Here is a 144,179-nt window from a genome sequence, read left to right as displayed (position 1 = left end):
TTCTTGGATATCGATATTTATGCCTTTCTTAAGGGTTGGGAAGTTTTTGGTCATTATTTCCTCAGATATTCTTTCTGCCCCCTTTCCATTCTCTTCTCCTTCTTGGGACACTGATATGGCATATGTTTGTGCATTTCATGTTGTCATTCAGTTCCCTGAGACCCTGTTTCATTTTTTCCATTCTCTTCTCTTTCTGTTCTCCTGTCTTTTAAAGTTCAGATGTTCTGTCTTTGAGCAATTCAAGTCTGCTCTTATGTGCCTCTAATGTATTTTAAATCTTATCCATCATGTCTTTCATTCCCATAAGGTTGGTTACTTTGCTTTGCAGGCTTTCAAATTGTTCTTTATGCTCACCCAGTGTCTTTTTAATATCCTTTATGTCTTTAGTCATATTTTCTTTCGATTTTACATTGATTTAGGAGAGTTGTGTGATTATCACTGATTAATTGTCTTAAATCCTATACCTCTTCAGGATATTTGGCTTGTTCCTTTGGCTGGAACATCACTTCCTGTTTTGTAGTATGGCTTGTGTATTAGTCAGCCAAAGGGGTGCTGATGCAAAATACTAGAAATTGGTTGGTTTTTATAAAGGGTATTTATTTGGGGTGGGAGCTTACAGATACTGGGCCACAAAGCTTAAGTAACTTCCCTCACCCAAGTCTATTTTCATGTGTTGGAGCAAGATGGCTGCCAATAGTCTGCAAGGGTTCAGGCTTCCTGGGTTCCTCCCTTCCAAGGTCTTGCTCCTCTCTCAGCTCAGGTCCTCTGTTTTCTCCACAAGGTCAGCTGTAGACTAACAGGCAAATAGCTCCATCTCTTTCCCTGGGGTTTCTGCCATGTCTAAGGAGCCATCTCTATTCCTCTGTGTTCTTCTCCTGGCTCCAGCTTAAGACTTCAGCATCAAACTCCAGCATCAAAAATCCAACATTAAGAACCCTCAACTCTGTCCTTTGCGATGCCTTTAATCTGTGAGTACCCACCCATCATGGGGTGGAGACTCAACACCCTAATGATATGGCACAATCAAAGCCCTAATCATAACTCAATCACACCGAGGTACAGATAAGATTACAAACATAACCTGATATCTATTTTTGGAATTCATAATCATATTAAATTGCTACAGCTTGTAATTTTTGATGGTGACTAAGCATTTGAATATGTTGGCGAATTTGAACTGATGGCCAATTTCTCTCTCTTGAGTATTTTTTTTCCCACAGCTCTTCTTTGATATTTGGTTCAACTTATTCTAAATCTTTAAGATTGTCTGCTTAAGTTATAAAAATTGGGCCAGGGACTCACTAATGGGGCGCAGATTTCCTCCCAGGTGTTAGAGTACAGAAAGGATCAAAAGCAGTTTTTGTCCATGCAATTTCCAGACTGGCCAGTAGATGATGTACATCAGTGCACCTTTCCATGGGGATGTTTCAATCTTCGTTCTCCTGTGTTTTGGTCTGGCCAGAACCGAGATTCAAAGCAGGCTTTGCTGGCCAAATTCACTGAAGAAAAGCCCCCCACACCTTCCTCCCTTTTCCCTTTTAACAGCTGACAGGGACAAAGATGTCTATTCCCCTAGCAGTCAGCTGCAGTGAGCCAGGGGTTTTACCCCAGCCTAACATCTTAGGGGTGGAGGAAGGGGGCCCTTCCTGGCCACCATGAAGTTTGGTAACTCACGTTGGTTGTTTTGGTTTCTTCATCTCTCTGTCCTTCACTTTCCTGGGAGTTGTGAAGCATTGTCCTCCCAAAGCAGTCAGCTTTGGCTCTTTCTTCATTGTTTTTGTGAGAGAGTTGATCCCTGCCTTCCTAAGCTGATGCCATCTTCCCACAATTCCTTTCTACGGGGTTTTTAACAGCTCCAGGGTACAGCATGTGGTTTTTACTGCACCTTGCCCACAGCTTTGTCAACAATTCCTTTATTAAATTCTCCTTGAATTTTCCCATTTTGAGTGTCATCTGTTTCCTGCTTGGACCGTAATATATCCATTCATATTGTTTCCACTTCCACTGCCTTGCCCCTTTCTTCCTCTAATTTACTTAACTGTAGGTGCTTACTTAGTGTCCATTACTAGGATTGCAACTGTTACCTCTAACTGGATGGCACCCTAATCTATAACTGTAGTCCAAATTTCTTTTCTCAGCTTGAACCCTGCCTTTTCATCTGCGTACTGTGCCATTTAACATTTCCAAAAATGGATTTTTTCCTTCAACCTAAGCCTGTATGTCTCCTTCTGTGTCTCCTAACTCAGATCTGAATGTCAAGCACAAGGGTCCTCCTCTTATGAGTAAAAGACTCAATTATATTCAGAGAAAGAACATCTTTTATACTTTTAATTTTGAAATAATACCAAATATAAAGGACAGTTGCAAAAATAATCCAAGCAACTCATACAGAGAATTCCAACATATCCCCTACTCGAATACCTAGACCCATAAAGTTTTAACATTTGGCCATATTTGCTCTTTATTTCCCTCCCTCCCTTCCTTCCTTCCTTCCTCTCTCATCGCTCTCTCTCTCTCTCTAACATCTCTTCAAAACACTTCAATGTAGATTGTATACATCATGCTCCTTGAACAGTTTATACTTCCAAGTATATTTCCTGAGAACATAGATATTCACTTATGTACAGTTATGAAGTTCAAGGAATTTAATATTGATATAAAGGTTACAGTTTTTATTCTAGATATTTCATATATCCAAATAACATCATTTGGACCTTTTCTACTCTATTATTAGTTCCAGTCCAGAATCATGGATTGAATTTAATTGTCATTGTCTCTTTACTTGCACTTTAAAAAAAATTGTGCAAACATAAACAAGGTAAATTTTCCCATCTCAATCACTCCCAAGCTTACAATTCTGTGAGATTAATCACATTCGCAGTGTTACACCACTCTTACCACCATATATTGCCAGAAATTTCCCATCACCTCAAACAAAAATCTGTTAGGTGTTAAGTCCCCATTCTCCCCCCTCTTCCCTCTTGGAAAAACCTGTATTGTAATTTCTGTCTCTATGAATTTTTGTATTCTAGTTATTTCATATAAATGAGACGATACAATATTAGTCCTTCTGTGTCTTGCTTATTTCACTCAACATGTCTTCAAGGTACATCTATGTTGTCACATGTATCAGAACTTCATTCCTTTTTATGGCTGAATAATGTTCCATTGTGTGTTGTGGCAGTTTGATATTATTTATGAATCCCCAAAAGAGAGATTATATTTGTAAACTAATCTATTCCTCTGGGAGTGATACCCTCTGATTGTATTATATTCAGCTGAAATATCCTTGATTAAGTTATGTTAAGATTAGAGCTTGCTTTTACCATGTCAGCAGGGCATGACTCTGGATGAGTCCCTGCTCCTGTGGTGAAATGATAAAGAAGGGCAGTCACTCAAGAGGATACACGGGAAGAGAGAGAGCTCCACAGATGCCAGAGAGAGAACTTTGTCAGTTTTGATCTTGGAGCCCTGGGTAGATATGAGCCATTAACCTGATTGTGTGCAGCTGAGCAGCTGAGTAAGCCAAGAAAGAAACAAGCCACACTGATCTAGGAAGCTCTGAGAGATGAGCTCTAAGTCAGTTTACAGCTGAGATCAGAAGAAGCTGGGCACACAGAGCCTTAAGAGGAAGAAAGGAGTAACAGGAAGAGATCATGGGCCATCTTGCTTCAACAGGTGGGAGCTGACTTTGGTGAGAAAGTATCACTTTTGGTGACTTGAGTTGGACTCTTTAGGGCATTGTAACTAAGGTTTTACCCCAAATAAATACCCTTTATAAAAGCCAACAGATTTCTTGTACTTTGCGTCAGCACCCCTTTCGCTGACTAATACATGTGTATATACCACATTTTATTTTTCTATTCAACTCTTGATGGTGAGTTACTTCCACCTTTTGGCTATTGTGAATAAAGTCACTATAAACACTGGTATACAGATAGCTGTCCAAGTCCCTATTTCCAAATAGAAAGAACATTTTTAAACCACCATTTTCACTGCCATCCAGGCCTATGTCTCAAAATCATATTTGACTCACAGTTCATTCCCACTTCCACTGCCTTCACATCAGTTGCTGTTATGTAAGTTCTATCTCTCAAGTGTTTCTTTAATCCACTCTCTCTTCTCCACTGTCATGGCTACTATGAAATACAACACGGTAATGAAGAGTATGGACATTGACCTCAGTTGGACCTGGTACATAGACCACCATTTGGGTAAGTTCATTCTCTTATTCAACAAATATTCATTGAGCATCAATTTTGTACCAGATTCTTCTCTAGGTCCTTAGGATTAACAGTAAATAAAACTAAGTTCCTGCCTTTCTGAAGTTTAAATTCCATTTGAAAGAGACATATTAGAAACATGTGAATAAGGCAGTAAATAAAATATTTTATATTCAAAAAATTTTCAGTACATTGAAAAAATTGTTGGTAGGTTGACCACTTTTTAAGAATTCCTAAGTATATATAATCTCTGCTAAGAAATCTTAAATAATAATAAATTTCAAAATCAAAATTTTAAAATTGCTTTAAACTTTCAGCAAAAAATATTTAATGTAGGATGGAGTACATCTTAATGTATATATAGGAAGATGTGGGGTAAGTCCTGTAAAAGCAGACTGCCTAAGGCTTAGCATGGTCTTAAAATGGTCTGCCTAGAAAATGACATATTTTGAGAAATTATTGTGTGCTACACATGTAATATGCATTGTCTTTATTCCCCATGTTAGTGCTGGGATGCTGTTCTGTCTTTTGTTATTTCTTTCATTTGAGGAAACCCAGGCCTTAGCAAATGTAAGCTTAGTTTGAGGTCACAAGGCTAGAAAAGGCAGAAGTGGAGGCAGGTTGATTTTGTTCCAAATCTAGTGCTGTTAATAAGAACACAAGTATGTTATAATGTCACATTTTTAAAAAGTGTAAAAATTAAATATGTAGTTTGATTATAATTTTGGAATATAGTATTCATTGAAAATAAAAGACTTTTTGCTTTTCACTGTTGTATATTTCCTACAGTATATTTTACAATAATCATGCAAAACTTGTATTAGATTTTTTAAAAAAAGTGTTGTTATGAGGAGCTTGTTATTAATTGTGTTATAGTGACATCTTGTGGCTATATAGGGCCATTATACCCTAGGCTTTTTTTTTTTTTTAGGTGCTGACTACTAGAGGGCAGCACTGAACATTATTTTGGGCTTACCATTAGCAGAAAGCAGGACCCGGTTTCCATCTCTCTACTCAAAACTAGAGGAAAGCAAACCAATTTGTAATACTATGAATGAATGAATGAATGAATGAATGACCATCAGATAAGCATGAAGCAATATAGCAAAGTTATTAAGCTCCGGGCCTTGGAGCCACGCTGCCTGGGTTTGAGCCCTGACTCCACCTTTTATTTACTTTGTGACTTTGGCCAAGTCACATAACCTCTCTGGGCTTCATCTTTTCCTCATCTTTAAAGCAACTTAAGAATAGTCCCTACATCTTGGGATTGTTGTGAGAATTAAATGACATAATACACTTAGAGTGCCAGTTGAGAGGGAGTACTTAATAATTAGTAATTATTACATTGCCTTCTGCCCCAAACTATCCTACTTTAAGAACCAAAATGTATATATACCATTTTGACCAGTATAAGCAGAAAGAGAACTTTATTATTACTTCTGAATTTAGCCAGACATTTCCCTGGTATAGGGTTTGTATGAAACATTCAAATGAAAGTTGAGAATTGTGTTTCAGAGCCCAGGCTGGAATCAGGAAGATGCAGCTTTGAATCTGGTCTGGATCTGGGCAATTTACTTAACCTATGTAAGTCTCATTTCTCTAAAAGGGGGAAAAATAATACTGTATGTTCAGTGGTTTGTAACTGTAGGTACCCCAGAAAATCATGTTCTTAAAGCTAATCCATTCCTCTGGGTGTGAACCTATTTTAAGTAGGATCTTTGAATAGGTTACTTCAGTTGAGGCATGGCCCAGGGTGAATCTTAACCTTCTTCTGGAGTTCTTTCTAAATGGGATGAATATGGAGAGAGATGAAAGCCATGGAAGTAAGAAGCTGAAAGCAACAAAAACCTGGAAGAGAAAAGAGACACCAGCAGATGTCACCATGTGCTTTGACATATGACAGAGGAATTCAGGATCACTGGCAGCTTGCCTTCAGGAGAGAAAGCATCACCTTGGTAATGCCTTGATTTGGACATTTTTTCTCAGCCTCAAAACTATAAGTTTGTAAGCTAGTAAATTTCCACTATTATAAGCCAAACCATTTTATGGTATCTACTTTCAGCAGCCTAGCAAACTAGAGCAATATGCTTCACAAAGTTTTTGTGAGGATTAAAATGAAAGAGTGCCTATCATGCATGTAGCACAGTGACAGACACATGGAGCTCACAGTGATTGTTATCTTTTCTTTTCCTCCTTATCCTCAGTGGGGTTATATCTGACACAGTAAACCCTGTGGCAAAATTGAGATATTTAACTTTAACATCCTGTCCTGTAGTTTTCCTTCCTACTCTCACTCTTCTTCCCTCCACTTTCTTGCTCCCCGGGTTATCACATGACTTCCTGACTGCAAAGAACTCCTTGTCCAATCCTTGTTCTATATGATTCACTAAGGACACACCATTCTGAATCTGGGGTCCACACCCTACTCCTGCAGAGTTAGTTATCCTGTTTTTCTCTCAAAAGGAATACATGGGTTCCAGGTTAATGCAACATAAAGGTTTTGTAACTTCTCCATGTTGAATGTAATTGTGGGTTCCCTATAGTGTTTAGCAGTAAAATAAAATTCATTAAATGTAAAGGGACTGTGCTTTTGTCTTTCTGATTAAAGTTTAAAAGGAGATGGGAAACGGACTTTGGCCCAGTGGTTAGGGCGTCCGTCTACCATATGGGAGGTCCGCGGTTCAAACCCCGGGCCTCCTTGACCCGTGTGGAGCTGGCCATGCGCAGTGCTGATGCGCGCAAGGAGTGCCGTGCCACGCAAGGGTGTCCCCCGCGTGGGGGAGCCCCACGCGCAAGGAGTGCGCCCGTGAGGAGAGCCGCCCAGCGTGAAAAGAAAGAGCAGCCTGCCCAGGAATGGCGCCGCCCACACTTCCCGTGCCGCTGACGACAACAGAAGCGGACAAAGAAACAAGACGCAGCAAATAGACAGCAAGAACAGACAACCAGGGGAGAGGGGGAAATTAAATAAATAAATAAATCTTTAAAAAAAAAAAAAGTTTAGAAGGAGAAGTGTCAGTCCTGTTTGGAAAGAGGTGTGTAGAGAGGCTAGATGATGCCTTAGGAGACACTGAGTTGAGTAGGTTGAAAGTGATAGAATTGTCACCAATTTCATAAGGTTCCACCTATTGGTTTGGTTGGTGACACTGTTAATGAAAAAAGACTCTAGAAAGCCTGGAGGGTTGGCAACCAGGTAAGATGGGCTAAGTGATTTGGGTGATACTTATGGATTAAATCTAGTCTTGTAACAAGGTGGTACATGGCTATCCTAGTGTAATCTTTTTTTTTTTCTTCAAATTCTACTCTATTTACTCATTTTAAAAAAAAATTACATTAAAAAAATATGAGGTCCCCACCCCACCAATCCTCCCACAGTAACACTCTCCCCCATCACCATGACACATCCATTGCATCTGGTGAGTACATCTCTGGGCATCGCCGCACCCCATGGCCTGTGGTCCACACCATCGCCGCACCCCATGGCCTGTGGTCCACACCATAGCCCACACTCTCCCATGTTCCATCCAGTGGGCCATGGGAGGACATACAATGTCTGGCAATTGTCCCTGGAGCACCACCCCAGACAACTCCAAGTCCCCAAAATGCCTCGACATCTCATCTCTTCCTCCCATTCCCCGCACCCAGCAGCCACCATGGCCACTTTTTTCACACCAATGCCACATTTTCTCGATTATTAACCACAATAGCTCATGAATAGAATATCATCAAGTCCACTCTAATTCTTACTGTATTCCTCCTTCCTGTGGACCTTGGCTTGGTTGTGTCCATTCCACATCTATGTCAAGAGGGGGCTTAGATTCCACATGGATACTGGATGCAATCCTCCCGCTTTCAGTTGTAGGCACTCTAGGCTCCATGGTATGGTGGTTGATGTTCTTCAACTCCATGTTAGCTGAGTGGGATAAGTCCAATAAATCAGAGTGTAGGAGCTGAAGTCTGTTGAGGCTCAGGTCCTGGCTATCATATTGTCAGTCCAGAGATTCAAATCCCCTAGATATATCTTAAACCCCAGCACCAGCTACAATTCCAGTAAATTAGCATGAAAGGATTGTGAAAAGAGATCACATCTGAGTCCAGCTCCATCACGCAGAAACAGCAGCTCCAAAGAAGGGCCAACTGACATGGCAGTGAACTCCATCTGCCATGACCATAGAACCTGTGGGTCTCTTTAGCCCTCAAAAGGACCAATACCTGGGATTGTATCTACTTTATCTGTCTCTGAGACGCTGCTCAGGTGTGCATAAGGGCAATCCTTCTGACAACCTCCAGACTCTTCTTTAGAGACTCATAGCCATATAATCTCATTTGTCCTTTCCATTTCCCCCTTAATTTAGGTCAAACAGCATTTTCAACTCCTGTTATTATATGTAGACAGGAATATTCTGCTGGTCCGCGTTGAACGATTAATTCAAGGACATTTTCTAGTTACGTCATCAGCTGGTACTTGGTAGTGATCCCTTGGTGTCAGGGAGGCTCATCCCTGGGTGTCATGTCCCATGCTGGGGGGAATGCATTGCATTTACATGCTGAGTTTGGCTTTGAGACTGGCCATATTTGAGTAACACGGAGGGTGTCAGGCGGGAACTCTTAGGCACAGTGCTGCTCTAGGCCTTGTTCTTATTTTAGGTGTATATGCTCACAAGCATAGTCATTAGTATCAGGGGCTCACTGTTGGACCCTCATTCCTTCCCGGTCCTTGCCGTTGCACCTGGGGGACTGCCACAGCTCCCCTAGGGACCATGACATAGCCCCTCCTGGCCAGGAACCCACTACCGCCCCAGCTGTTGTTTTTAATTGTTTCCACTATGAGTATGTCCAAACATTTCCATGCACCCTGGACACATGCCCTGTATAACTCCCTGTCAACCATATGTCCCCTGTCAATAACATCCCATACCAGTATTCCTCTGCTGCCATTGTTGAACCACTCTGTGATCCAAAACTTCCTGAAAAGTGAAACCCAATATAATTTCAGGTTCCCTTACTAGTAAAATGGAATACAGTGATGAGTTTAAAGGTTAGATATAGAATACATATTGATTTGGAAAAACTCTACATTCTGTCTTTTTCTTTTCTTTTATTCTAATTATTGAGCTTCTCTTCACAAGAGCCATAGATCACAGTAATTCATATATACAATATACAGTACTCCCACATATCCATTATAAAACCTTTTCCCTTCCATAGTGATAACCTTTTAACTTATTCATATCATATTTACAGAAACTGATGTACAGATATTGAGACAATAGCTTTCAAACAAGGTAACATTTGTGTTTACATTGTGGTTTATACTTTAGGCTATACAGTTTTCTAAATTTTTTAGGTATTCTATGTTTTACATTATGGTTTACATTATTAGTCTGTCGTCCCCTATATGTTTTTGGTGTAATATTACATGTTTTATATCCATCCTTGTGTACTCTTGTGAAACACTTCTATTGCCCTCACATTTACTTTGGTTCCGTCTATTCAATATCTATTTCCCCCTCCCCTTGCGGCCCACAGTGACAGTCAATCTTCATTTCTTGAGGAGCCATGTTCAGAGATACCTGCAACAGTGCTGAGGGCCTGACCCACTCAACTGCCCTAATTCCCTGGGAGCCACCCTTTCTTTTGAGGGATACAGTTCCCTCTATTTGATGGCATTAGTCCTCCCCAGGATGTGGTTCTACTTTCACTCTCATTATATGGATCTCTACCCAATGGTATATCCCACTCTGGCAAAATGAGCATTCAGATATTCCCTGGGAGTATGTCCTGTGTCAGATTATCCCCTTTGAGTATCTTAAACATGTAACTTTCCTAATTATATTTTGAAAAGGTTTTTTCAGCATTATACTCTCAACCAATACCTGACAATCTCCTATTTTCATATGTTGCCCCACCCTCCCCCCAATTTCTTGGGCAATATTACCCATCCGCCCATCCCTAGCCTCCCTCAAACCCGCAAAGCCCCACCCAAAGGTAACACTCTGCCCTTATTTTATCTCTTCCTTGTACACATACTTTCCTCCAGCTTATCATAGATTTCACCCATGTAGACGTCAGCTTACATCCTTCCTCTACATCCCGATTTCCTGTAAGCCTATCTTCCAGTCTCTAGCTCTCTGAGGCAGCTTGCTTATTTCATATCATTGAGGTCATGTAGTATTTTTCCTTCAATGCCTGGGTTCCTTCACTCAACATAAGGTTCTCGAGATTCATCCATGTTATCACGTGTGTTTTTAGTGTATTTGTTCTTAAAGCCGAGTAGTATTCCATTGTATGTATATACTACATTTTATTGATCCACTGATCTGTTGATGGGCATTTGGGTTGATTCCAACTTTTGGCGATAGTGAACAATGCTGCTATGAACATTGGTGTGCATATATCGGTTTGTGTCCTTGTTTTCAATTCTGCTGGGTATATACCCAGCAGTGGAATTGCTGGGTCATGTGGCAAATCTATGGTTAGTTTTTTGAGAAACTGCCAAACCATCCTCCAGAATGGTTGGATCCTTCTGTATTCCCACCAGCAGTGGATGAGTGTTCCCATTTCTTCACATCCTCCCCAACATTTGTATTCTTCTGTTTTTTTCATAGCTGCCAATCTTATGGGAGTAAGATGGTATCTCATTGTAGTTTTGATTTGCATTTTCCTGATAGCTAGAGATTTGGAGCATTTTTTCATGTGCTTTTTAGCCATTTGTATTTCTTCTTTGGAGAAGTGTCTGTTTAAATCTTTTTCCCATTTTTAAATGGGTTGTTTATCTTTTTATTTTCAAGATTTAGGAGTTCTTTACATATGAACATTGTAAGTCTCTTATCGGATATATGGTTGCCAAATATTTTCTCCCAATTGTGTAGATTCCCTTTTTACTTTCTTGACAAACTCCTTTGGGGTTGCAGAAGGCTTTAATTTTGAGGAAGTCCCATTTATCTATTTGTTCTTTTGCTGCTCCTGCTTTTGGTGTGATGTTCATGAAGCCATTTCCTATTACAAGGTCTTGTAGATGTTTCCCTACACTGCTTTCCAAGATCTTTATGGTCTTGGCTCTTATATTTAGGTCTTTGATCCATCTTGAGTTGATCTTTGTATAAGGTGTGAGATGGTAATCCTCTTTCATTCTTGTACATATGGATATCCAGTTCTCCAGGCACCATTTGTTGAATAGGCCATTCTCTCCCAGTTGAGAGGTTTTGGTGTCTTTATCGAATATTATATGGCTATATATATGAGGTTCTATATCAGAACTTTCAATTCAGTTCCATTGGACTGTTTGTCTCTCCTTATGCCAATACCATGCTGTTTTCACTACTGTAGCTTTGTAGTATATTTTGAAGTCAGGTAGTGTGATTCCTCCAATTTCGTTTTTCTTTTTCAATATGTCTTTGGCTATTCGGGGCCTCTTTCCTTTCCAAAGAAATTTCATAGTTAGTTTTTCTAGTTCCTTAAAGAAGGTTGTGTTGATTTTTATTGGGATTGCATTGAATGTGTAGATCAGCTTTGGTAGGATAGATATCTTAATAGTATTTAGTCTTCCTATCCATGAACAGCGAATATTCTTCCATTTATTTAGGTCTTCTTTGATTTCTGTGAACAGTCTTGTATAGTTCTCAGTGTATAAGTTTTTTACATCTTTAGTTAAATTTATTCCTAAATACTTAAGTTTTTATTTACTATTGTGAATGGTATTTGTTTCTTGATTTCCTCCTGATCTTGCTCATTATTGGTGTACAGAAATGCTACTGATTTTTGCACACTGATCTTGTAACCTGCAACTTTACTAAACTCATTTATGAGTTCTAGAAGTTTTGTTGTAGACCTCTCAGGGTTTTCTATGTATAGGATCATGTCATCTGCAAATAATGAAATTTTGACTTTTTCCTTTCCAATTTTTATGCTTTTTATATCTTGTTCTTGCCTCAGTGCTTGAGCAAGTACTTCTAAGTCAATGTTAAAAAGAAGGGGAGACACTGGGCATCCTTGTCTTGTTCCTGAGTTTAGAGGGAAGGATTTTAGGATTTCTCCATTGTAAACAATGTTGGTTGTAGGTTTTTCATATATACTCTTTATCATGTTCAAAAAATGTCCTTCTGTTCTGATCTTTTGGAGTGTTTTTATCAAGAAAGGGTGGTGTATTTTGTCAAATGCTTTTTCTGCATCTATAGATAAAATCATGTAATTTTTTTCCTTCAATCTCTTTATATGGTGTATTACATTGATTGATTTTCTTATGTTGAACCATCCTTGCATACCTGGAATGAATCCCACTTGGTCGTGGTGTATAATTTGTTTAATGTGTTGTTGAATACGATTAGCAAGTATTTTGTTAAGTATTTTTGTGTCTAGGTTCATTAGAGAAATTGGTCTGTAATTTTCCTTTCTTGTTGTGTCTTTGTTTTGCTTTGGTACTAGGGTAATGTTGGCATCATAGAAGGAGTTAGGCAATGTTCCTTCTGTTTCGATTTTTTGGAAGAGTTTCAGCAGCATTGGTGTTAATTCTTTCCGGAATGTTTTGTAGAATTTACCTGTGAAGTCGTCTGACCCTGGGCTCCTCTTATTTGGGAGGTTTTTAATGACTGATTCTATCTCTTTACTTTGATTGGTTTGTTGAGATCATCAATTTCTTCTTTCGTCAATATAGACTGCTTATGTGTTTCTAGGAATTTGTCCATTTCCTCTGAATTGTCGTTTTTGTTGGAATATAGTTTTTCAAAGTATCCTCTTTTGATAGTCTTTATTTCTGTGGGGTAGTGGTGATATCTCCTTTCTCATTTCTTATTTTGTGTATTTGTGTCTTTTCTCTTTTTTTCTTTGTTAGTCTCGCTAAAGGTTTGTCAATTTTATTGTTCTTCTCAAAAAACCAGCTCTTGGTTTTGTTTATCTTTTCAAGTACTTTATTATTTTCTATTTCATTTAGTTCTACTCTTATTTTTGTTATTTCCTTCCTTCTTCTTCCTGTGGTATTACTTTGTTGTTTTTTTTTCTAATTCCTCTAAATGTGCAGTTAGTTCTTCAATTTTTGCTCTTTCTTCTTTTTTGATGTATGATTTATGGCTGTAAATTTCCCTCTCAGTACTGCTTTTGCTGCATCCCATAAATTTTGATATGTTGTGTTATCATTATCATTTGTTTCAAGGTAGTCATTGATTTCTTTTGAGATTTCCTCTTTGACCCAATTTTTTTCTAAGAGTGTGCTGTTTAATTTCCATATCTTGGTGTGAAATCTGGGCCTCTGGCCCTTGCAGATTTCCAGCTTCACTCCACTGTGATCAGAGATATTATTTTCTATGATTTTGATCTTTCTGAATTCATTAAGCCTTTCTTTGTGGCCTAGCATATGGTCTATCTTGGAGAATGATCCATGTGCACTTGAGAAAAATGCATATCCTGCTTTGTTTGGGTGTAATGATCTGTATATGTCTATTAGATCCAGCTCCTCTAATATACTGTTCAAATATTTTTTTCTTTAGTGATTCTCTTTTGAGATGTTCTGTCCAGAGTTGATAGTGGTATATTAAAATCCCCCACTATAATTGTAGATGCATCTATTCTTTCACTTAGTTTTTCCAGCATTTGCCTCACATATTTAGAGGTGCCCTTGTTAGGAACATAAATATTTTTGATTGCTCGTTCTTCTTGAGAGATTGTCCCTTTCACTAATATGTAGTATCCTTCTTTGTCTCTCACAATTGTTTTGCATTTAAAGTCTATTTTGTCTGATATTAATATAGCTACCTCTGCCTTTTTTTGGTTATTGTTTGCTTGTAAGATTGTTTTCCAACCATTCACTTTCAGCTTCATGTATCTCTGGGTCTAAGATTTGTCTCTTGTAGACAGCATATAGATGGGTCATATTTCCTTTTCCAATGTCCCAGTCTGAATCTTTTCATAGGTGACTTTAATCCATTGACATTCAGTGTTATTACTTTCAAGGAATTATTTATGTTAGCCATATTTTGATTGGACTTGTGCTTGTCATATTTTGTTTGTTTGTTTTTCCTTCCCTTTTTGTCTTTTTTGTTGCTTTTACACTCTCCTCCAACTCTGTCTGTCCTGTTTTTTCCTTTCTTCCTGCAGAACCCCCTTTAGAATTTCTTGAAGGGTAGGTTTCTTTTTGGCATACTCTTTCAATTTCTGTTTATCTGTGAATATTTTGGACTCTCCATCATTTTTGAATGCTAATTTAGCTGGATAGAATATTCTTGATTGGAAATTTTTTTTTTTAGTACCTTGTCTATATCATACCACTGCCTTCTTGCGTCCATGGCTTCAGATGAGAAATCAGCACTTAATCTTATGGAGCTTCCCTTGTATGTGATGGTTTTCTTTTCCCTTGCTGCTTTTAGAATTTTCTCTTTGTCTTGCGCATTGGATAATTTGACAAGTATATGTCTTGGGGTGGGCCTGTTGGGGTTTATGATGTTTGGGGTGCGTTGTGCTTCTTGGATATGTACATTTGTCTCTTTCAGTAGATTTGGGAAGTTTTCAGCCATTATTTTCTGCAACAGTCCTTCTGACCCCTTTCCCTTCTCTTCTCCTCCTAGGATGCCTATAATACGTGTGTTTGTGTGTTTGGCATTGTCATTCATGTCCGTAAGTCCTACCTGGATTTTTTTCTATCTTTTTATCGATCAATTCTACTATCTGTTTGATTTCTGATGTACTGTCTTCCACATTGCTAATTCTCTGCTCTGCCTCTTCTAATCTGCTGCTATTTGCTCTGAGTGTATTTTTGCTTTCTTGAACTGTGGTGTTCATTCCCATCATATCTGTTATCTTTTTGCGTATGTCTGCAATTTCCCCTCCAAGTGTTGTCTGCATATTGTTAACCTCTTCCTTTACTTCATTAAATTTGTCTGTGATTTATGTTCTGAGATCTTTAATTACTTGTGTGAAGTTCTGCTCTCCTTCCTGATTTTTAGTTTGTTCATTGGATTCAGCCATGTTTTCCTGATTACTGGTTTGGTTTGTAGATTCTTGTTGCTGTCTGGTCATCATTTTATCTTGACAGGTTTAATCAGTTCCTTAGCTTCTTTGTCTAGTCTTGGGGATTAATTAGCTGTTGTTTTTGTATAAGTGGTATATATTCTCTTTGTCACTTTGTTCTTCTTACTCTAATTTCTTGTTGCTGGGTGAGTTCACTTTGAAGGAAAATATTAGGGCCAGGGAAAGGCAAATGTGTAAGAAAGGAAAATGTGTAAAGGAGTATTGGTAATAAATGTTAACAGAGCAACAACATGAGATCTGGGAGGATGGATATTAGATTCATGTAAGCTGTGTTGAGTTAAAACAGTAAGTAGAGTACCTATAATGAGGTAGTCATCTGAATATGGGACGAATATGGTATGAATTAAAAAGCTAGTGTTTTTGTGAGAGAGGGAAAGAGAAAAGAAAGGCAATAGTTTCGAGAGTGGATAAAAGACAGAAAACAAAAGAAAGGTATTAGAAATTAAGAGTTAGACACTTTGGGGATCAAAGAAAGGGAGGTGGAATATAGGAGAGACAGTAGATGATGGACGATATCAATGTGTGGGGGAAAAGGGATAGTGTAGGTAGCCAAAATCAATTCACAAAGAAATGAGGCAACAGAGGATGAGGAAACCCAGGAAATGTGAGGTGTTCCCTGCAGCACCTATTGTATAATTAAGATAAAATAAAATAAGAAGAAAATGAGGAACAAGAGAGAAAGAAAGAAAGAAAAAAGACCTTGGAGGTTACAATGGGAGAAAAGACTAGGAGATAATGCAATGTTAACAATAAGGACAATAAATAATAAAAAATAAAAAAATAAAAAACAAAACAAAACAAACAGAAAACAAAAAAGAAAAAACGCAAATGTTGAGGGCTAGGACATTCAATGACCTCAGATGGACCTCAGGGCATGGTGGATTCAAGAATGTTAAATCTGTGATATTGCAGACTCAAGAGGTGTGAGTCTTTGGGGTGTGGGCCATCAGGGTTTAGGGGACACAGACCTGGCAACCTCAAATCTGGTTAACAGGGAGCCTGGGAGCACCGCAGTGCAACACAGCCTTCAGGGATCTCCGCAGCTGGGTGCCAGCCCTATGGAGGAGGTCACATCCACAAACTCTGACCTATGTGTCAGAACCCCGCATTTCACCCTCTCACTAGGGTCTCCTCTGTGGTTGTATCACCAATTCGACTTCAGGACATCTCCCGCCCTGCAATCACCTGAAACAGCCACCTGGGGGCACCTCTACACTGTAGCCAATTTAATGATGCTGCAGATCAGCAGCCAGGCCCAGGGGGCGGGGCTCCAGCCGGAAGTGCTGATATCAGTGTCTGAAACTGAAATTCCCATGACTTGCAAAAGATTCCCCTAAATCAGCTTCCAGAGGTCTCCCACCCTGCAGGCCCCTGAACCAACCTCCTGGTGATGTCTTTTTATTGTGAGTGATTTAAGGCCACTGCAGATCGGCAGCCGGCCTTGGGGGCAGGGCTCTAGCCAGAAGCGCTATTATTCATGTCAGAAATAAAAAATTTCCCCGCCTCGCACAAAACTCCTGTCTGTCTCCCCAAATCAGTCTGCAAAGGCCTCCTGCCCTGTTAGCCCACCAATAGCCTGCTCAGGGCTTATGAATTCCCCAGTACCACAGAGCCTTCAGGAATCGCCTTTGTGGTGCCGTTGCCCCAGCTCTGCCCACCCCAGGAGGGAGCGTCCAGCGTCAGCCCCCACCTCCGTGTAAGAGAGCCTCAATTTTATCTTATACATGAATTTTCTCTGTTACCTTCCCACCAAATCAATGTCTAGACACCTCCTGCCCTGCAAAATCCAGAAACAGCCTGGTCCCGAAGAATTTCCAACGCTGCCCAGCCGCTTCTTTCCCTAGTGTAATCTAAGAAGGTGGAGATAGACCATTGTTTTCTGAATTCTTGTTACAAGTAGACTGATCTCTCTAGGGCCACAATATTAGGAATTCTTCCTAAGATCACATTCTGAGACACAAAGAGGTCATGTAACTTGCCCGAGATCACATAGAATATAATTTGAATAGATGGAATTCCAAGGCAGGTCTTCTGTCATTTTGGATCTTTTATTCTATGACTTCTTATGAAGTAAAAGTCAGTCAGAACTGAATTCTACAAATTTTTAGGTTTTAATATATGGAATGTAAAGCAGGAACTGACAAAATTTCATTAAAATCCAGTAGAATCCAAGGAACATTCTGGTGCTATAGATCAAAAATAATTCTGAAAGACAATATTTAACCAAATAGTTTAGCTAATTTTTCTCACATGGTGACTCTAAAAGGTCTTATGAATGATCACTAAGATTGTACTCATGAATAGATTTGGATTTTCCACATTTTTTTAGACTTGCAATGATCCCAAATAGATTTGGTTTTTTTTGTCCTAAAATAATAATTATACTGTAATTGAATCCTTGGCTGATTTTGAAGCTCTTTTAAGAGGCAGTATAGCATAATGGTAAAGAACATTGACTCTAGGAGGTCGGGCAAGATGGTTTCAGAATTAGTGAACCCACATCATCTCTCATACAAAAAAAAACGAATGAGTGGGCTGTTTTGGGAATCCACAAAGCAGGAGGCTTCTGGGTATTGAGCTAGATGGAGCACAACAAAAAGAGTGATAGCTCAAGGTAAAACCATGGGTTTCTGCCCTTCCCCTGGGGCAAGAAGCTGAGGCTTTCCCCCAAACTCACTGGTCACACAAATGGAGGAGAAAAACTTCAAGAGTGGGAGGGTTCTGGTGAATGGTGGAGAGGGGTCCTATGAGTGTTGGTCCAATTGTCTGGACCCCCATTTTTTGAGCTTTGAGGAGCATACCAGCTGGTTTGAGGAGAAACCAGGACGAGGGGAGAGGTGAATCAGTTGAGGAAGCATGATTTACCTAACCTCTGTGGGTTAAGTCTGGGAGAAGGTCGAGCCAGGCAATTAACTAATCCTGTGCAACACACTGAAGGGAGGGGAACAGTAGGAAGTGCTTGGTAGGCTTCCAAGAGCATATTTAAGGTTCCCAGCAAGGTTTGGGTGCTCTCTGTCAAAGAGACTGGGAGTCATTATTTTCCATGGTGATTTGGTTCACCAGGGTCCCATTTGAATCTTGAAGAGGAGTTCTCACTCAGACTTCCTCACGCCCTGAAAGAGAGGGAAGAGAGAAAGGAAGAAAGGGAGAAGAACAGATTCTTAATTAGTTTATTCAATAGCAAAGTGTCTGTCCTGCTTCTAGAAGGGGATTGTGTTGTTGTGGTTTTTTTTATTGTTTGGTTGACTCCTTGCTTGAGGGCTTGTCTATGTTTTTTTTCTCCTTCCTTGTTTTCTTGTTTTTCCTTCCTCTTTATCCCCCCACCCTTTTCCTTTCTCATTTTTTCCCAATGTTTGCCATGCTTCCTTATCCTCTATTTCCTTTTTTTCTGTGTTTACTGATTTTGACTACCAAAGCTATCTCTTTTCTTTCCTACATCTTTCTATCTTCCACCTTCTGTTGTTGCTCTTACATTCCACCTCTCTTTGTTGAGCCCCCAGTTTTTCTGGCTTTTTATTTCTAACACTTCTGTTATCCATCTTTTATTAACTCTTTATATTATTGTCCTTTCTTTTCTCTTTCCCTCTCTCCTAATCATGCTAGCCTTTCAATTCATACTATGTTCTTCTTCATATTCAATTTCCCATTTCATTGTAGGTACTACACTTGCATATTCCTATAACTCTACACAGCTTACATGAGTCTAATATTTATTCTCCCAGGTCTTATATGGTTCTTCTGCTAATATTTACTATTGATACTACTATTAACCTTTTTCTTTTCTTACTTCTTATGCTTTCCCTGACCTTTATCTTTTTTGTTTAAGGAAACTTAGACAACAACAAGGAAATAAAATACAAAGAACAAAGAGTTAAAGAGAACACTTACCACACACACAAAAACAGCATCTAAATAAAACCTGAGACTAAAGGGAGAAGCTAATCAACTGAACAAACCCACCAAGATAAAATGATGACCAGACACCAACATAAAATTACAAACCATACCAATAATCAGGAAGTCATTGTCCAATCCAATGAACAAATTAAAATTCAGAAAGAGGAGCAGAACATGAAACAACTAATCAAAGCTCTCCAAATAAATATCATGGACCAACTTAAATGAAGTGAAGGAAGAGATTAAGGATATTAAGAAAACACTTGGAGAGCATACTGAAGAAATTGTAAACATACAAAAAAGATAACAGATATAATGGTTATGAATGGCACAACTCAAGAAATCAAAAATACACTCTCAGCAAATAACAGCAGATTTAAAGAAGCAGAGGAAAGAATTAGTGATGTGGAAGACAGTACATCTGAAATAAAATGGTTTGTAGAATTGATAGATAAAAAGATAGAAAAAAATCCAGCAGGGACTTAAGGATCTGAATGACAACACAAAATGCACAAACATATGCATTATAGGCATCCCAGAAGGAGAAGAGAAGGGAAGGGGGACAGAAGTGGTGCTAGAGGATATAATGGCTGAAAACTTCCCAAATATATTGAAGGAGATGGATGTACATGTCCAGGAAGTGCACCATACCCCAAACAGTATAAAACACAACAGGCCTACCCCAAGACATATACTTGTCAAATTATCCAGTGCTCAAGAGAAAGAGAAAATACTGAAGGCAGAAAGAGAAAGAGACCATCACATACAAGGGAAGCTCCATAAGATTAAGTGCTGATTTCTCACCTGAAACCATGGAGGCAAGAAGGCAGTGGTAGGACATAGTTAAGGTACTAAAAGAAAAAATTTTCAGCCAAGAATACTCTATCCAGCAAAACTGGCATTCAAGAATGATGGAGAGTTCAAAATATTCACAGATAAACAGAAATTAAGAAAGTATGTATTAAGAAACCTGCCCTTCAAGAAATAGTAAAGGGACTTCTGCAGGTTGAAAGAAAAAAACAGGAGGCACAGAGTTGGGGGCGAGTGTAAGAACAACTAAAAATACATAAAGAGAAAAAAAAAACAACATATGCCATACACAAATCCAAAATAAATTTGGCTAATGTAAGTAATTCCTTGAGAGTAATAACACTGAATGTTAATGGATTAAACTCAGCTGTCAAGAGACACAGATTGGCAGAATGGATAAAGAAATATGATCCATCAATGTGCTGTCCACAAGAAACCCACCTTAGACCCAGGATTCAAGGAAGTTGAAAGTGAATGGCTGGAAAACAATCTTACAAACTATAATCAAAAAAGGGCAGAGGTAGCTATACCAATATCAAGCAAAATAGACTTTAAATGTAAAACTATTTTGAGAGACAAAGGTGGACACTACATATTAGTAAAAGGGGTATTCTTTCAAAAAGGAAGAACAATCATAAACATTTATGCACCTAATCAGGGTGTCTCAAACTAAGTGGAGGAATAGGTGCCTCTACAATCATAGTGGGAGATTACTACCAAGCACCAGTTAGTGATGCAACTAGAAAAAGACATTGAATAAAAGGGGGAAACAGTAAAGACAAATGATTTTATATGGCTAAGTGACTTCAAAGTGTGTTGGGAGGTCATCAGAGGGGTTGCACTTATGCACATTTCAGCAGGATATCAGAGACAGCCAAAGTAGATACAACCACAAGTAGTGGTGCTCCTGAGGGCTACAGAGACACCCAGGTCCTACAGTCATGATAGTTGGCTCTGGAGTTCAATGCCTTGCCAGTGGGCCCTATTTTGGAATTTGTGCTCCTGAGTGTGATGGACTTGGACTCACATGTGATCCTCTACACATACCTCTTTTGTCACTTTTACTGAACCTGTGACTGGCGCTGGGGTTGGTGCATGCTCAGGAGACTTGAATCTCTTGGATGACTGTGTGCCAGCTGGGCCCTGAGCTTTAGCAGAGTTAGAACATCTATTATCCAGTTCATTGGACTTACTCAGGTCAGCTAACAGGGAGGTGAGGATGGTCAACCACCACACCAGGGAACTGAGAGAATCTACAAATGTAAGCAGGAGAATTCCATCCATCAGCCATGTGGGATCTAAGCCCCCTTTCAAGGTAGTGGTGGAGTGGACATCACCATCCTAGGGTTCTCAGGATGGAGGAATAAAATATGGATTAGAGTGGACTTACTGGTATTCTACTATGGAATTATGGTGACTCAAGCAATGAAAGAAACTGTATCATTGATGTGGAGACAGTGGCCACGGTAATTGCTGGGGGCAGTGAGAGGGAAGAAGAGGCATGATATGAGGGAATTTTCAGGACTTGGAGTTGTTCTAAATGATATTGCTGGGACAGATGCTGGACATTATGTATCCTGCCATAACCCACTGAATGTATTGGAGTAGAGTGTAAACTACAATGTAAACTATTATCCATGTGGTTCAGCAGTGCTCCAAAATGTATTCACCAAAGTCAATGAATGTGCCACATTGATGAAAGAGGTTGCTGATATGGGAGGAGTGTGTGGAGGGGTGGGGAGTGGGGTCTATGGTATCCTCTTATATTTTTTAATGTAACATTTTGTATGATCTATGTATCTTAAAAAATAAATTAAAAAAATATTTTAAAAAATGAACATTGACTCTAAATCTAGGCCACTCAGTTTCATAGACTGGCTCCAGGGCATACTAGCTGTGTGCCCTTAGGCAAATTACTCAAATTCTCAGTTTCATCATCCATAAAATGAGGATGATGATAATACCTCCCTATAAAGCTGCTGTGATTGTTCAATGAATTAATATATTTTAAAACTGTAAAGCAGTGTCTAATATATAGTAAACCCTCAATAACTTCTTAACACACAGAGACATTTGCTTATGTAACACTTAATCAAAAAAAAATAAATTCACTTTAGGAGTTTTAATTATATGATAATTCCCAGCTACTCCTGCCTATAGGTTTGGAATTTCACATCTATTAAGGATTTTGGAGGATTCATTGATTGATTGTCCTTTGAGGACATCAATCCTCATCAGAATCCTCTTGTGAAATACTTCCTCTTTTTGTCATCATCCTCTGCAACCCTAATGGCTCTAACTCATTTTTTATCAATTACAAACACTTTCTTTTTCATTGTTGCATGTGCCAAATTTGAAATGAAATGTTCATTTAATTATTCACCGTCACTCTCCATCAGACTGTAAGCTCCATGTTTTGGTCTGCTGAAGCTGCTGAAAGGAATATACCAGAAACGGGTTGGCTTTTACAATGGGGATTTATTAGCTTACAAGCTTGCAGGTCTGAAGCCATGAAAATGCCCAATGCAAGGCATCGTCAGGTAATGCTTTCTCCCTGAAGATCAGCTTCCAGCTATCCTGGACTCATCTGTCACATGGCAAGGTCTCTCCCTCTCTTCTGGGTATTGTTGCTTTCAGTTTCTTGCTTCCGTGGATTTCTCTTCCTCTTTGTCTGAATTTCTTTCTCTTATAAAGGACTCCAGGAAATTTTAGACCCATCCTGGGCTGTACCTTAATGAAGTAACCTAATCAAAAGGTTCCACTTACAATAGGTTTATACCCATAGGAATGGATTAGGTTTAAGGACATGATATTTCTGGGGTCTACCCAGCTTCAAACCATCACACTCCAGGAGAGCAGGAACATGACTACTTATCATTACCACTATCTCCATCATCTCACATAGTGTTTAGCCCTAAGATTATGCTCAATAAACCTTTAGTGAGTAAATGAATGAGTGGAAATATGAGAGATGGAAACCTTAACTATTCATTAGAAAGATATGTGGTCTTGGGCACATTACTAATCTGTCAGATTCCCAATTTCTTAGCTGCAAATGAGAATAAAATACTCCCGGAGGACTGTTCTGAGGATTCAATGCACTCATGTAATTTAAGTGCCTAGTGCAAAGCCTGATACCCAGTAGAGTCTCAGAAAAGTGAAGATTTTAATAAGGCACTCTGTGAATGTGTCTTTAACCCCTTGTGAAGAACAAATCTGGGATTTCAGCACTTCACCAGGGATACATATATATAGAAGGCAAGAAGAGGTGGCATGTTCAAATAAATTTGCAAAGCTTAGGTTTACACAAGTGTAGCAGTTTGGTATGGTTTATGAATTCCAAAAATAGATATTGGATTATGTTTATAAACTGGTCTGTACCTGGGTGTGATTAAATTATGATATGGGCTTTGATTGGGGCATGTCAGTAGAATGTTGAGTTCCTGCCCCTTTGGTGGGCAGGGACTAACAGATAAAATGCATGGCAGAGCAGAGGAGTTAGTTGGAGTTTTGATGTTGGAGTTTTGATATCAGAGTTTTGAGCTGGAGCTCAGGAAGTGAGCATTCAGCAGAAGAACACAGAGGAATAGAAACATGTGGCAGAAGCCCTGGGGAGAAAGACAGAGCTGTTCTCCTGATAGTCTATAGCTGACCTTATGAAGAGAGCACAGCAACGGAGCCTGGAGAGAAACAGTGCCCCAGGAAGAGAGTAATCCAAGAAGCTTGAACTCTTGGCAGACGTTGGCAGCTATCTTGCCCCAACACATGACAATGGGCTTTGATGAAGGAAGTAAATTATGCTTTATGGCCTGGTAACTGTAAACTTTTACCCCAAATAAATTATCCTTTATAAAAGTCAACAGATTTCTGGTATTTTGTATCAACACCCCTTTGGCTCACTAATACGAGATAAAACATTCTTTACATCAGGTCTTCTCAGAATCTTGAAAAAATTGAGTGGTGTTGTGAATCTCCAAGAGAATTTAATGTGCAGCCTCTCCCACAATCTTGTTTGACCACATTATTTTTTTTGGGGGGGGAGGGTGACATCTACCAGCATTAGCATGCGATAAAACACTATTTGGGAAACACATCTGCACCAATATTTCCATCAGGTCACAGGAAATTCTACAAATAGTGATTTTTTTCCCTTTGGGTAGAGTCATTTCCTGGAGACCCTCTTAAAGTGCAAACATACTAGGAGGAATAGCACAAAAGGTGTATCAGTGGACTGTAGCAAGGATAAGCATTACCTTTCTTGTAGTCAAATAGACTTTGGTTTGAATTTTTCTCCACTATTTACTAGAATCTGATTGTCTCGGTTCAAATTCTGGCTCCACCAATTTTTGGATGTGCGACATTGGGTAAGTTACTTTTACTTTTTTGGAAATCTGGGAACCCAAATGGGTCACTGTGAGGATTAAAGGAGATAAGGCTTCCAAGAATGCCTGTCAATTTGTCAGCACTTAAAAAGTATTATTACCTAATTTATCTATGTCTTTGTATTCTCATTTACAAAATGAGGAAAATAATATCTACCTCTCATGGTTGTTGTGAATATAAGTTGAGATAATATACATGTAAAAATGCTTGCCATACTAAAATGAAAAAACGACAGACAACAAGTTTTGGAAGAATGTGGAGAAATTGGAACCCTCATACGCTGCTGGCGGGAAAGTAAAATGTGGTACAGCCACTTTTGGAAAAGTCTATCAGTTCCTCAAAAAGTTAAGTATAGATTTAACATATTACCTGGCAATTATAGTCCTAGGAGAAATGAAAACTTATGTCCACATGAAAATATGTTCATGAATGTTCATAGCAGCATCATTCATAATAGCTCCCAAATTCAAACAACCCAAATATCCAACCACTAATGACTGGATAAACAAAATGTGGTATATCCAATATAATGGAATATTATTTGACAATAAAAAATTATTTCTTGCTGCAAAATGAATGAACCTTGGAAACAATGCTAAGTGAAAGACCACATATTATATAATTCTGTTTATATGAAACGTCCAGAATAGGCAAATCCATAGGGACAAATAGTAGATCAGGGGTTAGCAAAGGCTGGGGCAAGGGTAATTGGGAGAAATTGCTAATTGGTACAGGATTTCTTTTGGGGGTGATTAAATGTTCTGGAATTGTTTAGTGATGATAGTTCAACACCTCTGTGAATATCCTAAAATTTTATGGTATATGAATTATATCTCAATAAAACTGCTATAACATATCTGCCATATAGTATTCCTTGTTTAATAGAAGTAATTTTCAGCAGTCATCTTGAGAATCCAGAACAGGGCGGTGAATGAATAGTTCCCGGGACAGAGAGAGACTGGTAAGGGAAAAATGATAGAACTAAAGTATGGGGTGTATATGCGGAGGTGAGGGGGCAGTTGCGGGTCTCTCTTGGAAGGAAAGGCAATAAAGGCACTTAAGGAGAAGAGAAGAAGGAAACTTCTCCTACTTTGAATTTTGTAGTCAGTCTGGGTCACCTTTCATATCTTGGACTGGAATCACAGTTGATGAATGTTCTGGCATTTAAGGCTTTCCTGGAGAAAGGGCGATTTTTAGTTATCAGAAAGGAAGAAGGAAGAAAACAGGCAAAATCCAAGGGTAACTGAGTCTGACTTTGAGAGGCAGAAGAAGAAGTATTCTGTGGAGGACACATTTATTCAGATGAATCTAATTATTTGTTAATCTGTAGCACTGCGTTAAGGTCATCAGTAACTCTGCTACAGTTGAGAGAAGTATCACTCTAAATTCCAATCCCAGACTTAGTCTAAGGATGCTGAACAGTGATTTAGAAAAAGGCTTACTATCACTCTCAATTATTTACCATATTAATGGAACTTATCAACAGACCGCAATCTTTGGCAAGATCATGAAGTCACAGAGGATGCACTGAAATGGACTCATTTGGGTAGGCATGCCAGAGATTTGCTTTTAAAGGAGGTAAATTGAAGATAGTTGAGCTGTGAATTATATGGGGAGTAGTTGACAGCTCATGTTTATTAGAAAGATTGTAATGAGGAAAAAACATAATCTACTTGTGATCTCAGAATTGTTGAGGCATAAAATTGTTAGGAGACATGACTCAGATTTTATGTGCTCTTATTACAAAGTACCATATTTACACACACACACACACACACAAAAGAGTGAGAGAGAATGAAAGAAGTAAAGGAAGAAAGGGGAAAAGGAGTCTTCAAGGCATTTTAAAGCAAGATTTGGGCTCAAAGGTTCTCAATGAAACTTTCATTTTGTTTCGCTCATGATTCATTTTTATTTCTTCCTAATTTTGTCTTATACAAGCTGTAACTGCAGAAATCAATCATCCATAGATATTCTAGGCTTGGCTAGCGGAGGAACAATTTCCCTCAGAGCTGTTTAGTCATAGTCTCTCCTTGTACATGTTTAAAGAACATTTGTTTTCCTTGTGAAACCAGGCTTCACAGCTTGAAAAAGTAGCCTTAAATGATATGATCCATTCTTATGTTGTAGGCACTTTTCCTTGGAGCCCCAACTCAGGTGTTTGTACCCGATATGCCTAAGCAATTGCCACAGAAGAGCTGTAGTCAGTAGTAATCTCTTTCCCAAATTTCTTATCTGCAAACTTTTGTTTTAGTTATGTCCATGTTTCTCATTAAGCATAGGGAAGCTTTTAACTGGCTTGTTTTGAAGACAGTGAATTTTACAAAAGAGTTTTATTATTTTTTCTTTGAACACAAACCATCAGATAAAAGCTTAGGGTTTCCTCCCTTCCTCCCTTCCTAACTCTCCCTCTCTCCCCCTTTCCTCCCTCCCTCCGTCCCTTCCTTCTTCCCTCCCTTGCTCTTCTGCTTGCTCCTCCCTTTCTTTCTTGCCCTCTGACCTCATTCCCTATCTTCCTTCCTTCTTTTCAAAATAAGTTTCCTTCTGCAAAATCTTTGGTTGGGGAATCAAGACTAACTGTAGGGCAACACAGAACTTTCTGGTGATTCTCTCCAGAGGGTCCTAGCAGAATCAGAAATATTACCCTAATGCTTGATATGGAGCCCAGAAAGAATGGCAGTGCAAACCTTCAGGTTGGGGATTGTTTATCTTGCAGTTAACAAAGGGAAAATAACAAGAACAGCCAATAACAAATGATAAGGTGTACTTTCTGAAATGTGGCTTCTTGATGGGCCCATGTTGTAAATGTATAAACTTGGGAAATGTTAAAAAAAAAAGCAAACATTTTAGAATTTACGATGGGGCAGGCATTATGCTAAAGAAGAATGATCTATATTATAAAATAAAGGGCCAGTCTTACACCTTGGAGGAACAGATAGCTGATAATTTTGATCTGAAAGGCACCAAAAGTCCCTTTTTATACTCAAAAAGTAATCCACTCCCTTGCTGACCTGCAACTGATCCTTGAAATTGAAATTATATTATTAGGGTTTAATCCTTTGGCAAAAATTTCTCCCCAGCCCCTGTTAAAACACAAACACCCTTGGTTGGGGTGTTGTAGGGAAAAGTGTGCAATATCATCATTCATTTGCATATCAGGGCAAATGATTTATTTAAAGAGTTTCTTTCTGTAGATTTGTTTTTCGTTTCATTGGTGAGAAGGCAGAGAGAGCTAGACTGGGGTGTTTGAAGACAAACTTCACCTATTTGCTACTTTTGCCAAAGAGTTTCTGACCGAGGCCCAGCCTTTTCAAGAACATAGTAACAATAAAAAGATTTCATTTGTATTCCACGTCTCCTCTTCACTATTTATTCAAGATTTGTTAAGCACCTACTATGTGTCAGGCACTGTGCAGGTCATTGGAAATACATTGGTGTGTAAAAACAAGTAGGGAGTTTAGAAATTTGACCTGTATACCAGGCATGCTGGTGGACATTACTGATCTCTCCATACTGTGATATATAGTTGCTTTTCCTGGTGAGATTTCTTGGCCAGGCCCCTCTCTTTCCCCAAATTATTTTTGTAGTCACAGGCCTAGCACAGACCAGGTTCTCAATGTGTGCATGTTAATAATAATAAAATGGTGAATGGTTTTAGGAATCCAGAACCTTTGGGTAGCATAACTCCAGGGATGGGGTGGGGACTTCATATTGTAGGAACTGATAGAGGAGTGTAGGCCAAAGTTAAAAGTGATTAGGAGCTGGACCCACAAGAGAAAAGTAAGTGTAAGCCAACTGGGGAAATCTGACTCTGGCAAGAAGCTAATTAGAGCAGCAAAGGCTAGAGAATGTTGAATTTGTTCAGAAAGGATTTTAACTGTGAAGTGGTTTAGAAATATCATTGCCCGGAAGAAGTTCAGAATCCTAGAATCTATGTATGTTAGAGAAGAAAGGGACTTGCAAATCCTTATGTCTAGCTTTGGTGGGCTGGGTGAGACCTAGAGAGGGGGAAAAATTTGTTCAAGGTCACATGGTGAGTTAGTGGTGGAACTGGGTCCATGACCCAGGTCTTCTGATTCCCAATGCCATCCTCTTTCCAAAGAGCAAGGAAGAACCAGTATTTATTAAAAGACAATTGCATACTTGGCATTCTATTTCATTAAACCCCTTATTTCAAAGGGACTAAATTAAATTTCTCCTTATTTTATAGATGAGGAAATTGAAACTCAGAGCTAATATGCCAAATGTTATATTCCTGGGACTCCCATTCTAAAAGACTAGGATTAGATGCATATAGAATTGACTATGACTGATGCTTCCCCACCCCGAGATATGCAACACTGCACCTGAGTGTAGGGCAAGCGGGCAGTGCCAGGGCTGGGCTTAAACACTAGTGTCAAATTCCTTCCAGTTGGATATTGAGTTTCTGGTTGTGCTCCAAACTTATCTAATTGATTCTTTGATGGGGAACTAAGGGATTTTTTAAACCATAAATGAATCATTCAAATTTAATCTTGGTAGCACTGAATATGTTATAATGACGGCCTCAATGACTTCATAAAGCAGTCCTAAGGGTCTGCCAGCAGGCCTTCCTTGACATTGTTCAATCAACTGGGTGCAAATCCCAGTTCTATCACAGCATACCCTTAGGCAAACTACTTACCCTTTCTGAGCTTCAGTTTCATCATCTGTAAATGTACCTATCTCAAAGGGCTGTAATGGGGAAGCGGACTTGGCCCAATGGATAGTGCATCCGCCTACCACATGGGAGGTCTGTGGTTCAAACCCCGGGCCTCCTTGACCCATGTGGAGCTGGCCCATGCGCAGTGCTGATGCGCGCAAGGAGTGCCCTGCCACACAGGGGTGTCCCCCGCGTAGGGAAGCCCCACGCGCAAGGAGTACGCCTGGTAAGGACAGCGGCCTAGCGCGAAAGAAAGTGCAGCCTCCCCAAGAATGGCACCGCACACACAGAGAGCTGACACAACAAAATGATGCAACAAAAAGAAACACAGATTCCCTGTGCGGCTGATAAGGATAGAAGTGGTCACAGAAGAACACACAGTGAATAGACACAGAGAGGAGCAGACTACTGGGGGGGAGGGGTGGAGAAATAAATAAATAAATGAATCTTTAAAAAAAAGGGCTATGATGAGTTTTTTAATTGAGTTTTTTTAAGCAAATCAATTTTATTGATGCATATTAATGAAGCATACAATTCACCCAAAGTGTACAATCAATGGTATTTTGTATAATCACATAGTTGTACATTCATTACTTCAATCATTATTGGAGTATTTTTTTTAATTCATTTTTAAAAAATATTGCATTAAAAAAATATGAAGTCCCATTCAACCCCACCGCCCCCACCCCCCACTCCCTCCACAGCAACACTCTTTCCCATCATCATGACACATCCATTGCAATTACCATTGCATTTGGTAAGTACATCTCTGGGCATCGCTGCACCTCATAGTTAATGGTCCACATCATAGCCCACACTCTCCCACGTTCCATCCAGTGGGCCCTGGGGGGTTCTACAATGTTCCGTAATTGTCCGTGAAGCACCACCCAGGACAACTCCACGTCCCAAAAACGCCTCCACATCTCATCTCTTCCTCCCATTCCCCGGACCTAGCAGCCACCATGTCCACTTTTCCCACACCAATGCCACATTTTCTCTGTGGACCTTGGATTGGTTGTGTCCATTGCACATCTATGTCAAGAGGGGGCTTAGATTCCACATGGATACTGGATGCAATCCTCCTGCTTTCAGTTGTAGGCACTCTAGGCTCCATGGTATGGTGGTTGACATTCTTCAACTCCATGTTAGCTGAGTGGGGTAAGTCCAATAAATCAGAGTGTAGGAGTTGAAGTCTGTTGAGATTCAGGGCATGGCTATCATATTGTCAGTCCAGAGATTCAAATTCCCTAGATATATCTTAAACCCCAACACCAACTACAATTCCAGTAAAATAGCATTATTGGAGTATTTTCATTATTATTTCAAAAATAATAATAAGCAAAAGGAGAAACAATAAAACAAGAGAACTCTTCATCTCTCAATCTCTATGCTTGTCCTGCTATACATAGCTGCTATTTCTGACTATCTTGTACATTTATTTATCTTTAAGCATTTTAATTGATAAATTCATATACCATATGGTGAATCCAAAATGTATAATCAATGACTTTTAATATAATCACAATTTTGTGCATTCATCACCATAAACTATTTTAGAACAATTTCATTACTCCAAAAAGAAAAACCCCATGCCCCTCAGCAGTCACCTCTCAATACCTCTATCTTTCCCATGCTTAAATAGCCACTAATCTAATTTTATCTTTATAAATTGATTTATATTTACATTTTATAAAATAGAATCAAGCAATATGTAGTACTTTGCATCTGGTTTCTTTCACTTAGCATAATTTTTTTTTGTCTAATATAAACATCTTGTAGTATGTTTTTATTTTTAAAAGATACTTAGATTACATATATGATAGACAAAAAATGTAAGGGATTCCCATATGCCCCACTCCCTATCCCTTCCATCACTTTCCCACATTAATGACATCCTTCCTTAGTCTGGTACATTTGTTAAACACGTGTTGGAACATTGCCACTAAGTGTGGATTATAGTTTATATTATAGTTTAAACTCTGTCCCACACAATTGTGTAAGTCATGACAAGATATATAATGGCCTGTATCTGTCATTGCAACATCATTCAGGAGAATTCCAGTGTCCAGAACATGCCCCCATATTACACCTACTTTTCTCCTCCCCCTCCCCTCAGAACCTCTACTAGCCACTGGCTCCATATCAATGATAAAAGTTCTTCCATTGCTAGGATAACTATAAGTCTATAGTAGAATAACAGTAAGTTTACTCTAGATCATTGTTCACTCCCCAATGCTGAGGATTCTGGGATGGTGATGCCCACTCTGCCTCTAATTGAGAGGGGACTTAGATCCTATGGGGCAGATGGATGGGACTAGCTTGCTTGCAGTTGTAGACTCTGTTCCTTGGGAGGGTCATTGGTCATTGTCCATAATCATTTCCTAATTAGTTGTCCTGGGTGAGTCCAATGAACTGGAGAGTAGGTGTTGCAACTCTGCTCTGTTGAGACTCAGGGCCCAACTAGCAAATGGAAAGCCCAAAGATTTAAATTCTCTTGGACATACACCTATCAACTCTAGTACAGCAGAAGAACCATGTGTTAGACAACTGAGTCCAACAAATAAGATAATATATATGAAGAGTTTAGCCCACTATCTGATACATAGTAAGCATATGGTATATCTTAGCCTTTATTAATCCAAGTGCTTATTTCTAGCTTAAACCTACCTTTCCTGGGAAAGAACCCATCAAAATAGTGTGTTTGGGGGAGTAGAGGTAGTCAATTTGCCACCTTGCCCTGTTGCTGTGACTAAGGTTCTGTTACCCATTCCTTGGGGATGAAAGTATGAGGTCCTATAAGGGTAGAGTCATTACACATTTGTAACTGTCTTGTTACAATACAGATTAGAAATAAAGACTCCCCATGCCATTCCAGAGAAAGGGTTACCTCTAGTGTACTCTGGATCCCAGCTTTTGCAGTAATAGAGAAAAAAAAGCCTGGAGCTGGAGGAGGATGGGAAAAGAAACATGTGGCTCTCTGGCTAAAGCTCAGTTTCTGTGAGGGGTCATTCTATAACTCACACCTCATCCATTGTGAATCTCACATTAATGCCTTCAACATAGCATATGGAATATATATATTCTTGGATGGAGATTGGATTTGAGAGTCTAGAAATAAATTTGAGGTCCTTGTGCATATCATCAGCCCAGAATCACCTTTCCAACCCCCCAAAGCAAATTTGGAAGTGTATGCCCTCCATCCCACACACCCCTCAGCCTCTGGCTCATGCTGTTTTGAGACTTATTTCCTTCCCCAGTCTTTATTGACCTCATTTAAACCAGCTTTCACAGGGTACAAACAATGGAGAATACTATTGTGGTAGGTCTTCAAGATCCAGCTTTTATGCCCCAAGCTTTTCTCTTGAGGAGTAAGGGTCTCTAATAAAATTAGTAATGAGAGTCAGGATGATAACCAACAAGCCTGGAACAGGAAGAATTGTTGCTGGCAATAAACAACCAGTTGAGCCTAACTGGTGCACACCAGTACTGATTATCAGCCCTGAAGTGATCCATGTCATTATTTTGATCCTTGGTTATAATTAGGAACTTACTAAAGACTTCCCCATTAACCTCTCCTTCAAGCAACTAATTCTTTTCATTATGTCCAGTGAAATTATTCCTGACTTTGGACCAAGTTTAATTTTCTATTAATTCATTTTCCAAACATTTATCTCATTCCTACCATGTGCTGAGTGCTTGGTTAGGTATTAGATCTATAAAGACGATCTCTAGGAGCTCCCAGATCATTGGGTTCTGTATGTCATTTAGAGTTGTCCTTGATGTTGCCCACTCCTTGTGGTCGAAAGTATGAGGGCCTGTAAGGACAGAGATATCACGCAGCTCAATATCCTTGTTACAATACAGACTAGAAAGAGGGACAGTTTATAAAACAGTTATAACTTTTCTAATTGGCATAAAAATGAGGAGCAGATGGAAACATAAAATGAACTCAACTTGAGGGTGTTAGCCAAGACTACACAGAATAGGGAACACTTAAACTGAATCTTGAATGTAGAGTTCATCAGGCAAAAAGGGGAATGAAGCATGGGAGAAGAGAGGAGGTCATTCCAGATTGAGGGAATGGTATTTCTAAGGCCTAGACTTGACAGACAACATGACGCATGTTTGAAGAAGTGCGAGACATTCACTGGCACATCAGATGAGAACAGCGTGAGATGGGTTGTAGTTCAAGGGTCAGCCGAGAACTTCTTTGAATTCTTCAATTTTTTTAGCAGCTTTAAAATAGAGATCTATTAACTCACTTAAGGATTATTGGCACAGGCTTTTCCAGGGTTCATCAGAAACTCAGGGATATGAGGCTCTAGGTTGATATCTGCATGATTTTCTTAGGCGTTCCCTCATCAACACAAAATAGGCAAAGGATCCAAGAATCATATCCTGATATGACAATTTCTAATGCAGTAAATTTTAAAAAATATACTTTTATTTATTTTTAAAAGATACATTGATTACACAAAATGTTACATTAAAAATATAGGAGGTTCCCATATGCCCCACTCCCCACCCCCTCACCCCCCACTTTTTTCACATCAACAACTTCTTTCATTAGTGTGGTACATTCAATGCAATTGATAAATACATTTTGGAGCACTGCTACACAGCATGGATTATAGTTTACATTGTAGTTTACACTCTTTTTCAGTCCACTCAGTGGGTTATGGCTTCAGTTTGTTGGCCTTACCCAGGTCAGCTGATAGGGAGGTGAAAATGGACAAACACTACACCAACAAACTGAGAGAGTCTACAGATGTGTACATAAGAATCCTATCCACCAACCATGTCGATAGAAGTCCACTCTCAATTGAAAGGTGGAGTGGGCATTGCCACCACAGGGTCCTCAGGATGGAGGAATAAAGTATGGATTAGGGTAGACTTACTGTTATTCTACTATAGAATTATTGCGACCCTAGTGATGGAAGAAATTATATCATTGATGTGGAGACAGTGGCCATGGCAGTTGCTGAAAGCAGGGAGAGGGAAAAGGAGGTGTGATATGGGGGCATTGCCGGGACTTGGAGTTTTCCTGCATTACTCATTTAGAATGAGTTCTCTACACTTGTTGACACCACTTCATTGATTTCCATTCATTCTTTGATTCATTGTGTCCCCTCAACTTATAGCTTTGTTCTCTAAATCCAAATCCAATGGACATCTCTCCATCTTTAGCTTCCTTGACAGAGTTTGAGACTGATCACCACTTCTTTCATCCTCAAAGTTTCTTCTTCTTTGGACTGTTAGTCACCACTGCCTCCTGGATTTTGCTCATTTTCTCAAGACTTTCTATATAAGTTTTTGTTATGCGCTCCTCTCTCTCTAAATGTTGTAGGTTATCCGGGTTTTGCCATCCACCTTTGATCTTATATACTGCCATGTGCTCAATAACCCTCTATAAATTGATTACACACAAAACTATATCTCTGCTCAGCTTTCTATTATGAGCTCCAGTATGTCAAATTATCCAGGGGTTATCACCACTTTTATACCGTACAGGCACCACCAATTAGGTATATTTAAAACAGTGAACTCTCTCTCTCATCCCCTTCCTCTAGTGTTCCCTATCTCAGAGACATATGGTTTTCCAACCAGTTGCATAGGTCTGAAAAGCTCAAAATCATCTTGTAGTTCCCCCACTTTCTACATATTTCTACATCTTCTTAATGTCTTGGTGTATTTGATCTTGGTGGAATTCATCTCCTGTCCTCTAGATCTTCACTACCACTCTCTTGGTCTGTTGTTATTTCTCATGGATTTCTACAACAAACTGGTCTCCCTGCCTCCACTCTCAGCCCCATCCAAACCACTATCCACATTGCTGCTAGAGTGATCTTACAGAAATGGAAATCTGTTTATACCATTTCTTTGTTTCAAACCTTCACTCAATGGCCATTGTCTACGGGATAAAATTGAAGAACATATGAATGGCATATAGGATTCTTAGTGATCTGTTCCTTGCCTTACCTGACATCACAGACTCAAGCATATAGTTCTTTCTGTCTGGAAGATTCTTAGCATTGACCACCCTCCCAACCATATTCACCTGGAATTTTCCCTCAGTATTTGAATCAGAGAGACCTCCATCCTCCTTCCTCTCCTCACCTGAAATTAGATTTAGATGACCCTATATGTCTTCCTCAGTCTGGGTGACCTCAGTCATAGCACTTCTTATCCTGTATTGCCATTATCTGTTTACACCTCTATCTTTCTTTTAGAGTCAAAGAGGGCAGTATGGGCGGAGAAAGATGAACACATTTAAAAGTATAATGAGAATAATATGGTAAAAATTCACTAAAATGAAGTTAATTACATTTCAGGCACTGTTATAAGTAACTGATATATGTTAACTCATGTAATCCTCCCAATCCTGTGAGATAGATAGCTATTAAGAAAGTTGAATAAGCATGAGTTGGTCATGAATTGAATGTGGGGGCAAAGAAGAAGGAGTTTCAGTTGACTCCCAGGTTTTGTACTTGAACAGAGAGTGAACAGTGGATGGAGGTGCTCTCTACTAAGATAAGGAGTATAAGAAGTGGAATGTTGGTGTGGAGAGAGAATCTCTCTGCTTGGGGATGACCACTGTCTCCGCCAGTCCCATTCTTTTTTCTGTCACTGCAAAAGCTTTGAGCCAGGACACTTCCCTGGAGTGACATTGGATTGGGGGAGGTTTTTCCTAGTCTATATTGTGAAAATGATATTAACCTGTGTGATAACTCTGTCCTTACAAGATTTAATAATTTCAATCACAGGATGTTGGCAACACTGAGAGCAATTTCCATTCTTTCATAACAGGAATTTTCAGAAACTTCAGAATAATATGAATAACAAAGCTTTTCCTCTGATTGACAGGCATTTGGAAATACCACTGCCCATCTCTGGAGAGCAGAGTAACCTCCAGTTTCTCTATTAGTTTGCTGGAGGTGGGAGGGTTATGTGCCTTGGACCCTGGCCTTTCTCTTGCCTATTGTTCTGGTTTGTAGCTCCCAGGGACCAACGAGGACACTATGGCTTTCCATCCTCAAAACTCCCTTGGTGCTTGTGCCTCCTGGCCCTCACATCCCTTCTGCAGCAAGTGTGGGCACCTTCCTACAAGGTAGGGCTAGAGAGCCCTTGGGCTTGTGATCTGTTGTTCTCAAAGGCCCTGTGTGAGGTTGTTGCTCGATTATCATTGAGAGGATCAGCCCAGACCCATTGTTTGACCTAGGCCACTTGTTTGAATATGTGAGTCTCAACAAATTTCCCACAACCAGATGGCCTCTGGATTTAATGCACCTGCCAACCCTCGCTCTTGAGAGGCAGCCTCACTCCTGGGAAACAGCTGTGAGAAGGGGATTTTCTCCTGTGCATGTGTGAATTATGAATTAGACTAAAAAGAGCTACCTGACTTTTTCTTGGACACGGCTTTCTCCTATCTGGGTGTTAGTAATTGTCATGAAATATTTCCAGTGGGCTCATACTGGAGTCATTTCCTTAGAGGAAGACATTTGGGCACACACAGCCAATTGAATTACAAGTACTCTTCCGAGTTGTGGCCTACCTGTAGGGGTCGTCCTGACTACAGGACAAGGCAGCTCTCTAGCAGATTCACCAGGTGGATAAAATTCACAGCAAGTGCTTTCTCACAGCTGAGGTTTAAATGTGGCTTCAATGAAAGATATTCTATTTCCAAAAGTTTTCCTACTCTCGCACTCTAGAATAGTATATCACTCCCCAATTCTTTATGCATTTGCCCTCTTTAACTCACACTGAGGCTCCCAAAATGTCCTGCTTCAATAGAGTTTATTTTATGGGCTGAATGCATGTACAAATAACTCTGTGGTTAAAATGCCATTGCATGTCAGTGCCTGCCCTCATCATCTTGATGGGGAAGAATAACATCAAGGGCAACTGTAGCCACATATCATCTCTGCCTTAGAAACCCCGTAATATCAGACCAGCACAAGATGCAGGCAGTCCTTATGACTCCATTTTTTCTTTTCCTTTAAACTTTTTAATTTTAGAATAATTTTAAACTTACAGAACAGGTCGCAAAATAATACAAACCTCATACAGAGAACTCCAACATACCTCTTGTTTTAGTTTCCCAGCTGCTAAAACAAATACCTTTCAATGGGTTGGCATACAATAAATAGGAATTTACTGGCTCAGTTTCAGAAGCTAGAAGGCTCAGGGTCAGTATTTTGTGGCAGGCTGGAAGTCTTTGGGGTTCCTTTAGCTTTACCTTTACATGGCAATGCATATGACTCTGGCATTTCCTTTCCCTTCTGGATTCCATTAACTTGCAGGTTCTGACTGATTCCAGTGACTTTTCTCTCCATCTGACTTCCAGTCTGCTTAGAAATGACTCCAGTAAACTGGGTTAAAGCCCAAATTCATTCAATTGGGCCACACTTTAACTGAAGTAACATCTTGAACAGACCCTATTGACAATCGGCCCACACCCACCAGAATGCGGACAAAGAACATGTCCAAAATGGCATACAAAATTCATTCAGACACACTCCCAAACCCCAGATACACAGGTCAACCAATTTAAACATTTTGCCACATTTGTCATAGTTTCTTTGTTTTAATTTTTTTAAATTAAATTGTCCTTTTTTCAAAGATACATAAATCACAAAAAAGGTTACATACCCCATACCCCATCCCTCCACTCCTCCCACAACAACAACCTCTCTCATCATAGTGACACATTCATTGCTTTTGGTGAATACACCAACCACAGTTTCAGTAAAAGTGATAAAAGAGGCTTGTGTAGAAAGTTCACATCTGAGTCCAATTCCATCACTTTCAGAAACACAAATTCCCAGGTAGGGCCCACTGACAAGACTCTGAATTCCAGAACCAACTGCCATGTTCGTAGAATCTGTGCATCTCCGTAGCCCTCAGGAGTACCAGTACCTGGGATTGTATCTACTTTGACATTTGCCATAGTTTTAATTCTTTCTTTCTCTCTCCCTCTTTTCCTTTCTTTCTTTCTTTTTTTTTAACATTAGTATCTTCTTTATTTTTTTGTGAACATTTATTTTTATTGTATTTTTTGAAGATACATAGATCACAAAAAATGTTACATTAAAAAATATGAGAGGTTCCCACATACCCCACACCCTCCCCTCCCCCACACCTTCCACATCAACAACCTCCTTCATCATTGTGGCACATCCACTGCAGTTGGTGAATATATCTTGGAGCACTGCTGCACCACATAGATTACAGTTCATTTTGTAGTTTACACTCTCCCCCAGTCCATTCAGTCGGTTATGGCAGGATATATAATGTTCAGCATCTGATCCTGCAATATCGTTTAGGAAATGCCCAATGCCTGAAAATGTCCCCACATCACATCTCTTCTTCCCTCTCTCTGCCCTCAGCAACCACCATGGCCACTTTCTGCACATCAATGCTACAGTTTCTTCCATTACTAGTCACAATAATTCTAGGGTAGAATATCAGTATTCTACAACCACTCTAACCCATATTTTATTCCTCCATCCTTTGGACCCTGGGATGGTGATGTCCACTCCACCTCTATATCAAGAGGGAGCTTAGATCCCACATGGTTGATGGATGCAATTCTCCAGCTTGGAGCTGTAGGCACTCTTGGTTCCCTGGTGTGGTGGTTGACCATCTTCACTTCCCTATTAGCTGACCTAGGTAAGTCCAATGAACTGGAGAGTAGGAGTTGCAACTCTGCTGAGGTTCTTTTCCTTCCTTCCTTCCTTCCTTCCTTCCTTCCTTCCTTCCTTCCTTCCTTCCTTCCTTCCTTCCTTCCTTCCTTCCTTCCTTCCTTCCTTCCTTCCTTCCTTCCTTCCTTCCTTCCTTCCTTTCTCCTTCCTTCCTTCATCCCTTTTTCTTTTTCTCTCTCTACATGTCTTCATCTACGTATCTATATCTATCATCTATCTACCTATTTATCAATCGATCGATCATCTATTTTCTGAACATATCAGCATACATTGTATACAGCATGCACCTTGAACATTCATTTAATACTTTTATGTACATTTCTTAAGAATAAAGATATTCTCTTATTTAACTATCTTAAGTACAGTTATCAAGTTCAAGAAATTTAACATGATCTAAAAGTTATAGTCTTATTCCTTTTTTTTTTCATATGAACCAATAATATTCTTTTGAACCTTTTCTCCTCCAATATTAGATGCCATCCAGGATCACTCATTACAAATTGATTGTCATTATCTCTTTATTTGCTCCTTTTATAAAGAGTGGAAACAAGTATACAACACAAATCTTGCCATCTCAAGCACTTCCAAGCATAAGATTCATTAAGGTTAATCACATTCACGATGTTGTAGTATACTTACCACCATCTGGTAGTAGAACTTTCCCCGTCATCTCAAACAGAAACTCTGCACCCATTATACCATGACTCTCAATTGCTCCTGCTCTTCATTCCTGGTAACGTGTACTCTATTTTCTGTCTCTATGAGGTTGTATATTCTCTGATATTTTCTTTGTGGTTACCATGAGGCTTAAATTAACATTCTAAGTCTTTTTTTCTTTATTAGAGAAGTTGTGGGTTTACAGAACAATCATGCATAAAATATAGGGTTCCCATATACTACCCCACCACCCGAATATTTTGCATTGGTGTGAAACATTTGTTACAATAGAAGATAGCACATTTTAACTTTTATCATTGTTTATTAAAGTCCATGGTTTTTACTTAAGGTTCACTGTGTAGGGTAGTTCCATGAATTAAAAAAAATTATTCTGTATATTTATATTTAAATATATTTAAAGAGAAGTTCTTATAGGCAGCATATACTTGTGTCCTGCTTTTATAGCTAATCTTAAAACTTCTATCTTATAATAGGGATATTTTTTAACAAATCAATTTTATTGATACATATTAATAAAGTGTAAATCCACCTCAAGTGTACAATAAATGATAAACAAAAAACAAATGAACAAAAAATCTCATCACCTCTTAGTCTCTCTATGCACGACTTCATTTTGTCTATAGCAGTCCCTGAGGGGAGGTTTGCCTTTGACCCCTTTCTGGGTACTTTCCCTCACAGGTTATAGTGTCATCACGTTCCCTTGAATTCTCTGTACTCCAGGATGCAGTTCCCCTTGCCCTCCCCCTACTTCCCCCCAAAATAGAACTTCTCTTTTTAACACACAGCTACTTGATACGGAAGGTACCTACCTGGTAAATGAAAGCAAACTAAAATGAAAAGACTACCTATATTTTAACATGTTCCCCATTCCAAGGCAAGTTTTATGTTCAGAGCCAATTCGTGCAGAGACAATGGATAAAGTTTGTAGCAAAGAATTGACTCACAGAAGCTGTCATCACTAGGGGGAGACTGGTGGATTTTGAGGAAGGCGGGGGCCTTCCTAGTCCTCTTGAATCTTAATTTACTCTTACAGCAAGCTCTTGTGACTCTTGGTTTTGATATTTTCCTATTCCAATTTTTAAAATCTCCATTTTGCCATCCTCGGGAAAGTGGTAGTAATTTGTGGAAACACAGCTTGTTCCCCCATTGCAGCCTCTCCTCCACTTTAGGACTGTTATCTTGGAAAATACTTGTTAAACTGATTACTATTAGGATAAGTCCTGATTCTAGTCATTTCCTTAGCATAACAATGGCCTTTTTAGAGAATGGTCCAGCTTAGGCCTGGCCTATTACCAAAAGCTGATTTTGAGTTTCAAGTGTCTGCAGTATTGGACCTTAATTGTGATCATTATGGGAATATGAGTGCAGGAGTTTTCGTTCCAGGAGCTACAGTAGTCTGCTTCCAGCTCCAGTCTACAAGATCCTATAATGTTAAGCAATCAGTGTGGCTCTGATTACTTTGTAATAGAGCCTGATACTTTCAAATCAGAGCACAACATTATTTTTAAAGATATAAAGCCATTTCTAGGTAATATCTAGCACAACATTATTTTTAAAGATATAAAGCCATTTCTAGGTAGGAGCCATGCCAGAAATAAGCTAACACACTAACTATCATAACTTTATAATATATTACAAATTTTCATGAGGCCCAATGTCTCCTGAAAATTTACACTTCTAAGTTGTTTCACATCCCACCCATTCGAAATAGTATATTTTGAAATGATATTTTGGCCTCTATCATAAAACTTTAAATAAATCCAGGCCCTGAATTTCTTTGGGTTGGCAGACTGTGAGAAGCTACGTTTGAAAGCTCACCACTCACCACCCCTTTGAGGTGGGGGAGGAAGGTAGCAAATGTACACGTTATTGCTCTACTATTAGAGATTCTTTCCTTTAGGTCAATGATTCTCACCCTGCTGCACACTGGAACTACCTGGAAATCTTTAAAATGACTCATACCAGAGCTGCACGTCCAGAGATTCTGATTTAATTGGTCTATCATGGGTCTCCAGCAAAAGTATTTTTTTTTCCAAATTCTACTCAATTTATTCATTTTTTAAAAAGATATTACATTAAAAAAATATGAGGTCCCCATTTGCCCCCACCGCCCCCACCCCACCACTCCACCCCCAATAACACTCTCCCTCATCATCATGTCACATCCATTGCGTCTGGTGAGTACATCTCTGGGCATCGCTGCACCCCATGTCCCATGTTCCACACCATAGCCCACACTTTCCCTCATTCCATTCAGTGGGCCATGGGAGGACATACGACATCTGGCACCACCCAGGACAACTCCAAGTCCCGAGAATGCCTCCACATCTCCTCTCTTCCTCCCCTTCCCCGCACCCAGCAACCACCATGACCACTTTTTCCACATCAATGCCACATTTTCTCGATTATTAACCACAATAGTTCATGAATAGAATATCATTTAGTCCACTCTGATCCTTACTGTATTCCTCCTTCCTGTGGACCTTGGCTTGGTTGTGTCCATCGCACATCTATGTCAAGAGAGGGTTTAGAATCCAAATGGATATTGGATGCAATCCTCCTGCTTTCAGTTGTAGGCACTCTAGGCTCTGTGGTATGGTGGTTGACATTCTTCAACTCCATGTTAGCTGAGTGGAGTAAGTCCAATAAATCAGAGTGTAGGAGCTGAAGTCTGTTGAGGTCAGGGCCTGGCTATCATGTTGTCAGTCCAGAGATTCAAATCCCCTAGATATATCTTAAACCCCAACACCAACTACAATTCCAGTAAAGTAGCATGAAAGTCTTGTGAAAAGAGATCCCATCTGAGTCCAGTTTCATCACGCAGAAACACCAGCTCCAAAGAAGGGTCAACTGGCATGGCAGTGAACCCCATCTGCCATGACCATAGAACCTGTGGGTCTCTTTAGCCCTCAAAAGGACCAATACCTGGGGTTGTATCTACTTTATCTGTCTCTGAGACTCTGCTCAGGTGTGCATAAGGGCAAGCCTTCTGACAACCTCCAGACTCTTTTTTAGAGACTCAGAGCCATATAAACTCATTTCTCCTTTCCATTTCCCCCTTACATTAGGTCAAAGGCTATGTGCTTTTCTATAGAATTTCTATGTCTGTTCTAAGATGCTTACTAGGTTACAAGTACAATTTGTTTTCGCTCATGCCACTGCTCATATGCTATTACTGGCTTGTACATCATTTCCTTTCCTTGCAAGTTGTTTCTGATTAGGAACATCACTGGCACATTACTGGGGTTAGAAGAAACATCTTTCTCAGAAACAGGCCTAAGAGATACTTGAACAATACCAAGGCTATGTTAAACTTAACAGTTAACAGTGAAGGTGGTAATTCCAGTAATGATAACTGTGGGCTCTTTGGTGTGGAAACAGCAGAGATTTATCATATGCTATCACAAAGGCAATAAAAACAATCATAATATTATTTTACATGTGAACATCCGTCTACAGTTTACCAGGTCTTTTAATATAGATCATCTTATTTAATCATAAGGATTACCCAGGAGATAGATATTTTCTTTCAAGTTTTACAATACCTGTAAGTTTCACAGTAAGAAGTCGTTAAATGTAGGCATTACTAACAACAGAAAATGGGGTAAATGAAGTCCCAGAGCAGGGGAAATCAGCCTATCCCAGATTCTAAACTCATTTCCCTTAAACCTTGGGAGCAATTACCAATTGCTGAAGTCAGAGGAGATGTTATTCCAAGATGAAGTCCTCAATTTACAGTCAGGCAGGTGATATATGGCTGACAGGGAGCTATACAGGGCATGTGTCCAGGGTGCATGGTAATGTTTGGATATACTCATAGTGGCAACAATTAAAAACTACAGCTGGGGGGGTACTGGGTTCCTGGCCGGGGGTGCTCTGTCGTGTTTCCTAGGGGAGCAGTGGCAGTCCCCCAGGTGCAGCAGCAAGGACCGGGAAGGAATGAGGGTCCAACAGTGAGCCCCTGATACTAATGACTATGCTTGTGAGCCTATATGCCTGAAATAAGAACAAGGCCTAGAGCAGCACTGTGCCTGGGAATTTCCTCCTGACAGCCTTCATGTTACTCAAATGTGGCCAGTCTCGAAGCCAAACTCAGCATGTAAATGTAATGCCTTCCCCCCAGCATGGGACATGACACCCGGGGATGAGCCTCCCTGGCACCGAGGGATCACTATCAACTACCAACTGATGATGCAACTGGAAAATGACCTTGAATTCAAGGTTCGATGAGGATCAGCAGAACATCCCTGTCTACATATAATAACATGACTTTAAAATGCTGTTTGACCTAATGTAAGGGGGAAAAGGAAAGGAGAAATGAGTTTATATGGCTACGAGTCTCTAAAAAAGAGTCTGGAGGTTGTCAGAAGGCTTGCCCTTATGCACACCTGAGCAGAGTCTCAGAGACAGATAAAGTAGATACAACCCCAGGTATTGGTTCCTTGGAGGGCTAAAGAGACCCACGGGTTCTATGGTCATGCAGATGGGGTTCACTGACATGTCAGATGGCCCTTCTTTGGAGCTGGTGTTTCTGCGTGATGAAACTGGACTCAGATGGGATCTCTTTTCATAAGACTTTCATGCTACTTTACTGGAATTGTAGTTGGTGTTGGGGTTTAAGATATATTTAGGGGATTTGAATCTCTGGACTGACAATATGATAGCCAGATCCTGAGCCTCAACAGACTCCAGCTCCTACAATTGGATTTATTGGACTCACCTCACTCAACTAAGATGGAGTTGAAGAAGGACAACCACCACACCATGGAGTCTAGAGTGCCTACAACTGAAAGCAGGAGGATTGCATCCAGTATCCATGTGGAATCTGAGCCTCCTCTTGACATAGAGGTGCAACGGACACAACCAATCCAAGATCCACAGAGAAAAGGTGGCATTGGAGTGGGAAAAGTGGACATGGTGGCTGATGGGTATGGGGAATGGCAGGAAGAGATGAGATGTGGAGGCGCCTTTGGGACTTGGAGTTGCCCTGGATGGTGCTTCAGGGGCAATCACTGGACATTGTAAATCCTCCCAGGGCCCACTGGATGGAATGGGGGAGAGTATGGGCCATGATGTGGACCATTGACCATGAGGTGCAGAGATGCCCAGAGATGTGCTTACCAATGCAATGGATGTGTCATGATGATGGGAGTGAATGTTGCTGGGGGGGGAGTGGTGGGGTGGGGGTGGTGGGGTTGAATGGGACCTCATATTTTTTTTTAATGTAATATTTTTACAAAATCAATAAAAAAAAAAAAAGGAGGGTGACCAGAAAAAAAAAAAATTTACAGTCAGGGCTGAGGTGTGTGGTTATGTAGATTGTCCTTTGCATGAGGAAACCTAGCTGAGTGGGCATGAGGGTCAAACTCCAGTCCACTCTACTCCTTAAGCAATGCACCCTGATGGAGGTATTTTTGTCTGATGGAAAGATGGGGCCCCTTGTTTTAGGCACAAGGGAACCATTTACTCACCAAGCACAGCACCTGCAGGGTTGCATTCATTTAGAAGCAGTTCTTTTTTTCTAATTTGTACAAAGACTATCAAGAAGAAACTACCGATCTTTAGAGAACATTTCAAATGGCTGTTTCAAGCGTTCCTCTTATCTACTCACCATTTTGCCAATCAGCCTTATGATTGGCTGGTTGTGAAATCCTTCTGTTTTGGGTTCACAAGGATCTTGACCCATTTGGGACTTCCTTTAAGTCCTTTCAAATTCAGAATGCTTCATTACAATATGATAAGTATTTATGACACAGTCAGAATGGCTTACTCTTATTCTTCTAAAATTTGATACCTTATTGTTATCTTATTGCCAGGGACTGGGTCAGCCTTTTCATATCTATCAAAGAGGCTTGTGCAACAAAATAATAGCAACAACAACAACGACATCCACAATAGTAGTTAACATTTATTGAGAGTTTATTATATGCCAGTCATTTTCAAAGGCTGAATGGATCATCTCATTCCATTCTTGCATCATTCCTATAAGTAAGGTCAATTATTTCCCCACTTTATAGATGAGACTTCTGAGGCTCAGAGAGGTTAAATAACTTTCCAAATGTCATGTAGCTAGTTAGTGGTAGAGCCAGAATTTGTATTCACTTTGGTCTAAAGCAGTGGTTTTCAAACCTGGTGTGTACCAGAATATCCTGGAAAACTTGTTAATATACAGAATGCTGGGTCCTCCCCTAGAATTTCTCATTCAGGAAGTTTGGAACAAGACTCCAGAATTTGCATTGATAACAAGTTCACAGTAATACTAATGCTGCTCATTTAGGGACCATGCTTTGAGAATCACTGGTTTAATGAAAGACCTGTGCTCTTCTGCTTCTTTTCCACTTGAGTTACACTCCTGAATCATGCATATTTGAGATCCTGTGTGATGTTTGTGGCTTATAATTCAGCCATTCCCGTTTTCTTTCCTACCTTTTGGGCCCAATGAAATTGTTTAAAGTGTCTCAGTACTAGGTATTAGCCTTGTTTTCCTGCAGTAATAACAGTGATACTGATAATACTATGGCCAAGAACCCCAGTGTTGATAGAGAATTTGGTATAGAAAAAAAGTAAGTAAATATAAATGGTGAAAGGACAACTTACTGTTGTGAATGGGTCCACTGTCAGTAATGATCACAATTTTGAAGACAAAGTACAAGGAGAAATCTCTAAACATTTAGGCTTCCTGCATTTAAGAGGCTGTGCCAGAGATGTTATTCTATGTCTTTTCCTTCTTTTTGGGCTGACAATGCCATCCAGCTCTCATCCACCCATCTCTCTGAGACCAAACACCATACTTTCAATTAAGTTTCAGAGTTCCAATGGAGAGATGTTTGAAGTTGATATGGAAGTTGCCAAACAATCTGTGATTATAAAGACCATGTTGGAAGATCTGGGAATGGATGGTGAAGGAGGTGATGACTGAGTTCCTCTACCAAATGTTAATGTAAACTATTAAAAAGGGTCATTCAGAGGTGCACCAACTACAAAGATGACCCTTCTTCTCCTGAGGAAGATGAAAACAAAGATAAGTGAATCGATGTTATCTTTGTTTGGGACCAAGAATTTCTGAAAGTTGACCAGGGAACGCCCTTTTAAAAAAAATATTTATTTATTTATACCCCCGCCCCCCTCTCCCCCCTGCTCCCCGTTCTATGCTCTCTGTGTCCAGTTGCTCTGTAGGGAACACATTTTGAACTTATTCTGGCTGCAAACTACTTAGACACCAAGGGTTTGCTTGATGTTACATGCAAGACTGTTCCCAGTATGATCAAGGGAAAACTCCTGAGTAGATTTGTAAGAACTTCAATATAAAAAATGACATTACTGAAAAGGAGGAAGCCCAGGTATGCAAATAGAACTAGTGGTGTGAAGAGAAGTGAAGCAGTGTGTGTGACACTGTAACACCGTAAGGATTGTTCCAAATACTAATTGCACTGCTCTGTTTATAACTGCTAATATTAGACAAACAGTAGACAAAAGCAGCAACAAAGCAATTGTATTAGCAGAATGTTGTCCTCATTGCATGTGTAGTTTGAGTACAGATTCCAAACCTATGGCTGAGTTTCTTCCAGTGATCAAAAGTTTCTTTTCTCTTTGGTCTGAATAAAACCGAACTGTGGGATCACTATAGAAAGTTGCATTTTGGGCTTTCCCTCTTTATGTAAAATAGTTTCTGCCTAGTTTATTGTTCAATTAACTTCAGTGTAGTGATCTTTTAAAAGTTGGCATTGTAAATAAAAACAACTTAGAAAAAGTTTTCTAAAATATGTTTAACAAGGCATTGTCTTTATTCATGAGTTGGAAACTGGAAAAAGGCTATTCGAGGTAATTGTTCTGAGTGGGGTCATTAGGATGTCTTCCAAATCTCTAAAAGTCAAGGAGTACCACTGGTATTGATTAGTCTATATAGAGACCTCCCTTAATTGGAACTGAGGACTTGAATTTGTATTTTTAATCTGCTCAACTTTGGATATATTGGCTAGAGATTGTTACTAACCATTTTGTGGTTTTTGGGGAGAAATATAACTAGGGAGTCTGTAGCTTTTCAATTGAAAAAGGCACTTAACCCGTTTGGTATGTCATCTTTTTATAATCATTATTCCCATGTGGTGAAAACTCTTCACACTACATGCATGTAAAAAAATCATTTAACTTCACATTAAAATGTGTCACAAAACCCAGAAAGCATCCATTACAAATGCAAGATACTTTAATAAAAAGTTAAGTTACATAAAAAAAGAGGCCTTGGCAATGTGAGATTATTTACAAATCTCAAAAAAAGAAAGATTATGTTTGTAAACGAATCTATTCCTCTGGGTATGAAACACTTTGATTGTATTAAATTCAAAGGATTTAAGTTTACTTAATAAAATCAATTTATGGCTTTTAATTCGACATCAGTGGGATTGAGTATCCATCCCCTTGGTGGGCTGATATAAATGGACACTCACTCAAGAAAACACATAAGAAAAAGGAGAGAACTTTCCCATGTGACAGAAAGGAGAAGGCTCAAACAGCTAAGTCCCTTGGGAGAGATGAGCCATTCACCTGATAGTTAGCAGCTGATATAGGAAGCCCTGAGAGATGAGCCATCACCGGGAGAGAAAAGACTGGAAACTTGTGGGGAAGAAGAGACCAGGCAGAGATCAGCAATCATCTTGCTTCAACATGTGGCAAGTGACTTTGATGAGAAAGCAACCTTGAGTTGGACTCTTTAGGGCCTTGTAACTGTAAGCTTTTACCCCAAATAAATACGCTTTATAAAAGTCAACAGATTTCTGGTACTTTGTGTCAGCACCCTTTTGGCAGACTAATACAGAGGACTTATCTGTATATCAATTTAGGAAAAGCTGAAGAAAATGTGTTGTAGGTGTGGAGAAATATTAAAAGCTTATCTTAAGCTAGGCAGAAATAGTAGAGCAATAAATCTGCAATACCAATTTTATTTGGTATAAGAAAAATCATGGTCTGATGCAGACTGAATAGCCATTGAATGTGAAGTGTCTGTCATGCAGAGCTACTTAGATCAATGCAACACTGGTGACAGTCACAGTGGTGGCTTTAGGAGTTAAGGTTGAAACTATGTGGGGTGTCCTCAGCTGAAAGAGACAGCCACACATTGCCCAGTGTTGTATTCTTAAAGTGTGCTTTGAGGGCCTCCTTCACTGCATCACATTTGGGAGATCTGTGAAACACGTGGATTCCAAAACCTCCCAACAGAGTCCTGCTGAATCAAGGCTGGGGGTGGGGCCCTGGAATCTGCATGTTTAACACACCTCCCATGGGATTCTGATATACATTTTTTGGGACCTACTGGCCTAATCATTAAGGAAAATTCTTGTCTTTCACCATTAAGTTCAGGTACCCTCTTTTTGGTCTGCTCTAGGATTTGGCCTCCTTACAAAGTTATCTTACAAACTTGGGTGGGAGAAAACCAAGAGGAACAGAGTCTGAATTTACTTTTTTCACAATATGGCCAGATGGGGTGAATCCTTGGGGAATGTGAAACTTGGGATAAATCACATTGTCTGCCCTGCTCCTGCTTTTCGCTCCCTGCCCCTCCCTCACTCTTCCAACATTTGCTCAAATAAAGCGGCTAAAATGAATGTCAGTGGCAGGAAATGACACAAAAGTGTTAATACGAAGAGCAAGGACAGTGGGTGGGTTTTTCTGTGTGTGTGTGTGGATTGTGAGGAATATTTCCACTATTTTTGTCTTGGGGTCATTTTGTTTTGGAAAGGGTGGTGATGCTTGTGGGCTCAACAAGACAAATAAGGCTTCTGGGGACTTATTCAGCTGTAGCTAGTGTAATGATTTAAATCTTGCAAGGTATGAGGCTGGGCCCAGTTTCTCCCAGGAAGGACTCTAGGCAGTAATCTGAGAAAAATAAATTGAGCTTTGCCTTCAGGGAAACATGGTTCCTTTATATCAAGAAAATCTTGGACTGAATATTTCAATATAGGAAGAGAAGAAGGAGTCAAGTGATTTGGGAATTGGCTTCTCCTGGAGTTTCATCACATTTCCTGCTGGTTGTGTTGAGGGTGAAAGAGAGGATGTTAGACAGCCTGCCATACTGGGTACCACAATATAAAGACTTGGTAGCCAGAAAGCTGGAGTGAGACTCAGGTAGCTCAGAGAAAGTAGTAATAGCACATCTTAATGAGGTGAAATCTTAGGGAGATGTAGGTCCTTGTCCTTGTTTTGGCTGTAGAGTAGATTGACTTAACAATCAGGATGGAAAATTATAATTAATATTATTTAGTGACTCCCTGTTGACACAGGCCTTGACTAGGATTTAAGGTTTCTGTACACTAATCCTTCCCTGGTAATAAATTAGAGGTATATTCCAATTTTAATGAATGCAATTTTGAGATAATAAAGCTATTTAGTAAAATCATCCTGTAGAACAGAGGCATCCCAAATCCCTGTCCATGAAGCACTCAATCTATTAAATTAAAATGCTGTTGTTGAATTCAGTATTTATGCTTTCAACTTTTTGTTCAATTTCAATGGCAGAGTATTTCCATTTGAAAAATAGAGAAGCCTGTGACTGTTCCCTCTAAATTTTTTTTAAACTAGAGAAGTTGTAGTTTTACAGAAAAATCATGTAAAAAATGCATTTCCATAAGCTCTCACCCCTGTTATTGCCTTTGTTACAGTTGAAAGAATATTATAATTGTATTATTAATTATAACCCATAGTTTGCATTAGTTTTTTCCCTCATGTATCAACTACTATTAACACCTTGTATTAGTGTGGTACATGTGCTCTAATTCATGAAAGAATATTTTTATAATTATGCTACTAACTATATCATATGTTTTATCTTTAATTTTTATTCTTGTAACATATATACAAACAAAAATTTCCATTTTTAACCACATTCACTTATATAATTCAGTGTTGTTAATTATTCTCAACATGTTGTACTACCATCACCACCATCCATTTCCAAAACTTTACAATCAACCCAAATAGAAATTTTGTACAAATTAAGCATCAGCTTCCAATTTCCTACCCCATCCCAACACCTGGTAACCTATATTCTAGATTCTAACTCTATGACTTTGTAATTCTAATTATTTCATATCAGTAAGATCATACAATATTTGTCCTTTTGTGTTTGGTTTATTTCACATGATGTCTTCAAGGTTCATCCATGTTGCCACATGAACCAGAACTTCATTCCTTTACAATGCTGAATATTCCATTGTATATATGAACCACATTTTGTTTTCCATTCATCATTTGATAGATACTTGAGTTGCTTCCATATTTTGGCAATTGTGAATAATGCCACTATGAACATCAGTGTGCAAATACCTGTTAGAGTCCCGGTTTTCCATTCTTATGTGTGGAAATGCTAGGTCATATGGTAATTCTAAACTCAGCTTTTTGAGGAAATGTCAAACTGTCTACCACAGCAGCTGCACCATTTTACATTCCCACCAACAATGAATGAGTGTTGAGTTGTGGGATTTCTTTATATATCCTGGATATTAATCCATTATAAGATATGTGGATTACAAATATTTTCTCTCATTGAGTATGCTGTCGTTTTCACTTTCATGATAAAGTCCCTTGATGCACAAAAGATTTTAATTTTGATGAGGTTCCTTTTATCTATTTTTTCCTTTTATTTGGAAGTGTACGTCATTACCTAACACAAGGTAATGAAGATGCTTCCCTATATTTTATTCTAGGAGTTTTATATTTCTGGCACTTATATTTAGGTCTTTCATTCATTTTGAGTTAATTTTTGTATATGGTGTGAGATAGAGGTCCAGCTTCATTCTCTTGCATATGGATATCCAGTTCTCCCAGCACCATTTGTTGAGGAGACTGTTCTTTACTTATTGAGTGATCTTGGCAGGCTTGTCAAAAATCAATTGACCATAGATGGGAAGGTCTGTTTTTGAACTCTCAGTTTGATTTCTTTGGACTAAATATTAAACCTTTTGCCAGTCCCATGCTGTTTTGATGACACTTCATTAGTGTGGTACATTTGTTACAATTGAGGAACACTTATTGGAGCATTGCCACTAAGTTTGGATTATAGTTTACATTATAGTTTAAACTCTCTCCAACACAATTTTGTAAGTTATCACAAGATATATAAAGGCCTGTATCTGTCATGTCATCATCATTCAAGACAATTCCAGTGTCCCCAAAATGCCCCATATTGCACCTATTTTTCCCTATCTTTCCCTTCAGAACCTCCAGTGGCCAATGCCCCCATATCAATTATAAAAATTCTTCCATTGCTAGAATAACAATAAGATTATAGTAGAATTAACTGTATGTTTACTCTAGTCCATCATTCATTCCCCCATCGGGAGGATTCTGGGATGGTGATGCCTACTCCACCTCTATTTGAGAGGGGGCGTAGGTCCCATGAGCCAGATGGATGGGAATATCTTGCTTGCAGTTGTAGACTCTCTCTGTTCTTTGGGCTACTTGTTGTCCATCTTCATCTCCTTGATAGTTGTCCTGGGTGATTCCAGTGAACTGGAGAGTAGGTGTTGCGACCCTGTTGAGATTCAGAGCCCAAGTGGCACATGGAAAGCCCAAAGATTTAAGTCTCTTGGACACAAACCTATCAAGTCTAGTACTAACTACAGGTTCAAATATAAGGGGCAGAAGAGCCATGTGTAGGGAAACCACAACTGAGTCCAACTCTGTCATACTAGGGGGCATAAATTCTAAAGTAGTGTCTGGTGGCAGGGTGCCAAAGTTCTGAGGTGTCAGTCCTGCCTATTGTGTCTGGATGTCTCCAGAGCCCTCAGGAGTCCTGCTATCTGAGGCAGTATTTACTATGGCAGTCAATGGGATCCCACTGAGACATGCACAATTGTAACCTCTGGAATGACCTCCTGACTCACTTTGAAGTCTTTTAGCCATCTAAACTCATTTGCCTTACTTTTTACCCCTTTGGGTCAAAGTATTTTTTCCAGTTGCCAATTTTTAAAAAGTTATTATTTTTTTATTATTTCACTTTTTAAAATGTTATTTTATTGTTTATTTTTAAAACTATAATTATTATTTCATTTTCTTATTAATTTTATTGGGTTATTTTGTTGACTTCATTTTTTAAGAAGTTTTGGATCACAGAAGGGTTATAACTGTGGCAGGGAGGATAATTGGTGCAGGGTGTCAGAGATGGGGAATGCATGAGAGGAGGTTCACCTGGGGCATACTTATAAGGCATATGAAGAGTTCAAGTGTTCATGGGGCTTTGTCACAGTTGGTAGAGATCCACGCAATAACCAAAAGAATATTGAATTTCCATCCTCAGGAATTCTGCCACATTCTCTAATAGGGCAGCTAGAATCCTTCAAGTACAGGGGCAGTGACTAGTGAAGGAGGATGGGCCATTGACAGGCTATTGACATTGATGACTGTACTTACGAACCTTTTCTTTTGAAATTGAAACTTAGCTTAGTATTTTAGATTGCCTAAGATTTGCCTCCTGAAAGCATTCTTGTTTCTCAAATGTCACCTCTCTCTAAGCCAAATGCAGAGTATAAGTGCATTACCTTCCCCCTGCCATGGGACATGACAACCAGGGATTAGCCTCTCTGGCACTGAGGGATTACTGTAATAAGCTTTAAATTTGGTCCTCCAACTTCGTTCTTTATTTTCAAGATGTTTTTGACTATTCAGGGCCCATTACATTTATAAATAAGTTTGATATTTGTCTTTTCCCTTTCTGCAAAGTAAGCTGTTGGAATTTTGATTGTGATTACACCGAATATGTAAATCATTTTGGGTAGAATTGACATGTTTTTATTTTAAGATTTATTTATTTATTTCTACCCCCTCCCTCCACTGTTTGCTCTCTGTTCATTTGCTGTGTGTTCTTCTGTGTTTGCTTGTATTCTCATTAGGCAGCTCTGGGAACCAATCTTGGAACCTTCTGGAGTGGGAGAGAGGTGATCATTCTCTTGTTCCACCTTAGCTCCCTGGTCTGCTGTAACTCTTATTGTCTCCACTCTGTGTCTCTTTTTGTTGAATCATCTTGCTGCAGCAGCTGTCCACATGGGCCAACACTCCTGCATGGGGCACCATTCCTGCATGGCCAGCACTCTGTGCAGGCCAGCATTCTGCATGGTCCAGCTCACCACACAGGCCAGTTCACCTTCACCAGGAGGCCCTGGGTATCAAACCCTGGTAAACAGGAACCCAATTGCTTGAGCCACATCCCCTTCCAATAATTGACATTTTAACAATATGTAGTCTTCCAATCCATGAACATGGAATGTCCTTCAATTATGTATGTCTTATTTGATTACTTTTAGCAAAGTTTTGTTGATTTCCATGTATAAAGTTTTCTACATCCTTGGTTAAATTTATTCCTAAATATTTGATTCTTTTATTTGCTATTGCAAATGGAATTGTGCTTTTACTTTTCTCCTGAGATTGCTCATTGCTAGAGTTTAGAAACATTACTGATTTTTGCAAGTTGATCTTGTGTCCTGCCACTTTGCTGAATTTATTAGCTCTATAGCTTAGTTGTAGATTTTTCAGGACTTTCAATATATAGGATCATATCATACATAAATAGTGAAAGCTTTATTCTTCCTTTCTATATTGGATGCCTTTTATTTATTTTTCTTTTTTCTTGCCTAACTACTCTGGCTAGAACTTACAGCATAATGTTGAATAACAGTGCTGAGAGTGGGCATCCATGTCATTTTTTAGATCTTAGAGAAAAAGCTTTCAGTCTTTCACCATTGAGTAATGTTGTTAATTGTGGGTTTTTCATATATATCCTTTATCATATTGAGGAAATTTCCTTCTATTCCTATCTTTTGAAGTGTTTTTTCTTAAATAAAGAAAGGATGCTGGATTTTGTCAAATGCCTTTTCTAAATCAATTGAATTCACATTAGTTTTTTTCCTTCATTCTGTTAATGTGATTTATTGCATTAATTGATTTTCTTCTGTTGAAACACTCCTGAATACCTGAGAGAAAATCTGCATGATAATTGTGTGCAATTCTTTTAATGTGCTCCTGGATTTTGATTTGCAAGTATTTTGTTGAGAAGTTTTTAATTCTTTTTTTTTCAGGATACATCAGGGATTGAATGCAGAACCTCATACATAGGAAGCAGGTGCTCAAACATTGATCCACATCCTCCCCTCAATGAAGTTGTTTTGTTCACTTGTTTGTTTGTTTTTCTGAAGTTCTGGGGATCAAACCCAGGATCTCATATATGGGAAGCAGGTGCTCAACCACTTTAGCTACATCTGCTCCCCTATATTGAGGGTTTTTACCTATATTCATAAAAAGAGGAATTGGTCTGTAATTTTCTTTTCTTTTTTTAATTCTTATGTTTTATATTTAAAGAAACTTTAGATTAAACAAATGTTACATAAAAATATAGGGGATTCCCATATGACCCACCTTCTTCCCTTCCCACAGTTTCCCACATTATTTTTTTATTAAAGTTAATATATCACAAAGAACATCACATTAAAAAACATAAGAGATTCCAATATAACTCACTCCAAAACCCCCACCCCCATGATTTTTGTAAATTCTATTTCCCACACCAACAACCTCCCCAATCATTGTGACACACTCATCACACTCAGTGAACACATTTTGGAGCACTGCTGCACCACAAGGATAATAGTTTACCCTTCAGTTCACACTGCTCCCCCCCAGTATATGCAGTGGGTTATGGTAGGATATATAAAGTCCAGCATCTAACCCTGCAATATCATTTAGGACGACTCCAAGTCCTGAAAATGCCCCCACATCACATCTCTTCTTCCCTCTCCCTGCCCTCAGCAACTACCGTGGCCACTTTCTCCAGATCAATGCTATAATCTCTTCTATTACTAGTCACAATAGTTTATAGTAGAATATAAGTAAGTCCACTCTAATCCATACTCTCTTCCTCTATTCTGTGGACCCTGAGAAGGTGATGTTCACCCACCCTTTAGATCAAGAGGGGCTTAGATTCCACATGGATGATGGATGCAATTCTACTGCTTGCAAATGTAGGCACCCTTTTTTTTCTATTCTTCTTCTTAATTTTTTAAAATGTTACATTAAAAAAAATATGAGGTCCCCATATACTCCCCACCCCACCCACGATACCCCTCCCACATCAACAAACTCTTCCATCATTGTGGCACATCCACTGAACCCGGCAAATACATTCTGGAGAACTGCTGCAGCACATGGACAGTGGTCCATATTGTAGTCCACACTCTCCCCCAGTCCACCCAGTGGGCCACGACAGGACACACAACGTCCAGCATCCATCCCTGCAGCACCACCTAGGACAACTCCAAATCCTGAAAATGCCCCCACACCATATCCCTTCTTCCCTCTCCCAAGCATCAGCAGCCACCATAGCCACTCTCTCCATATCACTACTACAATTTCTTCCCTTACTAATCACAATAGTTCCCCAGCAGAACACCAGTAAATCCACTCTTATCCATACTCTATTCCTTCATCTTGGGGACCTGGGATGGCTATGTCCAGTCCCCCTCTACATAAAGAGGGGGATTAGATTCCACATGGATGATTGATGCAATTTTCCTGCTTGCAGCTGTAGGCACTCTTGGCTCCCTGGTGTGGTGGTTTACCTTCTTCATCTCCTTGTCAGCTGGCCAGGATAAGTACAAGAAACCAGAGGGTAGGGGCTGCGAGTCTGCTGAGGCCCAGGGCCTGGCTGTCACATGGACTGTTCAGAGATTCGGTCTCCTGAGTATACACCAACCCAAATGCCAACCACAGGTCCTGTGAAAGTAACAGAAGAGGCCTGTGTAGAAAGGCCATATCTGAGACCAACTCCATCACACTCAGAAACACAAACACCAAAGTAGGGCCAACTGACGTGGCTCTGAACTCCAGAGCCATCTGCCATGACCATAGAACATGTGGGTCACTGCAGCTCTCAGGAGAACCAGCAACTGGGTTTCCATCTACCTTGGCTCTCTCTGGTGCCCTGCTGAGGCGTGCATAAGCATTACCCTCTGATGACCTCCTGACTCTTTTTTGGAGAGTCTTAGCCATATAAACTCACTTGTCCTTTCCATTTCCCCCTTTCTATCCAAAGCCAAAAAGCAGTTTTTAACACCTGATGTTACATGTAGGCTGAGATATTCTGCCGGTCTGAGTTGACCTCTTTGTTCATGGTCTTTTTGTAGTTACATCATCAGCTGGTGCTTGGTAGTAATCCCTTGGTGCCAGGGAGGCTCATCCCTGGGAGTCCTGTCCCACACTGGGGGGAAGACAATGCATCTAAATGCTGAGTTTGGCTAAGAGAGTGGCCACATTTGAGCAACATGAAGGTTCTCAGGATGTAACTCTTAGGCACCCCACAGCTATAGGAGTAGTTCATCTTTCAGGCACACAGGCTCATAATTGGAGCCATCAGTATCAAGGGCTCATCGTTGGGCCATCTATCTTTATTAGTCTTTGCTATTGCACTTGGGGGATTGTTGTTGTTCCATTGGGGAATGTGATAGAACTCCCCTGGTCAGGAACTCATCACTCTCTCATTTGTCGTTTCCAACTGAAACCACTATGAAAATATCCAAACCTTTCTATGTACCCTGTAGAACTCCCTCTGAACTGTGTGCCCCCCACCAATGACACCCTACACAAGTGTTCTTCCCCCACCATAGTTGAACCTCTCTGTATTCCAAAGCTTCTTCAAAAGGGAAGCCCAATATATTGCAAGGTTCCCTTAATAGAAAAATGGAATATAGTGATGGGTTTAAAGGTTAGACATAGAATACATAGAAATTTAGAAAAATTAAATAAAGGAAAAATAAATTGGGGTAACAAAAAAATGAAAAAAAAGAAAAAGCTTTGTTTTTGAAATTTTGCCTTTCATCACTGCTACAGGTGTTGCCCTGTATGTACAGTGGCAAGGCAGTTTCTTCCATTTCTTCCTCAGTGTCTACCTCCTTTCTTTCTTTCTTTTTTCATGATTATTATGTTTCTCTTGACATAAGTTTTAGATCACAGTAAATCACATATACAATATATGGTACTCCCACATATCCAACATCAAACACTTTGTCCCTTCCCCAACAGTGATCTTTTTACATGTTCATATTGTATTTGCTGCAGCTAATGTACAGATATTGAAACAATAGCTTTCAAGTATGGTTCCATTGGGTTTACATTATGGTTTATATTTTAGACTATACAATTTTCTAAATTTTTAGTTATCTTATGTTTTAAATTTTGGTTTACACTTTAGCCTATAGACTTTTATACATTTTAGGTGTAATTTAACATGACCTATATCCATCATGGCATGATCTTGTGGAACACTTCCATTGCCTCACAGTTACCCTGATTCCATGTATTCAACACCTATTTCCTCCTTCCCTCAGGGTCCACCATGACAATCAATCTTCATTACCTGAGGGACCATTTTCAGAGATACTTGCAAAAATGCTGAGGGCTTGACATACTTGACTGCACTAACCCATTGGGAGCCACCAATTCTCTCAAGAGATACAATTCTCTCTGTTTGAGAACATCAGTCCTCCCCGGGATGTGGGTATACCTTCGCTCTCATTGTGTGGGTCTCCACCCAATGATATAATCCACTATGACAAAATGAGCAATCACACACTCCACAGAAGCTTGTCTTGTGTCAGATGACACCCCCCCCCCCAAGCATCCCACACAGGCAACTTTCCATATTACATTCTTTAAAGAGTTTTCTCTGCACCACAATTTCAAACACATACCTGACAATCTTTCATGAGCAAATGTTCCCCCCACCCTCTCCACAATTTCTTGGGCAATCTGACCCATCCTACCATCCCTAACACCCCTAAAGCCCATGCAGCCGCACCCAAAGTTATCCCTATGCCCCCATTTTATCTCTTCCCTGTACAAATACTTACCTACAGCTGATCATAGATTTCAACCAAGTAGCTGTCAGCTCACAACCTTCCACTACCCTCCAACTACCTTCAAGTTTATCATCCAGTCTCTAGATGTCTGAGACAGCTTGGTTTACTTATTTCATATCAGAGAGGTCATGTTGTATTTGTTCTTCAATGCTTGGGTTGTTTCACTCAACATAAGGTTCTCAAGATTCATCCATGTTATCACATGTGTTTATACTGCCTTTGTTCTTATAGTTGAGTACTATTCCATTGTATATATATACCACATTTTATTTATCCATTCATCTGTTGATGGGCATTTGGGTTGATTCCAACTTTTGGCAATAGTGAATAGTGCTGCTATGAACACTGGTGTGCATATATCAGTTTGTGTCCTTGTTTTCGGATCTTCTGAATATATACCGAGCAGTGGAATTGCTGGGTCATATAGAAAATCTATAGCTAGTTTTTTGAGAAACTGCCAAACTGTCCTCCAGAATGGCTGGATTCTTCTGCATTCCCACCAGCAGTGGATGCGTGTTCCCACTCCTCCACATCCTCTCCAACAATTATAGTCCTCTGATTTTTTGATAGCTGCCAGTCTTATGGGAGTAAGATGGTATCTCGTTGTTTTGATTGCATTTCCCTAATAGCTAGCCATTTTGAGCATTTTTTATGTGTTTTTTTGCTGTTTGTATATCACCTTTGGAGAAGTGTCTGTTCCAACCTTTTTCCCATTTTTAAAATGAGCTGTTTGTCTGTTTATTTTCAAGATATAGGCGATCTTTTTATATGCAAGATATAAGTCTCCTATAGATATATGGTTACCAAATATTTTCTTCCATTGTGTAGGCTCTCTTTTCACTTTCTTGACAATCACCTTTGAGGTGCACAAGGCTTTAATTTTGAGGAAGTCACATTTATCTATTTGTTCTTTTGCTGCTCATGCTTTTGGTGTGAAGTTCATGAAGCCATTTCCTATTACAAGGTCCTGTAGCTGCTTCCCTACTTTGCTTTCCAAAGTCTTTATGGTCTTGGCCCTTATATTTAGGTCTTTGTTCTATCCTGAGTTGATTTTTGTATAAGGTTGTTAGTTGGTAAACCTCTTTCATTCTTTTACATATGGATATCAAGTTCTCCAGGCACCATTTGTTGAAGAGGCCATTCTCTCCCAGTTGAGAGGGTTTGGTGGCCTTGTCAAATACCACTTGGCTGTATATATGAGAATCTATATCAGAACTCTCAGTTCGGTTCCATTGGTCACTGTGTCTATCCTTGTGCCAATACCACGTCATTTTCACTACTGTAGCTTTGTAGTATGTTTTGAAGTCAGGAATTGTGATTCCTCCAATTTCGTTTTTCTTTTTCAATATGTGTTTGGTTATTCGAGGCCTCTTTCCTTTCCAAATAAATTTCATATTTAGTTTCTCTAGTTCATTAAAGAATGATGTGTTGATTTTTATTGGAATTGTATTGAATGTGTAGATCAGTTTTGATATGATAGACATCTTAATAATATTTAGTCTTCCTACCCATGAACACGGAATATTCTTCCTTTATTTAGGTCTTCTTTGATTTCCTTGAACAGTGTTGTGTAGTTTTCTGTGTATGTCTTTTACATTTTCAGTTAAATTTATTCCTAGGTATTTGATTTTTTTATTTACTATTTTGAATGGTGTTTGATTCCTGATTTCCTCCTCAGTTTGCTCATTATTGGCGTACAGAAATGCTACTGATTTTTGTGCATTTATCTTGTAACCTGTGTCTTTACTGAACTCATTTATAAGTTCTAGAAGCTTTGTTGTAGACTTCTCAGGGTTTTCTACGTATAGGATCATATCATCTGCAAATAGTGAAATTTTGAATTCTTCCTTTCCTATGTGGATGTGTTTTATGTCTGGTTCTTGCCTCAGTGTTTGAGCAAGTACTTCTAAGACTTTGTTAAATAGGAGGGGTGATAGTGGGCATCCTTGTGTTTTTCCTGATCTTAGGGGAAATGATTTTAGGATTTCAACATTATAAATGGTTTTAGCTGTGGGTTTTTCATATATACTCTTTATCATATTCAGAAAGTTTCCTTCTATTCCAATCTTTTGCCATGTTTTTATCAAAAAGTGTGCTGTATTTTGTCAAATGCTTTTTCTGCATCTATAGATATGATCATGTGATTTTTTTTCCTTCAATCTTTTTATGTGGTGTATTATGTCAATTGGTTTTGTTATGCTGTACCATCCTTGCATACCAGGAATGAAAACCACTTGTTCATTGTGTATAATTTGTTTAATGTGTTGTTGAATACGATTAGCAAGTATTTTGTTGAGGATTTTCGCATCAAAGTTCATTAGAGAGATTAGTCTTTAATATTCCTTTCTTGTGTGGTGTCTTTGTTTGACTTTGGTACTTGAGTAATGTTGGGGAGGAGGCGGACTTGGCCCAGTAGTTAGGGCATCTGTCTACCACATGGGAGGTCTGCCGTTCAAACCCTGGACCTCCTTGACCAGTGTGCAGCTGGCCCATGCACAACGCTGATGCATGCAAGGAGTGCCCTGCCACGCAGGGGTGTCCGCCACATAGGGGAGCCCCACGCTCCAGGAGTGCACTCCGTAAGGAGAGCCGCCCAGCGCAAAAGAAATTTCAGGCTGCCCAGGAATGGCGCAGCACACACAGAGAACTGATGAAGCAAGATGACGCAACTTAAAGAGACACAGATTACTGACAACAACAGAAGCGGACAAAAAAAGAACACACAGCAAATGGACACAAAGAACAGACAACTGAGGGCGGGGAAAGGGGAGAGAAAGAAATAAAAAAAATAAATCTTTAAAAAAAATAGAGTAATGTTGGCATCATAGAATGAGTTAGGCAATGTTCCTTTTGTTTCAATTTTTGGAAGAGTTTAACCAAGATTGGTGTTAGTTCTTTCCGGAATGTTTTGTAGAATTCACCTGTGAAGCCATCTGGTCAAGGGCTCTTTTTATTTGGGAGGTTTTATTTTTATTTTTTTTCAGTGTGCTCTTTTTTTGTCTTTATTTATTTTTTAATATTATATTAAAAAATATGAGGTCCCCATATACCCCCCACCTCCCTCACCCCCCTCTTCCCCCATAGCAATAATCTCCTACATCATCATGAGATATTCATTGCATTTGGTGAATACATCTCTGAGCACCACTGTACATCATGGTCAATGGTCCACATCATAGCCCACACTCTCCCACGTTCCACCCAGTGGGCCATGGGAGGACATACAATGTCCGGTAACTGTCCCTGCAGCAGCACCCAGGACAATTCCAAGTCCAAAAACGCCTCCACATCTCATCTCTTCCTCCCATTCCTCACCCCCAGCTGCCACCATGGCCACTTTCTCCACACCAATGCCACATTTTCTTTGAATACTAATCATTATAGGTCATGAATAGAATATCAGTAAGTCCACTCTAATCCATATTCTATTCTTCCATCCTGTGGACCTTGGAATGGTTGTGTCCACCCACATCTATATCAAGAGGGGCTTTAGATTCCACATGGATGCTGGATGCAATCCTCCTGCTTTCAGTTGTAGGCACTCTTGGCTCTATAGTGTGGTGGTTGTCTATCTTCAACTCCATGTTAGCTGAATGGGGTAAGTCCAATAAACCAGAGTGTAGGAATTGAAGTCTGTTGAGGCTCAGGGCCTGGCTATCATATGGTCAGTCCAAAGATTCAGGTCCCCTGGGTATATATTAAACCCCAGCACCAACTACAGTTCTGGTAAAAGTAACAGGAGAGGCTTGTGGAAAGAGATCACATCTGAGTCCAGCTCCATCACACAGAAACACCAACTCCAAAGAAGGGCCAACTGACATGGCACTGAACTCCATCTGCCATATACATAGAACCTGTGGGGCTCTGTAGCCCTCAGAAGAACCAATAGCCAGGGTGGTATGTACTTTATCTGTCTCTGGGACTCTGCTGAGGTGTGCATAAGGACAACCCCTCTGATAGCCTATTTGGGAGGCTTTTAATGACTGATTCTATCTCTTTACTTGTGATTGGTTTGTTGAGATCATCACCTTCTTCTTTTGTCAATTTAGGCTGCTTATGTGCTTCTAGGAATTTGTCCATTTCCTCTAAATGGTTGTTTTTGTTGGAATATAGGTTTTTTTTTAATATCATTATATGATAGTCTTTATTTCTGTGGGGTCAGTGGTGATATCTCCTTTCTCCTTTCTTATTTTGTGTATTTGCATCTTCTCTCTTTTTTTCTTTTTTAATTTGACTAAGGGTTTGTCAATTGTATTGATCTTCTCAAAGAACCAGCTCTTGGTTTTGTTTATTTTTTTAAGTGCTTTCTTATTTTCTGTTTTGTTTAGTTCTGCTCTGATCTTTGTTATTTCTTTCTTTCTTTTTCATTTGGTGTTAGTTTGTTGTTTTTTAAATAATCCCTCCTAGTGTGCAATTAGTTCTTCCACTTTAGCTCTTTCTTCTTTTTTGATGTATGAATTTATGGCTGTAAATTTTCCTCTCAGTACTGCTTTTGCTGCATTCCATAAGTTTGGATATGCTGTGTTATCATTTTCATTAGTTTCAAGGTAGTTATTAATTTCTTTTGAGTTTTCTTCCTTTACCCATTGTTTTTCTAAGAGTGTGTTGTTTAACTTCCAAATCTTGGTGCCAAATCTGGATTCTGGCCCTTGCAGATTTCCAGTTTCATTCCACTGTGGTCAGAGAAATTATTTTGTATGATTTCTATCTTTCTGAATTCATTGAGACATTTTCTGTGGCCTAGCATATGGTCTATCTTAGAGAATGATCCGTGTGCTCTTGAGAAGAATGTACACCCTGCTGTATTTGGTTGCAATGTTCTGTATATGTGTATTAGGTCCAGCTCCTCTAATATATTGTTCAAAGTGTTTGTTTCTTTATGGATTCTCTTTTGAGATGTTCTGTCCAAAGTTGATAGTGGTGTATTAAAGTCCCCCACTATAATTGTAGAGGCATCTAGTCCTTCACTTTATCTTTCCAGTGTTTGCCTCATGTATTTGGAGGCACCTTGTTAGAAGCATAAATGTTTATGATTGTTCTTTCTTCTTGAAAAATTATCCTTTCTCTAATATGCAGTGTCCATCTTTGTCTCTCACAATTGTTTTGCATTTAAAGTCAATTTTATCTGATATTTATACAGCTATTCTTGACATTTTTTTTCATTATTGTTTTCTTGTAAGATTGTTTTGCAGCCATTCACTTTCAACCTCCTTGAATCCCTGGGTCTAAGATGTGTTTCTTACAGACAGCATCTAGATGGATCATATTTCCTTATCCAATCTTCCAGTCTGAGTCTCTTGACAGGTGAGTTCAATCCATTGACATTCAGTGTTATTACTTCCAAGGAATTACTTACATTAGCCATATATTCTTTGGATTTGTGTTTGTCATGTTCTGTTTGATTTTCTTTTTCTGTTTTTGTTTTTTTAGTTGCTCTTACACTCTGCTCCCACTCTCTCTCTTGTCTTTTTCTTTCTTCCTGTAGAACTCCCTTTAGTATTTCTTGAAGGGCAGGATTCTTGTTGGCATACTCTCTTAGTTTCTCTTTATCTGTGAATATTTAGAACTCTCCATCATTTTTGAAAGCTAACTTTGCTGGATAAAGTATTCTCAGTTGGAATTTTTTTTCTTTTTGTACCTTGACTATGTCATATCACTGTCTTCTTGCCTCCATGGTTTCAGATGATAAATCAGCACTTAATCTTATGGATCCTCCTTGTATGTGATGCTTCTCTTTTCTCTTGCTTTTAGTATTTTCTCTTTGTCTTGAGCATTGGATAACTTGACAAGTATATATCTTACGGTAGGCTTTTTGGGATTTATGCTGTTTGGGGTGCATTGTGCTTCCAGGACATGTACATCCATCTCCCTCAATAGGTTTGGAAAGTTTTCAGCCATTATTTGCTCCAACACCTTTTCTGTCCCCTTTCTCTTCTCTTCTCCTTTTGGGATGCCCATAATATGTATGTTTCCACATTTTACATTGTCTCTCAGGTCCCTAAGCCTCTGCTGGATTTTTTCTATCCTTTTATCCACCAGTTCTACTATCTGTTTGATTTCAGATGTACCGTCTTTCACATCACTTAATCTCTCCTCTGCCTCTTCGAGTCTGCTGTTATTTGCTGAGAGCGTATTTTTGTTTTCTTGAATTTTTATGTTCATCACCATCATATCCATTATCTTTTTGGTATGATTGCAATTTCTTCTGTATTCTCTCCAATTGCTTTCTTTATATTCTTAATCTCTGCCTTTACCTCATCAAATTGTTCCCCAATATATGTTTTGAAATCTTCAATTACTTGTGCTCTGCTCCTCTTCCTGGTTTTCAGTTTGTTCATTGGATTGGGGCATGTTTTCCTGATTATTGGTTTGGTTTGTAGTTTTTTGTTGCTGTCTGGTAATCATTTTATCTTGACGGGTTTAGTCAGTTGCTTAGCTTCTTTTCTAGTTTGGAGTTTAATTAGTTGTTGTTTTTTCTTGCATGTTATTTTTCTCTTTGTCACTTTGTTCTTCTTATTCTATTTCCTTGTTGTTGGCAAAGTTCACTTGAAGGAATATATTAGCACCAGAGAAAGCAAAATTATTAAGAAAAGAAAACAAATAATGGTGGTATTGATAGTAAATATTAACAGAGGAACCATGTGAGATATAGGAGAATGGATATTAGATTTATGTAAATTATGTAGAGTTATAACAGTAAGAAAAGTAGAGTACGTAAAATGAGATGTTAATCTGAATATGGGGAGGAATACACTGTGAATTAAAAGGCCTGTTTGTTCAGGAGAGAGGGGAAGAGAAAAGAGAGGACAATAATATAAAGAGTGAATATAAGGAAGGAAACAGAACAAAGGTATTAGTAATAAAAAAGTCAGAAAAATAGGGGGTCAAACAGAGAGGTGTAATGTAAGAGAAACAATAAATGATGGAGGATAGAAAGATGTAGAGGAAAGGGAATAGTGTTGGTGACCAAAACCAATACACACAGAAAAGAGTAAATGAAGGATGAGGAAATACAGCACATGTGAAGCTTTCCCTGCAGCACCTAATGTAAAAACTTAAAAAAAGTAGAGAAAGAAAGAGAAGAAAAAAATGGGGAAAAAAAGGTGGGGAAGTAAGCAGGGAAAAGAAAAAGAGAAAGAAAGAAAAAAGAAAAAAGAAAGTAAAAAGGTTCTTGGGGGGATAAAGAGGAAGGAAAAACAAGGAAAAACCATCCAAATATTAGGGAATGTTTCAAGCAAGGAATCCTTATCTAGTTTAACAAAACGCTTAGGGATCTGACATTCCCCCTTTTCTCCCTTGTTCACATCCCTCTCTCCCAGGCAACAGGAAAGCTGCCTGAGAGGTCCAGTAGGAAATTCAAGTGTGTCCTTGTTGAATCAGCTCCATATAGAAAACAATGACTCTTAATTTCCAGAGAGAGTACCCACACCTCACCAGGAACCCCAAGTATGCCACTGGAGACTTCGAACATACCTCCTACAGTCCCTCTCCTTTAAGGTGTGCTATAAGAAGGCTAGTTGATTTTCTGACTCCACCTTCTCCCAGGTCAACTTTCCTATCCCAGGGTGTTTAGGTGAATTTGGCTTTCTCAGCAGATTTGCAACTCCTCTCTTCCCAGACTCTCCCCAAGCCAGCCGGTATGCTCCTCCAAGTGCAAAAAAAGAAAAAAAGAAAAAAAGGGAGGAGGGAACACCAGAAAATCAAACCCACACTAGCCAGGCCACCTCTACTGCACTCAACACTGAATCCCTCCCACCAATGGAGTCAGTCCAAAACAGGAGGGCTAAGGCAATCCCGGACCTCTGGTATCACTGGATTTGGGAAAGGGAAGTCTGGGATGCTGCAGACCCAGGGCATGAAGGTCCATGGAACATGGGCTATGGGGGTTCAGGGGACACTGACCTGGGGACCATGCATCTGGGGACCATGGGACCCAGGAACACCACCGCATAACTGACAGTTCTCAGGAAACACATGGCTGCCAGCCCCAGGGGGAAGGGTCCCACCAGTCCACAGGTTCCAACCTCTGTAGTTGTAAGCTGCAATTCTACCTTTAGCAAGCACTACCTCTGCCACTCTCTCTGCAAATCGATGTCCACACACCCTCTGCCCTGCAAGCCCCCAAGATAGCCTGCTCTGGCAAGAGTCCAACCCCACTCTGTAGGCACTCTTGATTCCCTGGTGTGGTGGTTGACCATCTTCAATTCCCTGTTAGTTCACCTCGGTAACTCCAATGAACCAGAGGGTAGGAGTTGAAGCTCTCCTGAGGCTCAGTTTCCAGCTGGAACATTGGCAGTCCAGAGATTCAAGTACCCTGAGTATACACCATCCCTAGTGCCAACCACAGGTTCAGTAAAAGTAACAGAAGAGGCATGTGTAGAAAGGTCACATCTGAGTCTAGCTCCATCAGACTCAGCAGCACAAATTCCAAGTAGGGACCTCTGATATGGCAGAGGACTCAAAATCCATCTTCCATGACTATATACTCTGTGGGTCTCTGTAGCCTTCAGGAGAACCAGTATATAGGGTTATATCTACCTTGGATTTTTCTGGGGGGCTGCTGAGGTGTGCATAAGTGTAACCCCTCTAATGATCTCCCAACTGTTTTTGAAAACTCTTAGTGATATAAACTCATTTGTCTTTGCCATTTCCCCCTTTTATTCAAGGTCAAAAAGCAGTTTTTAACACATGACCCTACATATAGGCTGAGATATTCTGCTGGTCTCACTTGACCCTTTTGTTCAAGGTCTCTTTCTAGTTGCATTACCAGCTAGTGGTTGGTAGTAATCCCTTGGTGCCAGGGAGGTTCATCCCTGGGAGTCATGTCCCACACTGGGGGGAAGGTAAGGCATTTATTTGGTGAGTTTGGCTTCAAGAATGGTCACATTTGAGCAACATGGAGGCTCTCAGGCAGTAACTTTTAGGCACCTGGCAGCTCTAGGCCTAGTGCACATTTCATGCGCACAGGGTTAAAAGCATAGCCATCAGTATCAAGGGCTCATTATTGAATGATCTTCCTTTTTGGTCTTTGTCATTGCACTTGGGGAATTGTTGTTCCCTTGGGGAATGTGACAGAGCTCCCCTGGGTAGGAACTCAGCACTCCCTCAGTTGAGATTTGTAACTGTAACTACTATGAAAATACACAACATATGTCAGAACATTTGTATGTCCCCTATATACATGCCCTGGGGAACTCCCACCCATGTACCCCCCATCAATAACACCCCATGCCAGTGTTCCTTCCCTTCCATAGTTGAACCTCTCTGTGGCCCAAAACCCCTTCAACAATGAAACCTAATATATTGCCCAATTCAATTAATAGGAAATTGAAATATAGTGATGGGTTTAAAGTTTAGAGATAGAATACATACTAATCTAGAAATACTAAAATAAAATAAAAATAAATTGGTGTATCAATAAAATAAAAATATTATACAGCTTTGTTTTTAACATTTTGCCTTTCCTCCCTGTAATAGGTATTGTACTGTATGTACAGTGGCAAGGTACTTTCTTTCATTTTTTCCCCAGTGTCTACATTCTTTCTTTTTTTTTTTCTTCTAATTTTTAGTGTTGTCTTCAAAAAATTTTAGAACACAGTAATTCACATATACAATATAGGGGACTCCCATATACCCAACATCAAACCCTTTTCTCCTTTCCCCAGGCATCATCTTTTTACATGTTCATGTTATATTTGCTGCAGCTGATGTACAGATTTTGAAATATAGCTATCAATCATTGTTCCATTTTGGTTTACAGTACGGTTTATATTTCAGACTGTACACATTTTAAAATTTTTAGTTTTCTTACACTTTACATCATTGTTTACAGTTTAGCTTATAGTCTTTTACACAATTTTGATGTAAGTTAACATGTCCTATATCCATCATTACATGATCTGGTGGAGTACTTCAATTGCCCCCCAGTTGCCCTGATTTGATCTATTCTATACCTCTCACCCCCTCCCCTCAGGGCCCACAGTGACAATCAATCTTCACTACTGGAGGGACGAGATTTACAGATACTTGCAACAATGCTGAGGGCTTGACATATTAGACTGCCCTAACTGATAAAGAGACCCAGAGTCTCTTGAAAGACACAATTCCCACTGTTTGAGACCATCATGTCTCCCAAGGACGTGCGTACACCTTCACACTCATTGTATGGGTCTCCACCCAATGATATAACACACTATGGCAAAATGAGCGCTCACACACTCCCTAAAAGCTTGCCCCTGAACCAGATGCCCCTCCTGAAGCACTTTAAACAAGTAACCCTTCCGTATTTCATTTTCTAAAGAGTTTTCTCAACATTATACTTTCAACTACATTCCTGACTGCCTCCCATATTTAACTGTTCCCCCCATTCCTCCCCCAAATTCATTGGGTCATCTGACCCATCCTCCTAACCCTAGTCCCCCTCACACCTGCAAAGCCTCACCCAAAGATATCCCTATGTCCCAATCTTATCACTTCCCTGTACAAATACTTACCTCCACCTTATCATAGATTTCATCCATGTAGGCATCAGCTCACAAATTTCCTCTCCACCCCAAATTCTTTAAGCCTATCTACCAGTCTCTAGCTCTCTGAGGCAGGTTGGCTTACTTGTTTCATATCAGAGAGGTCATGTAGTATTTGTCCTTCAATTCCTGGCTTACTTCACTCAACTTAAGGTCTTCAATCTTCATCCATGTTATCATATGTGTTTGTACTGTATTCATTCTTATAGCTGAGTAGTATCCACTGAATGTATATACCACATTTTATTTATCCATTCATCTGTTGATGGGACCTTTAGATGAGTCCAACTTTTGGCAATAGTGAATAATGCTGCTATGAACATTGGTGTGTATATATCAGTTGTGTTCTTATTTTAAATTCTTCTGGGAATATACTTAGCAATGGATTTGCTCAGCCATATGGCAAATCTATAGCTAAATTTTTGAGAAACTGCCAAACTGTCCTCCAGAATGACTGGATCCTTATGCATTCCCACCAGCAGTGGATGAGTGTTCCCATTCCTCCACATCCTCTCCAACACTTGTAGTCTTCTGTTTTTTTGATAGCTGCCAGTCTTATGGGAGTGAGATGGTATCTCATTGTCCTTTTATTTTTTATTTTTATTTTTAAAATATTTACTTTATTTATTTCTCTCCCCTTCCCCTACCCTCTTCCACTTGTCTGTTCTCTGTGTCCACTTGTTGTGTGTCCTTTGTCTGCTTCTGTCGTTGTCAGCAGCATGGGAATCTGTTTCTCTTTGTTGCATCATCTTGCTGCACCAGCTCTCCATGTGCATGGTGCCATTCCTGGGCAGGCTGCACTTTCTTTCGCACTGGGTGGCTCTCCCTACAGGGCACACTCCTTGCGCATGGGGCTCCCCTACATGGGGGCACCCCTGCATGGCAGGGCACTCCTTGCACGCATAAGCACTGTGTGTGGGCCAGCTCCACATGGGTCACGGAGGCCTGGGGTTTGAACCGTGAACCTCCCATGTGGTAGACAGATGCCCTATCCATTGGCATTATCCTTTTAAATTGCATTTCCCTAATTGCTAATGATTTTGAGTACTTTTCATGTGGTTTTTGACCATTTGTATTTCTTCTTTGGAGAAGCATCTGTTCAAATCTTTTTCCCATTTTTTAAATGGGTTGTTTGTCTTTTTCTTTTTGTGATATAGGAGTTCCTTATATATGCAAGATATAAGCCTCCTATCAGATATATCATTACTAAATATTTTCTCCCATTGGTAGGCCCTCTTTTCATGTTCTTGACAAACTGCTTTGACATGCAAAAGGTTTTAATTTTGAGGAAGTCCCATTTATCTATTTGTTCTTTTGCTGCTCATGCTTTGGGTGTGAAGATCATGAAGACATTTCCTATTACAAGCTCCTATAAATGCTTCCCTACATTGTTTTCCAAGGTCTTTAAGGTCGTGGCTCTTATATTTAGGTCTTTTATCCATCTTGAGTTGATTTTTGTATAAGGTATGAGATGGTAATCTTCTTTCATTCTTTTCCATATGGATATCCAATTCTCTAGGCACCATTTTTTGAAGAGGCAATTCTCTCCCTGTTGAGAGGGTTTGGTGGCCTCATTGAATATCATATGACTGTATATATAAGGATCTATATCTGTACTCTCAATTCAGTTTCATTGGTCGGTGTGTCTATCCTTGTGCCAATACCATGCCATTTTCATTACTGTAGCTTTGTAGTATGTTTTGAAGTCAGGTATTCCTCCAATTACATTTTTGTTTTTCAATGTCTTTGGCAATTTGAGTCCACATTCCTTTCTAAATAATTTTAATAGTTAGTTTTTCTACTTCATTAAAAAATGCTGTGTTGATTTTTATTGGGATTGTAGTGAATGTGTAGATCAGTTTTGGTAGGATAGACATCTTAATAATATTTAGTCTTCCTATCCATGAACAGGGAATATTCTTCCATTTATTTAGGTCTTCCTTGATTTCCTTGAACAGTGTTGTGTAGTTTTCTGTGTTTAAGACTATTACATCTTTAGTTTAATTTATTTCTAGGTATTTGAATTTTAATTTACTATTGTAAATGGTTACTGTTTCCTGATTTCCTCCTCAGATTGCTCATCATTGGTACACAGAAATGCTACTGATCTTTGTGCTTTGATCTTCTATCCTGTGACTTTACAGAACCCATTTATAAGTTCTAGAAGCTTTGTTGTAGACTTCTCAGGGCTTTCTATGTATAGGATCATGTCATCTGCAAATAGTGAAATTTTGATTCTTCTTTTGCTATTTGGATCCCTTTTATATCTGATTCTTGCCTCAGTGCTCAAACAAATACTTCTAACACAATGTTAAATACAAGGGGTGATAGGCATCCTTGTCTTTTTCCTGTTCTTAGGGGGAAAGATTTTAGGATTTCACCATTGTAAATGATGTTAGCTGTGGGTTTTTCATATAAACTCTTTATAATGTTCAGAAAGTTTCCTTCTATTCTGATCTTTTGCTGTGTTTTTATCAAAAAAGTGTGCTGTATTTTGTTCAAATGCTTTTTCTGCATCTATAGATATGATCATGTGATTTTTTTCCTTCAATCTGTTTATGTGGTGTATTATGTTAACTGATTTTCTTATGTTGTACCATCCTTGCATACCAGGAATGAAACCCAATTGGTCGTGGTGTTTAATTCATTTAATGTGTTGTTGAATACAATTAGCAAGTATTTTGTTCAGGATTTTTGCATCTAGTTTCATTAGAGAGATTGGTCTGTAAGTTTCTTTTCTTGTGGTGTCTTTATATGGCCTTTGTATTAGGGTAATGCTGGCATCATAGAGTTAGTTAGGCAATGTTCCTTCTATTTCAATTTTTTGGAAGAGATTAAGCAAGATTGGTGTTAGTTCTTTCCAGAATGTTTCATAGAATTCACCCGTGAAGCCATTTGGCCCTTGGCTCTTCTTTGTTGGGAGGTTTTTAATAACTGATTCTATCTCTTTAATTGTGATTGATTTGTTGAGATTATCAATTTCTTCTTTCTTCAATGTAGGCTATTTATGTGTTTCTAGGAATTTGTCCTTTTCTGGTAAATTGTCTTTCTTGTTGGAATATAGTTTTTCAAAGTATCCTCTTATAGTAGTTTTAATTTCAGTGAAATCAGTGGAGATGTCCCCTTTCTCATTTCTTTTTTTTTAAGACTTATTTTTTAAAATTTATTTCTCTCCCCTCCCCCCCCCACCCTGGTTGTCTGTTCTCTGTGTCTATTTGCTGTGTCTTCTTTGTCCTCTTCTGTTCTTGTCAGCGGCATGGAAATCTGTGTTTCTTTTTGTTGCATCATCTTGTGTCATCTCTCCATGTGTGCGGCACCATTTCTGGGCAGGCTGCACTTTCTTTCACGTTGGGCGGCTCTCCTTATGGGGCACACTCCTTGTGCAGGGGGCTCTGCTACGTGGGGGACACCCCTGCGTGGCATGGCACTCCATGTGCGCATTAGCACTGTGCATGGGCCAGCTCCACATGGGTCAAGGAGGCCTGGGGTTTGAACCACAGACCTCCCATGTGGTAGACGGACACCCTAACCACTGTGCCAAGTCTGCTGCCCCCTTTCTCATTTCTTATTTTGTGTATTTTCATCTTTTCTCTTTTTTTCTTTGTAAGCCTAGCTAAAGATTTGTCAATTTTATTGATCCTCTCAAAGAACCAGCTCTTTGTTTTATATATATTTTTTGAGCAATTTCTTATTTTCTATTTCATTTAGTCCTGCTCTGATCTTTGTTATTTCTTTCTTCTTTCTTTGAGGTTACATTTTTTTTTTTACTAATTCCTCCAATTGTGCAGTTAGTTCTTCAATTTTAGCTCTTACTTCTTCTTTGATGTATGAATTTATGGCTATGGATTTCCCTCTCAGTGCAGCTTTTGCTGCATCCCATAAGTTTTGATATGTTTTGTTATCATTTTCATGCGTTTCAAGGTAATTATTGATTTCTATTGAGATTTCCTCCTTGACCCACTGTTTTTCTAAGAGTGTGTTGTTTATCTTCCGTTTCTTGGTGCCAAATCTGAGTCTCTATCACTTGCAGATTTCCAGCTTAATTCCACTGTGGTCAGAGAAATTTTTTGCATGATTTCAAACTTTCTGAATTCATTGAGTCTTTCTTTGTGGCCTAGCATGTGGTCTATCTTAGAGACTGATCCATGTACACTTGAGGAAAATGTATGACCTGCTATATTTGGTTGTACTGTCCTGTATATGTCTACTATGTCCATATCCTCTAATATATAGTTCAAAGTCTTTGTTTCTTTGTTGATTCTCTTTTGAAGTGTTCTGTCCAATGGTGATAGTGGTGTGCCTAATTTCCCTACTATAATTGTATAGGCATCTATTCCTTCCCTTAGTTGCTCCGTGTTTGCCTCACATATTTGGAGGCACATGTGTTATGGGCATAAATGTTTATGATTCTTCTTTCTTCTTGAAATATTATCACTTTCACTGCTATGTAGTGTCCACCTTTGTCTCTCACAATTGTTTTACATTTAAAGTCTATTTTGACTGATAATAATGTAGCTACTCTTGCCCTTTTTGGTTATTATTTGTCTATAAGATTATTTTTCATCTATTCACTTTCAACCTCCTTGAATCCCTGGGTCTAAGATGTGTTTCTTGTAGACAGCATATAGATAGATCATATTTCCTTGTCCAATCTTCCAGTGAGTCTCTTAACAGGTAAATTTAATACATTGACATTCAGTGTTCTTAGTTTCCTTTTATTTATTTATTTTTTCAAGTTTTAATCTCATTATTTATTCATTAATTATTCCATTCATTCAATATTTATTAAGTCTCTACTTTATGACAAGTATAGAGACACAAGGAGCCTTCATGACCCTGTCTTCCTCACAATCCCATTTCCTACACCTCCTTAATCCTATCCTCATTTCAAGCACCCTGGAGGGTTTGTATTTTCCTCTGTTTCTTTAGTTGCCTTTTATTTTATTTTTTATTTTTATTTTTTCCAAATTCTACTCAATTTATTCATTTTTTAAAAAGATATTACATTAAAAAAATACGAGTTCCCCATTCGCCCCCACCACCCCCACTCCACCACTCCCCCCACAATAACACTCTCCCACATCATCATGTCACATCCATTGCGTCTGGTGAGTACATCTAAGGGCATCGCTGCACCCCATGTCCCATGTTCCACACCGTAGCCCACACTTTCCCATGTTCCATCCAGTGGGCCATGGGAGGACATACAACATCCCACAATTGTCCCTGGGGCATCACCCAGGACAACTCCAAGTCCTGAGAATGCTTCCACATGTCTTCTCTTCTTCCCATTCCCTGCACCCAGCAGCCACCATGTCCACTTTTTCCACATCAATGCCACATTTTCTCTATTATTAACCACAATAGTTCATGAATAGAATATCATTAAGTCGACTCTGATCCTTACTGTATTCCTCCTTCCTGTGGACCTTGGCTTGGTTGTGTCCATTCCACATCTATGTCAAGAGGGGGTTTAGATTCCACATGGATATTGGATGCAATCCTCCCGCCTTCAGTTGTAGGCACTCTAGGCTCCATGGTGTGGTGGTTGACATTCTTCACCTCTATGTTAGCTGAGTGGAGTAAGTCCAATAAATCAGAGTGTAGGAGCTGAAGTCTGTTGAGGTCAGAGCCTGGGTATCATATTGTCAGTCCAGAGATTCAAATCCCCTAGATATATCTTAAGCCCCAGCACCAACTACACTTCCAGTAAAGTAGCATGACAGTCTTGTGAAAAGAGATCCCATCTGAGTTCAGCTCCATCATGCAGAAACACCAGCTCCAAAGAAGGGCCAACTGGCGTGGCAGTAAACCCCATCTGCCATGACCATAGAAACTGTGGGTTTCTTTAGCCCTCAAAAGGACCAATATATGGGGTTGTATCTATTTTATCTGTCTCTGAGACTCTGCTCAGGTGTGCATAAGGGCAATCCTTCTGACAACCTCCAGACTCTTTTTCAGAAACTCATAGCCATATGAACTCATTTGTCTTTTCCATTTCCCCCTTATTTTAGGTCAAACAGCATTTTAAACTCCTGTTATTATATGTAGACAGGGATATTCTGCTGGTCTGTGTTGAGCCTTTAATTTAAGGTCATTTTCTAGTTACGTCATCAGCTGTTACTTGGTAGTGATCCCTCGGTGCCAGGGAGGCTCATCCCCGGGTGTCAAGTCCCATGCTGGGGGGAAGGCATTGTATTTACATGCTGAGTTTGGTTTCAAGACTGGCCACATTTCAGTAACATGGAGGCTGTCAGGAGGGAACTCTTAGGCACAGTGCTGCTCTAGGCCTTGTTCTTATTTCAGGTGTATAGGCTCACAAGCATAGTCATTACTATCAGGGGCTCACTGTTGGACCCTCATTCCTTCCTGGTCCTTGCCGTTGCACCTGGGGGACTACTGCTACTCCCCTAGGGACCACAACAGAGCACCCCCTCGGCCAGTAACCCAGTACCCCCCCCCCCAGGCTGTTGTTTTTAATTGTTTCCACTATGAGTATATCCAAACATTTCCATGCACCCTGGACACATATCTTGTATAACTCCCTGTCAACCATATGTCCCCTGTCAATAACATCCCATACCAGTATTCCTCTGCTGCCATTGTCGAACCACTCTGTGATCCAAAGCTTCATGAAAAGTGAAGCCCAATATAATGTCAGGTTTCCCTTACTAGTAAAATGGAATATAGCAATGAGTTTAAAGTTTAGCTATAGAATACATATTGATTTGGAAAAATTCTACATCCTATCTATTTCTTTCCTTTTTTCCTAATTATTGAGGTTCTCTTCACAAGAGTCTTAGATCACAGTAATTCATATATACAATATACAGTACTCCCACACATCCACCATAAAACCTTTTCCCTTCCACAGTGAAAATCTTTAAACTTACTCATATCATATTTACTGAAACTGATGTACAGATATTGAGACAATAGCTTTCAAACAAGGTGACATCTGTGTTTACATTGTGGTCCATACTTTAGGCTATACAGTTTTCTAAGTTTTTAAGTTATCCTATGTTTTACATTATGGTTTACATTATTAGTCTGTCGTCCCCTATGTGTTTTTGGTGTAATATTGCATGTTTTATATCCATCCTTGTGTACTCTTGTGAAACTCCTCACTTGCCCCCACATTACCTTGGTTCCATCCATTCAACATCCATTTTCCCCTCCCCTTGGGGCCCACAGTGACAGCCAATCTACGTTTCCCGAGGAGCCACGTCCAGAGATACTTGCAACAGTGTTCAGGGCCTGACTTGCTCAACTGCCCTAATGCCCTGGGAGCCACCCTTTCTCTCGAGAGATACAGTGCCCTCTATTTGATGGCATTAGTCCTCCCCAGGATGTGGGTCCACTCCCACTGTCACTAGTTGGATCTCTACCCAATGGTACAACCCACCCTGGCAAAATGAGCATTCAGACATTCCCCAGGAGTCCGTCCCCCATCAGTCCATCCCCTCCGAGCACCCTAAACAGGTAACCCTACTAATTATATTTTGATACGGTTTTCTCAGCATTTTACTCTCAACCAACACCTGACACTCTCCTATGTTCGTATGTTGCCCCTCCCTCCCTCCAATTTTTTGGGCAATATTACCCATCCGCCCTTCCCCAGTCCCCCTCAAACCCGCAAAGCCCCACCCAAAGGCAACCCCTTGCCCCCATTTTACCTCTTCTTTGTGCTAATACTTACCGCCAGCTCATCATAGATTCCACCCCTGCAGACGTCAGCTCACATCCTTCCTCCACCCCCCCGATTGCCTGTAAGCCTGTCTTCCACTCTCTAGCTCTCTGAGGCAGCTTGCTTATTTCATATCTTTGAGGTCATGTAGTATTCGTCCTTCAATGCCTGGGTTGCTTCACTTAACATAAGGTTCTCAAGATTCATCCATGTTATCACGTGTGTTTGTAGTGTATTTGTTCTTAGAGCTGAGTAGTATTCCATTGTGTGTATATACCACATTTTATTGATCCACTCATCTGTTGATGGGCATTTGGGTTGTTTCCAACTTTTGGCAATAGTGAACAATGCAGCTATGAACATTGGTGCGCATATATCGGTTTGTGTCCTTGTTTTCAGTTCTGCTGGGTATATACCCAGCAGCAGTGGTATTGCTGGGTCATATGGCAAATCCATGGTTAGTTTTTTGAGAAACTGACAAACTGTCCTCCAGAATGGTTGGACCCTTCTGCATTCCCATCAGCAGTGGATGAGTGTTCCCCTTTCTTCACATCCTTTCCAGCATTCGTATTCTTCTGTTTTATTCATAGCTGCCAATCTTATGGGAGTAAGATCATATCTCATTGTAGTTTTGATTTGCATTTCCCTGATAGCTAGAGATTTGGAGCATTTTTTCATGTGCTTTTTAGCCATTTGTATTTCTTCTTTGGAGAAGTGTCTGTCTAAATCTTTTTCCCATTTTTTAAATGGGTTGTTTTTCTTTTTATTTTCAAGATATAGGAGTTCTTTATATATGCAAGTTATAAGTCTCTTATCAGATATATGGTTGCCAAATATTTTCTCCCATTGTGTGGGTTCCATTTTTACTTTCTTGACAAACTCCTTTGAGGTGCAGAAGGCTTTAATTTTGAGGAAGTCCCATTTATGAATTTGTTCTTTTGCTGCTCATGCTTTTGGTGTGATATTCATGAAGTCATTTCTATTATAAGGTCTTGTAGATGTTTTCCTACACTGCTTTCCAAGATCTTTATGGTCTTGGCTCTTATATTTAGGTCTTTGATCCATCTTGAGTTGATCTTTGTATAAGGTGTGAGATGGTAATCCTCTTTCATTCTTGTACATATGGATATCCAGTTCTCCAGGCACCATTTGTTGAATAGGCCATTCTCTCCCGGTTGAGAGGGTTTGGTGGCTTTTTAGAATATTATATGGCTATATATATGAGGTTTTATATCAGAACTTTCAATTCGATTCCATTGGTCTGTGTGTCTCTCCTTATGCCAATACCATGCTGTTTTCACTACTGTAGCTTTGTAGTATGTTTTGAAGTCAGGTAGTGTGATTCCTCCAATTTCGTTTTTCTTTTTCAATATGTCTTTGGCTATTTGGGGCCTCTTTCCTTTCCAAATATATTTCATAGTTAGTTTTTCTAGTTCCTTAAAGAAGGCTGTGTTGATTTTTATTGGGATTGCATTGAATGTGTAGATTACTTTTGGTATGATATGCATCTTAATAGTATTTAGTCTTCCTAACCATGAACAGGAATATTCTTCCATTTATTTACATCTTCTTTGATTTCCTTGAACAGTCTTGTATAGTTCTCAGTGTATAAATTTTTTATATCTTTAGTTAAATTTATTCCTAAATACTTGATTTTTTAATTTACTATTGTAAATGGTATTTCTTTCTTGATTTCCTCCTGATCTTGCTCATTATTGGTGTACAGAAATGCTACTGATTTTTGTGCATTGATCTTATAACTTGCAACTTTCCTAAACTCATTTATGAGTTCTAGAAGCTTTGTTGTAGACCTCTCAGGGTTTTCTATGTGTAGGATCATGTCCTCTGCAAATAATGAAATTTGGACTCCTTCCTTTCCAGTTTGAATGCCTTCTATATCTGGTTCTTGCCTCAGTGCTCGAGCAAGTACTTCTAAGACAATGTTAAAAAGAAGGGGAGACAGTGGGGATCGTTGTCTTGTTCCTGACTTTAGAGGGAAGGATTTTAGGATTTCTCCATTGTAAACAATGTTGGCTGTAGGTTTTTCATATATACTCTTTATCATGTTTAAAAAATTTCCTTGTATTCCGATCTTTTGGAGTGTTTTTATCAAGAAAGGGTGCTGCATTTTGTCAAATGCTTTTTCTGCGTCTATAGATATAATCATGTGATTTTTTCCCTTCAATCTGTTTATATGGTTTATTACATTGATTGATTTTGTTACTTTGAACCATCCTTGCACACCTGGAATAAATCCCAATTGGTCATGGTGTATAATTCATTTAATGTGTTGTTGAATACGATTAGCAAGTATTTTGTTAAGTATTTTTGCATCTAGGTTCATTAGAGAAATTGTTCTATACTTTTCTTTTCTTGTGGTGGCTTTGGTACTAGGGTAATATTGGCATCATTGAAGGAGTTAGGCAATATTCCTTCTGTTTTGATTTTTTGGAATAATTTCAGGAGGACTTTTGTTAGTTCTTTCCAGAATGTTTTGTAGAATTCACCTTGAAGTCATCTGGCCCTGGGCTTATCTTAGTTGGGAGGTTTTTAATGACTGATTCTATCTGTTTACTCGTGATTGGTTTGTTGAGATCATCAATTTCTTCTTTCGTCAATATAGGCTGCTTATGTGTTTCTAGGAATTTGTCCATTTCCTCTGAATTGTCATTTTTGTTGGAATATAGTTTTTCAAAGTATCTTCTTATGATAGTCTTTTTTTCTGTGGGGTCAGTTGTGATATCTTTCTCCTTTCTTATTTTGTGTATTTGCATCTTCTCTCTTTTTTTCTTTGTTAGTCTCGCTAAAGGTTTGTCAATTTTGTTCATCTTCTCAAAAAACCAGCTCTTGGTCTTGTTTATATTTTCAAGTGCTTTCTTGTTTTCTATTTCATTTAGTTTTGCTCTTATCTTTGTTATTTCCTTCCTTCTTCTTCCTGTTGGATTACTTTGTTTTTTTTTCCTATTTACTCCAAATGTGCAGTTAGTTCTTCAAGTTTTACTCTTTCTTTTTTTTTTTGACATATGTATTTATGGCTATCAATTTCCCTCTCAGTACTGCTTTTGCTGCATCCCATAAATTTTGGTAAGTTGTGTTATCATTATCATTTGTTTCAAGGTAGTCATTGATTTCTTTTGAGATTTCCTCTTTGACCCACTGTTTTTCTAAGATTGTGCTGTTTAATTTTCAAACCATGGTGTGAAATCTGGGCCTCTGGCCCTTGCAAATTTCCAGCTTCACTCCACTGTGGTCAGAGATAGTATTTTGTAAGATTTTGATATTTCTGAATTCATTAAGCCTTTCTTTGTGGCCTAGCATATGGTCTATCTTGGAGAATGATCCATGTGCACTTGAGAAAAATGTATATCCTGCTGTGTTTGGGTGTAATGATCTGTATATGTCTATTAGATCCAGCTCCTCTAATACACTGTTCAAATATTTTGTTTCTTTAGTGATTCCCTTTTGAGATGTTCTGTCCAGAGTTGATAGTGGTGTATTAAATCCCCCAGTATAATTGTAGATGCATCTATTCTTTGACTAAGTTTTTCCAGCATTTGTCTCACGTATTTAGAGGCACCCTTGTTAGGAGCATAAATATTTATGTTTGTTCGATCTTCTTGACAGATTGTCCCTTTCACTAATATGTAGTATCCTTCTTTGTGTCTCACAATTGTTTTGCATTTAAAGTCTGTTTTTTCTGATACTAATATAGCTACTCCTGCCTTTTTTTGGTTATTGTTTGCTGTGTGATTGTTTTCCAACCATTCACTTTCAGCCTCCATGAGTCTCTGGGTCTAAGATGTGTCTCTTGCAGACAGCATATAGATGGGTCATATTTCCTTATCCAATGTCCCAGTCTGAATCTTTTGATAGGTGAATTTAATCCATTGACATTCAGTGTTATTACTTTCAATGAATTATTTATGTTAGCCATATATTGATTGGAGTTGTGTTTGTCATATTTTGTTTCTTTTTTTTCCCCTTCTCTTTTTTCTTTTTTGTTGCTCTTACACTCTCTTCCAACTCTACCTGTCCTGTTTTTTCCTTTCTTCCTGCAGAACTCCCTTTAGAATTTCTTGAAGGGGTGGTTTCTTGTTGGCATACTCTTTCAGTTTCTGTTTATCTGTGAATATTTTGAACTCTCCATCATTTTTGAATGCTAGTTTAGCTGGATAGAGTATTCTTGGTTGGAAATTTTTTTCTTTTGGTACCTTGAGTATATCATACCAATGTCTTCTTGCCTCCATGGTTTCAGATGAGAAATCAGCATTTAATCTTATGGAGCTTCCCTTGTATGTAATGGATTTCTTTTCTCTTGCTGCTTTTAGAATTTTCTCTTTGTCTTGAACATTGGATAATTTGACAAGTATATGTCTTCGGTTGGGCCTGTTGGGGTTTATGATGATTGGGTTGCACTGTGCTTCTTGGATATATACATCTGTCTCTTTCAGTAGATTTGGGAAGTTTTCAGCCATCATTTCCTGCAACACTCCTTCTGACCTCTTTCCCTTCTCTTCTCCTTCTGGGATGCCTATAATACGTATGTTTGAGGTTTTTGCATTGTCATTCAGGGCCCTATGTCTCAGCTGGATTTTTTCTATCTTTTTATCGATCAGTTCTACTATCTGTTTGATTTCCGATGTACTGTCTTCCACATCACTAATTCTCTGCTCTGCCTCTTCTAGTCTGCTGATATTTGCTGCAAGTGTATTTTTGATTTCTTTTTTTTTGGTGGTGTTCATTCCCATTATATGTGTTATCTTTTTGCGTATGTTTGCAATTTCCCCTCCAAGTGTTGTCTTCATGTTGTTAACCTCTTTCTTTACTTTATTAAATTTTTTGGTGATAAATGTTCTGAGATCTTTCATTACTTGTGCGAAGTTCTGCTCCCCTTCCTTATTTTTAGTTTGTTCATTGGATTCAGCCATGTTTTCCTGATTACTGGTTTGGTTTGTAGATTTTTGTTGCTGTCTGGTCATCATTTTATCTTGACGGGTTTAATCAGTTCCTTAGCTTCTTTGTCTAGTCTTAGGGATTAATTAGCTGTTGTTTTTGTGTAAGTGTTATATCTTCTCTTTGTCACTTTGTTCTTCTTATTTTAATTTCTTATTGTTGGTTGAGTTCACTTTGAAGGAAATTATTAAGGCCAGGGAAAGGCAATTGTGTAAGCAAGGAAAAAATATAAAGTAATATTGGTGATAAATGTTAACAGAGCAACAATATGAGATCTGGGAGGATGGATATTAGATTCATGTAAGTTATGTAGAGTTATAGCAGTAGGTAGAGTACCTAAAATGAGGTAGTCGACTGAATATGGGAGGAATATGGTATGAATTAAAAAGCTAGTGTTTTCATGAGAGAGAGAAAGAGAAGAGAAAGGCAATAGTTTCAAGAGTGGATAAAAGACAGAAAACAAAACAAAGGTATTAGAAATTAAGAGTTAGACACTTTGGGGATCAAAGAAAGGGAGGTGGAATATAGGAGAGACAGTAGATGATGGGGAATATCAAGATGTAGGGGAAAGGGGATAGTGTAGGTAGTCAAAATCAATTCACACAGAAATGAGGCAGTGGAGGATGAGGAAACCCAGCAAATGTGAGGTGTTCCCTGCAGCACCTATTGTATAATTAACATAAAATAAAATAAGAAGAAGATGAGGGACAAGAGAGAGAAAAAATAAAAAAGAGAAGAAAGGAAGAAAGAAAAAGGTGGTGGGTAAAGGGAGGGGAACAAGTAGGGAAAAGAAAAGAAAGATATAGAACAACCACAGCAGCAACAACAAAAATCCCCTCTAAATAACTGAAAAAAAAAAGAAGACTTTGGGGCATACGCTGGGAGAAAAGACTAGGAGATAATGCAATGTTAGCAATCAGGACATCAAAAAATAAAATAAAATAAAATAAATATAAAAACAAAGCAAAACAAAACAAAAAAGAAAAAACTCAAACTTTGAGGGCTAGGACATTCAAGGACCTCAGGTGGACCTCAGGGCATGATGGATTCAGGGATGGAAAGTCTGAGATATTGAAGACTCAAGAGGTGTGAGTCTCTGGGGTGTGGGCCACCAGGGTTTAGGGGACTCATATCTGGCAACCTCAAATCTGGTTAACAGGGAGCCTGGGAGCACTGCAGTGCAACACAGCCTTCAGGGATCCCCACAGCTGGGTGCCAGCCCTATGGGAGAGGTCACATCCATAAACTCTATCCTATGTGTCTGAATCCCGCAATTCACTCACTCACTTGGATCTAGTCTGTGGATGTATCATCAATTCGACTTCAGGACACCTCTCACCCTGTAAGCCCCTGGAACAGCCACCTGGGGGCACTTCTACACTGCATCCAATTTAATGATGCTGATCAGTAGCTAGGTCCAGGGGTGGGGCTCCAGCTGGAAATGCTGATAACAGAGTCCAAAACCAAAATTTCCACGCTTTGCAAAATATTCCCCTAATTGGCTTCCAGATGTCTCCATCCCTGCCAGACCCTGAGACAGCCTCCTGTGACGTCTCTTTATTGCTAGCAATTTAAGGCCACTGCAGATCGGTAGCCGGCCTTGGGGGGGCGGGGCTCTAGGCAGAAGTGCTATTATTTGTGTCCGCAATCAAAAATTCCCTGCTTTGCAATAAAACTCCCGTTTGTCTCCCCAAATCGGTCTGCGAAGGCCTCCTGTCCTGTTAGCCCCCCAATAGCCTGCTCAGGGCTTATGAATTCCCCAGTACCACAGAGCCTCCAGAGATCGCCGCCTCAGCGCTGGTGCTGTGGCTCTACCCACCCCAGGAGGGAGCGTCCCGCGTGCAGCTCCCACCTCTGTGTAATAGAGTCTCAATTATATCTTATACTCGAATTTTCTCTGTTACCTTCCCACCAAATCGATGTCCAGACACCTCCTGCCCTGCAAAAATCCTGAAACAGCCTGGCCCCGAAGAACCTCCAATGCTGCCCATCTGCTTCTTTGCAGGAGAGATTATCAGGTGCGCTCACTCAGCCACCATCTTGCCCCACCCCTTGTTATTACTTTCAAGGAATTACTTATATTAGCCATGTTTTCTTTGGATTCATATTTGTCATATGTTGCTTGATTTTTTTCTCTTTTTGTTGTTATATTTTTCTTACAGTCTCCTTGAACTCTATCTCTCCTGTTTTTTTCTTTCCTCCTGTAGAACTTCCTTCAGTATTTCTTGAAGGGCAGTTTTCTTGTTAGCAAACTCTATTAGTTTCTGTTTTTCTGTGAATATTTTGAATTCACCATAATTTTTGAATGCTACCTTTGCTGGTTAGAGTATTCTTGGATGGTAATTCTTTTCTTTCTGTACCCTGACTATGTTATACCACTGCCTTCTTGCCTCAGTGGTTCCAGATGAGAAATCAGAGCTTCATCTTATGGAGCCTCCTTTGTATGTGATGGTTTTCTTTTCTCTGGCTCCTTTTAGTATTTTCTCCTTGTCTTGAGCATTGGATAATTTAACAAGTATATATCTTGGGGTAGGCCTGTTGGGATTTATGCTGTTTGGGGTGCATTGTGCTTCCTGGACATGTGCATGCATCTCTCTCAATAGGTTTGGCAAGTTTTCAGCCATTATTTCTTCCAACACACCTTTTTTCCCCTTTCCTTTCTCTTCTCTTTCTGGGATGTCTATAATGGGTATATTTCCATGTTTTGCATTGTCACTCAAGTTGCTAAGTCCCTGCTGGATTTTTCCTATCTTTTTATTACTTAAATCTGCTATCCCTTTGATTTCAGATGTACTGCCTTCCACATCACAATTTTTTTCCTCTGCCTCTTCAAATGTGCTGTTATTTGCTGAGAGTGTATTTTTGATTTCTTGGATTGTGTTGTTCATCCCCATCATATCTGTCATCTTTTGGAGTATGATTCCAATTTTTTCTGTATGCTCTCCATGTGCTTTCTTAATATGCTTTATCTCTTCACTTCATTAAATTGGTCCATGATAAATGTTTTGCCAGCTTTAATTTGTTGATGTTTCACTCGTCTTCCTGGTTTTTAGGTTGCTTATTGGATTTGGCCATGTTTTCCTGATTATTCGTATGGCCTGTAGTTTTTTGTTGCTGTTTGCTCATCATTTCATCTTGTTGAGTTTATTCAGTTGATTAGCTTCTTTGTCTCAGGGTTTAATTAGTTTTTTTTGTGTGCATGCTAAGTCTTCTCTTTGTCACTTTTTTGTCTATATTCTATTTCCTTGTTGTTGGCCAAGTTCCCTTGAAGGAAAATATTAGGGCCACAGAAAGCAAAAGGGGTAAGAAAAGAAAAATATAATAGTAGTATATTGATAGTCAATGATAGCAGAAGAACCATGTGAGATCTAGGAGAATGGATATCGAACTCATGTAAGCTGTGTAGAGTTATAACAGTAAGAAAAGTGGTGTACCTATACTGAGATAATAAATTGAATAAGGGGAGGGATATAGTGTTAGTTATAAGGCCAGTGTGGTCAGGAGAGTTGGATAGAGAAAAGAAAGGACAATAACATAAAGAGTGAATAAAAGATGGAAAACAGAATAGAGGTATTAGATATAAAAAGTGAGAAATATTGGGGGCTAAACAAAGAGAAGTGGAATGTAAGAGAAACAATAAATGATGGAGGACAGAAAGACGTAAAGGAAAGGGGATAGCAATGGTAGCCAAAATCAGTACACACAGAAAAGAGAAATTGAGAATGAGGAAGCACGGCAAAGAAAAAGTGTTGCCTGTAGCACCTAATATAAAAAAAGAAAGAAGAAGAAAAAGATAAAAAGGGAAAAAGAAAGAAAACAATGAAAGCAAGAACAAAAGAGTGGAAAAAAAAACAGGGCCATGGCAGGATAAAGAGGAAGGAAATACAATAAAACATACCAACAAAAATGACTATATAAGGCCTCAGGCAAGGAATCCTCTTTGCAATTGAATAAACTGCTTAGGAATCTGACCTTCCCCCTATCTCCCTTCCTCACTTCCCACTCTCCCAGGGCAGTATTAAGGCTGTGTGAGGGTTCCCATAAGAAATTCAATGGGTCCTTGGTGAATCAGCTCACCTCATAAACTAATGTCTCTTCATTTCTTTGAGAGAACCCACCCCTTACCAGGACCCCTAAATATGCTAATGGAAGCCTGCTAAGCAAGTCCTACTGTCCCTCTCCCTTAGGTGTGTTACAGGGGGGCTAGTTAATTTTCTGACTCCACCTTCTCCCAGACCAAGTTTCCTACCTCAGGGTGTTTAGGTAATTCAGACTCTCTCAGCATATTCGTCTCTTCTGTCTGCTGAGGCTCTCCCCAAGCCAGTTGATATGCTCTTCCAAACTCAATAAAATGGGAGCACCAGAAAATTGAACCTGCAGTCCTTGGGCCCCTCTACACCTCCACCTAAACCCTCCCACTCTCAGAGTTAGTCCAGGACTGGAGGGCTAGGGCAATTCTGGATTTCCAGGAGTGCTATGCTCAGCAAACAGAGGCCCAGGAGAAGTGGACTCAGGGTACATAGGTCTGTTAAATGTGGGTTGTGGTGGTTCGGGTAACACGGCCTTGGGGTCCATGCATTTGGGGAACATGGGGATTAGGAATGCTGCCACATGACTGGCAGTTCTCAGGGAGCGCTGCGACCCTTAGCCCTAGGGGGAAGGGATTTATCATTCCACGGCTTCCAAGTTCAGTATTAAAAAACCACAGTTTTACCTTGAGGAAGCATTAATCTTGTTGCAGTCTCTCCCAATAAACATCCAGAGACCTCCTGCCTTGTACGTTCCCGGAATAACCCGCTCCAGCAGGATTCCATCACCACTTAGCTGGTACTTTGCAGGAGAGATGACGATGGTGTACTTACTCAGACACCATCTTGCCCCACCTCCCTAAGTTTCTTTTCTTATAGCATCTTTATCTGTGATTTTGGCCAAATATAATGCAGTAAGTAATGTTCCCTCATGTTCAATTTTTTTGGGAAAAGTTTGAACAGGATTGGTATTATTTTTGGAACGTTTGGTAGAATTTGCCTGTGACGCCATCTGGTCCTGAGCTTTACTGTGTTGGTGGGTTTTTGATGACTGATTAAATCTCTTTACTGGGTCTATTGAGATATTCTACTTCCTCTAAATTAGTGTAGGTTGTTTGTATGTCTAGGAAATTGCACATTTCATCTAGGTTGACTAATTTGTTGTCATTGAGTTGGTCATAGAATCCTCTCATGATAACTTTTTATTTCTCTGGGATCAGTAGCAATGTCCCCATCTCCTTTCTTATTTTATTTATTTCTGTCCTCTCTCTTTTTTCTTTGTCAGTCTAGCTAAAAGTTTGTCAATTTTATCAATTTTTTCAAATAACTAACTTTTGTTTTTGTTAATACTCTCTTATTTTTTTAAATTCTCCCTTTCTTTTATTTCAGCTCTAATCTTTATTTCTTTTCTCTGCTTGCTTTTAGATTAGTTTGCTGTTCTCTTTCTAGTTCCTCCAAAAGTTATTGATTTTAGTTCTTTATTTTTTTTTCTTTCTTGAAATAATATTTAATTTTTATAGTACATTTTATTTTAAAAACGTACCTTAGGTAACATAAATATTAAATAAACAATAGAGGTGATTCCCATCTGTCCCACTTCTTACCCCTCCCACACTTTCCCACATTAGCAACATCCTTCTTTAATCTGGTACATTTCTTATAATTGATGAACACATATTGGAGCATTGCCAGTAAGTATGGATAATAGTTTATGTTATAGTTTACACTCTGCCCCGCCCTATTTTTAAAGTTATGAGAAAACATATAAAGGCCTGTATCCATCACTGGAACTTCACTCAGGACAATTCCAATGTCCCAAAAATGCCCCCATATTATAGCTATTTTCCCTCTCCCTCACCTCAGAACCTCCAGTGGTTACTGCCTCCTCATCAATAATAAATGTTCTTTCACTGTTAGAATAGCAATAAGTCTACAGTAAAATAATCATAAATATACTCTATTACATCTTTCATTCCCCAATCTGGAGGATTCTGGGATTATGATGCCCACTCTGCCTCTAATTGAAAGGGGACTTAGAAACCATGGGTCAGATGGATGGGACTATCTTGCTTGCAGTTGCAGACTCTACCTGTTTCTTAGAATGAGCATTGTCTATCATCATCTCTTTGTCAGTTGTCCTGGGTGATTCCAATGAACAGGAGAGTAGGAGGTGCAACTCTGCTGAGATTCAGGGCCAAACAGGCATATGGAAAGCCCAAAGATTTAATTCTCTTGGACATACACCTATCAAGTCTAGTACTAAATATAAGTTCAAATATAAGGGGCAGAAAAGCCATGTGTAGAGAAACCACAAATGAGCCAAATTCTGTCACTCTGGGAAGTATAAATTCCAAATTAAGGCCCACTGACAGGGCACCAAAATCCTGAGCTGTCTTCCCTGCCTATAGTGTCTGGATGTCTCTAAAACCCTCAGGAGTCTCACTATTTGAGGCACTACTTACTGTGGCAGTCAATGAGATTCCACTGAGATGTGCATAAACACAACCTCTGGAATGACATCCTGACTCACTTTGAAATCTCTTAGCCATAAAAACTCATTTGTATTTACCCTTTCCTTCTTTTGCATTCTTCTTTTTTAAATGTAGTCATTTAGGTGTATAAATTTCCCTCGCAGCACTGCCTTCACTTCATACAATAAGTTTTGATATGTTGTGTTCTCATTTTTACTTGTCTCAAGTTATTTACTGATTTCCCTTGTTATTTCTTCTTTGACCCACTGATTGTTTAAGAGTATTATATAACTTCCATATATTTGTGTATTTTCTAGTTCTCTACCTGTTATTGATTTCCAGCTTCATTCCACTGTGGTCAGAGAAACTGCTTTGTATAATTTGAAATCTATTACATTTATTGAGACTTGTTTTGTAATCCAACATATGGTAAACCCTGGAGAATGGTCTATGTGATCTTGAGAAGAATGTATATCTTTCTGTATTGGAGTCCAATGTTCTGCATAGGTCTGTTAGTCTAGTTCATTTATCATACTATTCTAGTTCTGATTCCTCATTGAACTTCTGTATAGATATTCTATCTATAGATGAGAGTGATGTATTAAAGTCTCCAACTATTATCATAGACCTGTCTATTTCTTCCTTAAATTTTTCCAATGTTTGCCTCATGTTTTATTGGGCACTGTGGTTTGGTGCGTAAATAAATATATATATAATTGTTATTTCTTCTTGCTGGATTTATCCTTTTATTAATATATGGTGACCTTCCTTGTATCTTTTGAAATCTTTTTTTAAAATTTAATTTTAAATTTTTTTAATGTTACATTAAAAAAATATAAGAGGTTCCCATATACCCCCCACCTCCCTTCACACCAACCTTCCAACATCAACCACCCCCCCACCACAGAACACTCATTGCACTTGGTGAACACACCCCAGAGCAGTGTTGCACTACAGGGATAACAGTCCACATTGTAGTTTACACTCCTCCCTAGTTCACTCAGTGGGTTATAGCAGGATATATAATGTCCAGCATCTGTCCCTGCAACATCATTCAGGACAAATCCAAGTCCTCCAAATGCCCCAACATCTCATGTCTTCTTCCCTCTCCCTGCCCTCTGCAACTACTATGGTCACTTTCTCCAGATCAATGCTACAGTTTCTTCCATTCCTAGTCACAATAGTTACATAGTAGAATAGCAGTAAATCCACTCTAATCCATATTTTATTCCTCCATCCTGTGGACCCTGGGATGGTGATGTCCACCCCACCTCTATATCAAGAGGGGGCTTAGATTCCACATGGATGATAGATGCAATTCTCCTGCTTGCAGTTGTAGGCACTCTTGGTTCCCTGGTGTGGTGGTTGATAATTTTCACCTCTCTGCTAGCTGGCTTGGGTAAGTCCAATGAACCAGAGGGTAGGAGTTGCAAGACTGCTTAGGCTCAGGGCCCAGCTGGAAAGTCCAGAGATTTAAGTCTCCTCAGTATACACCAACCCTTGGTGTATACTCTTTTGACATCTTTTGACTTTAGGTCTATTTTATCTGATATTTGCATAGCTATCTCAGTTCTTTTCTGGTTACTATTTGTGAGGATTATCATTTTCCATTCTTTCACTTTCAACCTGTTTTGTCTTTGGGTATAAGGTGACTATTTTGTAAACAACATATAGTTGGATCATGCTTTTTTATCCATTCTGCCAATCTGTGTTGTTTGATTAAGAAGTTTAATTCATTAATATTCAGTGTTATTACTGTAAAGAAAGTATTTACTTTAGCCATTGTGTTCTTTGGTGTTTATATATATCTTTTTTTTGCCTCTCTTTTTCTTTATTGCAACCTCCTTTTCTATATCTTTGATCTTTTTTATGTATCTGACTAATCCCTTTCTCATTTCTGTTTAATTCTGACCCTTTATCAGAAATATCATCAGAATAGACAAATGAAAGAAAATTAAAGAGAACTTTAGTAATGACACTAGGCGTTAAAGACTCTCATGGTGATATCTGCCTGCCCAGGAAATATCACTTCCAGATGTAACCCATCCTAACAATACAAATATTCCCATCCCTGCCATTCAAGGAACACACAAAAATACCCAAGTGCACAACCTCTTGTCCTGAAAAATCTGTTAGTTTTCAAACATTCATCCATGCACATAAACAAAATTTATTGGTGCCTAATATGCATTGGGGTACAGAAATAAATAAGACATGATCCCTGATCTCAAGTAGCTCATAGTCTCATAGTAGAAGCCGACACAAGTAAATAGATCAATCAATGATGTAATGATGCTATGATCAAAGTCAGTCTGGGATATAGTGGGGCAGTTAACCCAGTATCACAGATCTGTTTCCCTGGATATTTGTGTTCAGGGGCTTATTGGGGGAGCACTTTCAAGTCTCAACATCTGTGAAGGAGAGAAGGCAGTAGGGTTGAGTAGAGAGAAGAATTGAACTGTGATACAGTCTCAATAAAGACCTCAGACAGTCCCAAGGGGAGTTATGGACCTGGGATGGCCCTCCAGAGTTGCCCAGAATTAAGGCAAGAGTTTGGGCCTTTATACCTCCATGTTTACTAGTCTTTGCATCAAGGATGAATCAGAGAAAGGGGTGCAGTGATGTGATCATAATTAATAACCAGTTCTTTAAGGAAAAATGCTCTGATTGGTAGTGTTTGCTGATTTCCACTGTATAATTACTTTCCCCCATGGTTAATGTCAAGCTACCAATATAATGTTGACTGGCTCACATAACTTCTGAAAATTTAGCCATTAGCTCTTTTGAGCTAGTACAAGAGGGCTCCAGCACACAACCATGAAGTTATGACCTTGGGAGAGGTGGCTTTCCTTCAGTGAAGGCAATTAACAGAGACAGACTGAACTATAAGCTAACATCCCCAGCAGCTAGTAGAATGAGTGACTGAGTTCTGAAGGGAGCATCTGGGTGGCCCACTGCTACATTTAGCATTCACTACATGTATATGTTAAAATATTCCCTGTAATGCAACCAACACAAGGAACATAGTTCTAACAGTTTCTATCAAATGAAGTAATTGTAATGTCCCTTTAAATACATTAAATAGAATTTTATCTGTACTGTGGCATATTTCTTATCATCTAATGTCTGGTTTTGTACAAGAAAGATGCTAATACTGACATACTTGCCAAGGATACTGTTAGAAAATTAACTGAAATACCTGGCTTGATTTATTTTTTCCATAGATGGACTGTTACTGAACAACTTTGGCCAAACTAATTGATGTTTAATTGTTTAGCCAAACAGTTTTTGAAAGGCCTTGGATTCTACTTTCTCTTTCTAACTCAAATCTTTGCTTTGTCAAACTTCTCTGGCAATCCAATTCCCCATTGAACTATGTGTGATTATGAACAAGTGAGGCTAAACTCCTTGTGTAGCTCATAAACTGGTCCCAAAGATATTCCTAAAGAATTCTAAAGGAGATCTGAGCATCAGAATACATGCAGAGCTTCTTAGGGTAATTATTTTGAAGGAGCAAATAGTCATTTGTAAATGTGCTATGTGTGGTGTGTTTAAATCCCCCTCATAACTTATTAGTCACATCTTTAAATGTGAGGGTTACTTGCTTTAGTTCAAAAAGGAAAAATTTGGGGGGGTATTTAACAAGTTTAAAGAAAATGATGAAGCAATAGGTAAATGCCAGAGACCAGTTACTGAATGTATTTAAACACACTTAGTTCTTGAGATTAAAGTTTCTGTGTAAGCCTGTAAAATGAATATTTAGTAATAACAATAGTACCTTTGCCTTTTCCCAAGAAGCTCAGAATACTTGTCAGGTGTTATCTAATTAAACTACTCAATATACCTGTGAAATGCTTTGCAATCTACATTTTAAAGATGTGGGCACTGAAGCACAAGCGGGCTTAAACTAAACTCATTTAGCATGCCAAGAGTGAAATTGGATATAAGATTTTTAGTCTCATGATCTAACTGCCAGTCTTCAACTGTGGCTCCTACCAATCCATACTATTCTAGCATAGCCTTGCCAAATAACATAATTTCGTAAGTCTAGGAAGGATTAAATTGAGTGCAAAGTAATTTCAACTTTAATTGGAAAGTTAGATTTTTAAAAATTGAACATGTCAACCATTATATTAGTAGCTTTGTAGGTGTGCATTACTTAGTGTAATGCAGTGTCTATAATGGCCTTGTTAAAGGTGGGAACGGTAAAAATCTATGTAGTGTATTTTTGTAGGTGGTAGGTAATAAAAAAATTACAGTGACTATTAGAATATCTCTCATCCTTTCCTTCTAGCCTTTTAGTTCTTAGGTATATTAATAACTACCATTTACTGAGTGTTGTATACAAAGTGTTTTATATAACTTGTCTCCTTTAAGCATTTCTACCACTCTGTGAAGCACATATTACTACCCCCTTTTTACAGATGAGGCAAACAGATGTTGAATAATTTAACTAAGGACATATAGCTAGTAGCTGCTGGAGTTAAGATATAAACCTAGACCTTCCAACCCCAGAGCCTCTTTGTTACGCTACCTCTCATTTGTTATATTTGTTCTTGTTTCTGTCTACTGTTAGGCACTGTGGCCAGAAGACATGTCTCCCCTGCCTACATTTCCAGCCCAGGGCCTCTGAACCTACCTCAGACTCAGCTTAGGGCCATAGCATCTCGCTCATCTTAGAGACACAAGATAGAAACCATTAACAAATTGGTTACAATGTATTTATTTATCCCAATCAGTAGTAATTAGTGCTATATTTTACTAACATCTTCTGCCATAGCCTCTCTGTTTGTTGGTTTCAGTAATTAGCATGTGTATGCATTCGGCCTTATTAGGGGGAGAGACTCAGAGGCATTTCTTGGAATGAGCTCATGATCTTAAAATGACCAATGGAACTCAAGATGGATCAAAGACCTAAATATAAGAGCCAAGACCATAAAGACCTTAGAAAGCAGTGTAGGGAAACATCTACAGGACCTTGTAATAGGAAATGGCTTCATGAATATCACACCAAAAGCACGAGCAGCAAAAGAACAAATAGATAAATGGGACTACCTCAAAATTAAAGCCTTCTGTACCTCAAAGGAGTTTGTCAAGAAAGTAAAAAGGGAACCCACACAATGGGAGAAAATATTTGGCAACCATATATCTGATAAGAGACTTATAACTTGCATATATAAAGAACTCATAGATCTCGAAAACAAAAAGATAAACAACCCATTTAAAAAATGGGAAAAAGATTTAAACAGACACTTCTCCAAAGAAGAAATACAAATGGCTAAAAAGCACATGAAAAAATGCTCCAAATCCCTAGCTATCAGGGAAATGCAAATCAAAACTACAATAAGATACCATCTTACTCCCATAAGATTGGCAGCCATGAAAAAAACAGTAGAATACAAATGCTGGAGAGGATGTGAAGAAAGGGGAACACTCATCCATTGCTGGTGGGAATGCAGAAGGATCCAACCATTCTGGAGGACAGTTTGGCAGTTCCTCAAAAAATTATCCATAGATTTGCCATATGACCCAGCAATACCACTGCTGGGTATATACCCATTAGATCTAAAAACAAGGACACAAACCGATATATGTACACCAATGTTCATAGCAGCATTGTTCACCATTGCCAAAAGTTGGAATCAATCCAAAAGTCCATCAACAGATGAGTGGATCAATAAAATGTGGTATATACACACAATGGAATACTACTCAGCTGTAAGAACCAATACACTACAATCACACGTGATAACATGGATGAACCTTGAGAATCTTATGTTGAGTGAAGCAACCCAGGCATTGAAGGACAAATGCTATATGATCTCAATGATATGAAATAAGTTAACTGCCTCAGAGAACTAGAGTCTGGAAAAGTGGCTTACTGGAAATCGGGGGGTGGAGGAAGGATGTGAGTTAATGTCTGTAGGGGTGGAATCTGTGATGAGCTGGGGGTAAGTATGAGCACAAAGAAGGGACAAAATGGGGGCAAGGGGTTACCTTCGGGTGGGGTTTTCTGGGTTTGAGGGGGGCTGGGGATGGGAAGAGGGGTAATATGGTCCAAGAAATAGGTGGGAGGGAGGGGCAACATACAAACATGGGAGAGTGCCAGAAGTTCATTGAGAACTAAATGTTGAGTAAAACGTATCAAAGTATAAGTAGGAGGGTTACCTGGTTAGGACGCTCAGGGGGTATGGTCTGATGCGGGAGGACTCCGGAGGGAATAGCTGAAGGCTCATTTTGCCAAGGTGGGTTCTACCATTGGGTGGGGTGGACCCATATCCTGGGGAAGACTAATGCCGTCGAATAGAGAGAACTGTATCTCTCGTGAGAAAGGACGGCTCCCAGGGCATTAGATTGGCAGGCGTTGTGGGCCCTAAGGGGAGGGGAAAATGGACGTGCAATGGATGGAACAAAGGTAAATAAGGGGGCAAAAGAGGAGTTATGTGAGAGTACACGAGGATGAATATAAAACAGCTAATATTACACCAAAAACATATAGGGGACGACAGACTAATAATGAAAACCATAAGACAAAACATAGGATAACTAAAAAATTTAGAAAACTGTACAACCTAAAGTATGGACCACATAGTAAGCACAAATGTTACTTTGTTTGAAAACTATAGTTTCGGAATCTGTACATCAGTTTCAGGAAATATGATATGAATAAGTTAAAAGATTATTGCTGTGGAAGGGAAAAGGTTTTATGGTGGATCTGGGGAAATACTGTATATTGTATATATGAATTTTGGTGATCTAAGACTCTTCTGAAGCTGACATTATGTTGGGATTCACTTTACGGGAAGTTTTGGATCACAGAGTGGTTCAACAATGGCAGCGGAGGAATACTGATATGGGATGTTATTGACAGGATATATATGGTTGACAGGGAGTTATACAGGGCATATGCCCAGGGTATATGGTAATGTCTATATATACTCATAGTGGAAACAATTAAAAACAACAGCTGGGGGGGTACTGGGCTCCTGGCCGGGGGGTCACTGTTGTGGGCCCTGGGAGAGCAGCGGCAATCCTCCAGGTGCAACAGCAAGAACCAGGAAGGAAGGAGGGCCCAACAGTGGGCTCTTGATACTAATGGCTACACTTTTGAGCCTATGCACCTGCAATAAGAACAAGGCCTAGAGTAGCATTGTGCCTAGGGGTTTCCTCCTGACAGCCTTCATGTTACTCAAATGTGGCCACTCTCACAGCCAAACTCAGCGTGTAGATGTGATGCGTTCCCCCCAGCGTGGGACACGACACCCGGGGATGAGCCTCCCTGGCACCGAGGGATCACTACCACATACCAGCTGAAGAAGCAACTAGAAAATGACCTTGAATTAAAGATTCAATGCGGAACAGCAGAATATACCTATCTACATATAATAACATGACTTCGGGAAGCGGTTTGACCTAATGTAAGGGGGAAATGGAAAGGAGAAATGAGATTATAAGGCTGTGAGTCTCTAAAAAAGAGTCTGGAGGTTGTCAGAAGGAATACCCCTATGTACAACTGAACAGAGTCTAAGAGACAGATAAGGTAGATACAACCCCAGGTATTGGTTCTTTTGAGGGATAAAGAGACCCACGGGTTCTATGGTCATGGCAGAAGGGGTTCACTGCCATGACAGATGGCCCTTCTTTGGAGCTGGTGTTTCTGCGTGATGGAAATGGACTCAGAGGGGATCTCTTTTCACAAGACTTGCATGCTACTTTATTGGAATTGTAGTTGGTGCTGGGTTTAAGATATATGTAGGGGATTTGAATCTCTGGACTGATAATATGACACCCAGGCCCAGAGCCTCAACAGACTTCAGCTCCTACACTTTGACTTATTGGACTTACTCCACTCAGCTAACATGGAGTTGAAGAAGGTCAACCATCACAACATGGAGCCTAGAGTGTCTACAGCTAGAAGCGGGAAGAGTGCATCCAGTACCCATGTGGAATCTAAGCCCTCACTTGACATAGATGTGCAATGGACACAACCAATCCAATGTCCACAGAGAAAATGTGGAATGGGTGTGGGAACGGTAGCCATGGGGGCTGCTGGGTGTGGGGAACGGGAGGAAGAGATGAGATGTGGAGGCGTTTTCAGGACGTGGAGTTGTCCTGGATAGTGCTTCACGGACAATTACGGGACACTGTAGATCCCCCCAGGGCCCACTGGATGGAACGTGAGAGAGTCTGGGCTATGATGTGGACCATTGACTATGGGGTGCAGTGATGCTCAGAGATGAACTTACCAGGTGCAATGGATGTATCACGATGATGGGAGAGAGTATTGCTGTGGGGGGAGTGGTGGGCGGGGGCGGTGGGGTTGAATGGGACCTCATATATATATTTTTAATGTAATTAAAAAATAATAATAATAAATAAATATTAAAAAAAAAAGAAATACTTTAGAGTTAGATAATTTTGAAATCACACTAGTTTACCATAAAAAAGGTAATTCACAAAAATTATTTCTCTGTTGAAAGCCTCCTAATCGTTTTTCTTTCCTTTTATTCTTTTTTTGAAATAACTGGGAATAAAATCACAAGACAAATTCATGTTTTAAAATAAATTTGGAAAAAATGTAGAAAAGTGAACAGATGATAATAAAAATCATCCATAACATTGCTGTTAAAAAAAAAAAATGACCAATGGAACCTATGTCTTTGTTCCCTATGATGCCCTCCTCTTCAGTTTACCTTGTAAGCATACTCCCTTATCAAGTACTGAGGAACAACCAAAACTCCAAAAAGCCTATGATTCTGTGGTGACCATTGCAATAAGTCCCATGAAAAGACCTTCTATCAAGCCTATACAGAAGCAGCAGCTAGAGAAGAAATTCCTGAGCATCTGGAGTCAGATCAAGTAAGTTCTGATTCACAAGTTATCATGACCAGAGAACTTCAAAAATCGGGGCAGTAAACATTTTCCTATCAAGAGCCCCTATTCCATAGGAGACCCAATAAATAGCAGGCAGCCCTACACCAATAAAAAACACCTTTTGTTTGCAGCAAACATTTGTAAAACAAAGACAATTATTGCAGAATTAGTTTTCATCTTCAAGCAACCCATGATAGCATACAGCCAAGAAGAGTAAATAAAATACATTTAAGAACAGGGAAACCAAACTTTGATATACACTGATGATCTTTAGTGGGGCTTAATAAAAGAAATCCTCTTTCTAACCCATTTTCTGGGCCAGTTCAGCAACTAATACAAAAGAGCTTGTATCACCTTCATTATCAATAAGCTGTTGTTGGAGAATGCAGCTTTTATCTGTAGGCATGTGAGCTTCTCAGTATTGAAACTGAGTATTAAGCAGATATCTACACCTAGTCACTGGCATTGCTGGACCACTGTAGACCTCTCCTATGGGGGCAAGTCTTCCGTAAAATTTACAGCCTGTAGGAGTATATCAAAATACTTGCTTCCTGTAGGGAGCTTACTCCCAAGAAAAGAAGATAGGGGAGTGCTGAGATACTCACATTTAGTTCTTCTTTGAAATTGACTAATCGGATTAAGTCTCTCTTCCTTTGTGGGGAGGAATGAGTACGTGGATGAAGAAAGAGAGGCAAGGAGTTTGTTTTTGTTTTTGTTTTTGTTTTTGTTTTTGTTTGTTTGTTTTTTTGTTAGCAGAGCTACTTCTACATGCAATGAATTATTAGGAATGGGGAAGAAATACTCTCCAATATACAATAAATTATATTTACCTATGTGTAGATGTATGTATACATGGAAGTATTTCAGATTCAAATCACAGCCACTTAAATGTTAGGGGAAGAAAATGGAATGTGTATGCTGGGGGCAGGGTTTAGAGAAAAGAACAGAGAATATAGACAAAAACAAGAGGAAGACTACAAAAAAAAAAAAAGCATGAATATGAGGGGAAGATGGGGGACAAAAGAAGCCAGTTAGGTTAGAAAAAATACAGAGAGAAAGTTTCCATAGGTTGAAGGCCAGAGGCAGAAGTATGTTTTTTTCAGAAAGATTGAGAACAACATATAAATTACTTAAAAATTTCCAGCATTTGCTAGAATATTTTTGGGTACACGTAACAAACAACTTGACACAAAATGGCCTAAGAAAAAAATTCTTTTTCAAAATTCGAAGGTAGGGAGGCTCCAGGACCAGGGTCAGTTAATTTATCAGCTCAGTGATGTCTTCTACAAACGAGGTTCTTTTCATCTCTTCACTTTGCAATCCATGCTGGCTTGCCTTCATGAGCTGGTTCATCTCATGCTTACAAGATGGCTGCCACCATTCCAGACATCACATACAGGTGGAAATATTCAGAGGCAAAATGGGGAATGTCCTTCTCTTGGTTCTCTTTTTAAGAATAAATCTTTCCCATCAGATTCCCAACCAGACACACACCCCCAATATCTTCTTGGCCACAATTTTGTTCCACATCCATGTGAGAACCAATAATTTGAAAAGCAAAATGAGACCACCATGATTGACCCTATGGTTGCTAGAAAAGTGTGAAAAAAATGGGGATCCTGCTAGCAAGGATGAAAGCTGTTGGATAGGCAGCTGATTGTGTCTGATACTCACGTTCTCCATGATGTTCTACTTACTATCCACCCTGTATTACTTCATTCTGTGGACTGTTTCTCTCTCTGCATAAATGATTCAGATAAGTTATCTCTTTATATCCTGAGTATTACTAGAAAAGATTTTGCTGATTTGGGTTCTAATAAAAAAGTGACTAGCAGAAATATGAAGAGTGCTGGATTTGAACTTTATCACCACTGACACTACCATATATCTATAATAAATGTCTCTCTTTATAGAAGACATGCACACACACATACTTAACTCAAAACAACTGGTCAATTTAATAAAAGATTTTAAGACATTTTCAAATTTCTAAAAATGTTTGGTTAAATCAGTTGGTTATGTTGTATTATATGCAAACAATCAAATGTTGAATTTTTGTACTTTTTAACCAATGCTACGGCATCACACAGATAGTCTAATATAATCTAAGTCATCTATCTACTTTAATCACAGCATTGAGGTAAGGAGGGAAATGTGTATGTGTGTGTATGTTTTACATATATAAAACAGATACAATGCTTTAAAAAATTAGACTTTCTACTCTTAGTATTTGAGCCAAATCCTTTGAGCATGTGGAAAACATAAAGTAATTAAGGCAAAAAGGACACCATTAGCTTGGTTGCTATGACGCCTGTACTCTGTTTTAGCAAATGAAATAGAGCTGAAATAAAGAATCCAGAGCTTATATAAAAGCCTTCTTGGATGCATTTCCACCCCCAATTTTTTCAGGTACATGTGGTAGACCTTCATAACTAAAGAATGGTAGAAGGGTGAGACAATTATCTTCGTGTCGCATAAACAAAACCCACTTTTCCCCAAATTATCTTACTAAAACATGTTTTTGAAGGCAGCTGATATAGCAGAAATGGAATATGGTAAATAATTTGTCAAACTTGGGTTTAAATCCTAGCTCTGACTCTTACTAGCTATGTGACTTTGGGCAAGTTGCTTAGACTTGCTGAGTCTTTGTTTCCCCATCTGTAAAATGGGTTAGTGACAAATATATTTTATCATTATCTTGTTTAAAGTGACTATTGGAATTCCTAAAAAACATTTACCTCCTTTTCCCCCTTTTCCCTTTGCAGCCAGGATAAACTTATAGATTGACAGTGAACAAAAGTCTAGTGACCATCTGACTTCAGCTTCATATTCTGAAGATTTTCAGTTATTGGCAGAGGGTCTTTCAATATTTCTAGCTTTAAAATTTTTCTACTTTCAGAATGTCAAATGGCATTTTCTGAGATCAAATTATGTAGTTTAGTGTTCGATCCATGGGATCCTGGTATTTTCTACCCCATTCAGTAAATAAATCAACAACTATTTATTGAGTACCTAAATGTGCCAGGCATGATGTTGAACTCCAGGGACAGAACATTAAAAAGGACATGCAGCCAACCACTCTAAGTCCACAGGATGGAGGAATAGAGTATGGATTAGAGTGGACTTACTGATAGTCTATTCATGAACTATTGTGATTAGTAATAGAAGAAAATGTGGCATTGGTGTGGAGAAAGTGGCCATGGTGGCTGCTGGGGGTTAGGCAGTGGGAGGAAGAGATGAGATGTGCGGGCATTTTCAGGACTTGAAGTTGTCCTGGGTGGTGCTGCAGGGACAGTTACCAGACATTGTGTATCCTCCCATGGCCCACTGGTTGGACTGTGGGAGAGTGTGGGTTATGATATGGATCATTGACCATGAGGTGCAGCGGTGCTCAGAGATATATTCAACAAGTGCAATGAATGTCTCATGATGATGGAGGAGGTTGGTGTTATGGGGGGAGGAGTGGGGTGAGGGGGGTGGGGGTATATGGGGACCTCATGTTTTTTGAATGTAACATTAACAAAATAAAGACAAAAAAATAATAAAAAAAGGACATGCAGGATTTCTATCAGCAGTGCATTGGATCCAGTTCGCAAAAGCCAAATGTGTATATCTTTTTCTCAACCATGTGTTCAGTGACATCATATTGGTAGCTTGAATTTGCGCATGCTGGGAGAAATTGAGAAGTAATACAAATCAGAACTTTTCCCCCATAATGCTGATGTTAAACATTGACTAGTACATCACTCATTCTTGCCCTTACACGGCTTAAATTCTAGTGAGGGAGATAGATAGTAAGTGAGTAAACCAAAGCTTTGACAAAAGGACTGTACTTCTTCCTTACACAGTAATTTTCAACGAAAGGCTATTTGCTGACTGTAAAAGTGGTTTGCAACCCTATGTACCTTATACCTCTACTTCTTTAAAAATTAAAGCAAACAAAAAATATCAAAGTGATGCATGCACCTAGTTGCAAAAGTCAATAAATGCTAAAAGGTTCATATCCACAACAAAGCAATCTTTTGGCCTCCCTCCATTGCCTCCTAAGAGGCAACCATTTTCATTTCTTTTTTACTTTTTATCTTGAAATACTTTCAAACTTACAGCACAGTTACAAAAATAATTCAAACCCTATGGATATAGGATGTGGATATAGGATATGAACATTTTCTATAGGATATTAAATAGGAGAAATTATGAGTGAAAGCCTAGAGGTTGGGAAGTGAGTCTAGACTGAAATTAGAAAGCAAATCATATTAAAATAGTGAATATTGATTAATATTCTGATTATTTATTGCTGTGTACCAAACTACCCCAAAATCTAATGGCATTGAACAACTATTTTATTATGTATCACAATTTTAGGATAGGGAATTTGGGAAGGGGATGGCCGGGAGATTCTGTTCCATGTGTTATTGACTAGGATCCCTCAGTAGAGTTAGGTTGATAGCTGGTCTGTTCTGTATTTCCAAGACAGCTTTATTCATATGCTTAGCATATTGGAGGGAATGGCTGTCCTCAACTGGGCACTCTCCATTGTCATACGATTTCAGGGCCTTTCCAAGTGGTTTCTTCAGTAGGATATCAAAATTATGTTATGGGTTGCCTTTATAATGGGAGTTTTATTAGGGAAAATCTTACAGTTCAAGGCTGTGAAATATCCAAAGCAAGTCACCATCAGAATGTAGAATGCTTAATAAGGTCAATTGTAAACATGTGGTAATGGATGGAGTTGATGGTAGCACATTATAATGAGTTTAACAAATATTGTTAATTTATGGATGTGATTGTGACTCAAATGAGTAGTCTGGGGAGGTTTTTGTTAGAGGACTGCTGGAGGACAATATAAGGAATGTATAAGAATGATTTTGGTGGTAGATGAGGACTGGGGTTAATAATATAAATACAGGAATGTTTTACTGGAAGGTGTTAAGAATATGGTGATACATGGGTAAATGTAACTAATGTAACTTATAGACTATACTTAACAACAATATTGTAATGTTTTTGTAGCAAAAGCAAAGAAGGTACTATATTAACACTAAAAGTAAAGAATATGGGTTTTATGAGATGTGAATAGGATTAAGCATTTTTTCTCTTCATTTTCTTCATTAACAAGGAGACCTTGATTATGTCTTTTAACCAATTTGTGTTCATCTGAGTATTTTTCTGAACATTGGAGGAACAATTGAGTTTATTTTTAGGATTAGATGAGATAAAAGTGCCTGGACAGAACTTTTTTGGAGGAATTCTTCCATAATTTGTTAAGCTACCTTTTGCCTATTTTTTTTGAATTTGAAATAGTTTGAAAAGAAAATACAAACCCCACAAACTCCAACATTTCTCTACCTAACCTCCCAGATAACCAGATCCACCAATTTTAACATTTTGCCATACTTACTGTATCAGTCTATCTTCTATCATCTATCTATATCTATCATCTATCAATATTTTTATCAATCCATTTTCTGAATACTTGAGTGTAGATTGTATACATTATGCTCCTTGAACTGTATTGCCATGTACATTTCCTAAGAGTAAAGATATTCACTTACATAACCATCTTAAGTGTAGTTATCTAATCCAAGAAATTTTCTGCATTACTGGAGTCCTTTTTAAGCATAAGAAATTAAGTAAGAGAAAGTCATGTGAAGAAGTTGGAAGGCAATGGAACCCAGAGGAGAAAGGAGAGGGCACCACCATGTGTACTGCCATGTGGTAGAAAAGCCAAGGATAAAGGATTTCTGGCAGCCAGTCCCAGAATGCCACAGTCTTCAGGGAGAAAGCATCACCTTACTGATGCCTCAGTTTGGACTTCTCTTAGCCTCAAAATTGTAAGCTCAGAAATTCCTGTTGTTTAAACAAAAAAATCAAGAAATTTAACCTTGATATAAAGCTTACAGTCTATATTCCAATTTTTCATATGCTCCAATAATATCCCTTTGAGCCTTTTTTCCTCCTTTGGTAGATCTCATTCACTATCATGTATTGCACTTAATTGTCATTGTTTCTTTAGATGCTCTCTCTTTTTCTTTTTAATTTTGTGAACATATACAACATAAACATTCCCACCTCAATCACTCCTGAGCATACTGTTCAATGGGATTGGTCACATTCACAATATTTCAGTACCCTCATCACCTTCCATTGCTAAAATTCTCCATCTCCCCAAACAGAAACCCTGAATCCATTATGCATTAACTCTCCATTCTCCCTGTCCCCCACCTTTGACAACCTGTGCTCGTATTTCTGTCTCTAAGAATTTGCATATTCTCCAATATTTTCTCTGTAATTACCATGTTTAGATTTAAGATGGATTTAAGATGTTAAGTTTAACATCTTAAATTTATCATTTGCTTTGATAACAACTTCAATTGTATATGTAAATACATACCTTTACCCTTCCATCCCCTACCTTTATGCAATTATTGTTGAAAATTACATGTTTATGCCTTATGACTGTTTTATCATAACATGTTAGGAATTTGCCTTTTAGATTCTGTAGGAAATAAAAAGTGGACTTACAAACCAAAAATACAAAAGTACTTGTGTTTTTATATATTCATGTCAGTACCCTCACTGGAGGTCTTTACTTCATGAAGCTTCAATCTAATGTACTTTATGTTAAATCTACAGAACTCTCTTTAGCATCTCTTGTAGGTCCAGCCTAGTGATGACAAACTCTGTAGGTTTTGTTTATAGAGGGATGTCTTTATCATTCCTTCACTTTTGAAAGACAATTTTGCTGGATATAAAATTATTTATTGACAAGTTCTTGCCTTCAGCACTTTAAGTATGTCATCCCACTGCCTTCCATGGTTTCTGATGAGAAATAGACATTAAATCTTATTGAGGCTCACTTGTACATTACATGTTGCTTCTCTCCTGCAGCTTTCAGAATTCTCTGTCTTCAGCATTTGTCAGTTTAATTATAATATGCTGTGGCATGGGTCTACTTGGTTTTATCCTCGTTGGAGTTCGTTGAGTTTCTTGGATGTATATATCCATGGCTTTCATTAAAAGTGGGAAGTTTTCAGCCATTGATTCTTCGGATATTCTCTCTGCCTTTTTATTTCTTTTTTTTCCTTCTGGGGCTCTCACAATGCTTATAGTGGTACAGATTCCTCAGGGTCTTTTCCTTTTCTTCATTCTTTCTTTTTTCTGCTCCTCAGACTGAATGATTTCAATGATTTTATCACAAGTTCTCTGATTCTGTCTTCTGCCAGATCTGAATTTCTGTTTAACCCCTCTAGGGAATTTTTAATTTCTATTACTATTTGTATTGGTCAGCCAAAGTGGTGCAGATGCAAAATACCAGAAATTGATTGTTTTTTTTATAAAGGATATTTATTTGGGGTAGAAGCTTACAGTTACCAGGCTGTAAAGCATAAGTTATTTCCCTCACCAAAATCTTTTGCCATGTGTTAGAGCCAGATAGCTGCCAACATCTGCCAGGATTCAGGCTTCCTGGGTTCCTCTCTTCCTTGGACTTGCTTCATTTTCCTCACAACCAAACTCCTCTGTGTGCTTACTTCCTGGGGCTCCAGCTCAAGATACCAATCTCCCTTTTCTGTGGTGCAGTTTCTCTGTGATTTCCTGCTCACCAAGGGGGCGGGGATGCAATGTCCTACTGACATAGCCTAATCAAAGCTTTAATCCTTATTTATTCAAGGAAAAGTAAAACCTCGGAATCCAATACACTCTAATATGCCCAGAGGAAAATACCAGTTTTCAAACATAGTCCAATATTTCTTTTGTAATTCATCAATAATATCAAACTGCTACACTAGGGTCTTCAGCTCCAATTGTTTTTCTCAGAATTTTCATCTCTCTATTGATATTCTCTTTGTGTTTGTATATTGTTTACCTGATTTCCTTTAGTTCTCTGTCTGTGCTTTCCTTTTGCTTTTTTAGCATATTTAGGACCTTTTGTTAAGGTCTTTGTCTGGTATGTGCCATGTCTGGTGCTCCTCATTGATCATTTTTAACACTTTAATCTTCTCATTTGCCTGGGCCATTGTTTCTTGTTTCTTTGTATGTTTCATAACATTATTTTGAAACCTGGGCTTTTTGATATTTTTACATGTTATCACTGGAATTTAGATATGGGAGCACCTGTTCCTTGAGCTTGTATCCAGATAGTGTTATGACTGAGCTTTCCTTGAATGCCAGGACCTAACAAAAAAGGAGGAGGAGAAGGAGACATAAAAAGAGAAAGAGAAAGAGAAGAAAAAAAGAAAACACCTTTTCTGCTTTTTGCAGATTGAGCTGTGCAAGTGCTTTCCTTCAGGGCTTATCCATACAGTGAGTTTAGAGAATAACTCCAGGCTAAATCGTAGGGACCTCCATGGTTCTTTCTGCATATGGGTATTGCCTCGGCTATGTATGTGTGGCCCTAGGAATTGCCCCATTTACACAGATCCAAGTGCCCCTCTTCCCTCGGAAACATTTCTCTCACAGTCCTTGACACTGTACTGCATGTCCTATAGTCAGCAATCTCTTGCCTCAGGTGGCATGACTTAACTGATCTCCCACAGCTTTCTGTAGGAGAGCTTTGTGAACTGCCTTCTACACAGTCCTGGGATAGAAAGTCCCTCAGGTCATCACCAGGCAGAGTGGGCCAGATGTACATGCTCCCCTTATGTGAGCAATGATTATTCTGCTGGAACCAGGATCAGGGATCTGCATTGGAAATATGGGCCAGCTTCATGCCAAGCTGGTGAGTGGATACAGGAGGGTTTATCCAGGGCACCATGAAATCATACAACTCTTATGTAACCTTTTTCTTGATTTGGCACTTGCCCTGTAACTGTAGTCCCTTAACTATTTTCTGGAGGTGTGAAAAAGATGTTTTTGCCAGTTTTTGTTGATTTTTCAAAGCTTCTATGTGGGACAGAGCCCTGAAGCATCTCACGCTGCCATCTTGATCAGGGTGGGGCTCTTTCCTCTATTCGTTTTCATCACTTTCAGGTCTTTATTTTGAGTCTTATTTTGAACTTCTTACCCTTTGATAAATCTATAAAATTCTCTCAAAATGATCCCATGGATGATAAGATCTGATAAATCCTTAGTCAGTTTCATTTGTTTTTCTTGGATTTTTTTGTCCTCCTATTCCAATCTAAACTTGCTGCTTTCTAAGGCTGCTGCACAACTATTATGCTAGGATCTGCCTTTTCATCATCCTGGAAATTCCCTTTCGCTCTCTTCTGTGCTGGACTGACTAGTCCATGAAGTCTTATTTTCTTGGTTTATCCCCTCATTTTTGTGGAGCATATCCTCTATAGCTCCTGAGAAATGAACACAGAAGTAAATTTTTGAGATTCGGTAAAGCTGAAGAGTAATTCTATCTTCATTATTGATTGACAGTTTGGTTGAGTACATAAACCTAGGTTAAAAATAGTTTTCCTACAGCGCTTTGAATACATAGCACAATGTCTTTTATTTTCCATTGTTGTTGAGCACCCCAGTGTTTCTGACTTTTTGATGCAACCTGTTTTTACTCCCCATCCCATTTCCCCCAGAAGTTCTTATGATGCTCTCTTCATTCCTCATGCTATGATATTTCATATTGTTTTCTGGGCCTTTGATACATATATTGTACATGTGTTGGAGATTTTCAATTTAGAAGTTTTTTGTCTGAGAGATTTTCTCCTATTATTTGATAATTTTTTCAAAAACATTTTCTCTATTCTTTCTAGAAATAGTTGTATATAGGATTGCCTGGGTTGATATTTAATTGTCTTATTATTTCTCTTGTATTGTTCATATCTTTGTTTTTAGTTTTTTTTCTGGAAGAGTTCCTCGACTTTGTGTACTAGCAATTTTTACTGTATTTTTAAAAATTAGCTATCATATTTTTTATCTCTAAGAGCTTATTCTTGTTCTCTGATTATTCTATATTAATAGCATCCTGGGAAACGGACTTGGCCCAGTGGTTAGGGCGTCCGTCCAGCATATGGGAGGTCCGCGGTTCAAACCCCGGGCCTCCTTGACCCGTGTGGAGCTGGCCCATGCGCAGTGCTGATGCGGGCAAGGAGTGCCGTGCCACTCAGAGGTGTCCCCTGCGTAGGGGAGCCCCACGCACAAGGAGTGCGCCCCATAAGGAGAGCCGCCCAGCGCGAAAGAAAGTTCAGCCTGCCCAGGAATGGCGCCGCCCACACTTCCCGTGCCGCTGATGACAACAGAAGCGGACAAAGAAACAAGACGCAGCAAATAGACACAGAGAACAGACAACCGGGGTGGGGGTGGGGGGATTAAATAAATAAATAAATCTTTAAAAAAAAATAGCATCCTGTTTTTGTTTCAACAACATAGTATTTTTTCTCACTTTTCTGAAGATATTCATTATAATTTCCTTGAAGTTTTCTTCTGTTTTGTTTGTTTTTCACTCAGTTCATATTTTTTCCTGTTTATTTGTTTTGGTCTTTCTGTTTTGTATTGGATGCTTTAGTTCACTGTCTGGTGATCATAGTTTCCTGCTCATACATAAAAATGAAGTTCTAAAAGGCAGATTTGAAGCTTGATGTGCATGGTGGGCATATTGACCAGGGACTTTAGAATGGGGCAATTGAGTAGCAATTGTCTAGTTAGCTGTTTTTATAAATTATTCATTTATTATTTTAATTTTTTGTCACTATACGTAGGTCTTATCTCTTGGGCTAGTCACTTTCTTCAGGAATCCTCCATACTCCTGATTGGGAGCCATATACTGGCTATCAGTATTCTGGGAACCATCTTGAGGGAAGGAGACTAGCATTCTTACCAGTAAGTATGAAGACTTTAACTTCATCACACTTTTTAGTACCTGCCTCCCTCCCAATTTCCTTTGTGTCTAGTTTCCCACCTCTAGGTTTTCTTTGAATTAATTTAACCCATTTCTTGCAGACGTAAAGCAAAATTTGCCTGGCTTTTCTGGATAGAGGTAGGGATGTGGAATGTGTAACTGCCCCTTAGGTAGACTTTCAAATAGCTATCTCTCTTTTAGTAGTCTGTCTTGCCTTCACAATTATAGTACCTGATGCCTCTAATTCCCAGGACTTTCCAGAATTCTGAGGAGCATATATGCTTTTTTTTTTAAAGATTTATTTTTTATTTATTTCTCTCCCCCCTCCCCGAGTTGTCTGCTCTTTGTGTCCATTCGCTGTGTGTTCTTTCATGACCACTTCTATCCTTATCAGTGGCACCAGAATCTATGTTTCTTTTTGTTGCATCATCTTGTTGTGTCAGCTCTCTGTGTGCAGCGCCATGCTTGGGCAGACTTTCTTTCACGCTGGGTGGCTCTCCTTATGGGTCACACTCCTTACGTGTGGGGCTCCCCTATGCGGGGGACACCACTGAGTGTCATGTCACTCCTTGCATGCATCAGCGCTGCGCATGAGCCAGCTGCACACAGGTCAAGAAGGCCCAGGGTTTGAATCACGGACCTCCAATGCGGTAGGCGGACCCCCTATCCATTGAGCCAAGTCCACTTCCCCTTATCTGCTTTTTGATGATCAGTATTCCCCTCTGCAGACACTTAGGTTTGCTTGCTCTTCATTCAGCTAAGTCATAAACCACTCCTGTGGCAGCTTTCTATCTTCATATTCCATGGTTCAGTGTTGCATATATCTCCTCATCCCGTCAAAGATGGAGTTTTATTGTTTCTACTCCTTGTTCTTCTTGTTGTTTGGTAGTGATGTTTGAGAGGCAGAAGAGAATAAAGAAAAGTCTTGATTTCACCATTTTTAATCTAGAAGCCCAAGGAAATTCATGAAAGGAAAAAAGACTTCACAAAAGTGAAGAATATTCACAAATATTCTTTTATTGGTGAATTTACTTCAGTCCATTCATTAGTTTAGCAAACATTATTAAACTCAGATTCAACATGATGGTTAGGAGCATGGGCTTTGAGGACAAGCTGCTATGAATTTAATAAGCTTCTGTATCTTTTTTCTCTGTTGTAAACTGGGAATATTAATAGTACCTACTCAGTGTTGTTGTGAGGATTCAATGAAACACATAAAGAGTTCACCTGGACCCAAATAACTCCACAATAAATATTAATTTTTATTATTATTACTGAGAGCTAGGAACTCTGCAGTGATGTAATAATAGAGAAAAAATAGAGAAGAGAGCTTCCCCCTAATAAAGCTGAACAGTTTCGTCATTTCAGGAAGGCTAAGGGTACTGGGTCTAAAGCTGAGGCTCTATTACTTATTGGTCACAAATTCAAGATTGGGACATGGGACCTTTACTCTACACTCCCAGGATGATGTTACCAGAGACCTGCATCCCTCTTTTGAAACGCAAACAATAGCAGCTATGGTGTATTCAGTGCTTACTCTGAGCCAATAAGTTTACACAAATGATCCCACTGAATCCTCAGACCAAGTCTATAAATTATTAATATCTCCATTTTATGGATGATGAAATTGAAGGTCAGGGTAACTTGCCTGAGGTCATACAGGTGGCAAGCATCAGAGCTGAGTGTGCAACCCAAATCTGCTAACACAGCCTCACCATTTAAACACATATTTAGTTTTGGTTTGTATTTTTTCATTATATTGTGCTCCCCATCTAATGCTTTACTCAAGGAAAGTAACAATATTAAGTGACTAATGTTTTAGATTGCTTTCCTCTGATATAGGAGAAACTAGGGCTTTATGAGGACACTTGAAAAGAGAACAATGAATCAGTATGGAGAGATTTAGGGGTGGGGTCACCAGTGACAAATTTCCTAATTTGGTCTCAGGATGATTGGGGTGGACTGTCGCTTTTTACTTTTATATTTTTGAACAAAATATACTTCTAAAATAAGATTTTGGTACCTACATTCTTCCCTTTCATAGTATTTCCAAATTTGTTTTCAATGAAATTCTATTGGCTACAAATTGCATTTTACTGGAGCACATACTGTGGATATTTTTTTCTGAAATGTTTCATTATTTGGTTCAGTAAAGGAAATCTTCTGGATATCTCAGCAAATCTGGAGGATGATAAGCTCCTTACTTCTATTGTCTTTCCATCACCCTGAATGAGTGTATCTGGCGGGAAGATCCTAGGCTGAAGGGGATGTGGTTAGGACTGGAGCATTCCAGGATGGGACCCACCACAAAGGTTGTCAAAAAAGGTTGCCTGCAATTCACAGTGGCTACAATTGCCTTTGTCCTATTCTGTATAAAATAAAGGTATTGTATGAATGAGCATCACATCAGACAGATTAGGTCTAATATATATCTCTTGGTTGATAACATGCACTACTGGAAGTATTACCTTTAGTCACAGCAGTTCAGTTACCCTGTAGTTTCTTGATCTCTGCATGTGCCTGGCTTTTTGATTAAAAATTATTTTGCCTTTTTGTACTATAAGTGATGGCTTTCCAAACTAGACATACTTTAACATACACATCTGAAGACAAAATTCTCAGGAAGGCAGTTTTGTGTCTTCTTAAGGACAGTAAATCTGACCAGATGATGATCAACTTAACAGCATGAACTATTAAACTGAACAAATTCAAATACCACTGCTCCTGACCCAGACATTTTCCTCTTGGATACAAGCTACCTAAAGACAGTGAGCAACAATCAATAAGTTTCCATTTTCATTCATTCATTCATTCATTCATTCATTCATTCATTCATTCATTCACTCTTTCAAGTGCAGGCCCATACAGCAGGGAAAACCAAAAGACTGAGTCAACTCTGGTCTCATCATTCTACTGTGATGAACATGGTAATCTGTCTGACAGGAGTTCCAAAGCAATCCTGTCTTGGTTCTTTGTAGTTGTAGTCAGAAGCCATGATAGAGGGTTTTGGAGTGTCACTTTTCCCTTTTCCCATCCTCTACTTCTCTTTCTTATTATTTGCAGTGGCTGCAGCTAGAGACCTCTTATGACAGAGGCTAGCAGAATGTACCTTAGACTTATGGGAGGGGGAAATTTCCACTACTGAAGAGCAAAAATGGGCAAACTGGGAATACGAGTCAAGTGGAACACAAATCTACCCCTGTCAGTGAGGGTGGCTGGTTGTGGCAACCAGTCTTTGTATCTTCTTTTGCAATTGAATGCTACTGCTATAGATACTTTTCCTCTTGGCTTCCGGTCCCTCTACCTCATTTGGTGGTTGCATGTGTGTGTGGGATGTGATGGGGGTTGGAGACTTCTGAAGAGAATGTTTCAGGCTTCAGTCATCTTGGGGAGTTGCTGTCAGTCAGCTCAAATAGGGGTCAACATGAGAGCAAAAAAGGTGACATAGCCTGGCATGCTGAAAACCCAGTGTAATGGATTATCTCAGAAGTGAGGTTTTTTTTTTTTTTTTTTTTTTTAAGTTTCCACATTTGATTTTGGCTGTGGGTAGATGCAGTCTTTTTTTCCAGAGGAATCTGTCTTTCTAAACAGAATAGTTGCATTCTCCTTGCTTTCAGCAGCCTGCTGCCCTGTAGATTTTATTCATTTGTTTTACTAGTATTGATTTTATACTCCAACTTCTAACCTGAATATATTGTCATAATCTCAAAACCCCAGAAAATAGGCAGACTCTTGCAAAGTTTCTAAAGAAAGTCTAATGGGACATCCACGAATGTCAGGAGAGAGAGCTAGGGAAAACCTTCTAAGGAACTTCAGTATAAGCTAGGCTACTAAGAATGATTACTTTCATGGCAGTATATCACATTCATTCTTGATGCCTCTTTCTATAGAATGCATGTTAAGGCAGAGTGGAGTAGGGAGGACTAAAACTCAGGAGACTGAGATGCTCTGCCAGAAGTTAGCCTTGTTATCTGGACAAGGCTTTTGTTTGAACAATTGGAAGAATGGAGTTGCTATTAACAAAAATGGGGTAGATTGTGTATGGAGCAGGAAGGTTTGGGATGAATATCAGGAGCTCAATTTTGGGTATGCTGATTTTAACATCCAAGTAGAGATACCAAAGTAAGCAGTTAAATGTATTTGAGTTTGGAACTAAAGAGAGAATTCTGAAGTGGACATAAAAATTTGAGAAGTACAGGTATAGATACAGCATTTAAAGCCATGAGACCAGAAGAGATCACTAGGAGAGGGTGAATAGAGAAGAGGACTGCTTTAGTTTCCTAGGCTATGCAAAGCAGATACCATCAAATGGGTTGGCTTAAACAATGGGAATTTATTAGCTTACAGTTTGAGACCAGGAAAATGTCCAAATCAAAGCATCATCAAAGTGATACATTCAGGAAGTAGATGTGGCTCAAGCAGTTGGGCATTCGCCTACCATATGGGAGGTCCTGTGGTCAGTTCCCTGCTGCTTCTTAAAGAAGATGAGCAAGACAGCGAGCTGATGCGATGGGCTGGTGCAGCAATCTGAGGTAACAATATGATGCAGTGCAATGATGCAACCAAGAGACACAGCGAAGAAATACAATGACAGACAAAACAAAACAGGGAGCAGGGGTGGCAACCTCCCACACAGGAGACCCCAGGTTCGGTTCCTGGTGCCTCCTAAAAAGAAGATGAGCAGACAACATAAACTACGAGGGGGGGAATAAATAAAAATAAATAAATCTTTTTAAAAAAGTGATGTTTTTGTCACTGTGACCAGCTGAGATCCTTGGCTCCTCTGCCGCATAGCAAGGGACAAGGCAGTAGGTGTCTCTGTTCTCTTCTGAGTTCATTGATTTCACCTTCTTGCTTCCATTGCTTTCATACTTTCTTTCTGTATTCATTACAATTATAAAAGACTCCAGTAAAAGGATTAAGTTGCATCCTGAATTAAGAGGGTCACACCTTAACTGAAGTAGCCTTATCAACAAATCCTGGTTACAATTGGTTTATAGCCACAGAGATAGAATAGATTTAAGAATACATTTTTTTTTCTGGGATACATGCAGCTTTAAATCTCCACAGGCATCAAGGACTGATCCCTGGGGCACTCAGATATTGAGGGGTCAGAAAGATGAAGAAGAATGTATATACTAGCTAACCAAAATATATCTACAACTTGGATTTGGTCCCTGACTAGATCAAGAGTTGGGAAATCTAACAGGTATTCAGAACTAGAAGGGACCCCAGGGAACATCTATTCCAACCAAGAAGGCTAAAGTAGGAGACAGGAGTCCTGGGTTCTAGTCCTAATTTTATGCCAGATTGCTTAACTTCACTGGGTCTCACTTTTCTATATATAAAGTAAGAGATCTAGACCAAATGACCTCCAAGGATTAACAGTTTGTGATTCTGTATCATCATTTTACACAGGAATAAATTGAAACCCAGAGAGAGGAGATAAGTGACTTACTCAAACTTCCTGTTTTAGGAACAGACTACAGGCCAATGTACATTCTTATATTATTGGTTTTAAACCCTACATGTATATTAGATATATATTAGAATCCCCTGGGAAGATTTTAAAAAATATAATATTTCCCTTTGGAAAATATATATAGTAATTATAAATAATATATATATATATATAAAACAAAAGTTGTGAACTTAACAAAACAATCATGCACATGTGTGAAATTCCCATACAACACCCCTTCACCAACATATCACACTGTTGTGGAACATTTGCTATAGATTATGAGATAATATCATCAGACTATTACTCCTAGCTATGATCCACAGCATATATTTGGGGTGTTTATTCCATAACCCCCCTGGGAAACTTTTTTTTTCAGGAGGTACTGTGGGAATTGAACCTGGGACCTCTTACATGTGAATCATGCGCTCAACAACTGAGCTAAAACTGCTCCCCAATGAGAATTGTTTTTTTTGTTTGTTTTGTTTTTAGAAGGTACTGGGCATTGGACCCTGACCTCATATACAGGAAGCAGGTGCTCAACCACTTGAGCTATATATGCTCCCCATCTTTTAATATTACTTATTACTGGGTCCCAAACATAAAGCATCTCATTCTATTGGTCTGCATTGGGTTGGGTATTGGTATTTTTTACTCTCCTCAGGTAATTTTAATATGCAGCCATGGTTGAAAATCCTCTGCTCTATATTAAAAAGTCATGATAATGTCTTGCTATCCACTACACCTCTTTGCATCTTGACTTGGATTTCCAACACAAAAATGGTTCAATCAATTTTAACATATTTTATTTAATCTAAAGTTGTTATAGGAGGGTAGCTTTCCAGACCTTATGAAACCAAGTACCAGGTTTCTCCAAAGCTCAATAAAATGGCATACCCATAGCTTCATTTTTCTCCAGTGAAATGTTATGGAAAACTATGAAGCCATAATGAGGGAGGGTCATTTGCTCTTTCTCCCTACCTTTTTGGGAAAAAAGATACAAGGATCATTCCAAAAATAAATGGAGTTGCTATTAACAACAAGGTTAATGAGCATAGTGCACAATCAAGCATAGTACACAAATACTGTTGCTTTTACCGTATTTATTTAGCAGGCATAGTCATGTGTCTGTTGTAGCAGCCACGTTGCTTTACTATGGCTTCTCACCAGAGCTTCGTCACTTTGGACACCAATTGATATAGAATTTCTTGGTTAAAAAGCACATTCTCCATACACTATACCATTTGCCTTTGTACTTGTATATGTCAGTGCATGTGTCTGGCTGTGAGTGCAGTTGTGTGTTTATAATTGAATTCTAGTGTTCACTTTCCCTGCGGGGAATATGACTAGGAGCGAGCCATTTTGATCTAAGTCAGGGTACAGACATGGACTGGCGAGACATATTATTTAGAGTCTTACCATACATCCCTACCATCTAATTGTAGTACCAGCAAAATGACTTTTACCATGCATAATCCTCCAGTAATTATTGTGTTAAATTTCCTTTGAGCTCCTCTTGTCTATTCTATACTTGTCTTTTAGTGCCCTTTATAACTCTAAATCATTTTCTTAGTTTAGGATCATACAAATATATTTTGTATGAATATATTTCTCATAAAATTGTTGTGTTTGATATATTTAAAGATATGAAGGCTTGGGGGTGAAACAGAAAAATTCAGGGGAGAAACCAAACAAGTCCTCAGAAACAGTTTTTTTCCTCTGGGTCTTCATAGCTCTACTTCACTCAGTCATTCAGCCCATAATAATGAACACAGACTTGGAATACACTCTGAGATTGCTCTTGCGTGGCTAGAGTTCAAGATAATTGTAATTTAAAAAATAGGTTTCACCATTGTTTGGAACCATCTACAATTCAATTTACTTTATTGCACAAGCCATGAATAATGCTATGGAAGAAAATGGACGGGCTAGTGCTGCCAGCCTGGTTTAGCATTCCAGAAATTTATAATTTTATGGATTTAACCAAATGATAAGGACAGATTAAAATGGAAATGGAATTTCTGAATATATAATCCTGTACACCTACTGGAAAGAATGGGAATTTCAAGGCACCTATACTGTGGAAGTAGAAACAGAGCTGTTGCAGTTCAGAAGGACCCCCATTACTTTCTTGGTGACAGGCCCCTCAAGCAGATGCAAAATGCTGATTTGCAGAAGGTAAGATTGGCTGAGGAGGTAAGGAAAGGAAAAATCACTGGTAGTCAACTGGATCAGTCAATTGAAGAAATACTAAAAAAAAATTAATCATTTGCATTCAGGTGACAGAAACTTCTTGGCACTCCGTTCAGTGAATTTAAAATAATAATGACAATGAGAGGTACTTTGCAGTATTATATCATATCATGTCATGTCATGTCATGTCATGTCATATCATATCATATCATATCTTATTATATTACACTTCTCAATCAGGGACCAGTACATGGCAATACACCCTCTTTTCTTTGAACTACCATGGAACAAAAGTTCTATACCACAGAACTTAGCACAAAATTATTTTTCAATAGTTTTTTTCTGTATTGATTGTGTCCCTCTCTCTTCCAAAACCCCTCCTACCAAATGGACTATTTCCTGAGGGCAGGGATCATAGTTAATTCTAATGCCCCCAACCACTAAACACAGTAAGCTTCCAGTAAATACTTGCAGTTTGATTGACTGATGGAACTCCCCTAGCTTGGGAAAGAGGAGAAATTTCATCATATCTCTGAGAGCCAAAGGGGAACTTTGGAAGGATACATATTATTCCTAAGCAAGTGTATATTACACCCTTCCAAAACCAAATGTATCTGTTTGAAATGGACTTGGGTTTCTGTTTTGCTGTAGCATGACGTACTTGACTACTTTACATATGTCATTATATATTTTCCTCTGAAATCTTAACTATGTACCAATATATTTAGATTTTCCAGAGGCCTATTTACATGCTGATGAAAACACTGGTTATCAAAACCAGACTCACCCTTGAAGAATAAGTGCTATGTTTTTCATCTATAACTTATAAGGTCTGTGGGAGCAGATGAATTTAAAAGGTCTTTTATTTTATGAAGGCAACATAATACTTACTCTTCACCAGTGAGATAACATATTTATTATCAAGAACTCTATTCCTGTCCAAATTAAATTAAAGTACTCAAAGTTTTCCATTCATGGACTTTTTCCTCCAACGAAACACCCAGGTCTGCCTTAATGCATGTGATTTGTAATTGTCAGAGTGGTGAGTGGTTTTTGCTTCAGAACAGTGAAATTGCTTTTTGTGTCCATAAAGTCAACAAGACAGACTGTACTGTTGAAAAATGGAATTAGGTGGATGTGGCTTGATTTTAGAGTCACCAGAAAGCATGTGGAGTGCTTTATTTACTGCCTCACTCTGATAATGCCATTCTTCCTCTTCCTCTTGCTCTCTGCAGGCATTGACCTGCCTTTCCCATGATGGTCTGCTTTACCTTGCTTATAGCCCTGCTTTCTGTTAATGGATTTGCTTACTTTATAAGGTACATTTTTGTCCTTTTTGTATGTAAAAAATACAAGTCCTTAATAGCTTTATTAATATTGGTTTCCAGGAAGTCATGTTTCAGTACAACTGCCTCATTACATGACCTGCTGATTTTCTTCATAGTGATTTATCATCCCTACCAGTCCCAGTTAGAGTGAAATGTTTTCGTAATGCCAAGAAGAACTTCCTTTCTTGTGTTGTCAGTGTTGCTGCCTGTGTGTCGATCTGAATCTCAAAACAATGGTGAAATAGGAGAAGTTATATTTTAGGGCCCATCAGCTCCCTCTCTGGGCTCCCTTTTTCACTGGTAAGATCTTCTGTGAAAACCTCCTTCTGCAGGATGGAGGAATAAAATATGGATTAGAGTGGACTTATTGGTATTCTTACTAGAACTATTGTGACTAGTAACAGCAGAAATTGGAGCATTGATGTGGAGAAAGTGGCCACGGTAGTTGCTGAGGGCAGGGAGAGGGAAGAAGAGATGTGAAGTGTGGGCATTTTCTGGACTTGGAGTTGTCCTGTATGATGTTGCAGGGACAGATGCTGGACATTATATATCCTGCCATAACCCACTGAATAGACTGGGGGAGTGTGTGAACTACAATGTAAACTATAATTCATGCAGTGCAGCAGTGCTCCAAAATGTATTCACTGAATGCAGTGAATGTGCCACAATGATGAAAGAGGTTGTTGATGTGGGAGGAGTGGGGGTGAGAGGTGTGGTGTATATGGAAACTTCTTATATTTTTTTTAATTTTATTTTTTTTCTTCTTATATTTTTAATGTAATATTTTTTGTGATCTATGTATCTTCAAAAAATACAACTAAATAAATAAATTTAATTTAATTTAATTAAAAAAAAACCCTCCTTCTGCAAATGGCATGGACTGGTAGGGAAGTAAGTTAGGCTACTTGAGCGAGTTCCAAAAATTAGGCAGACTAATTAGAATGCAAGATCTAGGAATAGCGATGCTTAAACGGCAGGATTGTTGTGGGGGCTAAATAAACTAAAGTAAATAAAGCATCTAGAACAATATCTGACTCATAGTAGTTGCTGTGTAAATGGTACATCGGAACCCCTTCATAAGTACATGGGATTCTCATGCTGATTGCTTGGAGCACAGGATTCTCATGTTGACACACATAACTTTTGCCCAGAGTATCACATAAAAGCTCCTCTATATAATCATCATCATCATTCTGTCTAATGAGGTCTTCCAGGATCATAGATAAATGACTGAAGATGACACCCATTTCTTGATAATCTTTGCATTTTAACAATTAGATAATTAGATCTTCCCCATATTAAGACCAGTTGGGAAAAGAGAAAAATGGAATCAATCTCAAGCGTCTACTTTTACCCCTCCACCCTGCAAATTACACTTTTGTCACCTCCTTGTAAGGGTGGTCCTGACAACAGTATGGCATGGCCTGATAGGGAATGAAGTTGGGCTATTTTTTCAAGTTCCAAGAAAGATATATAGAATGTATTAAATAGATGTGTGACCTTGGACAAGCCACTTAACCTCTCTTGGTCAGAATTTTCTCATTTGTAAAATGAAGCAGGGAAGCAGACTTGGCTCAATGGATAGGGCGTCTGTCTACCACATGGGAGGTCCGTGGTTCAAACCTGGGGCCTCCTTGACCAATGTGGAGCTGGCCCATGCACAGTGCTGATGTGTGCAAGGAGTGCTGTGCCACGCAGGGGTGTCCCTGCATAGGGGAGCCCCACGCACAAGAAGTGCGCCCCATAAGGAGAGCCGCCCAGAGCAAAAGAAAGTGCAACCTGCCTAAGAATGGCGCTGCACACACAGAGAGCAAGATGACGCAACAAAAAGAAACACAGATTCCTGGTGCCACTAGTAAGGATAGAAGTGGTCATGGAAGAACACACAGCTAATGGACACAGAGAGCAGACAACTGGGAGAGGGGGAGGGGAGAGAATTTTTTTAAAAATGAAGCCATTGGATTGGATGATCTTTAAGATCCCTTCCAGCTCTAATATTGTAGTGAGTCTGTGAAATCCTAGATTGAAACCACAACAATTTTTACTCTTTTTTTTTTTTAACAATTTTTACTCTTAATGTTTTAATATGTTGTCATATTTGTGAAAAATTACTATTATTCAATCTCCCCAGTATTAGAAAATTGATAAAGCTACAAAGAGTAATAGGTAGCTTATGAATTATTAAATCACATTTGATAAAGATATCAGTTCAAAAGAAGTTTTTCTTTTAATATCTTTTCTGTGATGCATCACTTCTGAGAACAAAAATTTAATGTCTTTAACATAACTGCTGCCAAAGAAAAAATTATTTCATTAACATCATTAGATACTTAGTGAAAATAAATGCCATTCATTCAAGAAGCTTTCCCTTTCAGAGATATTCAAAGTGTAATAGGCTCTGCCTACTCATTGCCAAAACACCCCATAGAAAGGTGGAAAATAGTGTCACCCAGAAGCTCATGTTACTTGTCAATCTTATGAATGACTAGTCTCACTGATCTCTACCGCTAAAAGGGCTGGTTCTTTTGGCATCAGGTGATCCCAATCTACAATTCTTTGGAAGAGAAGGAAACAAGTACATGGGGTGGTGAGGGCAGGGGGTGGGTAGGTGTGGGGGGAAAGGTTGTTTGGAACTTGTGGGCTGAAGGGCAAAGAAGATTGGAGAGGAAAATGATTGGAGAGGGACATGATTAGAAAGGAAAATGATTGGAGAAGAAAATGAGTTTGAAACAATTGGTACTTCAAGTGGTCACAAAATACCCAGAGATGGGAAAGAGGCACATAATTTTCTAGTTACTTGGACTTCGGTTATTGAGCTAAGAAAGCACAAAAGATGCATCCTTTTTGCTGCCTTCCTCCCTCTCTCTGCCCACTGTGGCTGTAATCAGAAGAACTGAGAGGCTGATGTGTTTCTGTAATAGATGGTGATCACTTTGCAAGAGAGTGATTCCCAGTTCCTTCCTTTTCTGTGCGTTTGGATTGTTTACATTTTGTCAGAAAGACAGATGTACAAAGAACACAACCCCCGCAAAAAAACAAAGGATTCCTTAACTCTTCTATTTCCCTAGTCTTTCGAAACAGGTTGTGCTGCCTTTCTATAAAGCTCTCCAGTGCTTTGTAATAATAATGATGATGATGATAATGAGTCCTTATGTTTTCATCATGCTTCATGCATTCAGAGCACTTTCACATAAATTATCTCATTTGATTTTCAAAACAACTCTATAAAGTGAGTAATGTGAGGACTACTGCTGAATAGATGGGGACAACTGAAGCATGAAGGGGTTAAATGACATATCCAAGTTCATGTGGCTAATTAATGGCAGAACCTACACTGCACCCCAGGTTTCTGGATTGGGAGTCTAGTTCTCTTTCGACTAGAGAGTATTGTGTAGCATGATTACTTTTAGCTGTGTGCCTGCTTTAAGACAATTCATTACAATATGAAACAGATAAGTTAGAAAGTGATGCTTTCTTTTGCCAAATGATGTCTGTGTTCTACCCAAGAATTCACTACAGGAAACTTAGTTTTCTCTGCAGGGCTGCAGCTCTAACAGTGATAAGGGGCATATTTGTTGGCAGACATTAGAAACACATTTATTGTTTGTTTACAAACCAGTTGAATCACTGAAAAAAAAAACTGACTGGGTTGCTGGTACTTAAAGCTGCAGTGATATTGTAAACGTCTCCTTAGAGAAACTTACAAAAGTATTTTGATTCAGTGGTTGTTTTCCCCAATCTGGCACTTGGCATTAACACATTTTACAGGGTGACAATTATGGGGTTACAGAAAAAAATGAAGCTGAAGTGTAGCTGTCAGTGCCCCCAAGGCAAAATAGATCAACCAACCAAATCAACTAATCTAATACACTCTCCAGGTTTCTCAAGTTGCCTTTTCAGTGTAACTGAGATGACCTACCTGGCTGTGTGGGTAGACATCATAATATCTTATGTGTCTGGTAATTCATTTGCAGAAAATAATTACATTCCCTGCAAATTAATGGGCAGAGTTGGAGAAAATCATGTTTAAATTGTGTCTATGTAATAGCCAAACAAGAGACTAATTCAGTAGAAGTCAAAGAAACATCAGACAGTCCACTTATTTGGAATCATGTAGACAAAGCAACTGATTGAAGTTTTGCACTTTCCTACCTGTTGCTTTGGCAAGCAAAGATGTGATTTTGCAAGACAAATTGTCCTGTGGGCAGAAATCTGGGCCCACAGCCAGGGACCAAGTATTCTAGTGCCAGCTCTGCATTGGGCTGGGGATCTTACATAATGTTCTTAACTTTGTTTTTTTTAAATGTGTGTTTTTTGCCTATAAAATGGAGATTAATGATTCTTGGTCCCCTGTTACTGGTAGATAAATATCCTGGCATATGAAAAAGAGTGTGAAATTCTTTAAGAGAATTTAATGGTGTTGTTTTGAATATGTTCTTGATGTGGGATCACCATTTAATTAGTCTAAGATACTGTCCCTATGCAGCACTCTTGTTCCTCCCTTTAAAAAATTTTAGTAATAACAAACTTAATTTTTAGAAAAGTTTTAGATTTACAGAAACATTACAGTGAAAGTGTAGGGAATTCTCATATAACTCACCACACAGACACAGACACACACAGACACACACACACATACACACAGTTTTCCCCAATATTAACATCTTATATTACAGTAACATTTTCATTTTTCTCTTTTGGTCTTCATAACTTTGCAGGTTGTGGGGAACAGGGTTGCTGCCTTCCTTTGTATGGGGTATTGTGGTACAGATCACGTGTGGTTACCCATCCAATTATCTTGTATATTATTTAACTTCTATTTGAGGGCAAATCAACCCTGAGTTTGCAAAACCTCCAGCCCCCTGTGATCCTGTGATTTTATGTTCATTTCAGGTGTTGTGCAAATAAAATCCAGTTTGTTAAAGGACCCAAATGAATTCTATTGACTTTGGAGTATGTGACATTTATCAATCCCCACTTTGGCAGTAAGGTAAGGAGCAAACTTCTATGTGGCTCATAATATAGTAGGTGCTTGTAAAACGTTGGTGAATGAATCTACAAATGAAAGAGAGTCTATTTTCAGTAGGGGTTATGTTTTGATTTTGATTGTGTTTTAATAGGCAATCTTTATTGAGTGCTTGTTACTATGCCCTAGCCCTGGGCTACGCTTGTGAGGGATGGTATGTAGTCCCTAACTTCAAGGGGATTACAGCCAAATTGGGGAGACAAATCATACCACACAAGAGAATGAGTAAGCACTATATTTCACAACAGAATCTAAAAATATTGTTGGACTTCAGAGGAAGCAGATAGTGGTAGAAGTCTTCTCAAAGAATATGGTACCAAAGCTTGATCAAAAAGAGGAAAGGATAGAATTCTAGCTAATAGGCTACAAACTGGTAACTACGTTTGTTTTACCCTCACACTTAAAAAATAGTAACCAGAATTTAAAAGTTGAGAGATTTAACGTAAAAATCTGTATGTTGACTTTTTTTTTTTTAAGTTGGAAGATAGGTCAATGTAGGGTACCATTGTGGCAATTGGTTGGAACTCAGTAGGTGTTACTCTCTTTGGAAGAGACATGATCTCTGAAGTTCACCACAATTCCTATTGCACTATGTTGTCTTAGACTCATATTATTTTACATATTTATTTTAACTGCCAATCCAATATAAGCATTCTAGGCAGATAAACACCATTCATAGAAGCCTGGGGAAGAGAATATGCTCCATATATGGAGAATAATTTAATCAAAAGTAGCCGTGAAGGAGGGGAAAGATGGCATAGAGTAAGGAGATCCAAGTGTGCTACAGGTCAGTTAGTAATAACCCAGAGCCATGTAAAATACCTGTGTGGGGGCCCAGGAAACCAGAGGAGCATTCTGCAATACCCTTGAAAGAATGGAAGGAGACAGCCTATCTGCAGTGAAGATTCATCAGTAGAACACTCCACTCTGTGGAGGCCAGCACTGGCAGCACGACCTGCCTAGGGAGCTATTCTGTGACTGGAGTTGGAAGCTCCATTTCCCAAAAATGGGAGAAGAAGAGATGGTCAGGCACTGATTTCAGCTACTGCTCAGTAAATTTGGCTACTTAAAGTCCATTCCTAAGAACAGCTAAATTTGAAACTATCCAAGTTGGAAAGAGGCCAGTAGCTGCCATTTTAACTCTGCCCATGGCCTGAGGGGAAACACGGTTGACTGAAAATCACAGGCAGATCAAACTGTAGCCCTAGCCTAGGCCCCATCCCCAACTCCAGCAGGGAGGAAGCTGGGGGGACCTGCATCAGCCTCTCTGAGAAGCTGCAGGCACTTTTGGCTGGCACAGATTGGATAGTTGGACACCTGGGGCTCCATCCCCACCCCCCAATAGGAGAGGGGAGCTGTGTTAACTTGGCCTGTCTGGGCTACTGCAAGTGATTTTGGCCCACACAGACTGGTGTGTTGAGTGCCTTTGATTCCTTCCCCACCCACTCCATAAAATAGGAGGGGGCTGGTGTTTCTTCAGCTTCACTGGACAACTGTAGGCACTTTCAGCCCACTGGTTACTTGGACACCTGTAGCTCCATCCCTGTCCCGCAACAGGATAGGAGAGGAAATGTATTTCCTCAGCTTCCCTGGTCAACTTCAGGCCCTTTGGGCCTGCACAAATTGAACTCTTGGGCAACCCTTGCTCCAACAACAGAGGGGTGGTGTTTACCCAGCCATTATGGATAACTGTAGGTGCTTTTGACCCACACTATAGGTTTTTGAGTGACTGGGGCTCCACTACTAACCCCCTATAGGATAGAATGGTGGTGGGTTTTCCCTAGCCTTTCTGGGCAAATGCAGGTGCTTTCATTCTGCACAGAGTAGTTGGTTAAGTGCCTTTGATTCTATTCCCTCTACCATAGGATTAAAGGAGACTGGTGTTTCTTCAGCATCTTTGGCATTGCATATGCTTTCAACCTGCATAGGTTAGATACTCAGACATATGTAGATCCATCACTGTACCCCAATAGTATATCAGGGGAGCTGTGATTCCTCGTGGTCTAGTTTTTTGGGCATATTTGATTCTATCCCTAAAGGGTAGAAGGGACAGTACACCCTCAGCCTTGCAGGTCAACTGTAGGTGCTTTCAGCCTCCATGGAGTAGATTGTTGGACACTCCAGAGGGTCTATCACCAAGCCTGGCAGAACAGGAGGGGGGCTGGAGCTACATTAGTCTACCTGGTCAATGGTAGTCAGTGTTGACCCCCACAGCTTATTTTGCTGCCTATACCTGCAACTCCATCCCTGCCCAAGCAGGGAAGGAAGGAGTGTGAACCTTCATCAGTCTATCTGGGCAACTACAGATGGTCTTGTCCTGCATGGCTTGGATTGCTACACATGGCTGTGGCTCAATCCCTACCACTAGCAGAGGAGAAAGGTGAGAAAAGCTTTATTGGTTACTGGGGAAATGTGGGCAGCTTAAGCCTCCACCGCTCATAGTACCAACTACGTGATTGGCTCCTGCTACACAACCAGCAAGGAAAAAATGAAAGAAAGCCCTAAACTAAAGAAAGAAACTGCACCCAGAGTGAATACATTTAGTAAGGCAGATGCCAAGAAAAAAAACAAAAAAATTACAATCCATACCAAGAAGTAGAAAGATATGGCCCAGTCTAAGGAATAAGATAAGCCTTCAGATGACATAAAGGAGTTGAGACAACTCATCATAGATGTTGAAATAAATTTCCTTATGAATTCAGAGAGGTGGCTAAAGATCTAAGGATATTGGTCGGTAGTGCAGCAGTGTTCCCAAGCCCTGTGCACCCCAGAAGTGTGGTCCCCAGGTCCGTGACCTCTTAGTCCTCATATCCCACATTCCACAGACCCACATACCCTGAGTCTGCAATATCCCGGACTTCCCACTCCCGAATCCAGTGCTCCTTGAGGTATGGGATTACCCTAGCCCTCTGGTTTTGGACAGATTCTGTGAGTCAGAGGGTTATGGTGGGAGGTGCAAAGGGGCCAAACAAGTATGAGTTCAATTTTCTGGTCCCCTTGCTTTTTGTGAGCTTGGTGGAGCATACCAGATGGCTTGGGGAGAGCCTGGGAAGAAAGGAGAGGCAAATCTGCCAAGAAAGCCCAATCTACTTATATGCCCTGGAATAGGAAAATTAGTCTGGGAGAAGGTGGAGTCAGAAAATCAACTAGTCCTCCTGTAGTACATCTAAGGGAGAGGGGCTGTAAGATGTGTTTTCAAAGCTTCCAGTAGCATAATTGGGGTTTCTGGTGAGGTGTGGGTGCTCTCTCTTTGGAAATGAAGGGTCATTCTTTTCTCTGTTGGTTTGGTTCACCAAAGACCCACTTGAATCTCCTACTGGTCCCCTCACACAGCTTTCCTGCTACCCTGCGAGATAGGGAAGTGAGAAAGGGAGAAAGGGGGAAGGTCAGATTTCTAAGTGTTTTATTTAACTGCAAAGAGGATTCCTTGCTTGAAACTTTGTCTGCTTTTTATTTGTTGGTTTGTTTCCTTGATTTTTCTTCCTCTTTATTCCCCGATGGCCCTATATTCTTCTTCCTTTTTTTTCTTTTTCTTGCTTGCTTTCCATCCCATTCCACCCATTTTCTTTCTTTCTTTCTTTCTTTCTTTCTTTCTTTCTTTCTTTCTTTCTTTCTTTCTTTCTTTCTTTCTTTCTTTCTTTCTTTCTTTCTTTCTTTCTTTCTTTCTTTCTTTCTTCCTCTTCTTCTTTATATTTTTTATATTAGGCAATGCAGGGAGTGCTTCATATTTGTTGTATTTCCTCACCCATGATTTCCTTTTTCCTGTGTGTGCTGATTTTGGCGACCAATGCCATCCCCTTTCCTCTACATTTTTCTATCCTTCATCATTTATTGTTTCTCTTACATTCCACCTCTCTTGGTTTGGTCCCCAATTTTTTTGACTTTTTATTTCGAATACCTTTGTACTGTTTTCTGTCTTTTATTCACTCTCTATATTATTGTCCTTTCTTTTCTCTTTCCCTTTATCATGACTGCAGTGGTCTTTTAATTCATACTATATTTCTTCCCATATTCAGCTTACTGTCTCATTATAGGTACTTCACTTTTCTTACTGGTATAACTCTACACAATTTACATGAGTCTAATATCCATTCTTCTAGATCTCACATGGTTCTTCCATTAACATTTACTATCAATACTGCTATTATCCTTTTTCTTTTCATACTCCTTTTGCTTTCTCTTGCCCGAATATTTTCCTTCAAGTGAACTTAGCCTACAACAAGGAAATAGAATAAGAAGAACAAAGTGACAAAGAGAAGACATAACATGCATGCAAAAACAACAACTAGCTAAACCCCAAGACTAGACAAAGAAACTAATCAATGGAATAAACCCACCAAGATAAAATGAGACCAGACAGCAAAAAAAACTACAAACCAAATCAATAATCAGGAAAACATGGCACAATCTAATGAACAAACTAAAAACCAGGAAAAAGAGCAGAACATTGAACAAGTAATTAAAGCTCTCAAAACATTTAGTAGGGCCCAATATGATGAAGTGAAGGAAGAGATTAAGAATATGAAGAAAACACTTGGAGAGAATACAGAAGAAATTGCAGTCATGCACTAAAAGATAACAGACATGATGGGGAAGAACAGCACAATCCAAGAAATAAAAAATACACTCTCAGCAAATAACAGCAGATTTGAAGAGACAGAAGAAAGAATTAGTGACATGGAAGACAGTACATCTGCAATCAAACAGATAGTAGACCGATAAAAAGATAGAAAAAATCCAGCAGTGACTTAAGGACCTAAATGACAATGCAAAATAGACAAACATACACATTAGAGGCATCCCAGAAGGAGAAGAGAAGGGAAAAGGGACAGAAGGGGTGTTGGAGGAAATAATGGCTGAAAACTTCCCAGACCTACTGAGGGAGATGGATGTCCATGTACTGCAAATAACATAAATCACAACAGGCCTACCACAAGACATACATGTCAAATTATCCAATGCTCAAGACAGAGAGAAAATATTAAAAGTAGCAAGAGAAAGGAGAACCATCACATATAAAGGATGCTCTATGAGATTAAATGCTGATGTCTTATCTGAAATTATGGAGGCAAAAAGGCAGTGGTATGACATAGTCAAGGTACTAAAAGAAAAAAATTTCCAACCAAGAATTTGCCATCCAGCTAAACCTGCATTCAAAAATGGTGGAGAGTTCAAAATATTCACAGATAAACAGAAACTAAGACAGTATGCCAACAAGAATCCTGCCCTTTACGAAATACTAAAGGGAGTTCTGAGAGAGAAAAGAAAAATACAGGAGAGACAGAGTTGGAGGGGAATGTAAGAACAAATAAAAAGCCAAGAAAAAAGGGAAAAATATCAAACACAATATGACAAACACAAATCCAAAGAAAATATGGCTGATATAAGTAATTCCTTGAAAGTAATAGCACTGAATGTCAATGGATTAAACTCACCTGTCAAGAAACTCAGACTGGAAGATTGGCTAAGGAAATATGATCCATCTATATGCTGTCTACAAGAAACACATCTTAGAGCCAAGGATTCAAGGAGAATGATAGTGAATGGCTGGAAAACAATCTTACACACAAATAATAACCAAAAAATGCAGGGGTAGTTATATTAATATTAGACAAAATAGACTTTAAGTGAAAAACAATTGTGAGAGACAAAGATAAACACTATATATTAATGAAAGAGATAGTCCTTCAAGAAGAAAGAACAATCATCAACATTTATGCTCCTAAAAAGGGCAGCTCCAAATATGTGAAGCAAACACTGGAAAAAAGAAGTGAAGGAATAGATGCCTCTACAATTATAATGGGGGACTTTAATACACCACTATCAACTTTGGACAGAACATCATAAAAGTGAATCAATAAAGAAACAAAGACTTTGAACAATATATTAGAGGAACTGGACCTAATAGACATATACAGGATATTACAACCCAATACAACAGTATATACATTCTTCTCAAATGCATATGGATCATTCTCCAAGATAGACCACATACTAGGTCACAGAGAAAGCCTCAATGAATTCAGAAAGATTGAAATCATACAAAATAATTTCTCTGACCGTAGTGGAATAAAGCTGGAAATCTGCAGGGGCCAGAGACCCAGATTTGGCAACAAGATATGGAAGTTAAATAATACAGATTTAGAAACACAGTGGGTCTAGGAGGAAACCTCAAAAGAAATCAATTAATTACCTTGAAACGATGAAAAGGATAACACAACATATAAAAACATATGGGATGCAGCAAAAGCAGTACTGAGAGGGAAATTTATAGCCATAAATTCATACATCAAAAAAGAAGAAAGAGCTAAAATTGAAGAACTAACTGCATGCCTGGATGAATTAGTTAAAAAAACAACAAACTAAACGCAAAGGAAGAAGAAAAGAAGAAATCACAAATATCAGAGCAGAACTAAGTGAAATGGAAAATAAGAAAGCACTTGAAAAAATAAACAAAACCAAGAGCTGGTTCTTTGAGAAGATCGATAAAATTGTCAAACCCTTAGCTAACAAAGAAAAAAAGAAAGAAGATGCAAATACCCAAAATAAGAAATGAGAAAGGGGATATCACCACTGACCCATAGAAATAAAGACTATCATAAGAGGATACTTTGAAAAACTAATGCCAAAAGGAAGGACAATTTAGAGGAAATGGAAAAATTCCTAGAAATGCATAAGCAATACATTGATGAAAGAAGAAATTAATGATCTCCACAAGGCAATCAGAAGTAAAGAGATAGAATTAGTTATTATAACCTCCCAACTAAGAAGAGGCCTGTGCCAGATGACTTCACAGGTGTAGTCTACCAAGCTCCTGGAAAGAACTAACACTAATCTTGCTTGAACTTTTCCTAAAATTTGAAAAAGAAGGAATGTTGCCTAACTCATTCTATGTTGCCAACAGCACCCTAATACCAAAGGAAAACAAAGACACCCACAGAAAGGAAAAGTACAGACCAATCTCTCTAATGAACCTAGACGTGAAAATCCTCAACAAAATACTTGCTAATCATATTCAACAACACATTGAACAAATTATACACCATGACCAAGTGGGATTCATTCCTGGCATGCAAGGGTATTTCAACATAAGAAAATCAATTAATGCAATCTACCACATAAATAGATTGAAGGAAAAAAATCACATGATTATATCTATAGATGCTGAAATAATATTTGACAAAATACAGCACCCTTTCTTGATAAAAACACTGCAAAATATTGTAATAGAAGGAGAATTTCTGAACATGATAAAAGATATATATGAAAAACACACAGCTAACATCATTTACAATGGTGAAATCCTAAAATCTTTTCCTCTAAGATCAGGAACAAGACAAGGATGCCCACTATCACCCCTTATATTTAACATTGTGTAGAAGTACTTGCTCGAGCACTGAGGCAAGAAACAGACATAAAAGACATCCAAATTAGAAAGCATGTAATCAAAATTTCACCATTTGCAGATGATATGATCCTATACATAGAAAACCCTGAGAAGTCTACAACAAAGCTTCTAGAACTAAAAAGTGAGTTCAGTAAAGGTGCAGGTGATAAGGTCAATGTGCAAGAACTAAAAAGTGCGTTCAGTAAAGGTGCAGGTGATAAGGTCAATGTGCAAAAACCAGTAGCAATTCTGTAAACCAATAATGAGCAATCTGAGGAGGAAATCAAGAAACAAATACCATTTACAATAGTAAATAAAAAAATCAAATACCTAGGAATAAATTTAACTAAAGATATAAAAGACTTATACACAGAAAACTACACAACACTGTTCAAGGAAATCAAAGAGGACCTAACTAAATGGAAGAATATTCCCTGTCCATGGATATGAATAGGAAGACTAAATATTATTAAGTTGTCTATCCTACCAAAACTGATCAACAGATACAATGCAATCCCAATAAAAATCAACATAGTGTTCTTTAATGAACTAGAAAAACTAACTATGAATTTTATTTGGAAAGGAAAGAGGGCCTGAATAGCCAAAGACATATTGAAAAAGAAAAATGAAATTGGAGGAACCATATTACCTGACTTCAAAACATGCTACAAAGCTACAGTAGTGAAAACAGTATGGTATTGGCACAAGATAGACACACTGACCAATGGAACCAAACTGAAAGTTCTGATTTAGACCCTCATATATACAGTCATATGATATTTGACATGGCCAGCAAACCCAGTCAACTGGGAGAGAATGGACTCTTCAACATATGATGCCTGTAGAACCAGATATCCATATGTAAAAGAATGAAAGAGGATTATCAACTTACACCTCATACAAAAATCAACTCAAGATGTATAAAAGACCTAAATATAAGAGCCAAGACCATAAAGACCTTAGAAAGCAATGGAGGGAAACGTCTATAGGACCTCCTAATAGGAAATGGCTTCATTAACTTCATACCCAAAGCCCAAGCAGCAATAGAACAATTAGAAAAATGGGAATTTTTCAAAATTAAAGCCTTGTGCACCTCAAAGGAGTTTGTCAAGAAAGTGAAAAGGGAGCCGACCCAATGGGAGAAAATATTTGGTGTCTATATGTCTGAGAGTAGACTAATATCCTGCATATATAAAGAACTCCTAAATCACAAAAATAAGAATACAAAAAAAGCCATTTAAAAAATGGGCAAGAGACTTAAACAGACAGTTCTCCAAAGAATAAATACAAATGATTAAAAGGAAATGAAAAAAGTACCCAAATAACTAGCTGTTAGGGAAATGCAAATCGAAACTACAATAAGATACCATCTTACTCCCATGAGATTGGCAGCTATCAAAAAAAAAAAAACTGGAAGACTACAAGTGCTGGAGGGGATGTGGAGGAATGGGAACATTCATCCACTGCTGGTGGGAATGCAGAAAGATTCAGCCATTCTGGAAGACAGTTTGGCGGTTTCTCAAAAACTAGCTATAGATTCACCATATGACCCAGCAATTTCATTGCTGGATATATACCCTATAGAACTGAAAACAAGGACACAAACCAATATATGCACACCAATGTTCATAGCAGCATTACTCAATGTTGCCAAAAGTTGGAATTAACCCAAATGCCCATCAACAGATGAATGGATAAATAAAATGTGGTATATACATACACTGGAATACTACCCAACTGTAAGAAGGAATACATTACAAACACATGTGATAACATTGATGAATCTTGAGAACCTTATGTTGAGTGAAGCAAGCCAGGCATTGAAGAACAAATATTATATGATGTCTCTGATATGAAGTAAGTAAACAAAGCTGTCTCAGAGAGCTTGAGACTGGTTGACAGGCTTAAAGGAAGTTGGAGGGAGAGGAAGGTTGCTAGCTGACACCTACATACGTTAAATCTCTGATCAGCTGGAGTAAGTATTTGTACCAAGAAGGGATAAAATGGGGGTATAGGGAAACGTTTGGGTTGTGCTTTGAGGGTTTGAGGGTCCTAAGCATGGAAGGATGTGTCAGATGGTCCAAGAAATTAGGGGGAGAGTGGGGGAACATTTGGATATAAGGGATTATCAGGTATGTGGTTGAAATTGTAATGTTGAAAAAACTCTTTAGAAAATATAATAAGGGGGTTTACCTGTTTAAGATGCTTAAGGGGGAACATCTGACACAGGGCAGGCTTCTAGGGAGTATGAGTGCTCATTTTGTCATAGTTTGTTGTATCATTGGGTGGAGACCCATACAATGAGTGTAAAGGTATACCCACATCCTAGGGAGGCCTGATGTTCTCAAACAGAGGGAATTGTGTCTTGAGAGAGAATTGGTGGCTCCCAATGTGTTAGGGTAGTTGAGTATGTAAAGGCCTCAACATTGCTGCAAGTATCTGTCAACAAGTTCCTTCAAGTAATGAAGATTGATTGTCACTGTGGACGCTGTGGGAAGGGATGAGAGGTATTGATTAGATGGAATCAGGGTAAATGTGGGGCAATGGAAATATTCCACTAGATCATGCAATGATGGGTATAGGACACGTTAAATTACACCAAAAATATATAAAAGTCTATAGGCTAAAATGTAAACCATAATGTAAAACGTAAGGTATCTAAAGATCTAGAAAATTGTATAGTCTAAAATATAAACTATAATCTAAACCAAAATGGAAGCTTAGTTGAAAGCTATGGGTGGTGGACTTGGCCCAGTGGTTAGGGCATCCGTCTACCACTTGGGAAGTCCACGGTTCAAACCCTGGGTCTCCTTGACCCCTGTGGAGCTGGCCCATGCACAGTGCTGATGTGTGCAAGGAGTGCCGTGCCAGGCAGGGGTGTCCCCGCGTAGGGGTGTCTCCTGCAAGGACTGCACCCCGCAAGGACTGCACCCCATAAGGAGAGCCGCTCAGTGCGAAAGAAAGTGCAGCCTGCCCAGGAATGGTGCCTCATACAGGGAGAGCTGACACAACAAGATAATGCAACAAAAAGAAACACAGATTCCCGTGCTGCTGACAACAACAGAAGCGGACAAAGAAGACGCAGCAAATAGACACAGAACAGACAATCCGGGGGTGGGGGGTGGGGAGATAAATAAATAAATCTTTAAAAAAAAGACAGCTTTGTTTCAATATCTGTACATCAGCTACAGCAAATATAATATGAACATGTAAAAATATCATTGTTGGGGAAGGGACAAAGTGTTTGATGTTGGATATGTGGGAGTACTGTATATTGTATATGTGAATTACTGTGATCTAAAACTTTTGTGAAGACAAACTCAATAATTACAAAATAAAAAAGAAAGAATGTAGACACTGAGGAAGAAGTGAAAGAAATTTCCTTGCCACTGTACATACAGGGTAACGCCTATTGCAATGATGAAAGGCAAAACATCAAAAACGAAGATTTTTCATTTTTTGAGACCCCAATTTATTTTTACTGTATTTAATTTTTCTAAGTTAGCATATATTCTATAGCTAACCTTTAAACCCATCACTATATTCCATTTTACTGTTAATGGAACCTGGCAATATATTAGGCTTCATTTTTGAAGAAGTTTTGGACCACAGAGAGGTTCAATTATGGCAGGGGAAGAACACTGGTGTGGGGTGTTATTGATAGGAGGTTGATAGGGGGCACATAGTTGGGAGGGAATTCTCCAGGGAATGTATACAGGGCACATAAAATGTCTGGATATTTTCATAGTGGTTACAGTTAAAAACGACAATTGAAGGAGTACTGAGTTCCTAGTCAGGGAAACTCTATCACATTCCCCAATGGAACATCAACAATACCCTGAGTCCAATGGCAAAGGCCAATAAAGAAATATGGTCCAGCAATGAGCCCTTGATAGTGATGACTATGCTTATGAGCCTGTGCACCTGAAATATGAACTAGGCCTAGAGGTGCAGAGTGCCTAAGAGCTACCTCTTGAGAGCCTCCATGTTGCTCAAATGTGGGCACTCTAAGTGAAACTCAGCATGTAAATGAATTACCTTCCCCCCAGCATGGGACATGACTCCCAGGGATGAGCCTACCTGTGCCAAGGGATTACTACCAAGCGCCAGCTGATGATAGACCTTGAATAAAAGGGTCAATCAGAGCAGCAGAATATCTTAGTCTACATGTAATACCAGGTGATAAAAACTGCTTTTTGAGCTTGAATAAAAGGGGGAAATGGAAAGGACAAATGAGTTTATATGAGTATGAATCTCCAAAAAAGAGTCGGGGGGTCATCAAAGGGATTGCGCTTACACACACCTCAGCAGGGTCCCAGGACAGCCAAAGTAGATACAACCCCAGGTACTGGTTCTCCTGAGGACTACAGAAACCCACAATTTCTATGGTCATGGCAGATGGCTCTGGAGTTCAGTGCCATGTCAGTTGGCCCTCTTTGGAGTTTGTGTTGCTGAGTGTGATTGATTTGGACTCAGATGTGACCTTTCTACACATGCCTCTTCTGTCACTTTTACTGGACCTGTCGTTGGTGCTGGGGTTGGTGTATACTCAGGAGACCTGAATCTGTGGACTATCTATGTGACAGCCAGGCCCTGAGTCTCAGCAGACTTGCAACTCTTACCCTCTGTTTTATTGGGGTTACCCTGGTCAGAAAACAGGAAGGTGAAGAAGGTCAACCACCACATCAGAATGCCAAGAGTACCTTCAACTGCAAGCAGAAGAACTGCATCCATTATTCATGTGGAATCTAATCCCCCTCTCGATATAGAGGTGGAGTGGACATCACCATCCCAGGGTCCATAGGATGGAGAAATAGGGTATGGATTAGATTGGACTTACTGATATTCTACTATGGAACTATTGTGATTCATAATGGAAGAAATTGTAGCATTGATGTGGAGAAAGTGGCCATGGTAGCTGCTGAGGGTAGGAAGAGGGAAGAAGAGATATGATGTGGGGCTTTTTTAGGACTTAGCGTTGTCCTGGGTGGTACTGCAGGGACAGATGCTGGACATTGTATGTCCTACCATGGCCCATTGGATGGACTGGGACAGAGTGTAAGCTACAATGTAAACCATTATCCATGTGTTGCAGCAGTGCTCCAAAATGTATTCACCAAATGCAATGAATATCCCATGATGATGAAAGAGGTTGTTGGTGTGGGAGGAGTGGGGTGAGGGGGTTGTCGGTATGTGGAGACTTCATATTTTTTAATGTAACATTTAAAAAAAAATAAAGAGAAAAAAAGAGAATTCAAATTTTAAAAAAAAGTTTAAGGATATTAAGAAGACACGTGGTGAGCCCAAAGAGGAATGTGAAATCATACATTAAAAATAGCACCTTTTAAGGGGATGAAAGAAACAGTAAATTAAATTTAAAATACATGGGAAGCATATAAGTGCAGATTTGAGGAAGCAGAAGAAAAGAGCAGTGAGCTTGAACACATGGCCTCCAAAAGCAAACATTCAGAAGAAGAGATAATGAAAAAACTGGAAAAAATTGAACAGGGTTTCAGGTTACTAAATGACAGAAAGAGATGTTCAAACATATGTGTCTTGGGTATCCAATAAGGAGAAGAGAAGGAAAAGGAGGTAGAAGAAATATTTGAAGAAATAATGGTAAAAATTTCCTACCCTCCTGAAGGACATAGATATCCATGTCTTAGAAGCACAACATACTCCCACCCAAATAAATCTTAATAGACATTCTCTGAAACAGATACTAATTACAATTTCAATTGCCAAAGTCGAAGAGAGAATTCTGAGAGCAGCAAGAGAACAGCAATGTATATAAGGGATACCCAGTAAGATTAAGATTAAGATCAGAAACCATGGAGGAAAGAAAGCAGTGATATGATATGTTTAAGATACTTCAAGAGAAAAACTGCCAGCTAAGAATCTTATATCTTTTAAGATTGTCTTTCAAAAATGAGGGTCATTTTAGAATATTCACAGATAAACAGAACTGTGAGAGTGTGTAACTAAGAGACCAGCTTTGCAGGAAATAATATAGGGAGTGCCACAGGCTGAACAGAAAATACAGGAGACAAAGGCTTGTAAGAGATTCTAGAAATGATGATTATATCAGTAAAAGTAAGTAAAGGTATAAAAAGAGTGGTGAAAATAAAATATGACAGATAAAACCTAAAGGATGAAATGGGTGAAATAAGAATAGATAAGAAAGCACCAGCCATCTATATGCTGTCTACCTTAGACCCAAAGATACTAATTGACTGAAAGTGAAAGCTGGAAAAAAATAGTCCACACATTCAGTAAACCCCCACTCCCAAAATAAAAGCTGGAGTAGCTATACTTACACCAGATGAAATAGATGTTAAAATCAAAACTGTTTTTAGAGGCAAGAGAGTACATTATATATTAATAAAGGGGCAATTCACCAGGAAGAAATAGGAACCATGAATATATAAGACCCTAACAAGGATTCCCCAAGTTACATGAGGCAAATACTGGAAAAGCTGAAGGGAAAAATAGATGTCTGCCAAATAGTAGTTGGGGATGTCAATACACCACTCTCATCATTGGATAGAACATCTGGACAATAAAGAAACAGAGAACTTGAATAATATGATAAATGGACTAAACTTTTTTTATGTATACAGAACACTGCACCCCCAGACAGTAGGATATACATTCCTCTCAAGTGTTCATGGATCTTTCTCCTGGATAGGCTACATGTTGATCACACAGCAGATTCCAATAAATTCAACAAGATTGAAATTCTACAAAGCACTTTCTCTGATCATAATGGAATAAAATTGGAAATCAACTACAGGTGGAAAAAGGGAAATACTTAAGTATTGGAAAATAAACAATGCTCTTAAATAATCATTGAGTCAAAGAAGAAATTACAATCAACAAATATCCTGAGATGAATGAATATGAGAACACAATATTTTAGAACCTATGGGATATGGCAAAGAAAGTGCTGTAATAGAAATTTATAGCCCTCAATGCTTATATTAAAAAGGAAGAAAGAGCTAAAATTAATGGCATAACTACACAGATAGAGGAAGTAGAATAAGAACAGCAAACTATTCACAAGTAAGCAGAAAGAATGAAATAAGAAAGTTCAAAGCAGAAATAAATGAAATTGAGAAGAAAAAGAAAACAAAACCAGAAATTGGTTCTTTGAGAAGATTAACAAAGTTGACAAAACCTTAGACAGACTTACAAAGGGAAAAAATAGAACAGATGCAATTATCTTCATTTTATTTCACTAGGAAAAAGTAAAAAATGAAATCAGGGACATTACTACTGACCCCCACAGAAATAAAAGAGATAATAATAAGATACACATACACCAAAAAACTAGACAATGTACATGAAATAGAAAAATTCCTAAGAATGTATGGACAACCTTCAGTGACCCTAAAGGAAATACAGCACCTCAATGATACCAATCACAAGTAAGAGATCGAAAGTGTCATCAAACAACTCCCCAAAATGAAAAGCCCAGGACCAGAGGGTTTTGCATATGAGTTTTCCCAAGCATTCAAAGAACATTTAATACCAGGCTTACTCAAACTCTTCCAAAAAAAGGAACAAAAATGAGTGCTAGAAAACTCATTCTATGAAGTGGATATCACCCCAATACCAAAACCAGATAAAGATAACATGAAAAAAGAAAATTATGGACCCATTTCCCCAATGAATAAGGATGCAAAAATCCTCAATGTGATTCTTGCTAAATAAATCCAACAACATATTAAAAGAATTATCCATCACAATCAAGTGGGATTTTATACCAGGCATACCAGAAAAGCCATCTGTATAATACACCACATTAATAAATCAAAGAAGAATAATCATATGATCATATCAACGATGCACAAAAGGCATTTGACAAAATACAACATCCTTTCTTGATATAAATACTACAAAAGACAGGAATTGAAGGAAACTTTTCAACATGATAAAGGCCATATATGAAAAACCCACAGCTAATGTACTCAATTTTGAAAGACTGAAAGCTTTCCTTTTGAGATCAAGAACAAGATAAAGATGCCCACTGTCACCACTGCTGTTGAATACAGTGCTAGAAGTTCTAGCTAGAGCAATCAGACAAGGAAAAGAAATAAAATGTATCCAAATCAGAAAGGAAGAATTAACACTTTTGATATTTGCAGATGGTATGATAATTGACCTAGAAACCTGCAAAAAATCTACAACCAAGTTGCTACAGCTAATAAATGATTTCAGCAGAGTGGCAAGATACAAGATATTTATGCAAAAATCAGTGGTGTTTCTATATAATCTTAATGCAAAATCTAAGCAGAAAGTCAGGAAAAAATTCCATTTACAATAGCAACTAAAAGAATCAAATATTTAGCAATAAACTTAGCCAAGGACATAAAGCACTTTATATTCAGAAAACTAGAATGCACTGTTAAAAGAAATTTTAAAAAAGACTTAAATAATTAGAAGAACATTCCATGGATTGGAAGACTAAATATCATTGAGATATCAGTTCTATCCAAACTGATATACAGATTCAATGCAATCCCAATAAAAATTCCAACAATCTGTTTTAGAGAGGTGGAAACCACAATTATCAAATTTATTTGGAAAGGTGAGGGGCTCTGAATAGCCAGAAACATCTTAAAAAGAAGAGCAAAGTTGGAATATTCTCACTTCTGGACATTAAATCATATTACCTAGCTATAGTGATAAAAAACAGAATGGTACTGGCATAAAGATAGACACATAGACTAATGGAACCAAATTGTTGGTTCCGAAACAGACCCTCACAGGTACGGTCAAGTGATTTTTGACAAGGCTGTAAAACCCACCCAGTTGGGGAAGAACAGTCCATTCAACAAATGGTGCAGGGAGAACTGGATATCAATATGCAATAAAAAGAAAGAGAGCTCCTAGCTCACACTTTATAAACAATTAAATCAAAATGGATCAAAGATAATAAAGCTTCAAGAGGAAAATATAGGGAAACGACTTGGTAGCAGTCGGTGGATCCATAACCCTTACCCTAAGAGCACATCAATGAAAGAAAACATGGATAAATGGGACCTCCTCAGACTAAACTCTTTTGTGGTTTAAAGGGCTTTATCAAGAAAATGAAAAGGCAGCCCACTTAATGGAAGAAAAAATTTGGAAATTACATATCTGATAAAGGATTGCTTATGTAAAGAGATCATATAACTCAACATTAAAAGAGCAAGCAATTCAATTTAAAAATGGGCAAAAGACTTAAATAGACATTTCTCTAAAGAGGAAATACAAATAGTCAAAAAGCATATAAAAATGTTCAATATCACTCACTATTAGGTAAATGCATATCAAAACTATGAGATATCGTAGAATGGCCATTATTTTTTTAAAAAACAAACAAACAAAAAAAACCTCAGTAAGTGCTGGAGAGGATGTGGAGAAATAGGAACACTTCTTCACTGTTGGTGAAAATGTAAAATGGTGCAGGCTCTGTGGATGATTGTGGTTCCTCAGGAATGTAAATACAGAACTGCCTGTGATCCTGTACTAGGAATATATCCAAAAGAACTGAAAACTGTGACGTGAACAGACATTTGCACACTGATGTTCATAGTGGTGTTTTTCACAATTGTCAAAAGATGGAAACACCCAAGTGCCCATCAGTCAATGAATGGATAAACAAAATGTGGTATATACATATGATGTAGTACTATGCTGCAGTAAGAACAGCCAGATGCAAAAGGACAAATATTGCATGGTCTCACTAATATGAACTAAATAGGAAGAATAAATGCATGCAGTTAAAACCTAGAGTATAGGCTATTAAGAGATAAGAGGAGGGCTGACAAGGGGTACTGATGCTTAATGTATGTAGAAGTTTTCATTTAGTTGACTATAGAAGTGTGGAAATGGATAGAGTTGATGGTAACACATTATAGTGAATATAACTAATGCAGCTGGTTTATAAATGGGAATATGGCTGGAAAGGGTAGTCTTGAGATGTAATTGTCAATTGAAAGAGAGTTAGAAAATAATCTAGGAACTGAATAACATAGTGAACCCAGGGGTGGATGAGAATGTGGTTAATAGTAAAATACAAGAATGTCTTTCTATGAACTAGACAAATGTACATCACTATTACAAGGTGGTAAGAATGTGGAGAAGCATGGGAAAATATAATTACTGTAATTATGGGCTATAGTTAACAACAATACTGTAATATTCTTGCATCAATGCCAAAGATATACTGTGTTAATTATAGGAGGTATGGAAAAATATACCAAATATACACTATGGAATATAGTTAGTGGTAATAGTCTGACAATACTATCTCATAATCTGTAATAAATGTTCCATAAAAAGCAGTGTGTTGGTGGAGGGGTGTTGTATGAGAATTCTACACATGTGCATGACTGTTTTGTAAATTTTCTAATAAAAGAAATAGTAGCCTGAATGGGGGCTTGTGTCTCCCTGTGTCACTCTGCGTGACCATGATAAAGACATTTGTCTTTGCAAATTTTAGTTTGTTGGTGGCATGATATAGAGAGAGGATGCAAGCACATTATATTACCCCCGTGTACATTTACCATTGCTAAACTGTTATACTAGACCTGAGAATTGTTATTGTGTGACCAGTCTGGTCATTTGCCTAAATGTGATAATGAAGGGTATATATTTTTAAACAAGTTGACTGGGTGAGAATGGATTTACCTGATAATACCCTGCACAGGTGGAATCAATTGAAATGTTCAGCGTTTGGTTTAATTCTCAATTTCTACCCTGCCTCTTATTTATTGAAATCATCGGATCCTTTTAGGAGGTTGATATGTTCTTAGAAATGTATTGCTGAAAGCCAAAACTAACATTTTGGTTGAAAGCTACATTCCACCCTATGCATAAAGACTCATTGTTACTAGTCTCCATTTTTGAAGCCACCAGAGTCCCTAGGAGTCATGACGGTGGAATTTGTTTGGATCTGCTATACCCAATATGGTTTGTATGACATTTACTACTTTCAGTAAAAAGGATCAATACTAGATACAATCTTCGAAGCAATTGCAATACATAACTCAATAATAAGAAAAAAGAATTAGATGCTTTAAGACATTTCATCCATAAACGGGTGATCAGTAGTAAAAGCAGATGGCTATAAGTCATTATCTAAATATAGCAAAATGTAAAGTTTTGGTCAATTACAATAAACTAATTATTAAAATCCCTACTTCTTTGGTGGTATTCACATCTAAATGACAGTTCATGACAATTACCTAGATGTTTTGGCTCTAAAAGATCAAATTAATAAATGTAACTGAAATTTTTTTGTATAGGTCTTGCCATTGAAATCTATAAAACTTCCACCTATGCCTTCTCTCTTTTGTGCTGAGACATAAACTGTATTTGGGTGACTAAAGCATACTAGTTCTCATAAAATCAGCATTAATAGCTGAGCAGTGCTACCTTCAGATGATCAAAATGCCTAAGATTTAGAATCTTTTTCATGTTGGTCGATCTTTTCTTTCACTTCCAAATAAATTTTGGCATAATAAGAATAAAAAAAATCAACACCACTTTTCCCCATATGAGTGAAAGAATAATGAGTAGTAGTAGGGATTGGTAATCTTATAGGGAAAGTTCTTTTTATTTTTACTCTTTTGACCCAGGTAGAAAAGGATGGCATTACCCTAGAGGAACATAGCTCTTGGCCTACAGATTCATTTTGGCATTTGGTTTGTATCAAGAGTTCTGATGGGAAAAGATAGGGAAGCATACATTTTCCTTAATTGCTGTGTAGTCACAAAATTACAGCTGGCTGTGTCTAATCAGCCAGGAAGCCAAGCCAAGAATTCCATCCAAATGGAATGTCTGAAAGTAAACTCTTAGTGAATATAAAATTATTTCAGTCTAGAAAATCTGGCTGGTCAGGAGAAAGGTAAGGAAAAGAAGTTTTTTAAAGAAAGTAAAGCTAAAGCCCAAATGTATGTGGATTTTTACAGATTCTCTCATTTTATCCTTTACTCTTCATGGAGAGGACTATACGTCAATATACAGATCTAGGTGCTCCTGCTGAGATATGAAAATAAAGAATGAAAGGGAAGGAGATTTCTCCCTGACCTTGTACTGTTGGGGAGAGTTCATATTGATGCAAAGGTTATGTGAAGAGTCAAGTTTTACATTTTTTCAGAATCTTGAGATATTGTGGTTTCAGCACATTGGGGACTGGTTATAGTTTATCATTGTCTTAGAATGTGGGCTGTGATAGTTTAGGGGGATTGTACTTAATGCAAGACTAAGTCAAATAGTGATCTTCAGCTAATCAAAGACAATTAATAGCTGAAAGTTGAAAAGTACTTAAGATTATTATTATTTGTCAATCAAGAGTGAAATAAAGTATGACGTGGTGGAAAGAGCACAGGACCAGGAAATGTAACCATTAGATTTTCTTCTTCCAGCCCCTATATCCCTCTCTAGTTTTCTGTTTCTTCATTTTAAAATGAGAGTGTTAGAGTTGGGAGTGGAGGCTATACTAGACAACACCAAATGTAACTGTCAGTTCTGACTTGCTGTGATTCTAAGAAAGGTACTTTTTGCAACAAGGAGAAAAATATGAAGAATCTGTTGGCTTATTATTATACTCATGAAATATGTCTGCTGGTTCAGTTGAAGACAACGAAGTTCAGTTAGAAATGTTAGCACAGATTGCAGATGGCCCTTCTTAATTTCATTCAGCTGTGCAGTTGCCAGCCTCTTCTTATCAGACTCATGTGTGTACAAGTTAAGAAATTGAAGAGAAGAGAATTTGGGTTATTTATCAGACTCATAAATCATGGGCACATGATCTATTCATTATCCACCATCTTACTGCTTTCTGGGATATCTTCTGTTATTAATCTTCCTATCATAGAAGGACGGCATTCAGGATGGTACAATGAAAAGTGGCAGACATTAGAGTGAGGAGGTTATGATTCTTTCCTAGCTAATCTCTTGATTTTTTTGAAAATGTTAGATTTTTATAAACAACACTCCTTGTAATTAAATTGTTAAAAAGCTGTTTGATATTGAGAAACTTAGCTCACCCCTTGATTTCCATTTATTGTCCATAAAATGAGGTTCCCAGATTAGATTATGACTGGCATTCCTTTTTGCTCCCCAAATATATGATTTTTAATCCTTGCTAGCAGATGGAATCACCTGGACACTTTCACCTTTATTTGTGGTATATGGAGATGAAACAAAGGAACCCTTACCCAAATTAAAAAAATGATGAGGAATAAGGAAAATTAACCAATCTTACGTTTACAGGTTTAATTCTTACCTGTATCATTTTAAGAATAAAAAGAACAAGTAAGCACAGTATCAATACATAGCTCAATGGATGTGTCATGATGATGGGGAAGAGTGTTACTGTGGGGGGAGTGGTGGGGTGGGGGCGGTGGGGGTGAATGGGGACCTCATATTTTTGAATGTAATATTTTTTTAAGAAATGAATAAATTGAGTAGAATTTGAAAAAAAAATACATAGCTCAATGCTCTGTCCTAATTCATGAGATTTTGTTCATAACCTTTCTTTCCAATCCTTTCACAGAGAGGAAGTCATGCCAGTATAACCTACTAGATCACTTCAGAGATCTAAAGTGGGAGGTCCCCAAGGCTTTCCCTTTTTTGGGAAGTCTAAATCCATCTACCTGTGTAAACTTCCACATAACAGTTTATGAGGTAAAATACCAACATCTATCTAATCTGTAGTCTTCTGGGGTTTCAAAATGAGACAGTGATTTAGGAATTAGTTCTTTGGCAAAAATACTGACGCTTTTGGAAAAGTCTTTCCAGGTACTTGTCTGGATCTAACTATAGACTTATTTAGTTGACATTTTTGACAATGATTTTGCTTAGCAACTAATCTACTTTCTTGTAACTTCATTGATCTTTCAGCTTCATGCATTCATCACGCAGGTGGAAAACAGTCCATAAGACCCAAACACTTTATCATGTCCCCCATTCCAGAAAATATAGATAGAAGTAATAGAAGAACTGATTCTGAGTCACTTGTCTGTGATGGAATGATTACAGTCATTTTTGTGCAGAGAAGGGTTTGGGGTAAACTTTCCATTCAGCGTCTAGCCGTTCTTCTATACATGTTATCCTCTGGTATAATTAAAACCTTTAAAGTTCATTTGTGTCTTTTTTCAGTGTTTACTGACTCAGTAACAGGTACTTTCTGCTATGTAAAATACAAATTCTTTTTATTTCACTTAAGTTTCTGCCTTTTAGGCTTTAAGAGGCCAACCCATACCCCTTGTTCTAAGATTCTGGAATTTGACAATCAGGAAAAATCTTGCATAAGGAGAGATGAAGTGTTTCTTCTCAGCAGGAAAGCGTTAAGCTGGAGGTAAAAGGGAATTTAGACTGAATCTTTGCTCCTCTTAAGTGAGACCTTCTCAGTGTGGCTTTCTTGATTTGTTTGAGGATATTCCCAAGAGCAGCAAACACTCTAAACTTCAACAATAACTACAAATAAAGTCCAAAACAGAACAGGAATGAGTTTTTGGATTGTCCACTCTTTGGATTTTCCAAGTTAATGCTCTCTTCCATTGTATATGTAATTGCCATGGAACTACAACACCAAGATAGGCATGTCATATATTTCCTCAGTGTACCTAAGTGATTTGATTAAATTTAATGGCAGAAAACCTCTGGATCTTGTCTTATATTTAATTTAGCCAGAGCAAGGGTTTCCTTTAAATTTAAACTTGAGGTATTAGGGAATTAACAACTCTAATTGTTGAAAAACAAAATATAAAGTAATCATATAACTTTTGAACGTCATATGGACTGGGTTGGTCCTTTTATAAATGTATTGACACTTCAAATATTCTAAAGTAAATCTCAAGAGCATAAGGCATTCCACTGAATTTTTCATTTGTAAAATGAAGGAATGGTTCATGCTAGAATCTCCTTATGAAACTTAAAATAAATATCATGCCCAGGCTCAACAATCAGCAATTCTTATTCAGTTGGTATTGAGTGGGACCCAGGCATTACTGTTTTAAGTTGCCCTATCTATGCAACCAGAGTTGGGAATTGTGGGGCTAAGAGTTCTTTAGGTTCCCTTCTAGCTCAGATAAAACACGATTCTCTGAGTCTGTGGAAGAATTTCTGTGTTGAATTGTAGTGTGTTTTATTTGGTAGGGTTGGAAGGCTATAGAGTAGAATTGGTAG

The 144,179-nt window shown here is 38.8% G+C and overlaps 3 pseudogenes; all 3 read left to right on the top strand.

Moving 5' to 3' along the window:
* The first annotated feature begins 35,953 nt into the window (after positions 1–35,953).
* Positions 35,954–36,621, top strand: LOC139438003 (retinal guanylyl cyclase 2-like; annotated as a pseudogene).
* Positions 36,622–46,128: 9,507 nt separating this feature from the next.
* LOC139438002 (S-phase kinase-associated protein 1 pseudogene) lies at positions 46,129–46,762 on the top strand (annotated as a pseudogene).
* Positions 46,763–92,125: 45,363 nt separating this feature from the next.
* LOC139438001 (retinal guanylyl cyclase 2-like) lies at positions 92,126–143,168 on the top strand (annotated as a pseudogene).
* The last annotated feature ends 1,011 nt before the right edge of the window (positions 143,169–144,179 follow it).

This window comes from Dasypus novemcinctus, chromosome X (genome assembly GCF_030445035.2).
Source record: "Dasypus novemcinctus isolate mDasNov1 chromosome X, mDasNov1.1.hap2, whole genome shotgun sequence".
Lineage (NCBI taxonomy): Eukaryota > Metazoa > Chordata > Mammalia > Cingulata > Dasypodidae > Dasypus > Dasypus novemcinctus.
The sequence above is the reverse complement of the archived record's forward strand: the minus strand, read 5'-3'. Positions and strand labels throughout refer to the sequence as shown.